At 42.5% G+C, this 141,690-nt stretch overlaps 8 protein-coding genes, 3 long non-coding RNA genes and 4 other non-coding genes across 25 annotated transcripts in view; 4 read left to right on the forward strand and 11 right to left on the reverse strand.

Moving 5' to 3' along the window:
- The first annotated feature begins 7,144 nt into the window (after positions 1-7,144).
- On the forward strand, positions 7,145-11,082 carry LOC124009339 (tissue factor-like). The gene is made up of 6 exons (XM_046321018.1): positions 7,145-7,365; positions 7,597-7,711; positions 9,055-9,248; positions 9,488-9,669; positions 10,036-10,204; positions 10,444-11,082. Exons 1-6 carry the CDS (start codon positions 7,176-7,178, stop codon positions 10,593-10,595), a joined length of 1,002 nt encoding a protein of 333 aa, XP_046176974.1. The 5' UTR covers positions 7,145-7,175; the 3' UTR covers positions 10,596-11,082.
- Positions 11,083-11,595: 513 nt separating this feature from the next.
- Positions 11,596-28,578, reverse strand: LOC124009337 (ATP-binding cassette sub-family D member 3-like). 2 transcript variants are annotated; one of them, XM_046321014.1, is made up of 22 exons: positions 28,218-28,578; positions 27,801-27,837; positions 24,675-24,770; positions 24,424-24,512; positions 23,510-23,579; positions 21,362-21,459; positions 20,877-21,000; positions 20,613-20,669; positions 19,938-20,080; positions 19,744-19,813; positions 19,550-19,619; positions 19,327-19,424; positions 19,153-19,244; positions 18,471-18,565; positions 18,265-18,337; positions 18,095-18,158; positions 17,873-17,950; positions 17,631-17,786; positions 17,212-17,331; positions 16,935-17,039; positions 12,708-12,764; positions 11,596-12,532 (listed from the first exon to the last, which is right to left on the reverse strand). In XM_046321014.1, exons 1-22 carry the CDS (start codon positions 28,325-28,327, stop codon positions 12,455-12,457), a joined length of 1,980 nt encoding a protein of 659 aa, XP_046176970.1. In that variant the 5' UTR covers positions 28,328-28,578; the 3' UTR covers positions 11,596-12,454. The 2 variants fall into 2 exon arrangements, with proteins under 2 accessions (XP_046176970.1, XP_046176971.1); XM_046321015.1 differs by lacking the exon at positions 23,510-23,579 and adding an exon at positions 24,208-24,277.
- On the forward strand, positions 28,111-52,885 carry LOC124009334 (histone deacetylase complex subunit SAP130-like). 3 transcript variants are annotated; one of them, XM_046321006.1, is made up of 19 exons: positions 28,111-28,375; positions 33,354-33,481; positions 34,857-35,131; positions 35,228-35,395; positions 35,517-35,661; positions 35,856-36,093; positions 36,246-36,484; positions 37,394-37,498; positions 37,799-37,940; positions 38,203-38,321; positions 38,612-38,890; positions 39,146-39,320; positions 43,823-43,915; positions 44,085-44,434; positions 44,658-44,882; positions 45,022-45,147; positions 49,343-49,446; positions 49,802-49,915; positions 50,335-52,885. In XM_046321006.1, the coding sequence occupies exons 1-19, from the start codon at positions 28,326-28,328 to the stop codon at positions 50,491-50,493; spliced, it is 3,234 nt and encodes a 1,077-aa protein (XP_046176962.1). In that variant the 5' UTR covers positions 28,111-28,325; the 3' UTR covers positions 50,494-52,885. The 3 variants fall into 3 exon arrangements, with proteins under 3 accessions (XP_046176962.1, XP_046176963.1, XP_046176965.1); XM_046321007.1 differs by having other exon boundaries at positions 28,112-28,375; positions 35,532-35,661; XM_046321009.1 differs by lacking the exon at positions 28,111-28,375 and adding an exon at positions 28,805-28,897.
- LOC124009336 lies at positions 52,876-66,014 on the reverse strand. Of its 3 annotated transcripts, XM_046321012.1 has the most exons (11): positions 65,645-66,014; positions 64,051-64,108; positions 61,752-61,913; positions 59,472-59,669; positions 56,563-56,754; positions 56,350-56,439; positions 56,095-56,230; positions 55,961-56,008; positions 55,360-55,853; positions 54,133-55,275; positions 52,876-53,917 (listed from the first exon to the last, which is right to left on the reverse strand). In XM_046321012.1, the coding sequence occupies exons 1-11, from the start codon at positions 65,704-65,706 to the stop codon at positions 53,852-53,854; spliced, it is 2,649 nt and encodes an 882-aa protein (XP_046176968.1). In that variant the 5' UTR covers positions 65,707-66,014; the 3' UTR covers positions 52,876-53,851. The 3 variants fall into 3 exon arrangements, with proteins under 3 accessions (XP_046176968.1, XP_046176967.1, XP_046176966.1); XM_046321011.1 differs by lacking the exon at positions 65,645-66,014 and having other exon boundaries at positions 56,095-56,227; positions 64,051-64,280; XM_046321010.1 differs by lacking the exon at positions 65,645-66,014 and having other exon boundaries at positions 64,051-64,280.
- Positions 66,015-66,412: 398 nt separating this feature from the next.
- On the reverse strand, positions 66,413-70,835 carry LOC124009338 (calreticulin-like). 2 transcript variants are annotated; one of them, XM_046321017.1, is made up of 9 exons: positions 70,702-70,835; positions 69,657-69,758; positions 69,211-69,414; positions 68,987-69,081; positions 68,688-68,897; positions 68,333-68,446; positions 67,999-68,142; positions 67,687-67,779; positions 66,413-67,442 (listed from the first exon to the last, which is right to left on the reverse strand). In XM_046321017.1, the coding sequence occupies exons 1-9, from the start codon at positions 70,736-70,738 to the stop codon at positions 67,227-67,229; spliced, it is 1,215 nt and encodes a 404-aa protein (XP_046176973.1). In that variant the 5' UTR covers positions 70,739-70,835; the 3' UTR covers positions 66,413-67,226. The 2 variants fall into 2 exon arrangements, with proteins under 2 accessions (XP_046176973.1, XP_046176972.1); XM_046321016.1 differs by lacking the exon at positions 70,702-70,835 and adding an exon at positions 70,130-70,330.
- Positions 70,836-74,685: 3,850 nt separating this feature from the next.
- On the forward strand, positions 74,686-78,181 carry LOC124009228. Its single transcript, XR_006834254.1, has 3 exons — positions 74,686-75,119; positions 77,365-77,447; positions 77,887-78,181. It is a non-coding gene; the product is annotated as an uncharacterized LOC124009228 (long non-coding RNA).
- Positions 78,182-88,665: 10,484 nt separating this feature from the next.
- Positions 88,666-91,777, reverse strand: LOC124009745. Its single transcript, XR_006834317.1, has 8 exons — positions 91,704-91,777; positions 90,830-90,896; positions 90,487-90,536; positions 90,260-90,307; positions 89,999-90,061; positions 89,266-89,328; positions 89,029-89,090; positions 88,666-88,802 (listed from the first exon to the last, which is right to left on the reverse strand). It is a non-coding gene; the product is annotated as an uncharacterized LOC124009745 (long non-coding RNA).
- LOC124010263 lies at positions 89,157-89,229 on the reverse strand. Its single transcript, XR_006834399.1, has one exon. It is a non-coding gene; the product is annotated as a small nucleolar RNA SNORD47 (small nucleolar RNA).
- On the reverse strand, positions 89,878-89,961 carry LOC124010265. The gene has a single exon (XR_006834401.1). It is a non-coding gene; the product is annotated as a small nucleolar RNA snR60/Z15/Z230/Z193/J17 (small nucleolar RNA).
- Positions 90,134-90,210, reverse strand: LOC124010258. Its single transcript, XR_006834396.1, has one exon. It is a non-coding gene; the product is annotated as a small nucleolar RNA SNORD79 (small nucleolar RNA).
- LOC124010264 lies at positions 90,611-90,690 on the reverse strand. The gene has a single exon (XR_006834400.1). It is a non-coding gene; the product is annotated as a small nucleolar RNA SNORD74 (small nucleolar RNA).
- Positions 91,778-95,007: 3,230 nt separating the features above from the next.
- Positions 95,008-98,003, reverse strand: LOC124010217 (trichohyalin-like). The gene is made up of 2 exons (XM_046322650.1): positions 96,067-98,003; positions 95,008-95,920 (listed from the first exon to the last, which is right to left on the reverse strand). Exons 1-2 carry the CDS (start codon positions 97,728-97,730, stop codon positions 95,899-95,901), a joined length of 1,686 nt encoding a protein of 561 aa, XP_046178606.1. The 5' UTR covers positions 97,731-98,003; the 3' UTR covers positions 95,008-95,898.
- A 395-nt stretch (positions 98,004-98,398) lies between these two features.
- On the forward strand, positions 98,399-116,431 carry LOC124010218 (acyl-coenzyme A thioesterase 11-like). 4 transcript variants are annotated; one of them, XM_046322653.1, is made up of 18 exons: positions 98,399-98,584; positions 102,983-103,168; positions 104,346-104,419; positions 106,757-106,929; positions 109,205-109,274; positions 109,392-109,452; positions 109,579-109,680; positions 109,818-109,953; positions 110,107-110,260; positions 110,560-110,679; positions 113,546-113,684; positions 113,831-113,886; positions 113,991-114,057; positions 114,528-114,611; positions 114,787-114,920; positions 115,062-115,226; positions 115,327-115,453; positions 115,661-116,431. In XM_046322653.1, the coding sequence occupies exons 1-18, from the start codon at positions 98,552-98,554 to the stop codon at positions 115,871-115,873; spliced, it is 2,094 nt and encodes a 697-aa protein (XP_046178609.1). In that variant the 5' UTR covers positions 98,399-98,551; the 3' UTR covers positions 115,874-116,431. The 4 variants fall into 4 exon arrangements, with proteins under 4 accessions (XP_046178609.1, XP_046178611.1, XP_046178610.1 ...); XM_046322655.1 differs by lacking the exon at positions 98,399-98,584 and adding an exon at positions 98,928-99,081 and having other exon boundaries at positions 104,346-106,188; XM_046322654.1 differs by lacking the exon at positions 98,399-98,584 and adding an exon at positions 98,929-99,081 and having other exon boundaries at positions 104,346-106,526.
- LOC124010219 lies at positions 115,878-120,377 on the reverse strand. Of its 2 annotated transcripts, none has more exons than XR_006834389.1 (4): positions 120,160-120,377; positions 119,708-119,800; positions 118,687-118,845; positions 115,878-117,996 (listed from the first exon to the last, which is right to left on the reverse strand). It is a non-coding gene; the product is annotated as an uncharacterized LOC124010219 (long non-coding RNA). The 2 variants fall into 2 exon arrangements; XR_006834390.1 differs by having other exon boundaries at positions 116,661-117,996; positions 118,195-118,845.
- An 8,086-nt stretch (positions 120,378-128,463) lies between these two features.
- The window catches only part of LOC124010112 (leucine-rich repeat-containing protein 53-like), a 16,216-nt gene continuing 2,989 nt past the window's right edge, over positions 128,464-141,690 (reverse strand). The window contains exons 4-9 of the mRNA XM_046322466.1: positions 134,504-134,640; positions 134,150-134,269; positions 133,304-133,932; positions 133,007-133,199; positions 132,333-132,809; positions 128,464-130,911 (exon numbers count right to left, since the gene is read on the reverse strand). Of these exons, the coding sequence (XP_046178422.1) occupies positions 128,921-130,911; positions 132,333-132,809; positions 133,007-133,199; positions 133,304-133,932; positions 134,150-134,269; positions 134,504-134,510 (3,417 nt within the window). The 5' untranslated portion in view covers positions 134,511-134,640 and the 3' untranslated portion in view covers positions 128,464-128,920. The remainder of the gene's footprint in view (positions 130,912-132,332; positions 132,810-133,006; positions 133,200-133,303; positions 133,933-134,149; positions 134,270-134,503; positions 134,641-141,690) is intronic.

Here is a 141,690-nt window from a genome sequence, read left to right on the forward strand (position 1 = left end):
ACTCGTTTTTCAACCACTCCACAAATTTCTTGTTAACAAACTATAGTTTTGGCAAGTCAGTTAGGACATCTACTTTGAGCATGACTGTCACGCCTTGGTCTTAGTATTTTGTGTTTTCTTTATTTATTTGGTCAGGCCAGGGTGTGACATGGGTTATTGTGGTGTGTTTTTTGTCTTGGGGTTTTGTGGGGTGTCTAATTAGTCTATGGCTGCCTGAGGCGGTTCTCAATCAGAGTCAGGTGATCTGATTGGGAGCCATATTTAGGCAGCCATATTCTGTGAGTGTTTTCGTGGGTGATTGTTTCTGTCTTTGTGTTTGCACCAGATAGGGCTGTTTCGGTTTTTCGTTATTTCATTTCATTACTTTTGTAGTTTCTGTTTGTATAATTTTTCCTTCATTAAAATATATCATGAATCAACACGCTGCATTTTGGTCCGATCCTTGTTCTACCTCTTCATCAGAGGAGGAGATAGAAGAACGCTGTTACAATGACACAAGTAATTTTTCCAAACAATTGTTTACAGACAGATTATTTCACTTAATTCGCTGTATCACAATTCCACTGGGTCAGAAGTTTACATACACTAAGTTGACTGTGCCTTTAAACAGCTTGGAAAATTCCAGAAAATGATGTCATGGCTTTAGAAGCTTCTGATAGGCTAATTTACATTATTTGAGTCAATTGGAGGTGTAGCTGTGGATGTATTTCAAGGCTTACCTTCAAACTCAGTGCCTCTTTGCTTGACATCATGGGAAAATCAAAAGAAATCAGCCAAGACCTCAGAAAAAAATGGTAGACCACAAGTCTGGTTCATGCTTGGGAGCAATTGCCAAACGCCTGAAGGTAACACGTTCATCTGAACAAACAATAGTACGCAAGTATAAACACCATGGGACCACGCAGCTGACATACCACTCAGGAAGGAGATGCGTTCTGTCTCCTAGAGATGAAAAGTGCAAATCAATCCCAGAACAACAGAAAAGGACCTTGTGAAGATGCTGGAGGAAACAGGTACAAAAGTACCTGTACCTGTACCTGTTAGCCACATCGACATAACCTGAAAGGCTGCTCGGGAAGGAAGAAGCCACTGCTCCAAAACCGCCATAAAAAGCCAGACTACAGTTTGCAACTGCACATGGGGACAAAGATCGTACTTTTTGGAGAAATGTCCTCTGGTCTGATGAAACAAAAATAGAACTGTTTGGCCATAATGGCCATCGTTATGTTTGGAGGAAAAAGGGGGAGGCTTGCAAGCCGAAGAACACCATCCCAACCGTGAAGCACAGGGGTGGCAGCATCATGTTGTGGGGGTGCTTCACAAAATAGATGGCATCATGAGGAAGGAAAATGATGTGGATATATTGAAGCTTTTTCGCAAATGAGTCTTACAAATGGACAACGACCCCAAGCATACTTATAAAGTTGTGGCAAAATGACTTAAGGACAACAAAGTCAAGGTATTGGAGTGATCATCACAAAGCCCATAGAAAATGTGTGGGCAGAACTGAAAAAGAGTGTGCGAACATGGAGGCCTACAAACCTGACTCAGTTACACCAGCTCTGTCAGGAGGAATGGACCAAAATTCACCCAATTTATTGTGGGAAGCTTGTGGAAGGCTACCTGAAACATTTGACCCAAGTTAAACCATTTAAAAGCAATGCTGCCAAATACTAATTGAGTAAAAATTTACATTTTTGGTTGAGTTGGAGGCATGAATCCAACATATCATTTTTTAACTTGTCGACTTTTTATTTTTTATTGTATTTCAAAAGTGACATTGAATTGTATTTGGTTGTCAAATCAACAAAATATCAACATTTGAAGTAGATGTATTTTATTTTGGATAGTTCCATCTATTACACTGACTTAGTCTGGCTTTAATTCCAGTTTGTCTACAAATTAATAATTGATATGTTGGATTCATGTCGCCATCTCAACTAAAAATCTAAGTTAAAGAATAGGACTAAATCAATTCAAACTTTATTTAAAGTTTGATTGGATTTGATTTAGTCTTATTCTTTAACTTAGATTTTTAGTTGAGATGGAGCCATTAATCTAACGTATCAATATATAGAATAATCACCCCCTAAAACCTGTAAACTCAGGAGTTGTTTTCTTCACATTCAGTATCTTTTACTAGTTTACAGATTTTATTACATTTCTGCAACAAAATGTACCATATACGTCAGAGGGAGAAAGGGGGTCTCCGTTACTAGTCTCTTTCTTTTTCTAAGCACTCGCTTCCTCTTTTTGTGCTTATGTCATCATGATTTTAAAAAATGTAAGTTGCTTTGAGGACTGTAAGTGTGCTTCCTATATGATAATGGGCTATTGTGAAAGGACACCATATGTTTCTTTATGCTTGTTCCAATAGGAGTATGCCCAATAAATAAGAATGTAAAAACTGATGTAGAAATAAAGATGTAGCCCCACCATCCACCAAACTCACCCAGCTCCGACTCAGTGATCACAACGAACAAGGACAGCTCCATTGTTCATCTGTCATCTCACTTCGATATTCATATTGTTCATCTGTCATCCAGCTTGACTCTTTAACAGCATCTGGGCACTGAGCCCATGGGTGGAGGTGCCATGGCCCTTCACATCTGTCTGTGAGTCGTCTGAGGAATGGCTGTGTGCCAAGTCTAGGCGCCATTAAACTACTGTAACGTACAGAGCAGATTAAGGTTAGGTTTGTCATGGTAGTAGGAGACAGACGACCTGAAGCGTTAGACATGTTACTCAGCCCTCAGGAATAGTTTCACAGGCAGTCTATTAATAACCATTTATGCTCCGAAGAGAATGAGTCAGTTAATGTTCAAGAGGTCAACCCGTGTGGTTAGTCTGTAGACTCAACAGTCCGTAACAACTTAAGTACATTGAAAATACAGTGATGAGAAGGAGTGGGACGGAGTGAGAATGATTGGGCCTATCGAAACAGAGACTGAAGTTATGAAAGGTTTTCGAAATGATAGAGAAACAGAGAGATTAACAAAGCAAGCGACAGGCAAATGGGCTCATGCCACATGTGGAATTTGAAACCCCCAAAGGCTCATGGGACAGCTGTGAAAATAAATCTTCACATGAAGTGGAATTTGGGGGAGAATATATATCAGATATTTTTCTATTCGACCACAGAGACAAGTTAGGTAACTGGGGTGGAAATTAGGGAAGATTGTGGCTTGTGGAAGGATTTAACCAATTCTGTGACATTCACAATATGCTGTAATCGAATTATCACTGGTCCATATAAAATGATCATCTGTTACATTAGAAAAAACGTACACATTTATTAGTAAAGAAACATTAATCCCATTGAATGAACATGAGTGTAATATATGTACTGTGCAGTGTTTATATTTCATGTGGTATTAGCATAGTTTCTATATGGCAAGTTTAGAGGTTGTTGTGGTTTTGGCAGGCTTTTCCCCCTTCTCTGATCACCTCCTTCCTTATTTTACACTTGAAATGTTTAGTCATTTTGCAGAAGCTCTTGTCCGGAGCAACTTACAGTAGTAGCGAGTGCATGCATTTTCTTACTGGTCCCCCCCCACAACCCTGGTGTTGCAAGTGCCATGCTCAACCAACTGAACCAACCCTTCCTTCCTGTCTGTCTGTAGAGATAGACATTTCAAATGAAGACAGATAGGAACCTTGGGCAATGTTGGCAAGACTTGTTGAAGGGATTAGAGATTGAACAACCGTGAAAAGAACCAGATTCATAAGGGGATGCCCATTCTATGGCTGGCATATGGCATGATTGCATCACAGTCTAGTTGGGTTGCTGGGAATTTTTTTTAAGCATAAAGCTCAGTTGCTCACATCGGGTGGTGGGTATATTACTTTTCATGTAATAGTGCAATGGAAATCTACCTGATTACTTTACGAAAGGACTCAGACATGCCATGAGTTTTGCGCCAGTGACAAACCTAGGGTAAATGACTTCCTGAGTGGATTCTAGTCAGCACAACGGATATTGGGGAAATTAAAGTTTCATTTAATGACAACATCTTAGCCCTAGATATACACAAACCATTACATTACCCAAAGTTTTAGCCGGACGAATAATCAATATTGACTAAAAATGAGCAGTCACGTCCCCCAAGTCCTCTCTTCACTATAACACATCTGTACTGATGTCATCTCTTCCCCTGCTTATGGAAGTCACGTTGCCTACACCCCGGGAGCTAAAATGTTTCATCCACACACATTGCCTTTTAAGAAGTCGTAGGCCACCAGACCCAAACCTTATCAAGCTGAGAGAGATTGGCAGAGCCACACATAGATCCAAAATAGAAACTGTTTATTTAATCATTGTCTATTTGACCACGATCGCAAACTTCCCAAACTGTATGCATATATTTTTTTTTTAGGAACTTCAACCTACTCTTAAAAGTTGTAGTGGAAGAATGCAATTTTGAAATTGGGTAGTGCATCATCAATTTTCCTCTTGTCATTGCAGACCTCAGAGAGCTATTTATAACTTGTCAGAAATGTCCAGATCAACTAGTCCATGTCAGTTTTTTGTCATTGACAGTACTTGTGCCCACAGAAATAGACGCGGCACTCGGGCACCCCTTCCCATCCCCAATGAAAAAGTTTGGGAACTACTGAGACTACACCTCTGATTGCATTGCATTTCATTGCAGTTATTTGTTATGAGGGTTCATTCAGTGACAACTGTTCTGCAGATTCTGATCATAACCATTAACTGTCGTAGCTTATGGTCAATGCAAATATTTGATTATTTTCACATACTCCATACTCTGAATCTTCAACATTTGGGAGTGATCCTTGTTTTAGCTCACCATGACCACTAATTCATTTCCACAAGAAGATGTATTACTCAACAGGCCAGCCAGAAGGAGAGGAGGGTGTGGTGGAGCACTAATCATTTGGCATAAAGTCCATTGCTGAGTGATCAAACTGTTCTCTCAAACAAACGAGATACTGGGTCCCATGCTTGTCAACTGTCTTAAAACTGCTATGCCTAAATCAAATCCTTTATTGAACCAAATGCAGGAATCCCTGAGGGAAATATGAAATGGACCCACACTGGAGACATCCAGTAAAATTAAAAACAGTGCTCTATTGCGAAAAAGTTGTACAGAGGAAAGCTAATACTAAAAGTCTCCAGCCGGAGACACATGTTCGTTCCCTGCCCACCACACTACCGGTCGGACTATCCTCCATGAGTTGCGCATGTATTTGGAGATGAGAATGGGAAATCCCAGTTTTAGATATGAGTTGATGTCAGTGTAGTGATGTGTAGCTAATTATCATTGTTAAAGTGTTATTAATGCATTATAACACCTTGACTAACACAAGTGTTTTCATTTAAAAGGATTGTAAATAAACTGTCTGTCAATGTTTTGTTGAGATTCATTTTGGATTACCTCTGCGCAGAAAGCAAGGTGGGGTTGCAAAGCTACAAAATATTTATTTATTTGACTCATTGCACAGTTAGATTAGTAATGCTGATGGAAGTCAAGCACTGAATGTAACCATTACAATTCTTATTTCAAAGGTCATTAGTCAAATGTTGAAGGTCAATAGTAGCTCAGACCATATAAACCATTCAATGAAATGGCTGATTGAAGTGGAGTAAGTATAATCTTTTAGCGCTATCTGGTATGCTTGGGACGACCCTACCCTAAACCCTAACTTTAACCCCTGCACTTACCCCAATCATAAACCTTACCTAACCTTAACCATTTAAAATTTGAACTTCAATGGGGTGTTGTCAGAGTTGGGACGTCCCAATGATCCCATTTAGACTTTTCCAAATAGAATTGTTCGAAACGGGTCCTCATCAAGACTGGTCTAATTGGAGCAAAGCGAAATGTCTTCCTCAGTCTTCCAGAAAATCATTTTTCAACTCCTACTGTTTTTACACAAGAGATTATGATGTCATATTTCAGTCGGGGGAGAGGGGCTGCCTGGGAAAGTAATTATGGATGGAAAAAAGACATGGAAACTTTGAGGAGTAACTTTTCATCCTTAAAGGGTCACGTAAACCCATCCAGGGAAAGTTTGAGAATGATATTGTATTTTCAAATGTACCACAAATGATAATATATGATGTAATGTCATATTCAGCATATTAGTGAAATAACAATTATGGCATGGCAGAATTGGGAGTAATCAACAATAAATGATCCATTATAAATATTATGGTATGTGTAAATATACCCACCGTTCATTCTCTCAATATGATTTGAGAGATTGATCCGATTGGATATTCTCCAAGTCCAAAAATCAAACATATATTAAAAAGATATCTAAATGTATAATTGCTGTGGTTTGTCATAGATTGGTAAATAATAGCCCTATCAATCAAATCAATGCTAGAAGCTATACATAGTCTGTAGGGTGTGTGTCAATGCAGGTACACCAGTGTCTCAGTCCATCTTTTCACTTAAAGCTAATTCACCATGCTGAATTTCGAGCTTATCCACTCACTCTCTCAGGCACTAAATCACCCCTTATGGCAACATACAAAGAAATATGTCACGGGTTGGGTACTTGTACACTTAATTGAAGCTTGTAGCCTTAATTTATGTTAAACATTTAGAAATAATGAATTAATTTAGTGTGAACAGGACTTTTTTTATGCTGCCAAATTGCTTCTGATTGAGTGTATGCTCAGAAATAATAACATTCCACTCAACACATTTTTTCACAACACATTTTGCAAGTGCTTTCCATGAAAACAAATATTTCTTTATATAATCATTTAGAATATATATATATAATGCATAATGGTCATTTATAGTTCACATTTTATATAACATTGAAACTAATCATTCTAGTTATTTAAAAAAACGCAAAATACAGCTTCAAAAGATGACTCCCAACAAATGCAGACATTGACTCAAATTTCCATGAGCTTCAATGTCTCCATTCCCGCCGCCGCTACGACGTTGCCATGGCAAGCCACAGGTATAGTTGCTTGTCCATCATCCGGTTAACCATATATGGACAATAAACGCTTCGACAGATTATTCGGGCAGCATGCTCAACCAGTGACAAATCGCAATGCTCTTGCAGAAATTGTAAGGGAGGTGGAGCTATTGTTGAATGAGTCATTCAACATTACAGACCACTCGCCAATTCAGTGCGATATAAAAGTGGGGCACCAGCAGCACTGTGCAGTTATCTGACAAACTTTGATGACTTCTTATACGAACAGCAGCTACACGCGTTTCATCTGGGGGTGGGAAAAAAATATATGTTCACCATTCGCATTCGATAGTAAAGAGGCTACCGTAACAATTTGGATTATCATAATGGAAGATGTAAGGACTTTCCTTCACTTCGGAGTTTTACTCTCCTCGGTACTATTCACAATTGGAGCAGCTGGTAAGTTTGACCGTTTTGATAATCAGAAGTTGATAATTACTCAGAGGAAAAACATGTAAAATATGTGCATTTAAATCCATAGCTGTAGGCTATAGATCCTATTTCATCTTTAGGCTAAAGCCTACTTCGTGGATGATATTGTGATTTGTTTTATCAATGTACTGTAGTACATCTACATTGTGCAGAACAGATAACTAACTCATCCTGGCTTTTTTCTCTCCTGGGTTACAGGTGAAGATTATTTCCCTGAGGCAATGGATGTTCAGTGGGTGTCCAATAACTTCAAGACTATTCTAACATGGGGCCCTGAGCCTACCAACTACACATACACTGTTGAATTTTCTAGGTAAGTAGCCAACATCATATCGCTGCATTCTCACTCTGCACTGTTCATCATCACATCACTATTGCTACAACAACAAAAACATCCCAGTCAGCACAATCAAATGGGCCACGTTCTGGGTGAATACTGTACTATATGTCAACAGAATGCCAACTAAAAACGGAGTGTACAACCTACAATGTCCTCCGTAGTTATTGGGGCATGAAGCATTTTTTCTTCTTCTTTTGGATCTATACTCCAAGTTTGGATTTGAAATCAAACAATTACTATGTCATTAAAGTATAGATTCTCAGCTTTTATTTGAGGGTGTGTGTGTACAATATTGGTTCCACCAATTAGAAATGACACCACTCTTTATACATAGTCACCACCATTTTAGGGGACCAAATGTATTGGGACAAATTAACTTATGTGTAATAGAACATTTAGTATTTGGTCTCATATTCATAGCACGCAATGACTACATCAAGCTTGGGACTAAACATTTGTTGAATCCATTTGCTGTTTGTAGAAATGAATGGTAAATAATGTGTCGTGTCGTTTTGGAGTCACTTATTGTAAATAAGAATAGAATGTTTCTAAACAGTGCTACAGATAATCCTGAATGAATCGTGAATAATGAGTGAGAAAGTTAGACACACATATCATACACCCAAGACCTGCAAACCTCTCATTGCAATAACAGGGGAGGTTAGCGTTCTCAATCATCATTATTCACGGTTCATTCAGGATTATCCATAATAATGGTAGCATCCACATAATGTAGAAGTGTTTAGAAAACGTATTCTATTCTTATTCACAATAAAAGTGACCCCAAAATGACAATACATTCATTTCTATTGGGCACAAAATAATTACATTTACATTTACATTTAAGTCATTTAGCAGATCTGAAACTACTAAAACAAACAGCAAATGCAGCCAACAAATATGTACAAGTCACAAGCTTCATGTAGTTATTGCATGCTATGAATATGGGACCAAATACTTAACTTTTTACCACATTAAGTGAATTTGTCCCAATACTTTGGTCCCCTAAAATGGGGCAGGGAGGGTTCTATGTATAAAAAGTGTTGTAATTTCTAAATGGTGAAACCAATATCTACAAAAATACCCTAAAATAAAATCTGATAATCTATAGTTTAACCTCATAGTAATTGTTTGATTTAAAATCTAAACATTTTGAGTATGGAGCCAAAAGAAGGAAAAAAATGCTTCAACGTCCCAATAATTAGAGGGAACTGTATACCTAACACCCAACTACAAACTACCACTTCGTTCATTTGAAGTGAATGACAGAAAAGCGCAGTTCAAGGACTCTGACTGATGGACTGTGTTTTGTTCAGGGTTGGTAAGGACAGACAAAGGAACCCTCACTGCATCCGGAGCTCGAGGACAGAGTGTGACCTCACCAACGAGCTGCGGAACCTGCAGGAGACCTACTCTGCCGACATCCTATCAGAACCCCTACCCGGTGTTACCTCTGACCTTGTGGAGTTCCCCTACACCCGAGCCGAGAGGTTCAGCCCTTACACACACAGTGAGTGTCATCACATTATTAATCTGCCCTAAATTGCATTGTCATATAGTAACATTTCTTCTATGTTCTTCATTATTTACATTGTTATTGTGTTATACAATAATGGCATTATAGCATTATTATAGTAGAAAGGTTAATTTCGCTGGTTATATATATTTTTGGGATTAAATACTTCATTGCTGTGTTAGTAACGGTATTCAAATTAAGGCTATGGTGCCTAACTTGCATCCTCTTCTCAGCTAAAATAGGAGGACCCACTTTCAAGATTGTGCAGAGCGAAGACAAGACCAAGATGACGCTCCACATCCAGGACCCTCTCACTCCCCTCTACAAAGATGACCAGCTGTTAACGATCAGAGACATCTTCAAGAGCGACCTGAAATACAGAGTCATATACAACAAAGCTGGGAGCACAGGAAAGGTGAATTGAACAGTCATGGACATACATTTATTGTAAATGCTTTTGAGACTATACCGGTCAAGGGAGGACTGGCCATAGAGCAGTTCCATCAAATACCAGATCGGCTGGTCCATTTCTACCCCAGTGGGCAGGTTTAAATTGAGGGGTTTGCCCAAAATTACAATTATATGGCTAAAAATGGGGGGCCTGTAGGAAAAATAATTGCCGTTGTGGGGGCCTGGACGGAAGGAATTGGCCAGTATGTTAGAAATGCCAAAGCCAATTTTTGGTCCCCAGTCCGTCCCGGATACCTGTCGATTCCCTCCAATGACAACCCAAACAGTGTGTGACTTGAAATAATACTCAACTGTAAACTCCTGTCCACAGAAAGAGAAGATGTCAGACCTGAGAGATGTCGAGCTGACCAATCTGGATAAAGGACAGAGCTACTGCGTCATAGTGGCAGCCTATATCCCCTCTCGTTCTGCACAGAAGAGACTGGGAGATTGGAGCAAGGCGCAGTGCTCACCCAGAGAGAACAAGACCATCTTTGAGGGTAAGTGACCCCACAATGCAAAACACATGTGTTAGGGGTGAGGTGGAGGGAATTGAAGAAGGGTGAAATTCAGTGGATTCAATTAAATGTGTAGTGGATTGAGTAACTACAACATATATGGTTGATAAAAAAATTGCAATGTGGGCAAGTTAGAATAGTCATTTTTACTGTCGGCAACAATGCTTAGTAACTTCAAGAACTTCAATTAAATGATCATGTTAAATTCTTTCTTTCCTCAGAATTCAGCTTTGGTGTGATCTCGGGTGCCATTGGCATCATGCTGGCTATATTCATTATCCTCATCACTCTCACCGTGGTGTGTTGTAAACGCTGCTGCTGCAAAAAGACCAAAACTGTGGACAAGGATAACCTGCAGATGAGTCCAGTGTAAAAGGTGTGTGTGTGATGGTGCTACTTGACCAACCCTTTGAGGGAGGAAGCTGTGCTCCCAATAATCTAGCACAAATACGTCAAAACACTGGAAAATGTGAAATGTTAAGTGTTGTCTTTTTAAATGTCATTATGAGCTGGTTCTTTTAAATGGCTAGATAGTTTTTTTTACATTACTTATTTATATGTTGAACAAGTACATTTGATGAATTGTTGAGAAATACATGTTATATTTGCCACTATGTATATAAGAAATGTAATCGTATTTATTTCAATCAATGTTTTATGTTATGTGTATTGGTGCATGTCTCTAAGAATTATTGTCTTATATGTTGATGATGTGTAGTTCATGTTGACTAGGATTCGTCCATGTGCTGTTGAAACATGGCTTTGGTACTTTTGGATGAGAGGAAGGTTAGTAGGAAAACTATTACTTGTGATGACTTTGCATTCTAGTACTTTTTACAATTAAATTCAGATGTATTCAATTCTCATTTGTCTTTCATGTAACAATATCCATGTGAGGGAACTTTGACAACAGTGCCATCTGGTTTGCCTTTAAAATGATCTATCATAGTTATATCAGTTTCAAACATGATTTGAGACAAGAGGAAAGGCTTTTCATAGTGATTGATAGTAGCTCAATGTCTGCTTGTCAGCTTATGACCCAGTAAGCCATGTGGAAAACCTCGGCAAAAGGAGTGACACCACAATCACATTGGCAACAGTGCCAGAGACCTCCGAGACATGCCCTGTGTAGCTTAATCTAAAAAGTGACCTCTCCTTCATCCAAATGGACTTAAATGCCCCCCTAACTTAGTCCTTGCCAGAAGCCTTCAGGGGGATTAGCTTTCAATTTCCCAACTGTTTCAAGATCAGTGTGGATAAATGAAAGGATATAAGAGGAAGCCATTTTAGACTATTGGGATGCACAAACTATGCTCTGATATAACAGAACGACAACGAACAGTCTGTAGAACAGAAGACAGAGGACCTTGAAATTGTTTCGAGAAATATATATTCATGTGTAGTTCAGCTCAAATCTATTGCATTTGAACTATCCTATGAAAACAAAATTCCCACGTCCTCAATCCCCTTTTAACAAAATAATCAAAGCTCAACTTTCAGTTCAGTTACTGTACCTTAACCTAAGCTTAGGGATTTTACTATAGGAGACAAAAACAATACATTTTCAGGTGTCGTAGTCAGACTATCTATGCTTAAAAATACAGTTACAGTAACTGGCTTCATGAAAGAAGAATGCACTTCAGTGTTAACTGCACTAGACAAACATTTAAAACATCACTTCATGAAACTCTGACATTTCAATTCATTAACATCAAAACTGAACATTATAAATAATTAAAAACAATGCAACATTAACATAAATAAAACGGGAGAAACAAAATCAGTAAGGCTAGCTTTTTAGTACATTATTTGCTTCATATACAATTAAAACTCACCCATTCAGACACACACGTCTGTAAATGGTTGACTGCAATATGACATCGTCATACACAGTGGGGCAACTTCCTGTTTCCAGGCATAAACAACAGAATTCAAAATCTGCCCTAAGGAAGAACCAATACTGTCGGTCTCAGCAGACATAAATTTAGTTGTTAATTATTTCTGTAAGCAGGAAGTGTACCGTGCTGTGTATGATGATGCCATATTGTAGACCCTACCTTTAAATGTACAGGTTTAGGTATTTCTCTCTTGACATTGAGAGAGCGCTCAGTCTTCATACTCCAGCGTAACATTTTTAAGATATTAGGACTTGACCTCTGTGCTCTATGCTTCATGTAGTGCAGAATTACTTAGGACCATCTCTGTGTGCAATACTTGGCTATGGTAAGATCGTTATGACCCAAACTCCACCGTTTCCTGGGTGATGGGTTTGAACTCATAGCTCCCCCTTCCATCCATGTGCAGGTAGTACTGGAAAAGAGACAGAAATCACTGGTTAGAATTTGAACAGTATCTTCTAAGCAAATAGGTGATACATTTGCATTTTTGTTAAAGAAAAATAACAGGGTTCTGGTACTCACCTCCATTTTATATGGTATTATGTGCAGTAATTTCATGTTTCTTCATTCAGTGTGAAAGGACTTACCTCATGATGCTTCCACAAAGACTTCCTGTGAGAAACCGTGAACAGCGTGATGCCCACCTAAGGAAAGGTAAATATGACATCCCATAAGCTCAGAAACCACTTTCTCAGCATCCTGTAAACATACATCAGTTTCCTGGTTCTTTTTCATTCTTCTTTCACAATATGTGGAAGGATCCCATGGATAGTAGCTCAGCCCGGAATGTGAGTCAAGGTGATCAGAGGTAATTAAGCACAGTTAACGGTACTAATTACTTATTTTCTTGCCCCTACAAGACAGAGGAGGGAACCGGCAGTGGGGGAGAATGTAGAGGGGGATAAATAAATACATTTGTAAAAATAAAAAATAAAAGTGTGATTGCTTCTCCTGACGGAAGAGAGAAGAAGAGGACAAACTAACTATTGGGAATGGCAACGGATCTGCACCACCACCTGAAGGGAGCTCTCCACGAACGGAAAGTAAAGGCAGTGACACACCCGTAATTTATGTTATAGTTAAAAGTTACTCACCTTTACTCACGTCTCTCTATCACACACCTAGGTCCGGGCCACCGCAGGGGGGAAGGAAAGCAAAGACAAAAACCAAGTCCAAGCCCGAGGTAGTAGCCCTACAAGGATACATAGCCTCGTCCTCTGGAGCAGAGGAAGAAATACAGACCCCACGCCTCCGAAAACAGGGAAATATCTGATGAAGACACCTGCGAAGGGTTATACACGACGGAGGAAGGAAGGAGCGACCAGAGGCTACCGGATATATTTGAAGCCCCGTCAGAGGGAACAAGGAAGGGATTCTCCTCGGGCACCCCCAACCAGGGATGGGGAACAACCTCCACACCCCTCTATCGAGGTCGACCTGCCCAAAGAATGAAAGGGACAGTTCGGCACCGCTCAGCATAGAGACCCAGACCTACGGGATGCCATGAGGAAGGGGAAGGATGGGTCCTTCTGTAGCTCAGTTGGTAGAGCATGGCGCTTGTAACACCAGGGTAGTGGGTTCGATCCCCGGGACCACCCATACGTAGAATGTATGCACACATGACTGTAAGTCGCTTTGGATAAAAGAGTCTGCTAAATGGCATATATTATATTATTAAATGTTGACATATCAGGTGAGCCCTCTCTTCCCTACTATTCAATCAGGCGGGACCTCTAGTATTGGGTTGTACAGCGAAGGGGGGAAAAACAGGAATTACTAATGGTGCCTAGACCATACAGGGATACTGTCTTACAGCTAGCCCATTCCCACTTCCTAGTAGGACACCTGGCATGAGACTAAACGATCGACAGAATCAGAGGTTCTATTGTCACCCGAGATGTGGCCAGGTATTGTAGGACATGTGATCAATGTCAGCGTACGGCCCCACCTGCGTAATCCTTTGATTCCTCTTCCCATTATAGAAACCCCTTTCGAACGCACAGTTATAGACCTCGTGGGACCCCTCCCAAAATCCATCAGAGGACACGAGTACATCCTGTTTGTCGTAGATTACTTTACCAAGTTCCCCTGAGGCCATACCCCTTCACAACATGTCGTCAAAGGGAAACGCCAAGAAATTGTTTGTGCTGTTCTCCCAGGTGGGCCTTCCCAAGATGATCCTAACCGACCAAGGAACCCCGTTCATGTCCCGGTTGATGAAGGACCTGTGTCGGTTATACCAGGTTCAACAGATACGCACAAGCATTTTCCACCCACAGACAGACGGTTTGTGCGAACGCCTGAACAAAACGAATTAAAAGCACGTTGAGAAGAGTGGTGTCCAGAGACGGGAAAAACTGGGAGATGCTTCTGCCCCACTTAATGTTTGCCCTGCGAGAAGTACCCCAGGTGTCCACAGGGTTTTCCCTGTTCGAATTGCTGTACGGCAGACCATGTCGAGTGATCCTCGACTTAGCCAAGGAGACCTGGTATGCCCAACCCTGCCCATTCCGGTCGACGATAGAACATGTTACCCTGATGCGGGACAGCCTGTTGGCAGTCTGGCCCATAGTAAAGGAGCATATGGAGAAGGAGCAACAGACTCAAGACCGGGCCTAAGATAAGTCAGCGACACCCAGGGAGTTCACCATGGGAGAGAAAGTGATGTGCCCACTGCCGTCGTTGTACTCGTGCCCACTGCCGAACACAGCTTGCTGGCAAAGTGGGGGGAGCCCTACGAGGTAACGGAAAGGGTCTCACCGGTCAATTACCGCATCAAGCAACCTGACAGGAGGAAGAAGGTCCAACTTTCATATCAACCTGCTGAAGAAGTACCATATAAGAGAGTGTGTGGCTTTGATGGCAGTGGAGGACAAGGAAAAAGGAGGCCCCGATACAGGTGTGCCTTGGCCAAACTCTCCTGCCTGCTATTCTCTCCTTTCCCAGGGCAAGCAGATGTCCTGTTTCACCATATCCACACCGAACCTGGCAAGAAGGTGCATATCAGATTCCTGAGACATGCAGAGTAAACGCTAGTAAACGAGGTAAGGGTGATGCGGAGGATGATCGAGCCATCTACGAGTGAGTGGTCCAGTCCCATAGTCCTGGTCCCCAACCTGACGGTAGTATGAGGCTCTGCAATGACTTAGGGGCTTGAACGCCATCTCTACATTCGACGCGTATCGGGTGCGTCGCTCCAAGGCGCCGGAGGACCGCCCAAAGACTGCTTTCGCCACACCAGAGGGGATTTTTCAGAATGTGAGGATGCCCTTTGAACTGCATGGTGCTGCGGCAACTTTCCAACGCCTCATGGATGCCATTCTACGGTCCCATAAAGAGTACACAGCGGCGTACATAAACGATGTGGTCGTACACAACGAGGACTGGGATAGCCACCTCCTGCGATTTGGGGGCGGTGCTCGTGAGCCTGGAGGCTACAGGGCTGACAGCCAATCCCAAAAAATGCTGCCTGGGTCTGTCCGAAGTGGAATACCTGGTATACACCATGGGGAACGGAAAAATACGCCCATAAGCAGAAAAGACCAGGGCAATTCGGGACTGGCTTCGGCCCCATACGAAGCGGAATGTCCAAGCCTTCTTGGGGATAACAGGATATTATCGCTGTTTCATCCCTGGATATGCAACCATTGCCACCCCCCTCACAAACCTGGCAAACTGCGTAGCATGGAAGGAAGAGACGGCAGACGCCTTCCAGTTGCTAAAAGATAGCTTGTGCTCTGATCCCGTCCTGCAGGCTCCTGACTTCTCCCAAGAGTTTACTGTGCAGGTAGACACCTCAGATACGGGGCTCAGGGCTGTCCTAGCTCAGGGTAAAGGCGAAGCAGGGAGGCCTATTCTCTTCATAAGTAGAAGGCTCAGTGATCAGCAACGGAAATATGCTACCGTAGAGAAAGAGGCCCTAGCATTAAGTGGGCCCTCATATCTCCGGTACTACCTACTCGGGAGTAGGTTCGCCCTCGTTACTGACCATGTTCCCCTCATGTGGATGACCGGTAAGAGAAACAACAGAATAGCCAGATTGTTTGTAATGTTTGTAATGCAAGAAACCATCTCTTTCCATGCCATCCACAGTGCCGGATCGAGGAATGGGAATGCAGACGCCCTGTCCCGAAGCGACGAAGACTGCGCTTCTGGCACCCGACCCTCCGGTCCGTTCCTGAGAGGGGAGGTATGTGGAAGGACCACCAGGGGGCAGGCTGGTCCCACAGATAGTAGCCCAGCCTGGCATATGAGTTAAGGTGATCAGAGGCAATTAAGCACAGCTGACAGTACTAATGACCTATTCTCTTCCCCCTACAAGACAGGGAGGGAACCAGCAGTGGGGGAGACTGGAGGAAAAAAAGAGTGATTGCTTCTCCAAAGGAGAAGACTTACTGGACGGATGGGAGAAGAGGACAAACTACCTCTTGGGAATGGCAACCACGGATCCGCACCACCACCTGAAGGGAGTTCTCCACGAACGGATAGTTAAGGCGGTGACACACCCGTAATTTATGTTATAGTTAAAAGTTACTCACCTTGTGTTCCTTGTTCCTGTAAAGAAGATTTGTGTTTTCCTTGTGAGATCATCCTTGATTGTTTGAGAAGAAATACCTCAATAGAGAACATTGTTCAATGTAAGAAAACCTGCTCCCCGACTCGTTTATTCCACCTTTCCGCTTTAGAGCAACCTCAAAGTACTCGGTCCGCTCACAATATCTACTTAAATAATACATATTTTTAATAATCATCAATATATTGACAAATGACCTAATCATTTATCATCTGAATAATAGTCTGTTTTGCATCTTTACCATCCTACAGTGGCTGTAGATGAAGTCCTCCACATCGACACTCACAGCACTGGTGCACTCATCCAGGATGGCAAACTGGGGCTTATGGTAGAACAGACGGGCCATCTAGATACCACACAGAGAGAGAGAGAGATAGACAGCGAGACAGATCAATGAAAAGCTCCCTTCACACGTTCTATAATCCAATGTGCTTGTAAAAAGTCATCACAAGACAAACGCTTTGAAGAGACAAAATATAAATGACCGACATCTTCACTATTATTTTCTTTGGACTTACAGCCATCCTCTGTTTCTCTCCTCCACTGAGGACGTCCATCCAGTCCTGGACTGTGTTCCAGCCTCCCTCCCGCTCCAGGATGTGACCTAGCTGGACGTTGTCCAGGTAATCCTTCAGCACCTGTTCCCCAGCACAACACACAAACACCATGTCACAGAGACATGCAGAAACACATACACACTCACACACAAGCTATGCGTGCGGTTTGCTCAACGAGTGTCTCTGTGTGTGTGTGTGTGTGTGCGCGTGCTCTGACATACCACACCCTACTGACAGAGGGTATGTATGACTGTTCTATTTGAGGGGCCTTACAATATCTTGATACAGTGAAGAGCAGATGTGATTGGATATATGGTCCAGTAAAGGGCTGCTGTGATTGGATATGGCCTAGTAAAGATGTGATTGGCTAGTTAGACTACCTTATCAGAGGTCCCCTTCCTCCTCTGGTCCTCCACTGTATCTGGGTAGATCACCTGATCTCTCAGAGAGCCTAGGGTCATGTATGGCCTCTGGGGAACGTAGAAGAGCTTCCCTCTCTCAGGTTTGGTGAGACGGCCACCAAACAGAGGCCAGAGCTAAGAGACAGACATCCATTAATACCCATGAGTGGAAAACTTTAACACATAACAGGCCTTTTCGTCAAATTGTTGATCTCTCATACCTCTCCCAGGACTCTGAAGAGTGAGCTCTTCCCACAGCCGTTGGGGCCACATACCAAGACGTTTGTCCCTGACGTCACCTTAGGTTAGCAGATGAAGGGAAGGCACAGTTCATCTGTCTGCACTTACAGATGAAACAGTCCCACAACCATCATCATAGGTCTTTAGATTTCATGAATTGTATCAAATGGTTCAGTACGGAGTTGATCCTTTGAGATACTCACCTCAAAGCTGAGGTCTTTGATAAGAATGTCCCCATTAGGCGTTGCAAGAGGTGTATGCTCAAACCTGAGACACAAGGAAAATAAATGTCAAACCTGGTGATGCCTACTTTATGAACCTTTTCATCTTGTTTATTGTACTGCTATAATACATGTATCTGTTAGACACCTACTTGATGATCTTGTCTTTGTTGATGATTTCACCACTTCCTGGGACCAGGGTGATTCTATCTAGCGATTCACTATCTGAAAATGTATGACAAAAGAAAATCCCAAAAGCAACTTCAACTAGTAATATGTTTTAATTTTCCTGCATGACACTACTATCCAACAACAATATCAATCCTCAATACATTATCAGGGAACATGTAGTGGTCACCTCTGCCTCCCTGCTGAGAGACCATGGTCCTCTCGTATTTCCCAGAGTTCAGCTCTTTCAGGACCTTCATGATCTCGGTGATACGAGCGGTGAACCTGTAGGAGGACAGCATGAGTCAGTGAGGAGGGGACAGCAGGAGTCAGTGAGGAGGGGACAGCAGGAGTCAGTGAGGAGGGAACAGCAGGAATCAGTGAGGAGGGGACAGCAGGAGTCATTCAGGAGGCCACAGAAGACAGAGGGAGAGAAGAACAAGTGGAGAGAGACTGGTGAACCATAAACTCTGAACAAGTAAACCATGGACTTACTGAACCCTAGAACCAATGAACCAGCTAACTATTGATCCAACGAACCAATTAACCATTGAATACACACCAATTGGTTCAATGGTTTCTTGCTCTTGCTTACTCAAACGCTGTCATTGTCAAGCCAAACAGTCTGGCCTCACACCAATCTTCAAATATGAACAAGCCTTCTATCATTAATGAGGTCGAGGAGAACAGAGGATAGGATCCTGATTCGATAACCCCCACAACGACCCTCCAATTGCAAGGATTATGTAAATATTGGAACTCTATCGCAATAACTGACAGGGAGTCAGCATGGTAGTGCAAACAGATTGGCATTCAGGCTACCAGTGAACCGCCAAACCAGTTGTTTGATAAGAGCATTGTGTATGACTGACCCTGAGAGTCTGCTCATCTCCCTGCCAGCCAGGACGATCCTGCCCAGGGCCTGAGACATGCTCAACAACATACGCCCACTCTGGTAATAGTCCTGAATGAGAAACAGAGAGAGATGTTAGGCTCTGAACCATACAGAACACACACACACACACACTCCCTTTGTCTCTCCTCACCTCGAGCAGCTCAGCGTGGGTGCTGTGTAGGTGGCGTGGGTGGGTGTGGTTCAGGAACGGCCTGCTCACCACCAGGTACCCGACAACAGTGGCAATATCTACAGAGGTGGGGAAAACAAGTATTTATCTCTGCTACTACTAAACCACATCAGTGGAGATGATAGAAATACCGCAAATGATAATACTACAAACTTCCAATCAATGACAAGACAAGTATTCTCACACTTAGCAATGATGCTGTCCACAAAACCCGTTGAAAAGCGGAAGACAATGAAGTTGTGTAAATGGTCCACCTAGGGGTAAAAGGGGCAGAATGTAACGTAAGACATTGTATATCCACCGCAGTATAGGTCTTGTCTGACACCATAGTAAGTCAACTACCGCCACTGATACATTGAATGTCCCAAACCCTCTCACCAGTTTCTGGAAGGTAGAGTGAATGGTCTGCTTCTCCCTCAGGTTTCCATTGTAGAAGGCAATCTCTTCACTGTGGGAAACACAACATTCAACCTTTTATTTTCACAGTGGAAAAAGAACATGAACGATGATTTGTCCAAAAAAAGCAGAAGAGAGGAGGAACAGTGGAAAGGAGAGGCGTGCGTCTGACTGACCTGTTGGTGATAAGGCGAGAGTTGACGAATCGGTACTCTCCCTCGTACCTCTGCTCCATGACCGTCATCTTCCCGATGGGCCTCCGCAGACGTGTCAGGATGAGCCCAGAGAACATCAGGTATCCTATCATACAGGCAGGACCCTGTGGGGGATAGATGTATGTAGAGTAGAAGCGTTAGAAACTCTATTCTACTGTGCGGATGCATTGGGGATGATCATTTTCAAGGTTTCAATTGAAACTAGATGTAGGCATAGAAGGCTAATGATGGGTTATGACTTCTAAACTTGAATATATGAAAAATCCTAATCACTGTGGGAGCGAGGGGAATGTAGAACGTTTACATTCTGTCAGAATATGTTATTGTTAGACATCAGGGATCCTATGGGGAGGAGAGAGGAATTTGGGTCCGAGGTCAGGTCAGATGAAGAGAGGAAGAACAGATCACTAAAGTTCTGTTTAGCAACAGAGGTGTATTGGCTGTTCAGAGGTGTAAGGAGGAGACTCAGCATCGGAGGAAGGTTTAAATACTGTACTAGTGCTTGTGTGAAGATGTCTTTGTCTGTTCAGCTGTCTGACTCTTTGGGCGAATAAACTTGGTTTCAGCTTTAATAATCATCTGAGTTTGTACTCTTTATTTAGAACCTAACACTACATTAGACAGATCAAGACTCACCTGTGCACCAATGGCTGAGGTCAACTTGAAGATGTACAGACCAATGTCCAATAAAGGCTGAAGGTGGGGGAAAAAAAACAAGTCTACTCATCACAGGCGCAGTGTATGGTCAATAGCAGTAGATTGTGTCAGGCTTTGAGCAGCATTTGTTGCCTCAGAGGATTTTTTTTTTTGTAGCCTGGTTGAGCCGACCGAATGGTGCACTAGTTTCATAAGTCTGAAGCATTCAGTCTGGTATAACCAGGCTATTAAAGTGCAGGTTACCTTGCTGACGTTGGAGTAGAGGTCCACCACACTGTTACAGAACCTCTCCACGTCCTGGGTCAGCAGCTGGTCAGGGTTACCGATGCGGTTGTCCAGGTTACCAATCTTATAGTATGTGTAACCTCTGGAGAGGAGATTGGGGATGGGAGGATGGTGTGGTGAAAACATGAAACCCGAATTTGGCAAGTGTGTTATGTATTTTCTATTACTTTGAGCTTCTGAAGTCATTGTTCCTCACATCAGTAAGTAACTATTGGATTTGGGGCTAGGAAACATGTAGAGAATCAAGGCTAAATCCTTCCAATATAACTCTATTGCTAAAGGCTAATCATCATCCAGAACCAAATCTCCTGCTATACGATTTGGGTGACGTTTAAAATCTTAGCGTCTGTCACAAGACACCAGCTAATGGCAGACAGACATATGTTCAGTCTGTTTAAAGACACAAATTGTCTCTCCAAGAAGCAGGTATCAGAAGGACTTACTGCAGGTACTCGTCATAGAGGTGCTTGGTGAGTCGAACACGGCAGCAGAGCTTCAGTTCATTCAGGCCCAGCTTCAGGAAGTTGTTGACTAGCGAGATCTGAAAACAGGGAAACGGGCCATGATGGTGGTCTCATTTAAAAAGAAGTGCATGACATTTTATAGTGGGAGTATACCAAACCAATGGCATTTATGCACGGAGTAAATAAATCAGAAGAATCCTGATAAAAACTCAAAGGCTTATAGGCCGGGGATCACCAGTCTGTTAGTAATCAGGCAGGATCTTTGTTTTAGTACAGACTAAAACTCAACAAACTCTCTCCCTAATAGGCACAATATTAACCCCTACCTAAACCACTATTCCCAAATCATGAGGTTACCTGTTTTACAGTAGGATCATAAGTACAGTTGAAGTCGGAAGTTTACATACACCTTAGCCAAATACATTTAAACTCAGTTTTTCCCAAATCCTGACATTTAATCCCAGTAAAAATTCCCTGTTTACATCAGTTAGGATCACCACTTTATTTTAAGAATGTGAAATGTCAGAATACTAGGAGAGTGATTTATTTCAGCTTTTATTTCTTTCATCATGTTCCCTCCCAGTGGGTCAAAAGTTTACATACACTCATTAGTATTTGGTAAGCACTGCCTTTAAATTGTTTAACTTGGGTCAACCGTGTCAGGTAGCCTTCCACAAGCTTCCCACAATAAGTTGGGTGAATTTTGACCCATTCCTCCTGACAGAGCTGGTGTAATGAGTCAGGTTTGTAGGCCTCCTTCCTCGCACACTCTTTCAGTTCTGCCCACAGATTTTCTATAGGATTGAGGTCACGGCCTTGTGATGGCCACTGATGGCCAATACCTTGACTTTGTTGTCCTTAAGCAATTTTTCCACAACTTTGGAAGTATGCTTGGGGTCATTGTCCATTTGGATGACCCATTTAAGCTTTAAGTTCCTGCCTGACTGATGTCTTGAGATGTTGCTTTAATATATCCACAGAATACCATCTATTTTGTGAAGTGCACCAGTCCCTCCTGCAGCAAAGCACCCCCACGACATGATGCTGCCACCCCCATGCTTCACGGTTGGGATGGTGTTCTTCAGCTTGCAAGCCTCCCCCTTTTTCCTCTAAACATAACGATGGTCATTATGACCAAACAGTTCCATTTTTGTTTCATCAGACCAGAGGACATTTCTCCAAAAAGTACGATATTTGTCCCTTTTTCCCTATTTGTCCATGTGCAGTGGCAAACAGTAGTCTGGCTTTATGGCAGTTTTGGAGCAATGACTTCTTCCTTGCTGAGTGGCCTTTCAGGTTATGTCGATACAGTTTTACTGTGGATATAGATATTTTTGTACCCATTTCCTCCAGCATCTTCACAAGGTCTTTTGCTGTTGCACCAAAGTACGTTCATCTCTAGGAGACAGAATGAGTCTCCTTCCTGAGCAGTATGATGGCTGCATGGTCCCATGGTGTTTACTTGCATTTACTTGGGTACTATTGTTTGTACAGATGAACGTGGTACCTTCAGGCATTTAGAAATTGCAGACTTGTGGGGGTCTACAACCAGACTTGTGGGGGTCTACAATTCTTGACTGATTTGTTTTGATTTTTCCATGATGTCAAGAAAAGAGGCACTGAATTTGAAGGTAGGCCTTGAAATATATCCACAGGTACACCTCCAGTTGACTCAAATTATGTCAATTGGCCTATCAGAAGCTTTAAAGCCATGACATAATTTTCTGTAATTTTCCATGTTGTTTAAAGGCAGTCAACTTGTATGTAAACTTCTGACCCACTGGAATACAGTGAATTATAAGTGAAATAATCTGTCTGTAAACAATTGTTGGAAAAATTACTTGTGTTATGTACAAAGTAGAAGTCCTAACCGACTTGGCAAAACTATAGTTTGTTAACAAGAAATTTGTAGTGGTTGAAAAATGAGTTTTAATGACTTCAACCTAAGTGTATGTAAACTTCCAACTTCAACTGTACATGATCAAATATACTGTAGAGAGTGTCATGTGTAGAATTACAAATTATAATGTTATATAAAGTTATATATTTAATTTAAATATCCACGGTTGGTAAAAGACAATTAAGAAAACAAATAAGCTCGAAAAATTGTATGAAAGTTGCACTTACAAATGGCATGACTTTTATAAAGTTGAACAAGAACCTCTTGAAATCTTTTGTTGATCGACCAATGATTGCACTGCAAACCAACATGCAGAGTGAACACACACACACAGGGCAAAAGTAGAGTAATACTTTCTACATTTAAAACCAGATGTGTTTGTTCTGTGGAAGGTCAGCCCCTTAAACTGACCCAACTAGTTGGGGCGAGAGTGAGATACTGGATCTTGTGAAAGGCTATCACCAGTATCCTGATAAATTACTGAACAGTGGAAAAAGCCACTGGTGAGAGGTCAACACAGCAGGATGGGGTTTGCAAAATGAAATGGACACAAAAGAAACTAAGAATAATTTAATTCATAACTTGGGCCAGTTTGGTCCTGTAGGGCTGCGAGGCTATAATTTCTTTATTCATCTTGACCACCCCCAACCACAAAATTAAACCTGCTCTAGAAAATAACCTACTGTACCAGGATTACGGTAAAAGACTAGAACGTATAAAAATATTTCTAATATGTGCAAGCACGCAACACTTTAAGACCAGTGATGTCCACAAATGCAATTAAAGTGCAACAACAATACACAAGTGAATTCATAAGCACTTAATCATATTCTGCTACCAGGCACCACAAGCAGCACAGTGTTATGTAGGGGTTTAGTGATCGGCCAAAGTTGTTCATGCAAATGTAGCATGGACACTAGTTTACCCCTGGTATGGCAGCAATATAGTAATAAAAGTGCTTCTTAAAGAGATTGACATCTCTGCTAATGATTCCACTGTGGAGGAATAGAGAGGATGATTACGAGATGTCGAATAAGACAAATAATGCTAAACAAGTACTTAACGTTGAAGTTGCTTCAGAAAGTGCCGCTGGTGTGAACTTAAGTGTTGGTGTGCAATAGGGTTTTCTATGCAGTCCTACCTCTCGATCATGGTCCCATTCTGGATCATCCACACATCACAGTAGGTTCTGGCCACCAGCATAGCAGCGATGAGGAGACAGTATCCTGACTACAGGCAGATAGATGACCAGAAATAGGCAAACACAAGAGAGTGGGAGATGTGTTGAGATGTTACACAATACATGTCCATACAGTAATTGAGAAATGATTTGAATCAAGATGAAAGTGTTAAAGCGCATTCAAAGTAACACGTTTGTCAAAAAGCTCCTACCTCTTTGCAGAACACTCCAGGAATCATGATCTTCACTATCTTCAGGACACGTGCAAAGAACACCTTGTCCACCACTGTCTTTTCCTGCTTGGCCTCCTGCCACACATCACACCAAAACATTTACCGAGGAAATCAGATAAATAAATCAAAATGTAAAATCTCACCAACTCAGTCCTGCTTGTTAAATCAGGGGCTAAAGTCTGTGGATATTGACATGATTGCTAAGATTTTGGCCATTGGTGTGGTGAGAGTAGGGTTGCACATTTTGGGGAATATTCAGAGGTGGAAACTTTCCATGGGAATTAACAGGAATATATGCAAATTGGTATCATTTAAAATGTAGATGTTTTTTTGCATTGGATATATTTACCATATCATATGGAGACAGAAACCTTTTACCTTATCATAAGTAGACATAATTGCAAATTAATAAATCCTTCCAATATAATTTTTGTAAACTATTTAGTTACAAATATAACTTTAATTAAATGAGTAGACTATTCACATGGGATGATTTCAATGAACAACAAAAGAAAGAGAATATTGAATGATCCCAAAGATCCATTGCATCTCCCAAAAACATTTTTAACATACATCTGTAAAATGATAGACTAGCAAGCTTTTGTTGTCTTCTGCTCAGGCTTCCATGTTTTCTCCCTGGACCTCCTCAATGTCCACTTCTTGAACATCAGACTCTGTGCCCTCATCTTCACAGTCACTTTCCAACCATGTTGAGGATGGCTCGTTGTCAGGCTCAAAAAGCCTCAAATTTGCCCGGAAGTCCACCAATTTTTCAACCCTTGTATCGGTCAGCCTGTTGCGTGCTTTGGTGTGTGTGTTCCCAAACAAGGACCAGTTGCGCTCTGAGCCGGCTGATGTTGGTGGGATTTGGAGGATGATGGAGGCAACAGGGGAAAGAGCCTCAGATCCACAAAGTCCCTTCCACCAGGTGGCTGATGAGATGTTGGCACAACTGCCATATTTCATCTCCATCCCAAAGCCCTTACTTGGAAGTGTACTTCACCAGACTGCCAAGAACCTTGCCCTCATCCAGGTCAAGGTGGCGAGACACGGTAGTGATGACACCATAGGCCTTGTTGATCTCTGCACCAGACAGGATGCTCTTGCCAGCATACTTGGGGTCCAAGTATGTGTGTGTTCGACATGTTCAGGCAGAAGTCTTCACGCTTTTTTACGTATTTCAGAACAGCAGTTTCCTCTGCTTGGAGCAACAGTGAAGTGGGCAGGGCAGTATGGATTTCTTCTCTTACATCTGCAAGCAGAGTCTGAACATCAGACAGGATGGCATTGTCTCCCTCAATCCGTGCAATGGCTACTGTTATAGGTTTCAGGAGTTCAGGCTGCTTACCTCTCCCTTCCAAAATACATCATCCAGGAGGATCCTCTTGATGGGGCTGTCCATATCAGCAGACTGATATGGCCATTTCTTGGAGAGACTCCTTCCCTTCCAAGAGACTGTCAAACATGATGACAACACCACCCCGACGGGTGTTACTGGATAGCTTCAATGTGGTGCTCTTATTCCTCTCACTTTGCTTGGTGAGGTAGATTGCTGCTATAACTTGATGACCCTTCCCATACCTAACAATTTCCTTGGCTCTCTTGTAGAGTGTATCCATTGTTTTCAGTGCCATGATGTCCTTGATGAGCAGATTCACTGTATGAGCAGCACAGCCAATGGGTGTGGTGTGAGGGTAGGACTCCTCCACTTTAGACTAAGCAGCCTTCATGTTTGCAGCATTGTCTGTCACCAGTGCAAATAGCTTCTGTGGTCCAAGGTCATTGATGACTGCCTTCAGGTCATCTACAATGTAGAGAACAGTGTGTCTGTTGTCCCTTGTGTCTGCGCTCTTGTAGAATACAGGTTGAGGGGTGGAAATGATGTAGTTAACTATACCTTGCCCACAAACATTCGACCACCCATCAGAGATGATTGCAATACAGTCTGCTTTCTCTATGATTTGCTTGACCTTCACTTGAAATCTGTTGAACTCTGCATCCAGCAAATGAGTAGATAAAGCATGTCTGGTTGGAGTGGTGTATACTGGGCGAATAACATTCAGAAATCTCTTCCAATACACATTGCCTGTGAGCATCAGAGGTGAACCAGTTGCATACACAGCTTGAGCATGACATTCATCAGCATCTCTGACTACGTTCCTCCAATGAGTAAAAAAAAAAACTCTTGCTTCCAGGAGGACCATGAGCTGTTGCTATCGATAAGGTGTCCGATTCATCCTTGTCACCTCGAATAGAAGTAGAGGGACTTCACTCAGAGATTGTTTGTTGAGAGCACTGAGGAAAATCTAGGCACTTGGCCAGATGATTCTGCATCTTTGTTGCATTCTTCACATATGATTTGACACAGTATTTGCAAATGTACACAGCTTTTCCTTCTACATTAGATGCAGTGAAATGTCTCCACACATCAGATAGTGCCCATGGCATTTTCCTGTAAAGATTATAAAAAGGTTTTGTAAAAAATAATAATAATAATACAATTCCATGTACATATAAATAGTTGAGCAGTTAGAGTAAACAACTCCTTTGTCAGATAAATGTTTTTAAATTAAACATGTATGGAAATAGGTGAATTAACACTCCTCAGTTAACAGGCTCAAGCAAGCTAAAACCCACATGGTAGCAAAATCTAACTAGCAGAAATTAAAAGTTAGAAATGATTCATCCATGTCATAAAATATATTCACCCCAACCAGTATTGTAATCAAAACTTAACAGAGAGCATGTAGTCCTTGGCTCAGACAGTGTTGTAGTGTGGGCTCAATAGCATCTCATTAGTGTACGAGATCTTGAGAATCAGCTGTACGTGTGATGGAAGAATTGAATTAGGGATAGCTTAACCAAAATTTGCCACAAGACCTATAATTGCCTTATATGTATCCCACAAAAAAAGTTCACTGTTTATATGCTAACTTTTTTGATGAATGTAAGAAAAATTCCCCAAATTCCCAGGCTTAACTTCCGACTGAAAACTTCCTGAAATTTCCTGGAAAGTTTCCGACCCTTTGCAACCCTATGTAAGAGCAATTTAAACATTGAGTGCGGTAAGAGTATTGGTTACACTGATTGTTTACATGCACTTACATATTTGCTCAACTGTAGCTCTGATGATCTTTTCCCCCTAAACAGAAAACAGGGATGAAGCCTGTCATAACAGTACGGGTCTATAGATGAAGCCATGGAAGGAAACTCTGATTATTGTTAGTCCTTGGAAATCTGACCAACCAGCGAGCAGGCTGGAATTCAATTCAATTCAATGACAGCACCCACCACCGGGTGTCAGTAGAGAATCATCAACTCCATAAACTACTACGTATCTAAAACAGTATGTTAAAATAACAGAAAACTCTGATTCTATGTCATCGTCAGACTGCAACTTGTCTCGGTGGCAAATCTTATTCTTGTCTGACTTTCTAGTTGCTAGTCAATGTTGGCTACATTAGTTAAGCATTATGATGGTCGTCACTTTAGCTACAAAATAGTTGTCAAGGCTTAACTTACCAACTTAATTGGGCTGCATGTCTTCTCCTCTTGAGAAGATACAAGGCAACGATTGTGGCACCTGCTATAGAGGAGTTCTTAGCTGTCAAGTATTTACTTATCGACGCCATGTTTCCATCTGCCGACCAAGGGAGTAACGAGATGCATGCTGGGGTAGGGTAGGTAGCTGGCTAGCGTGCTAGCAACATGATATATGGTGCACAATTTCATTTCATCAGACATATGCATTGCAAGTATTCTATGCATAAACTGTTTAAGGACTAAACATTGAACAAAAAGCATGTCCTTTATCTGCACTAAATCATGCTATATGTGTCAAGATTGCATTTTCACTTGTTTTCATTTCTAACTCAGTACGTTAGCGACATTTAACAGCAGGAGAAAATCGGAAGCCAAGGCAACCCTTCGAATTAAAAGCCCTGATTTAATTGTTTTAAATTTAGTAAGCACTCTTTCGAAAATACTACATAATAATTAAGATGATATTGTAAAGTATTATTAATTGTGAACAATAACAACAACAAAAATGCTACAGCAACCTCATTATTATTTTTCATATGGCTTTTATTTTTACAATGTGGCAAAACAAACTCTGAAAACCGGAAGTTTTGAAATAGTGCCGCTTGTGTGACACGCGCGTAGTAGAAAGACGGATGGGGATTCCTGATCACACAAGCAAGGTATGTTCTTGTTGCAATTTCAATATAATCGTACTGTTTGTTAGTAACTACCGATAATCATTCCAGATTAATCTAACTAATATAAATGTTTGATTATCGTCGGTTCATTGACATAAATAATGCAGCAGTTAGCTAACTAACCTTAGTTAGTGGGGGCGCGATTTCAATTAATAGCTAGCTAGCTATATTACTAACGAGCAGCTATGTACTAACCTAACGTAGCAGGAGTAAAATAAACTGGCAGGGTAACTATAGCTAACTACGACTTCGGTCAAGTACCCGCACACCGGTTTTGTTTCCTTGATATAAAGCAGCTAAACCGGAGATTTTAGTTCATCTGTCTTCAACTTGGTTAGGTAGAAACAGGTTACATCGAAGTAACGTTAACCAACCAGTTAACTAGTAACAAGCAAGTCTCTGACCAGCCGACTAACTTAGTTAGCTAGCTAGATATAATGTCAGCTACAGTCGCTTGCTAGTTATTGCTACTGCATTGAAGTTGTAGCAAGCTAATGTCAAGGACTCGGGAGTAGACAGTGTTATCCTTGGCTCGGATCCAGTCCACTGCAGAGTGTATATGGCCAAGCCTTGGCCCGACTCAAGTTAGCAGCTGTTTGTGGCTAACAATGGTTACAACTTGCAGAAAAATTATTGACAATGTCATGTACGACATTGTTCAAAATTCGGCGAGCGAATACATTTCATTTGACCCCACCAAGTTTTCTGAATAAAACAAATGTCGTTTTTATTTATATATTGTTGGACATAAGACTGTATACACACCAGCAAATCGGCTCCAAGTGATTAACATTTTGGAAATCTGTATTCCCACGCATAATGGAGAGAGGTTCGTGAGAGTATGCAAAAATACGTTTTGATGTTATGTTTTAGTCAAATATGTTTTATATATTTAAAAAATAATAATTGTACCCCCCATACCCTTTCGGAGGACATAAATCTACTTTATTTTTTACAGCTTACCTATATTTTTACACAAGTTTTACATACATGGCATTTTTTTTACTCTAGTAGTTACATAGCAAGAATAAAGTAATTTGATATACATTACATCTGGATAGTACAAAAGTCGAATCAAATGTTATTTGTCAAATGCGCTGAATACAACAGATGCAGACCTTACAGTGAAATGCTGACTTACAAGCCCTTAACCAACAATGCAGTTTTGAGAAAAATAAGTGTTAAGAAAGTATTCACAAAACTAAACTCAAGTAAAAAATAACAATAATGAAAGGGCAACAATAAAATAACAGTAAAGAGGCTATTACATTACATTTAAGTCATTTAGCAGACGCTATGTACAGAGTTAATCTACGGGGGCACAGGTTTGTTGAGGTTATATGTACAGTACCAGTCAAAAGTTTGGACACACCTACTCATTCAAGGGTTTTTCTTTATTTGAACTATTTTCTACATTGTAGAGTAATAGTGAAGACATCAAAACTATGATATAACACATATGGAATCATGTGGTAAACAAAGTGTAAAACAAATTAAAATATATTTTACACTCTTCAAAGTAGCCATCCGTTGCCTTGATGACAGCTTTGCACACTCTTCCCATTCTCTCAACCAACTTCATCAGGTAGTCACCTGGAATGCATTGCAATTAACAGGTGTGCTTTGTTAAAAGTTAATTTGTTGAATTTCTTTCCTTCTTAATGTGTTTGAGGCAATCACAACACACACAAAAAGTGTTGTGACAAGGTAGAGGTGGTATACAGAAGGTATTTGGTAAAAGACCAAGTGCATATTATCGCAAGAACAGCTCAAATAAGCAAAGAGAAACGACAGTCAATCATTACATTAAGACATGAAGGTCAGTAAATCTGGAAAATTTCAAGAACTTTGAAAGTTTCTTCAAGTGTAGTCACAAAAACCATCAGCGCTATGATGAAACTGGCTCTCATGAGGACCTCCACAGGAAGGGAGGACCCAGAGTTACCTTTGCTGTAGAGGATAAGTTCATTAGAGTTAACTGCGCTGCGCCTCAGATTGCAGCCCCCAAAAAATGCTTCACAGAATTCAAGTAACAGACACATCTCAACATCAACTGTTCAGAGGAGGGTGTGTGAATCAGGCCTTCGTGGTCAAATTGCTACAAAGAAACCACTACTGCTTTGCGCTTAGTGGGACAGGACAGTGACCCAAAACACATCTCCAGGCTGTGTAAGGGCTATTTGACAAAGGATAGTGATGGAGTGGTGCATCAGGCCTCCACAATCACCCAACCTCAACCCAATTGAGATGAGTTGGACCGCAGAGTGAAGGAAAAGCAGCCAACAAGTGCTCAGCATATGTGGGAACTCCTTCAAGACTGTTGGAAAAACATTTCAGGTGAAGCTGGTTGAGAGAATGCCACGAGTGTACAAAGCTGTCAAGGCAAAGGGTGGCAACTTTGAAGAATATAAAATAGATTTGGATTTGTGTAACACTTTTTTTGGCTACTACATGATTCCATATGTGTTATTTCCTAGTTTTGATGTAGAAAATAGTACCAGTCAAAAGTTTGGACACGCCTACTTATGTAAGTCGCTCTGGATAAGAGCGTCTGCTAAATGACTTAAATGTAAATGTAAAAGGATTCATTCTTTTTTTTCAACTATTTTCTACATCAAAACTATGAAATAACATGTATATATATTTTTTTGTGGGGGGGGGGGACTTATATTTCCCTCACTAACTTTAAACATCAGCTATGTGAGCAGCTAATCGATCGCTGCAGCTGTACATAGCACATCCAATCTACCTACCTCATCCCCATATTGTTTTTATTTAATTTTCTGCTCTTTTGCACACCAGTATTTCTACTTGCACGTCATCATCTGCTCATTTATCACTCCAGTGTTAATTTGCTAAATTTAATTACTTCGCTGCTATGGCCTATTTATTGCCTTACCACCTCACACCATTTGCACACACTGTATATAGACTTTCTTTTTTTCTATTGTGTTATTGACTATACGCTTGTTTATTCCATGTGTAACTCTGTGTTGTTGTTTGTGTCGCACTGCTTTGCTTTCTTGGCCATGTCGTAGTTCGAAATGAGAACTTGTTCTCAACTAGCCTACCTGGTTAAATAAAGGTGATATATATATATATATATATATATATATTATTTTAAACAGGTTAGTCAAGGTAATTTCTACATGTTGGTAGGGGTGAAGATAATAAACAGCGAGTAGCAGCAGTGTACAAAGCGGGGGTGTCAATGCAAATAGTCCGTGTAGCCATTTAATTAAGGGTTCAGCAGTCTTGTGGCTTGTGGGTAGAAGCTATTAAGGAGCCTTTTGGACCTAGACTCGGCGCTCTGGTACCGCTTGTTCTCTCTGCTACCACACGGCAGTCTATGACTTGGGTGACTGGAATCTTTGAGATTTTTTTGGGCCTTCCTCTGACACTGCCTAGTACATAGGTCCTGGATGGCAGGAAGCTTGGCCCTGGTGATGTACTTGGCCGTACGCATTACCCTCTAGTGCAACCGGTCAGGATGCTCTCAATGGTGCAACTGTAGAACTTTTTGAGCATCTGGGGACCCATGCCAAATCTTTTCAGTCTCTTGAGGGGGAATAGATGTTGTCGTGCCTTCTGTACAACTTTCTTGGTGTGTTTGGACCATGATAGTTTGTTGGTGATGTGGACACCAAGGAACTTGAAACTCTAGACACGCTCCATTATAGTCCTATCGATGTGAATGGGGGAGTGTTCGGCCTTCCTTTTCCTGTGGTCCACGGTCATCTCCTTTTGTTTTGCTTACGTTGTTGTCCCGGCACACACCGCCAGGTCTCTGACCACCTCCATATGGGCTGTCTCATCGTTATCGGTGATCAAGTCTACCACTGTTGTCGTCAGCAAGGCATCTTCTCCATTGTTTTTGATGATAGGCCACTCTGGTAGGCCTAAGTTATGATCAAATAGCCTACTTGACCACTGTTAAAACTGTAACTTAAAGCAGGTACAGCCTCTGTGTTCACAGTAAACGTGCGCCAGAGGTTTTACCAAATTTTAGCAATGTCCAAGTTTGTGCTCTGTGGTGCCCCCCAAAAAATGAGGGAACATTGGTCATAACTATTATAGAACATGATCTTTTAAATCCACTCCTCAGCTACTCTTAGTTCATCCCACCCTTCTCTGTAAACCGCCCTCTTGTGATTTCAATGTGGCATTTTTCTTTCAACTGTGCTGAGATGTTTCACATAAATTCAAATATTTGTTTGGGTGTCTTGCAGCCAATTTACAGTTTACATATTATTTGTAATTATGTTCCGGCTCCATGACCATCCACTCAAGAAAAAATTGTCACGTGTCTAAATCAAGTTGATGATCGCCCGGTTATACGGTTTGGAGAAGATACCTGCTTAGATGTTGGCAACATTCATCTGTGTAAACTTGTATCTACATACCTGTCAGGTTTAATGTTGCTCTCTTCCTTGCATAGCTATCAAGTGTGTCAGAAGATGAGTTCTCAACAATATCCACGGCCGGGAATACCTCCTGGTATGGGACAAAACCAGACTCCTGGAGGAAACACTGCATTGCTGTCTGGTAGTCAACCAAACACGGCAGGTAACATTATGGAGCCTGCTAACCCACAGCAGAACTAATTTTGCATCACAGCTTTCACGTCTATTTGCACTAGCCAGTCAGTGTATGAAATCATTGGTAAGTGGTGTTAACTACTTAAGTAAAAATACTTAAAAGTATTTTATCCAGGCTTTATCTCATCTGGCCGTGATTGGGAGCCCCATTGGGCGGCGCACAATTGGCCCAGTGGGGCAGGGGCAGGCAGTCATTGTAAATAAGAATTGGTTCTTAACTGACTTGCCTAATTAAATACAGGTAAAAAGAAAAGAAAGAAAGAAAAGTATATATATACATACACACACATACTACCATTCAAAAGTTTTGATGTCCTTGTTTAAAAAAAAAAAAAACATATTTTGTCCATTAAAATAACAGAAAATTTATCAGATTACAGTGTAGACATTGTTAATTTTTAAATGACTATTGTAGCTGGAAAAGGCACATTTTTTAAAATGGAATATCTACATAGGCGTACAGAGGCCCATGTATCAGCAACCATCACTCGTGTGTTCCAATGACATGTTGTGTTAGCTAATCTAAGTTTATTGTTTTAAAATTATAAACTTGGATTAGCTAACACAACATGCCATTTGAACACACTAGTGATGGCTGCTGATAATGGGCCTATGTAGATATTCCATTAAATCAGCCGTTTCCAGCTACAATAGTCATTTACATCGTCAACAATGTCTACACACTAATTTGATGTTATTTTAATGGACAAAAAATGTGCTTTTCTTTCAAAAACAAGAACATTTCTAAATGATCCCAAACTTTTGAACAGTAGTGTATATATTACTAAAGTTGTTTTGGGGGGTATATGTACTTTTCTTTAGTATTTATCTTTTTAGATAACTTTTACTTCACTACATTCCTAAATAAAATAATGTACTTTTTTCTCCATGCATTTTCCCTGACACCCAAAAGTACTAGTTACTTATTGAATGGTTAGCCGGACTGGAAAATGGTCTAATTTACAGACTAATCAAGAGAACATCCCTACTGCCTCTGATCTGGTGGACTCACTAAACACATACTCTGTTTGTAAATTTTGTCTGAGTGTTGGGAGTGTGGCCCTGGCTATCCGTAAATAAACAAAAACAAGAAAATGGTGCCTTCTAGTTTGTTTAATGTAAGGAATTTGAAATTATTTTTAACTTTTGATACTTAAGTATATTTAAAACAAAATACTTTTAGACTTTTACTCAAATAGTATTTCACAAGGTGTCTCACTTTTACTTGAGTCATTTTCTATTAAGTTATCTTTACTCTTTACTCAAAAATGACAATTGGGTACTTTTCCCACCACTGCAAGTCTTCTTCATAAAAATAAGTACTCCAACTCTTTGTACCACAGGAGGAGCAGACGATAGGAACCGTGACCCTCACCCAGACCACGGTCCTCGTGACCACCCCAACAGTGGTGGTGGAGCATTGACCTTCAGGGACGACAAGCAGGAGACAGTGGTGGTCCGGCCTTACCCACAAGCTCAGGTCCATGGACCCCCCCAGTGTCACCCCACTCCAGCAGGTCACCTGTCACTCCAGCAGGGCATGCCTGTCACAGTGTCAGCCCCTCCTCCACACATCCCCCAGGCCCTGCCTCTGGCATTCACTGAAGGACCCATGAAGGTATGGATGAGGGAGCTTTGTCTGCTGCATTAGCCCTCTCTCCCGCTTTCTTGAGCTGACTCGTCTACTTTATCTCGTCCTTTCTCATCTCTCCAGCCAGCTCTGAAGTCGCCCATGGCCGGTCGAGTGATCGCCCCAGCACCAGCCAACACCCAGGGCCACATCACCCTGCCACCTAAGGTGCCAAGCCACGTCACTGCGACCATGGAGAGCACCGTGCCTCAGACCGCTGGCATCCCTGTAGCAACTATCAGTGGCCAACAGGTAAGGATTGGTGTTTGTAGTTGTAATATACCCCAGCAATAATATACCCTATTGAGGTCTACCCAATGTGATGACATGATGAAAAATGTGGTTCCAAATCTATAATGCTTTGTGTCCATGGGCGTGGCGTTTCCAGGGCAACCCCAGTAACCTGCACCATCACCTGATGACGACCAATGTGCAGATCATTCGCAGCCATGCACCGCCCCTGCAGCTCGGCTCCCCTGGAGCCCCCCAGCACACCTTCACCTCCCATCTACCCAGAGGTCAGTCAGTCCCCGAGACAGGATAGTAGCATAGCTAACATAAACTCTTATCATTCTGAAAATAGTCAAGGTGCTTACCTTGACCCCAAAATAATTCACCATAGTGGTTTGTTCATATTTTAACCCACTGTAGGTCCTCAGCAGAATCATCCTAAGAACAGACATGGATATCTGTTGTTCATGTGTGTTTCCAGGAGCTGCTGCAGCTGCTGTGATGTCCAGTTCCAAAGGACCCACAGTACTGAGACCTGCCACAGGTGGTGGCACTGGCCCCCCTACTGTCCAGCACATCATCCACCAGCCCATCCAGTCCCGCCCTGTAGTCACAACGTCCACAGCTGTGATGCCCACGGTGGTTGCCCCATTAACGGCCACCAGGCCTCAGTCCCCAGTGGTTAGCTCAGCCACGCACTCCGCAGAGATGGTTCATGGGTAAGGAAAATAAACACAGTATGACATTCTGAATGCATTAACCATTCTTTACAGTATTTTGTAAATGTATCTAGATAGTTAATTTTACTATTCCAGTTATTGCAAGTGTATGTAAAACCAATGTTGACTGTCCCTTTGTTCTCTTCCCTCAGGCGTCCAGGACTAAATATCCACCCGCCTTCAGCCACTCTGAGCATTCAGCGTCAACCCCCATCTCGGGACAACCCCACACGCATCACCCTGCCCTCCCACCCTGCCATTGGGGGGCAGAAACCCCAGCTGCCCCACACCATGGCACAGAAGCCCATATTCAGCAATGTGACTCCTGTCGCTGCTGCAACTGTTGCCCCCATATTAGCCACCAATACTGCTCCATCGCCTAGCACTACAGGTGATGCTGCTGTTGTGATATAACATCTACTCATTCAAGGGTTTTTATTTTTACTATTTTCTACATTGTAGAATAATCGTGAAGATATCAAAACTATGAAATATCACATATGGAATCATCTAGTAACCAAAAAAGTGTTAAACAAATCAAAATGTATTTTATATTTGAGATTCTTCAAAGTAGCCACACAAATAACCTTGATGACAGCTTTGCACACTCTTGGCATTCTCTCAACCAGCTTCATCAAGTCACCTGGAATGCATTTCAATTAACAGGTGTGCCTTATCGAAAGTAAATTTGTGGAATTTCTTTCCTTAATGCATTTGAGGCAATCAGTTGTATTGTGACAAGGTAGGGGGTATACAGAAGATAGCCCCATTTAGTAAAAGACCAAGTGCATATTATCGCAAGAACAGCTCAAATAAGCAAAGAGAAACGACAGTCCATCATTACTTTAAAACACGAAGTTCAGTCAATAGGGAACATGAAAAGGACTTTTAAGGTTTCTTCAAGTGCAGTTGCAAAAACCATCAGGCACTATGATGAAACTGGCTCTCAGAGGACTGCCACAGGAATGGAAGACCCAGAGTTGCCTCTGCTACAGAGTGTGCAAAGCTTTCATCAAGGCAAATGGTGACTATTTGTAGAATCTCAAATATATTTGGATTTGTTTAACACATTTTTGGTTACTACATGATTCCATATGTTATTTCATAGTTTTGATGTCTTCACTATTATTCTACAAAGTAGAAAATAGTAAAAAATAAAGAAAAACCCTTGAATGGGTAGGTGTTCAAAAACCTTTGACCTGTAGTGTAGGTCTAACTAATCTATTTCACTATCAAGACTGACTGTTTCCTTTTATTCTGCTTTAATGTTGTAATAACCACATTATCATACCTCGCCCAGGCTCCGGACCCCACCCCCAAATGACCAACAGTAACATTGTCACCATGACGATGACTTCTCATTCCTCTCACGCCACAGCAGTCACCACGTCCAACATCCCCGTGGGTAAGTTTCTAAATCATTAATATTGGAGTGCAAAGGCACCAAGCTACTCTCTGGAGTAACCTACTCCACAGTTCTTGGAATGTTCATTCATAGGAGTAGAGTAAGTCATTCATAGGAGTAGAGTGGCTATTAAAAACAGTGACACTTCCAGTTGTCAACGGTTGAATGCATTGCGCCAGATTCTGTAATGTTTTAGCTTGCTTTTAAGTTATAGAAGAAGTCTCTACGGGGTGATTGTATGTTGTAAAATGAACATTTCACCCAGCTGATTGTACACCATTCCACCTCCACCCTCTTCAGCTAAAGTGGTTCCCCAGCCGATAGCCCACACCTCGCCCAGGATCCAGCCGGAGTACCCTGGAGAGAGGGGAAACCTGATCCCCATCTCTGGTCACCGCTCCTCCCCCAACCCCATCACCATGGAGGCCCGCAATGACAACAGGTTAGTGACGAGGGCTGATTGATTCATTTTTATTTTGGGTTGATGATAATACATTCATCAATAAGATGATTACTTGATCCAGAGGATAGAGCATTAAAACACTTATTTCCAATGTGGTCCTCATTGGTCCTGGGCTACAATAGTGTAAAATGTCAGCGCCTCCTTATTTCTGATGTACTTGGAGTAAATTCCTGGTGGTTAGTTGAAAGTTTTTGATATGGTTGTTTTATTTCATTCATTTGATATGCACGTTCCCCCACAGGCAATCGGTGCCAGTGCAGTTCCAGTACTTCCTGCCTACCTACCCTTCTTCACCGTTCCCCCTGACACACACCTACACCCCCATCACCAGCTCTGTGTCCACCATCCGACAGTACCCAGGTACAATCCACCTCTCCTTCTTAACAACATGCTACATCTGGCTCTTTTGTGACTCTCAACCAGTCAAATAATACTCTTGTCATTTTCACAGAGCCAGATTGTTAACTTCTGAACACTCACTTTAATAAGGATTATTGATCATTTTGTTAATCAATTAAATTTTTAATTAGTTCTGACTTTCTAAGCCATGTTCAACATAATAATACACTAGTCTAATCTATATCTATAATACCAGATATATATCTCTCATCCTGTGTGTCAAATCCAAACCCAACCCGTCGACTCCACAGTAACCCCTCAGGCCCCCAGCGGCACGGCCATGCAGACCCAGACGAGTGTGGGGGTGGCGTCGGCTGTGCACCTCAACCCCATGCAGCTGATGACGGTGGACCGCATCGCTCAGATCAACACGCAGAACATCCAGCCCGCCGGCATGGCCACGCAGGGCATCCAGCCAACCACCATCAGCGCCCAGGGCTTGCATTCGGCCACCGGTCAGATCACCGCACAAAACATCCAACCGGCACCCATCAACCCACAACAACCAGCCAATGAGAACAAGACCTCTAGTGAGTTGGTGAACGAAGCAGTTTAAGTTTCGTTGAAAGTTTTTAAATGAGTTCGTGTCAGGTCTGAAATATATTATGAATATAATCATTCTACGCATTTTCTCCAGTCAAGTATTTTCACTTCTTTATTTATCTGTTTTGTTACTTTTCATTTTAATGTTATTTATTGGAGATTTGAATCACAGTAATAAAAAAAAATCCTAGCAGCTATTCTTTTCAGACAACTATTCTAACAACGTTGCTCTGTCTTCTCAGTTGTGTTAGCAGACGGCACCACTCTGGTAACCAACCCCATCGGCCAGACGTTCGGCGGCAGCCAGCCTCCCACCTCTGTGGGTCAGACACATCCTCAAAACACTGGGCCTGGTGCCCCCACCCTGGTGTCCTCTCCCCGACCTAGCATCCTACGTAAGAAGCCTGCCAACGAGGGGTGAGTTTAGAAAACCCCTCACGGTTTTCCTTTCCTTACTACAGCAGTCGTGGTCACCAACTCTTTTCATAAGTAGGGCTGTTACGGTGACCGTATTACCACCACACCGGCGGTCATGAGTCATGAAGGCAGTCAAATTCCACGTGACCCGTTTAGTCACGGCAATTAGGCTTCTCCAAGCTCTGATGCTGCTGATGGTCATTTGCATACTACCAAACTTGCTAACTGCCTGGTACTCAGCACTCTATTGTCCCTCTAATCACTCTGACGTCAATGCAAATGTATTAAAAAACCTAATCCAACACTTCATGAGAGCCCATGGGCTTATGTTGCACAACATTTCTATAGGCTATGCAATTGCGTGAGAAAACCGAGTGATGGCCTGAAAATTACTCCAGAAATAAGTCTCTCGCTGTTGCCGCCTGCTTACCGACCCCCCTCAGCTCCCAGTTGTGCCCTGGACACCATTTGTGAATTGTGAATTTGTGAATTGATTGCCCCCCATCTAGCTTCAGAGTTTGTTCTGCTAGGTGACCTAAACTGGGATATGCTTAACACCCCGGCAGTCCTACAATCTAAACTAGATGCCCTCAATCTCACACAAATCATCAAAGAACCCACCAGGTACAACCCTAACTCTGTAAGCAAGGGCACCCTCATAGACGTCATCCTGACCAACTGGCCCTCCAAATACACCTCCGCTGTCTTCAACCAGGATCTCAGCGACCACTGCCTCATTGCCTGTATCCGCTACGGTGCCGCAGTCAAACGACCACCCCTCATCACTGTCAAACGCTCCCTAAAACACTTCTGTGAGCAGGCCTTTCTAATCGACCTGGCCTGGGTATCCTGGAAGGACATTGACCTCATCCCGTCTGTTGAGGATGCCTGGTCATTCTTTAAGACTAACTTCCTCACCATTTTAGATAAGCATGCTCCGTTCAAAAAATGCAGAACTAAGAACAGATACAGCCCTTGGTTCACTCCAGATCTGACTGCCCTCGACCAGCACAAAAACATCCTGTGGCGGACTGCAATAGCATCGAACAGTCCCCGCGATATGCAACTGTTCAGGGAAGTCAGGAACCAATACACGCAGTCAGTCAGGAAAGCTAAGGCCAGCTTCTTCAGGCAGAAGTTTGCATCCTGTAGCTCCAACTCCAAAAAGTTCTGGAACACTGTGAAGTCCATGGAGAACAAGAGCACCTCCTCACAGCTGCCCACTGCACTGAGGCTAAGGAACACGGTCACCACCGACAAATCCATGATTATCGAAAACTTCAACAAGCATTTCTCAACGGCTGGCCATGCCTTCCGCCTGGCTACCCCTACCTCGGCCAACAGCTCCGGCCCCCCCGCAGCTCCTCGCCCAAGCCTCTCCAGGTTCTCCTTTACCCAAATCCAGATAGCAGATGTTCTGAAAGAGCTGCAAAACCTGGACCCGTATAAATCAGCTGGGCTTGACAATCTGGACCCTCTATTTCTGAAACTATCTGCCGTCATTGTCGCAACCCCTATTACCAGCCTGTTCAACCTCTCTTTCATATCGTCTGAGATCCCCAAGGATTGGAAAGCTGCTGCAGTCATCCCCCCCTCTTCAAAGGGGGAGACACCCTGGACCCAAACTGTTACAGACTTGCCCTGCCTATCTAAGGTCTTCGAAAGCCAAGTCAACAAACAGGTCACTGACCATCTCGAATCCCACCGTACCTTCTCCGCTATGCAATCTGGTTTCCGAGCCGGTCACGGGTGCACCTCAGCCACACTCAAGGTACTAAACGACATCATAACCGCCATCGATAAAAGACAGTACTGTGCAGCCGTCTTCATTGACCTTGCCAAGGCTTTCGACTCTGTCAATCACCATATTCTTATCGGCAGACTCAGTAGCCTCGGTTTTTCGGATGACTGCCTTGCCTGGTTCACCAATTACTTTGCAGACAGAGTTCAGTGTGTCAAATCGGAGGGCATGTTGTCCGGTCCTCTGGCAGTCTCTATGGGGGTGCCACAGGGTTCAATTCTCGAGCCGACTCTTTTCTCTGTGTATATCAATGATGTTGCTCTTGCTGCGGGCGATTCCCTGATCCACCTCTACGCAGACGACACCATTGTATACACTTTCGGCCCGTCATTGGACACTGTGCTATCTAACCTCCAATCGAGCTTCAATGCCATACAACACTCCTTCCGTGGCCTCCAACTGCTCTTAAACGCTAGTAAAACCAAATGCATGCTTTTCAACCGATCGCTGCCTGCACCCGCATGCCCGACTATCATCACCACACTGGATGGTTCCGACCTTGAATATGTACATGATCATCTGATCATTTATCACTCCAGTGTTAATCTGCAATATTGTAATTATTCGCCTACCTCCTCATGCCTTTTGCACACATTGTATATAGACTCCCCTTTTTTTCTCTGTGTTATTGACTTGTTAATTGTTTACTCCATGTGTAACTCTGTGTTGTCTGTTCACACTGCTATGCTTTATCTTGGCCAGGTCGCAGTTGCAAATGAGAACCTGTTCTCAACTAGCCTACCTGGTTAAATAAAGGTGAAATAAAAATAAATAAATATTAAAAAGAGGAGGATCCCACCAGCTTTCTATAGGCTAGGCCTACTATATTTATTTCTCAACTTTCCTAATATTAAGCACATTGCTTGTCTTTACAACAGGAGTATAGCCTACCTGGCTGGCATGAAAAAGAAACACAGGAAAAGCTTAATTCGCTATTTAAGTGCATAGATTACATTTTTTCCCGCTGCCCCTTTTTCGTTACAGGTGCATGATAATGCTCCATTCTAAGTCCAAACAAATTTCACACATGTATTTTATATGAAAAGATTAGATTAAATCAAGAATAGTCTGATGGGTGACAATATTAGCTTATCACTTGTGAATGATGACCAGCTTAATAAGTGTTTTTTTGTCTTTTACTTTTTTGAATCATAGTCACACACCTCATGTAGCCTAGCCCATAGGCCTATGTGTTTTAATAAGGTTTGTATCACAACTAAAGTGGCCAAATAACTAAGCACATTTCAAATTAAGCACATTAATCCGTTTAACAAGCTTAACTGGCATACATAAGCTGCACGTGAGTTTGGGGAAGAAAGTTTTCACCATAAAAATGCACCTTTTTATAATTAAAGCATTACATGCATAATTGCATTTGTGGTCAGTTTTGATAATGGTGTTTTCCCTAATGGAACATTAGCACTTAGCCTATTGCAGTGTGCACATTGTTGCGCTTATAATGTGAAGAAATAGTCTAATAGTTTATAAAAATGTTAAGTTAAATGTCTGCCTTATTGCGTAAAGTTTGTTTGATGCTAGTGGTTGTATTAATTTGGGATCTATCACATCCCACAACTCTCCCAAACTGTTTGGAATGTTTTTCTCTCACAGAATATAATAGGTCAACTTGTATGCTATGGGGGATAGTAGATTGACATAGGCTAGTGCTTATGCTGTTCGTTAGGCCTACTCATCTTGTTGGCTGACAAAAAGTAAATGTGGACAGTTCTTCCAAAATGCAGTTGCGTCCCCGATGTGTCTGTCTTCACTTGTAGCCTGTGAGAAAGACCAGATCAGGTGATGACAAGCCGTGTGAGTGAGTAGTGCTTCGGAGCAGACAGCGAGAGAAGGGCTGCAAAGGGCATGGATTTTTTTTTAGGATGCATTATGGCCACACAAAGGGGATGCCACCGGGAAATTCAAGGCATTGTCAAGGGCTTGTATAATTGTGAATGCGAGATTGACAAAGTGTGTACACCCTGGACAAATAACAAAGCAGAGCTCATGCCTTTTTCAAGCAGCTTTTTTCAAATCATCGTTAGTCGCATCTTGCTGCCTTACAATGTATTAAATCAAAACATGTAGCCCAGAGTTTGTAGAACAACTAAAGTTACACGAATAGCTCATTAAGCATTTGGAATACCTATTTCTTTGTTAACCAATCAACACAGAATAGTGCGCACTCCCTCGTCGTTTGGAGATTTGTTCAATATATTCTTCATACTATAAAATAATGCCACGGAATTCTAAGCAAATCTTGTCTGCTAAATTAACTAGTGTAGCCCACTGCCATATGGCATAACCAGATCAGGACCTAACATAAGGACAACTGAGTATGCGATTCTGTTCTTCTGAAAAAGGCTACATTTTCTTCAGATCATGTTTCTTTAGACCTGCCTAAAATAAATAACAGATTTATTGTGAAGGTGTAGGCTATATTAAATGGATTTATTACACCTTTTAAAATGTAGATGTTCCAAAGGTCTGCATCAGTGGCTTGTAGGCTATATGTGGAAGCCACAAGATGCTAAATGTGTTTATGTTAAATACCAGTCAATTACCTGTGAGACTGACAGTTATTTGCTTGACAATCACCGGCTGAAGATTTCGTGGCCACCACAGCCCTAGTCCTCAGCAGCTACCGTTTGAGTAGGCTTTTCTTCTATCCCAACACTAACCGGTGTCTGTTTTCCCTATAAAGGTCTGCAGTCAGGAAGAACCTGATCCCAGAGGCCAACAGCCCCAGGATAGACGGAGGAATCAGGCATGCATCAGGGTTTCCACGCCCAGCAGGGTAAGATGTAGCACTGCATATTGTTAGTAGGCCCTGATCAAAGACTATGCTGTGTAAACACGCTGGAATCCTCTGGTCAACTGCATACTCCTGTATTAATAATATCTTGTAGTTGAAAATGTACTTTCAAATGATTAGGTGGTTGATGATCTTTTCTCTGACCTCCCAGTGTGAAACACAAGCCTGATCTCCACGTGTCCCTGGCTCCCCCGGTGATGTCATCATCCATGGAGGCTCTGCCCAGCCATCAGACCAATGAACACCAGCAGCATCCCGGAGCCCCGCCCCACCAGCAACCCTCTCAGCCAATCCAGACGCTCCTCTCAGTGTCAGCACCCCCACACTCACAGCCTGGCCCCGCCCTGTCCGCCATCACTCCACCAATCTTGTCTATGGCCAACGTGGTTATTCCGCCTACCCAGTCAGCGGCCAGTAGCACGGCGGCATGTGGAATAAGCTCCACCCTCCCTGAGATCAAGATAAAGCAGGAGGTGGAGGTCATGGATACCTCCAAACCAGGTACATTTGAATTGAAAAATGTATTTGCCACCACCAAAACCAATAATGTTGTAAACTTTTTATTTTATTGGTGTCCTATTGCTGATCTATGATCAGTTTTCCTTTTAAATCAAGATAAATAAAGGGAGGGGGGCTGATCAGCATTCCTACTCTGATACACTTAGTGAATACGGGCCCTGAGCTATTGATCTTCTAGTTCTTCCTCTCTCTCCTCGCCCTCCAGGTCCCCCCATGCCCCATTGTGGTACCCCCTTGTTGTCCATGATGCCCAGTGGGGATGTGACCCCCGGTGCCTCACCCAGGAAGAAGCCCCGGAAGCAGCAGCATGTCATCTCCACGGAAGAGAGCGAGATGATGGAGACCAATAGCACGGACGAGGAGAAGGTCCTAGCCAGACCCCTCAGCATGAGGGCCGAGAAACGCAAGTCGCCCCTCAAGGAGTACATAGGTAGGAGAAAGTAGATACTCAAACTCTTTATTCATGATTCACTTGTCCAGGTTAAGGGTAAGTTTGCTGAAGTTACGGTAGGCTAATTTCCCTATATTTGACCTTGTATGTGACCACTGTACGTTTCCCTTCCCTGCAGATGAGGAAGGGGTGCGTTATGTCCCCACCCGTGCTCGTCCCCCGGTCACACTCCTCCGCCACTACAGGAACCCCTGGAAGGCTGCCTATCACCACTTCCAGAGATACAGTGACATCCGGGTCAAAGGTCAGACCAATGTCTTTATTATTGATTGCATTCAATCATAACTGTACTTATAATGAATTGTCATACATTCTGGGTTCTAAGAGCTTGTTGTGGGACTGAAATGCACTTAATGGGACTAAAATGCGACAGGTAGCCTAGCGGTTAGAGTATTGGGCCCATAACCGAAAGGTCGCTAGTTCAAATCCCCAAGCCAACGAGGTGAAAAGTCTATGTCGATGTGCCCTAGAGCATGGCACTTAACCAAAGGAGGCTGCTGAGGGCAGAACGGCTCATAATGATGTCCGGAATGGAAACCATGTGCTTGATAACATTCCACTCCAGCCATTTCCACGAGCCCGTTCTCCCCAATTAAGATGACACCAACTTCCTGTGCACTTAACCCTAATTGCTCTAGGGTAGCTGTTGATAATGGCAGATCCTGGCTGTGACCCCACTCTCTGAGGGTGTGTGAACATTTCCAATTCAAGCATGTGTATTAATACACACTTGTACATGTGTGAAATAAAACAAATATAAGCACCAACCAAATTACCCACAACAGATTATATGTTAAACTGGCTAAAGAAGTGGCTGATTTCATTATCACACCTCTTTCCCACATTTTTTTATGTATATTTTCAAAGGGCATTGTGCCCGATGAACTGAAAATGGCCAAAATTGTTTCTGATTCATAAAGCTGATCTAGTAAACTTGACAAATTACAAACAATCTGAATTTGTCAGCTATCAATTTTTTTGTTGTTGAAGCATTCATATAATGAATAAATAAAATATCTTATCAAGGAAAGTCTGTTATACAAACATCAGTATGGCTTCAGAAAATCTCACTCTAATTGACAAAATACATAAAGCAAATGATCGCAAAGATCATACATTAGGTATCTCGCTGAAAACTTGGAATGGGCATTTTTTATCCAAAAATGTGCTTTAAAGAAAAATAAAATTTGGAGACTTGCTTGTGTGACTCGGGAGAGAGCTGAGGAGCGTTCAGTTCGCTTGAACATTTGCTAAATTACGGAAAGGTTTGTGCTGAATGGCAAGTTTCCCCCACACATTCTTGTATGTTCTTGAATAGACTTTATGGTACGTTTGCTCCTTTTTGGTTGATGTGGTGAGGTATGTCTTGAAGCACTGAGTGACTTACAGGGCAGTGGCCATGTTAACAGGGTTCCCCAACCCCTCCTCATTTTTCAACTTGTTGTTCAGTACAGCACCATTTCAATTTAATGTTCCAGAATCTTCAAATGTACTGAACGCAGCCCTGGTGCGTTCAGAGGGGGAGGGAGAGACTACACCAACTCGTGCTAGTTAGACAACATTTGTTGCTGCCATAGGTTATCTATCATACCACCTGGTTGTGCATGACTTGACTGAATCAAATCGTTAGAAAGAAGCTAGCTAGCTAAAGTAGCCAACTGACTAACTAAAGTAGAAAGGCTAATTGAGGCTATTTTGCTGCGCTCCCACTACTTGTCAACAACTCCATTCATATTAAACAACTCCCCACATGTTGGTTGATCAGTATAGCCTACTCATTTAGCCAACTAAATTCTGTCATTTTAATTCCATTTTGCATTGATTGAGAAATTGGCCACTACACTTGCTACTCTGTAGCGCCGCTGTGATTGACTGACAATAACAACAAACTACCTATGTGAAACGGGTGTGTAGGCTACCGGTGTCTATTTTGTATGGGGCACACTCATAACTGTCACTGTTTTTATTCATATTTTGAATGTAGTGGTCTATCCTTGTAGGCTATGCAGCAATGGCACACAGATCATTGTATTTAAAATATAAACATGAAATAAGATTAATACTTTCCCAAGTAATGGAATACTAACGTTCATTTGAATAACTGCACCCATCCCTAATCATATATATTTTTTAAATTAAACTAGGGAGTGAATGAACAATCTCTGCTTTGGTTCTCCGGGTATATCTAAAGGATAGAAAGCAATATATTTTATTTATTTTACTAGGAAAGTCAGTTTAGAACAAATTCAGTGGGTTCAGTTGGTTAACTGCCTGTTCAGGGACAGAACGACAGATTTGTACCTTGTCAGCTCGGGGATTTGAGCTTGCAACCTTTCGGTTACTAGTCCAACACTCTAACCACTAGGCTACCCTGCTGCCCCATATGATTTTCAAAGAAATAGAGATTAATTGTGGTGTGCTGCAGAGATCGACACTTGGACCCCTATTATTTTATCTATATAAATGATCAGCCCAAAGCATCCAGAGTGCATTCCCAGATATTGTTTGCTAATCATATGTGTGTTATACCCTCACAGAAATCTAAATTACCTTATTAATGTTGTTAATGATGAACTGTGTAATATCTCAGTGGCTTAAAATCAATCAATTGTCACTGACTCTAACAAAAAACGAAAACAAATATGATTTTGTCCAAAGAACAGAAAATACATACTATATAGAGGACCACGGTATGAGTCATAATGCCAATGAAACAGAATTTGTTCCAATCATTTTTCCACCTGAACTTTTTCCCATAGGAGATTTTAGAAACACTTAAAATAAGGGCTGTGTTTTATGTAGGCTTATAGGGGGTGGGGGGCTCTATAGGGGTCCATATTAATAATATGCCTGTTGATCAAGCCTGTACAACCCTCTTTCTTGGTGTTTTGATTGATGATGAATTGTCATGGAAACCACAAGTAGCCTAGTGGTTAGAGCATTGGGCCAGTAACCTAAAGGTTGCTGGATCGAATCCCCGAGTTGACAATGTAAAAATATGTCGTTCTGCCCCTGAACAAAGCAGTTTACCACTGTTCACCAGTAGGCCGTCATTGTAAATAAGAATGTGTTCTTAACCGACTTGCCTAGTTAAATAAAGGATCGATTTAAATAAAATATCAATCACACATAAAGGCAATAACCTCCTAGGATCAGAAAAAATACAAGGATACTTGGCAAAATGCGATATGTCATAAACCGAAGCACTGCTCTGTCTACACAATGATCTTCCCATTCAGCAGTGACTGTAACATTACATGGACCAGCACACACCATACCAAACTACTATCAATCTATCGCCTGCGGAAACGCTGGTTATAAATCATATCTGCTGGTTTTCGAGACCTTTCATCACCACTTTTCAAACTACGAGGACAGAATGTTTATGGAAGGAATTCTCTTCAAGTTGCTCAATTTGTTTACGGCTCTTTTAAATCACTTATTATCCGCTTTCTTCAAAAACAATTTCACTGCCACGTTAATTCCATAACTACTAACAAGAAACAGACAACCGCTACGTCACCCACATTCACGAACAACAAATTCTGAATGACCTACAGAGGCCCTATGATCTGGAACTCACTCCCGCCTGAATATGCCAAGCGATCCCTGTCATTGTACTGAAAACATGTTTTGAGGCACCTATTGTCTATCACAGCTCTACACCTTAGTAGTTGGACTTTCTGCTTAGATTTTATTTTATTTGACCTCTTTTGCGTTTCTTTAGTTTATTTGTCTACACTGCTTAGTCTGTGTGATTTATGACCACTGGAGGGCCGGGGGGCCCCTCGACAAACCCTTTTGAGCTTTTTCCCCCTCCTGCACATCATTTTTACACAGTAAGAAATACTCTTTATAGTTTGCAAATTAAATTTATATTATAAAATGGGCTTTTCGAGAGACTGAAATTCACTTATTGAGGACTGAAATGGCAGTGATGCTCTGGAGGCTTTTGAGGTCGAATAGTTTATTAATTGTTTTGTTTGGACAACTAAATTACACAACAATTATTACAACAACATCACACAAGGTTATTATTCTCACCAGATGCTAAGATGCATAGATAGGAAAACATTTATAAATCACACACACACACACACATCAAGAGGACAACGTTTTCTTGTGCTAGGTGCACTGTGAAGCCTAACTGGAAGGTGTAGTATGCTATGAAAGCGAGTGTCATTTGTTGGCTTTACATTTTTGGAGACGTCACAAAATACTAATCAGGGAAATGCTATTTACCTTGCCTGCAAATGACCAGTCACTTTCATAGCACACATATTACATGACTAGGGCCTAGAGTTTATCCCTGCAATCCTTGTAATTTGACCAGGAAAAAATCCTGACCCTAGTTATAGTTAAATAGCTTAATGGTGTGTGTTGTTGAAGGTATTACTGTATTATAATATGGCTTTAATGGTGCATTGTCATGGTTTCAGAGGAGAAGAAGGGCACCCTGCAGGACGTAGCCAATCAGAAAGGGGTGGTGTGCAGAGCACAGGGCTGGAAGATGCACCTGTGTGCTGCACAGCTCATGCAGCTGGTGAGAGAAACACTACTTCCCTTTTACAATGATCTTTGTATAGAGAGTACAGTTACTCAGTGCGGTCAACTTTTAAGCACTATGGAAAGAACTTAAGAGTTATGAAGTTGGTGGTGGAGCGAAAAGAGATGACACTTAAATTGTACCCAAGTGAATCTCATTGTCTCGCGTCAGAGAGAGCGACGACCGTCTGCACTGATAGTGCTTCATGGTAACGCATCACGTTATGACGTAGCTGTCGGAAGACAATGAAGTGGGTCTAAAACTAGATCTTCTTTGAACAAGATACTTGTCCTCCTGAATAAGTCTGTTGTAGTGTTGGTCTTTATTACGTCTCTCCTCTCTCTATCACTAGACTAATCTGGAGCATGACGTGTACAGCCGCCTCACGACCCTCCAAGAGGGTCTGATCCCAAAGAAGAAGGCCGGGTCGGATGATGACCTGCACCGTATCAATGAGCTCATACAGGTCAAACACGCGACAACACAGCTTTTTCAACAACAAAAAATCCATGCACGTCTGCTGCTCATGGGTAGAAACAGAGTTTTCTCAGACCACGTGACCTAACCAGGAAAGACTCTTGGCCCTAGTTATAGCCTACAAACCCCATATGTTTTCTCATTCACTATCTGACTGTTTACAATATCTCATCACTATATGACTGTTAACAATATCTAAGAACTCTCTATTTCCATAAACACTACTACTACTACACACTATTATAACCAGGAATGCTGACATGTATCAGTATTTGGTCTGGTTTTGATCAATTCCACAGGCAGCTTTATACCATTTCTGAGGACTCTAGGGAAATTCTACCTGGGCCTAGTCATTGTTATGCATGTCAGTCAGCCATTTTGAATTGTCTCTCCCTCCGCTTTCCCCAGGGTAACATGCAGCGCTGTAAGCTGGTGATGGACCAGATCACTGAGGCTAGAGACACCATGATGAAGGTGCTGGATCACAAGGAGAAAGTCATGAAGCTAATCAACAAGAACGGTGGAGCCAAGAAAGTCAACAAGCTGAAGCGCAAGGACAAAGCCTAGAACAGAGGTGGGAAAACCAAGCCTAAGCTGATCCCCTGTACCCTTCTCTTTTTGAAGGCCGCACTAGTCTACACCCCTCACTGATCTGACCATGGTTTGACCATGGACAACTGGCAGATTGTGGCAGTATGGTTTCTGGGGTTACTTGTTAGCTGTGCGTGACCGTCCAACCACTCTTGACCTAGAACTGTGACCTAGAACTGAGACACAAGTGGTCGGCAGAAGGAACAGCTACAGTTCCACTATGTCCCAAGTGGGGAGCTTGTCAACGGACCTGAATGTACAAGTATTAAGACTGCTTCAGGAAGTTGGTATGTCCTCAGTTGTTGATTGGATGGCGGGTAGAATTATTATGATTTGATTGGTTGAATGATGGTCTAGAGGGGATGCACTATGTTGAATTCATACCCTTGAACATTGTGTGGTGCAAAGCATTGACATGGGTTGTTGAACTATCATCAAGTACTTATTACGTAATAAATGTGTAAATCTGTACAATGTATTTATCCTTACTTCACTCTGGTAATGGGATCAAATCAGAAGTGTGCTACCAAGTGCAGTCATTGGAAATGTCACTCTACGGTCCAAATGAAGAGTTTTGTATATCACAGTATTCCACAAATATATATATGTCAAATACTTTGTCATGTGCTTGTTTTAGCTTTGAGTTAGCTGTCTGGCAAACTGAATCAAGTACAGCTTACATATTTGACCCCAGGTTCAACGTAGTAATCTCTTAAGTAAAGATTGTAAAAGAAAGTGCAACTGTCATCTCTTCTATACCTTTCACTGAGTACGTGTTACTCTATTTGGGACAAAATATTTAAGGGATGCCTTTTCTACTGCTATCTGTAGCTGAGTGTACAATGTCTGTAAAAATATAGGGACAATGTACTTTAGGGGGCTTTAGTTTGGAATGTTGTACAAGTATTCTTCTTGGTTTGTGGGCAAAGGGAAAGACACTAAAACTGCAACCGTGTTATTCATGTCAGTCTGACATTTCAAATGAAGACATCACTTCCATTTTGATACATCCCCTAATCAATCATACAGTATCAGACAGGAAGAGACGAAGCGAGAGGTTTTACTCCGCCCAATATCTTTCCACGGAAATAAGCCCACAAAGTGAGGAATTTTTGTATGGGGAGGTCAATGAGTGTCGAATTTGATCAAAAAAAATGTAACTAATTAGCTACGTGAGGCTTATTTGATTGAATATAAGTTTCACAATGATAAGGTTCTTACGAATGCACTGACGTAAGTGGATTCTCGTGACATAACGGCAACTTCGGAAAATATAAAAAAATAGCTTATATCGGAGTTGTGCCTGCTGTTATAGAGAGAGATGTAGTACTTATCATGGGTATCACCTGTTTTAGCATGGACATTGCAATTGAGGGCTTCCACCATTTTAAAGTAGTCAACTGGGTAGGGATTTCTGAGTTGGGAGCAATCAACTAATGAAGAAAATGTACTACTTTAAACTGGAGATGTAACCCTGATGCTATAATGGCACAGATACAAAGATGAGTCCTCCATCTCTATGGCCTACTGTTCAAATACTCATCTGCCCTCATTGGCTAGAATGGTCCCACCTGATCGCGCCTCGTTCTGCCTGCCTTCCATCTTTTGAGAACATATATTTCCATGAGAGCGGTTACTCCATGAGTCTACAGTACCTAAAAGTTGAATAAGGATAGATCTGTTGTCCTCAGTCACTACATGTCTATTGTCTATTAATGTTCTAATTCTAAGTAAGCATGCAAAATATTGCTAGACAGTCAATGAGGAGTGTCTCGTTATAGAGTTATTTGCTGAAGAACACAAGTTCTTTTAAATGTAAATGGACATGTATTTTTTTTTTTTTTAAACCAATATGAACTGTGAATATACAAGTATACCCACTCATCAAAAGTGACGCTATTATTTGACGCCTTTTGGTGTATGGTAGTTGATTACATCAATACAAGGTCATCTGTAGCTTCTGAACAACCTTCAGTGGCAGGAAGGTTCTTTTGTGCTTTTTGTATGCCATATCTTGTTGATTCTGTATAGTATCAACTATGTTTTGATAAAATATGGATTAAGAACTGTATGAAACCAGTTGAAATTGTGCGTCCATAGGCTTATATTGTGCATATGCACACAATGTACAGTATCTATACATTCTTTAATGTTGTATGTGTAAAAATAAGTAGATTTTGTTGGTTATATGGACTCTTGTTGTTTTGTTTTTTGACCAAGCAGGTTTGCTAGTGTATCATTCATTTGTTTTACTATGCGTTGTAGCTCATGGTGAATGTGTATTACATGCAGTTGGGTCTAGATTACTACATTCTGTTTGTTTGTTTTGCCATTCCCCATCACTGCAATAAAGACACTTTGTACTAAGCATTTGGCGTGTTATATTGGCAGTACCAGCACGCAAAAATGGGAGTTAATTTTGTAACGCTATGGATATTTGCACACTGGATGAATGGTTAATTTACAGTAGTATGTGTGAAAGATTAGCCACTCACTTTGTAATCCCCTAAATTGATCTATGTATTACTGGCCCTTTACTGGTCTGAGAAAGTACATACCGATGTATATACGTGTTGTTGTTCAACGTTTGGCTCGCGCCATGCCACATTGGTAGTTAAAATATTATATAGTCAACCAGGAGTGGGCAAATCCGGTCGTGGAAGGTCCAAGGGGTGTTAAACTGTTATGTAACAATTTGTATTGGCCACAGTTGGCTTTTCTTATTATCAGTTGACTAATAAAATTTAACACAAAACTGCTCAGACCCTGCATTCTACCAACCTGGTTTTCTCACCTCCCTCAAAAGTAATCCGTTGTATTTGCAGATGGCTCAACACCAAACTATTCACTCCATCCTTTTCCCTATCCCTTGGCACCTCGTATACTGTAAATCGGATAAAGGATGGATGGTTGTGAAGAGTTTCCAGATAAACAAGGATAATAAATCCTTTGGTTTTCATGCAATTCAAACTCGAGGGATGTGGAATTGTTTGTTCTCACCTCCGAGAACCTACTGCATCTGGACCCAGATTCAATACTGTATTGCAACTTTAACAGGGTGTAGAACAAACCAAGGCCGTATAACTGCAAAGCAACCATCAGCAATTAATAACTCAAATTAGATTAATCAAATTATGATTTTCAATTAACATATCAATCACGTTCAAATCAATGCAATGTTGCAACCCTTGACTAGGGGTCAAGGTGAATCATGCCAGCTTGGAGAAAAGAGACTCATTCCCGCCTTTGCTTCATATCCTTCCATCTACTTCCCCATTGTTGTACTATACTGCAGAGTCATGACCACACTGGTGTCTTCTTTCCAGGGAATGGTTCATTTGTCCAGGCTGTGTGTGCTGTGTTTGACTGGGCCAAAGGACAAGGATTCCCTGGAGTTGGTCTGCGAGGCAAGAATACAAATGATAGTTAAAGTTACTGTCATTGGATCGTAAACGGTAAAATCTTCACACATGCACACACTAACACACACATCCATGCTTGCACACAAATCCACAGCTACACACGCCCTCTTAACAGTACACCACATACACAACTATACATTAAACACACACACACGTGCCCACAGAGTGTCAAAACAACAGAAGAGCCACTGACCTTAACAGTCATCCAGTCAGAAACGGTGTCTACAGACTCAGAGTGGGCGGTGTCTCTCAATCTGAATTCTAAGTTGTCTGGACCAGCAGGGTTTCCCTGTCTAGGCTCACAGTGGTAGAGGTCAGTGGCGACTTCAGGGTTATCACTATAACTACTTCTTCCAAACACAAGGTCCAGGTCCAGTAGATTGCTTCCTGCTGGCATAGTTTGTACTGTTCCTAATGGGTCAGACGCTGTAGGATTGTTACAGTCTGACTCAGCAACACTGTTGGCTCTGCTGAGATCCAGACCAAGGAGATCCATTGTTGCAGTATTACTGGGTTCTGAACTATAGGGGTCCATTGAAGCTCTGTTACTGAAATCGAAGCTAAGGGAGTCCCTTTTGTTTGTGTTATTGTTGTCTTCAAGGTTCATATCATCGCCGCTGTGTAAGTCGACGATAGCTTGGTTGTCAGTCTCAAAACTTAAGAGTTTGAAACCATAGGGGTCAAATGTGTCTCGGTCAGTGACATGAGATGTATGTCCAAACCCATAAGGGTCGAACACGTCTTGGTTCTCAGATTGAGCAATAGGCTCAAATTCGTAAGGATCAAATGAGGCTTGGTTGTCAGCTTCTTCATCGCTGAGTTCAGCGGCAAAAGGATCTAAGATCTCTTCGCTGTGGTGTTCGGGGCTGAGTTTAAATCCATAGTTGTACGAAGTTTGACTACTGGGCTCATAGTTGGGCTCGTAGTTCAGCTCAAAACTATTGTTGCCGAAGCTGAATTTACTGTTGTGTTCAGCTGAGCTGGTAAGAGGGTCCATCCCGATAGCACTGTCCAACTCTGAATCAGCAGAGCGGTTGGAAGAACCTGGATCACAGCCTTCAGCTTTGGGAGTGTCTGGCTCTTCCACAAGGTCCGCTGATGCTCCCCCTTTGAGGCGTCTAGGTGGACGGACCGGGCGGGTGGGTACAGGAGGGCTGGGTTCAGGAAGGTCGCATCCACCTGTTCCGGCAGGTTCTGAGTCACAAGCCTGAATCCCAACAGGGTAGCTGGGTTCCACGGAGTCATACCCAGGTGGCACCAGGTCAAAGTCAACTGGAATAGATCCAAGAGTGATGTCAATCTCTTCTATGTCGGAAGGAGGGGATACTGCGTTGATGTCAATCTCTTCTATGTCGGAAGGAGGGGATACTGCGTTGATGTCAATCTCTTCTATGTCGGAAGGAGGGGATACTGCGTTGATGTCAAACTCGTATCCATTGGGGTCGGATTCGGTGGAGAAGTTAGGTCCAGCAGCCCAGGTGTTGGCCCTGGATGCTTGACTGAAGGGTTCGCGCCCAGAAGCTACGCCGGGTTCTTCTGCGTCATCTAATTCAGTTTCCAAGGAACAAGTTTGAGCTGCGTAGATGGGCTTGAAACCCAAGCGTTCGGTCATGATCAAGGTTTGGGGCTCAACGAAGGAGAGTTCAACAGCGTCCATGTGAACAGTGTCCAGATCCTCCCTGCTGTAACTGATTTCTATGTCGCTGGATTCGTCCTCGTCGGGGAACTCGGACTCGAAGCACTGGGTGCCGGTGGAGGCTTTGTTCTCAGCGCAGGAGAGGCTGTTGTCTGTCTCGTCGTTAGATCCAAGTTCCAGGCGGGTATCCGGATCAGTGGAGGGATAGGGCTCCTCTGTCCCCTCTGGAAAGAGGATGTCTGCAGCGAAGGGGTCTGTGCCTTTGAACGGGTCATCATCTACGATAAAGGATCAGTCGAAAACAGAATTAGAGGCCTGGATAATGCTATAGCGTATAATTATAATCAATCAGATTGTCAAAGTTTTAGATATGAACTTCACTCACCAGATTGATCTGTTTTGGCAAAGAGGTCGTCATCTTTGAAAAGGTAATCTGCAAAAAGAAAAAAATCATCATCATCACCACCATTATCATCATAATCATCATCATCAAATCATATGGAACAGATAGATACTCACCTTCAGATTCACAGTGAATGAAGGGGTCGGGGTGGTAGAAGTCGAGCTCTTCAACTGCTATGCTACTGGTGGATCGTGTTTGGGAAATATTTTCTTCGTCCTCCACTTTCTCTTCCTTTTCTCCCTTATCCATCTGCTAGAGAGGTATAGGTTAAACATTTCTCACAGTTTAAGGGAGTTTTCCTCATACATCCAGTCTCTTCAAATGATTTTTGGGTTACAGTACATAACACGGAGGTAATACGGTAGCCATACCTTTGGTGTGCTTGGTGTAGTTGTCTCCTCCTCCTCTTCTTGTGTATCAGCCAATCCGTTCTTAGCGCGAGCCGCACACCCAAGGTTTGCCTGTGAAAAGAGAGAATAGGCAACTCATTTCAAAGCACGTAGGACCCATAATTCAAGCTATCCCAAGTTTGATGGGTTTGATGGACATCATGTAAGATTTAAACACTTTTGTATGAAACATACCAGGATTTCAGCATAGACAGGCAGTGATTGGCTCCTGCCCCATGATCTGGCTGGTACAGCGGGGACGTCAAGATTTCCGTCCTCTGTCCTGAGGCTGATGGGGGATGTGTCGATTGGCTCCACCTGCTGGTGGTCTGGCAGTATTGCATCTCCCGTCCGCTCCCCACTAAGTATACTGAGCGTCTGCTCCTCCTAGTCCACAGCAGTCATCAACAAAAGCAATTATTTATCATATATATAGATTACCAGTCAAAAGTTTGGACACACCTATTCATTCAAGGGTTTTTCTTTATTTTCACTATTTCCTACATTGTAGAATAATAGTGAAGACATCAAAACTATGAAATAATACATATGGAATCATGTAGTAACCAAAAGAGTATATTAGAGATTCTTCAAAGTAACCACCCTTTTCCTTGATGACAGCTTTGCACACTCTTGGCATTCTCTCAACCAGTTTCATGAGGTAGTCACCTGGAATGCATTTCAATACCTTGTTAAAAGTTAATTTGAGGAATTTATTTCCTTCTTAATGCATTTGAGCCAATCAGTTGTGTTGTTTCTTCAAGTGCAGTCGCAAAAACCGTCAAGCGCTATGATGAAAATGGCTTTCATGAGCACCGCCATCGGAAAGGAAGACCCAGAGTTACCTCTAACTCGAAGAGGAGCCCAAATAAATGTTTCACAGAGTTCAAGTAACATCAACATAAAGTGTTCAGAAGAGACTGCGTGAATCAGGCCTTCATGGTCAAATTAATGCAAAGAAATCACTACTAAAGGACACCAATAAGAAGACTTGCTTGGGCCAAGAAACATAAGCAATGGATTAGACCGGTGGAAATCTGTCCTTTGGTTCGAATAGGAATAGGTTAACAGATGATATCCGCATGTGTGGTTCCCACCGTGAAGCATGTAGGAGGTGGTGTGATGGTGCTTCACTGGTGACACTGTCAGTGATTTGTTTAGAATTCAAGGCATACTTAATAACCAGCATGGCTACCACAGCATTCTGCAGCCATCCCATCTGGTTTGCGCTTCGTGGGACTATCATTTATTTTTCAACAGGACAATGACCCAACACACCTCCAGGCTGTGTAAGGGCTATTTGACCAAGAAGGAGAGTGATGGAGTGCTGCATCAGATGACCTGGCCTCCACAATCACCCAAGCTCAACCCAATGTTTTAGGATGACTGCAGAATGAAGGAAATGCAGCCAACAAGTGCTCAGCATATGTGGGAACTCCTTCAAGACTGTTGGAAAAGCATTCCAGGTGAAGCTGGTTGAGATAATGCCAAGCGTGTGCAAATCTGTCATCAAGGCAAAGTGTGGCTCCTTTGAAGAATCATAAATATAAAATATATTTGATTTGTTTTAACACTTTTTGGGTTTCTACATGATTCCATATGTGTTATTGCATAGTTTTGATGTCTTCACTATTATTCTACAATGTAGAAAATACAAAAATAAAATAAAAACCTTGAATGAGTAGGTGTGTATTGTACATGGTATTGTACATCTTAGAGAAGTCTATGTGTCACGTCCTGACCTTAGTTACTTTTTTATGTCTCTATTTTAGTTTGGTTGGGGTGGGCATTCTATGTTTGTTCTGTGTGTTATAGTTCTATGTGTTTGGCCTTCCCAATCAGAGGCAGCTGTCAATCGTTGCCTCTGATTGAGAGCCATGTGTGTTTGTGGGTAGTTGTTTTCTGTGTCTGTGTTTTCACCATACAGAACCGTTTCGATTTTCATTTCTTCCCTCACTTTGTTATTTTTTTTTTTTTGTTCGTGTTCTGATATAATAAATTATCATGGACACTTACAACGCTGCATTTTGGTCCGATCCTTCCTACTCGTCATCAGACGAAGAAGAAGTTTGTTACACTATGCATGTGTTAGCTTTGCCCAGAACAGTAAGAGATGGGGGCAGGCCTTATGCTCCACTTGGCACGGTAAAGACCAAGTAAGTAAGTGGTTGGGCTTGAGTGCTAGGCACATGGCTATTCAAAGACCTTGTGCTTGTCTTTATCCAATAAAATAGACCTTTTGAACTCTCCCTGAATCAATGACTGTTATCTCCTTAAAGATTATGTCTGGTACATCATCAGCAAACAAAAGAAACCCAGCTGATATTAAATATCGGTCTACTACAGCTTGAAGGCTTTTTCTCATGAGACAGAATGATTAAAAGGAACAAAAATCAACATGGAGGATCAATAACACGCACAACGGATCAATGCGACCAGCCTCTTCACTCTCCAGTCCTGTGACAACACAGATCAATACACTGGGGGGCATGATGAAGGCTACATACACATTAATCACCTGTCAGCAGGGGACTGAAATAACAATGAATCCCCACCCCCTGCCGGTCTGACTGAACTGCTTTATATTAGTATTCTCATGTAACAGAGGTGGTTTGGAGTACCTTCGCCTGAAGCTTTAGCTCAGCGGGCTAACACAGAGGAGACTTGGGTTTCAACCTCAGTCGGTCACACCCACATATACTGTAGCCTGATACCATATTCTTATATTCGCTCTGCATCCTGGCATTCTAGGAAACCCTAGAGGCTATCTTACTTCAAGGGTTCCAGTTGCCACGTGAGGAGAATAGCAGGAGACACAGTGGCAGGGAAAAACAGAGGCCATGGTCCAATTCTCTTAATGGGCTTTACAAGCTCGACTACTCTCCCTTGTGACCATAGCCCAGGGCTTGTTCGCTGTCTTTTGTGACCACTGACCCTTCTGATGACTGCAGGACTGGATCAACGAACTCATGAAAGACTACCCTATTGTAATGCTGTCATCAACCCAATCCTTCCATAGCAGGTATTTTTGGAAGGACAATGAGTTCATAACCAGAGTGGAATATATTTGGAAGGGATGGGTCTTCAACTAAAGACACATCCACCTGTAAAATCTCCTCATATGATTGTCTGATGGACTCCTCCAGAGGGATGGTGCGTTCGCCCGCCTCCTCCACCTTCCCCTGGGCCCGTCTGACCTCCATTTTCAGCTGTTTGAGTTTCCTCCTTGCCCGGGCCAGCTCCCGCTCATACTCCTCCACCTTCGTTTCCCTGTCCACCTCCTCTGCCTGCAGGGAAAGAATCTGTAAGGAGGGAAGAAGTGGGACAGAGGAGGAGACAGCAGAGTCAGAGGGAGATGACGTGGGAGCAGCGAAAGGGTAGCAATAATAACATGGATGAATATCATCTTTATTCATTTGAAGATTGGAGAATAGGTTTGAACTGACCACAAACCAACTAAGGACTGGATTCAATCTGTAGTGCTGAAGACAAGCTTTGTGATGTTATTGTAATTTAAAGGCAATGTTTACGCCTTTACCGAGATTGCATTCCCCAACAATTGAAACCTTCCATTTCAACTGCCCTACAAAGCTAATCTTCACTGATACAAATTACCATTCACTCATAAAAACACTACTTGTTATGTTTTATTCAGTAAGAGGCTGATTCAGACAGGTGTGGCTCCGTTGCACACACTGAATTTTTAAAAATGTAACCACTGAAAACCCGCCCACTTGTTGGCCAACGGATTTTCTCGTTGAGTTTCATTCAATAGGGTTTTCAGTAAATTAATCTTAAACCATCCCTTTAAATACTGTGTTCCTTTAATAGGAATTTTCGACAGGCTCACTAGAATCGAGTGAACGAGTTCAGAATATTAGGGATCAATGAAAGAAAGCCATCTAAATATATGCATATTCATCTCCTTTTCAGCACCAATTGGTAGATGGAAAAATACTCTGATCTTCTAGATTATGCAGGTTAGGAAAGTCTTTATGAATCATGCAAAAACCGGGATGGAGAGCCTTTACACAAAAAATACACTACATGACTCATCGAACATCTTATTCCAAAATCATGGACATTAATATGGAGTTGGTCCCCAATTTGCTGCTACAACAGCCTCCACTCTTCTGGGAAGACTATTTAATTCAGCCACAAGAGCATTAGTGAGGTCGGGCTCGCGGTCTACGTTCCAATTCATCTCAAAGGTGTTTGATGGGGTTGAGGTCAGGGCTTTGTGCAGACCAGTCAAGTTCTTCCACACCGATCTCAACAAACCATTTCTGCATGGACCTGCTTTCACCAATCTTTTGCCACAAAGTTGGAAGCACAGAATTGTCTAGAATGTCATTGTATGCGTTAAGATTTCCCTGCACTGCAACTAAGGGGCCTAGCCCAAACCATGAAAAACAGCCCCAGACCATTATTCCTCCTCCACCAAACTTTACACTTGGGGAAGGTAGAGTTCTCCTGACATCTGTCAAACCCAGATTCGTCCGTCAGACTGCCAGATGGTGAAGCATGATTCATCACTCCAGAGAACGCAATTCAGCCGATGCAGTGCAGATGCTCAGCCATGGAAACCCATTTAATGAAGCTCCTGACTAACAGTTATTGTGCTGACATTGCTTCCAGAGGCACTTTTGAACTCTGTAGTGAGTGTTGCAACCGAGGACAGATGATTTTTACGTGCTACACACTTCAGCACTCTGAAGTCCCGTTCTGTGAGCTTGCTCCTAGATGTTTCTACTTCACAATAACAGCGCTTACAGTTGACCAGGGCAGCTCTAGCAGAGCAGACATTTAGCAATACTCAGTTTTTCAATCCATGAAAAATTGGAAGGTGAGAAAAGGGTACAATATGGGTTGAACATACATAAATCTATACCTATCTACAAATCTACCTTCGCTAATCATGGAAATGTGATGAGAACAGTCCAGTCGTCGTGAACCGTGTAAACTGCTACATATGGTCTGCGTTCCATAAGGATACAAATAGGCTACGTGTCCCAAATTATTGCACAACTTAGAACGTTCGCGTCATATGATCCACTATTGCTAGCGACCCTCGGGAACAACCACACGGACGTGACAGATGAAAGAAAGGTAAACTAATGATGTAATGGGATGATGTAAAATGTAGGCTACAAATTGAAGGCAACTAACACTAAAGTGACAGTTATTATGTATGTCGGTATTACTGACACACCTCTGCCACACAAACGTATAACTCGGTGGCATGTTTAAGTTCAAGGTCAGAATACGTGTAGAGAAAAAATTGCATGAAAAGGGAATTAAATGAAATGTACATGTGTGCACCTTAAGTCTGAATTTCCCCCTAACAGCAGCCATAGCAGCTGTTATCTCTGTGTGTGTCTCACCTGCTGGCTCTCCTGGACGCACTCCAGCCTGGTCAGTTTGAGCTGGTCCTCCAGCTCCATCCTGTGCTGCTCCAGCTTCTCCAGGGTCTCCTCCAGCTCCTGGCGGTCTCCCCGCTGCTCCTCCAGCTCAATGCCCTCCTGCTGCACGGCATCCTGCAGGTCCTGGTGGGTTGGAACACACAGGCAGGTGGAGGGAGGGAGGGAGGGATGGATGGAGGAGTGGAGAGATGAAGAGAGGGAAAGATGGAGGGACAGCAGGGACGGATGGAGCAGAGCGAGAATGGAGGGGTGGAAAGAATGGAAGGACACGTGAACAGATTCAAAGAAAGCAGGACCAGATAGAGAAGGAATGGGGAGAGAGTGTGAGAGAGAGAAAGAAACAAGGGGCAGATGGAGAAGGGTGGGAAAGATGGAGTGACAGTAGGAGCAGATGGAGTAGAGGCAGCAGTGACAGAGAGAGCAGGGAAGGGGGAGAGAGAGAGAACAGTGGTTACTGAAAATCAGAGGAGATAGAGGCTAGAGACAGACAGCTACTCAAAGTCCCTTTCACTGCAGAAATAAGGCTTATGTGGAGTGATGCTTTTCCATTCATTTTACACAGCCGTATGCAACCTGATCTCCATTCTAAAAAGAGGAATGATTAGAAATCTAACTGACTGTAGGGAAAACTGCCAAGAAAGAGGGGGATGGGCAGAAAAGAGAGAGAGAGAGAGAGAGAGAGAGAGAGAGAGAGAGAGAGAGAGAGAGAGAGAGAGAGAGAGAGAGAGAGAGAGAGAGAGAGAGAGAGAGAGAGAGAGAGAGAGAGAGAGAGAGAGAGAGAGAGAGAGAGAGAGAGAGAGAGGGCGGGAGGGAGAAACAGAGAGAGAGAGAGGGAGAAACAGAGAGAGAGAGATGGAGTGAGAGAGGTACACTAGTGCGAGAGGTGTTATGAATGACAGACAATGTGCTGTACTAACGCAGATAAATGGCACTTTCAACCCTTTCAACTGCTGGATTCTGTTTTTAGCTGAAAAGTGTAAAGAGCATTATAGTGAGCGAAGTAAAGCAAAGTAAAGAGAGAAATAAAATCTCGCTGTAGTGACTCAGACCTGCATAAACCATGAGAGAGCTGTTTCACTCAGGCTCAATATGCACAGCTCATCCTGACAGTTGGCTATTGTCTGGAAAGGATTCCAGCCCTTCTGCTCAAGGTCCTAAAAGATGTCACTAGGGGATCAAGTTGTGATATTTTGGGGAATCATCCCATATAGCAAGCTGACACGGATCATTTTAGGCCAACTTGCAATCTTGCTAAACAAATCGGACATTTCCCCAACGTCAAGTTGCTACCTTGGATGGAGGGGCACTTAATAATTCACTTGAGTAACCTTCATAACGCTACAATGCATATATCATGCATCTACTACCATTTATGCACGAAGTAGTTCATTCTGCACTGTGACATTGTAGCTATTTGACAGCATGAAAACACGGCGGATCAGGGCCTGTATTCCCAAAGACCTGATCCTAGATCAGCACTCCCTTTAGAATACAAGCCCAGTAGCATAGACATTTGCAACAATAATCTTTTAATAATACCACTAGCTGAGAGACAGGAAATCAGTTTTGGGTGAGATCATGTCGAGGCCACCTCTCGGTAGTCAAAGAGATGCTGTTGCCGGGGGATACAGAGCTCCATCCCAGGTTCTTGCCGGGTTACAAAAATAGAATCTCACACAGTGACATCTCGACAGGTAACGAACTGTGCACGGGAAATGTTCACAGTGTACTGTAGTTGAAATAATGACAGTATATCCTATGATGCTGGGATGGGCATTCCTATGACGCTGAAGGACACCAGTAGACACGATCTGTGTTCTCATGACCAGATGGTCCTCTGTAAATGCAGAGCTCTCCTGCTCTAAAAGAAAGGTGCGATAGAGAAAAGCATTTGTAGATATGTCAAAGGGAATCTGGTTATTTAAGCCTAGCGATTCCCTAAAGGTTTACTAATACCTGTACTTTAATCCATGCACGCCTTCCTCAATCTTCACACACAGAACAACATGACAACACAGAATCCTCTCAGCTAAGAGACCTGCTCCATACAGTACTGCATACTCATGTAAGGTGCCATTAGAAACCCTGCACATTCTGATCAGGCTCGCACATAACACATGCACCTTACTGTAGACAGTGGAACATGAGAACGCACACAGATGCGCACACGGACGTGCACACTCAGACGCGCGCTCACACAAACGCACGCACACACACGCGCGCACACTGTAGGAATGTAATAGGAAACGTGTGGCCTTACTCTGATTTCTCCAGTCTTCTGAGCAACACACTCGTCCTGTTCCACAAAGTCCTTGTCCCTGGGGGACCAGCAGAGAAGACAGGAATGTTTAAGGAGGGATGAAACTGATGCTGCACCTAACCATCCCCCCTTACCTTCATCTCCACCTCCTCCTCCCCCTTCTCCCTTCCCTTCTTCCCCAGCCTCCATCCCCACTCCATCCATTCTCATTAGTCTGTCAATCAAACGGACAGTGCATATGGAAACTGAGGCAGGCTGCTTGTGGGTTGTGTGTATGTATGGGCACCAGGCAATAAAAGAGGGAGGGGAGACAGGGAGTGAGAATGTACCAACTAAGCTTGTGCAGAGGGGTTGCATGTAGATGGAGAATGAGTCAGAGATAGAGGGGGGGGGGAGAGGGAGAGGACAGGAAAAGAGATGGGCAGTCATATTTCCAGGGTAGCCCATAAAAAGGTTATCCATCCATGACTACATCCCCCTCCGGCTATCTTCCTCCTCTCATACTATCATTCTCCTCCCCCTATCGTCCCCCTCTCATACTATGATTCTCCTCCCTTCACCTCCCCTCTCAAAACACTACCATTACCCCCCCCCATACCTGATTCAGCACCGTGAAGGGTTAACAAAAGTGCCATTCCTCAAGAACATGCTGTCAAACCACAGTATGAGAGGCATTACTTGTCCATTAACCATTTCCATGATTCCGAATGTATCTAACAAAGCTAAGTTAATATCACAGTACTGTGTTACATTGTATTATCCCTGTTGTCTCTCTATGCAAACTACTGTTTGCTCCAACCTGCAGAGGAATGGGCTAAACGCAGAGAAAATCTCAGGGCTCAGAGGGCACCTAAATTAAAACAGCCTCGTTTGAGAATGTCTGTAATATCAATATGACTGCTGTTTCAATGCAACACTATATGTCAAGGGAGGCCTCACCTGAAGACTCTTACCTACCTACTTTTGTAGAATACAGTACTTTAATAAACATTTGCACCAGTAAATGTTGTACTGCACCGTTTGTTCTTCAATAAATACCATATAGTAGACAAATTATCATTTTAAATAGCAATGGAAAATGAATGAGTGTACATGTGAATGTAAAAGGCTATTTATTATACTGAATAGGAAATAGCCCAATCTGCTATATAGGCCTATTCCACATTTGTACATAGGTGTACATTTGTGAAATTATTTCCTTAAATATTTTTGGGGAGATGATCAGGAATTCCATTTTAGAATTGTATTATTTACAATCTGTTGAAAATGAACCAATTTACCAATTGCTGTCTGTCTGTCTAAAATAGGCTATATTTTATTGTTGGTGCATGTCCATGAATATAATGTATTGCATTCATGGACCAGCTGTTAGTACGATCAATGAGAAGATATTAAACATTCCCCGCTTTAGTGCCTTATACTGGTCATTCATAAAAAAAAACATCTCTTCAAAACAGGATTGTTGAAATTGCGTAGGGGGGTAAACCGTTAACCTTAAACATGACCTCGCTCTATTGTGGATGATAGGTCAATGTAGAAAAGGAGATTGTCAACTAAGCATTTCCTTATCCATTATCGTTATCCCAGTACCAACCTCTCACTGCACGGTGCCCGTTGCCTTGGCGTCCGCAAGCAATCCAGTAGAAAACGCATCATCTCTGCGGTACTCGCTCTCCCATCGCATCGCCAGGTACCCGACTAGAGCTTGGCTGCGGTCCCGTGCACAGCGTTTGATCCCAAAGCGATTATCCGAGAAGGTTTTGATAGTTCGGTTATTTACCTAGAAATAACCATGCTCCACTCTGTTTGAAGTAAACTGGCGCTTCTGGTCAATTTTACAATTTCTCATAGCCTCTTCCGACTCCATTGAGCCTTTCATCACGTGGGAGGTTCAACCCTTGATACCAACCGAGTTCAGAGGCTTCCAAACATCATTAGCGTTGTTTACATTGTCATTGTGCTACGTTACATAAGTTATAAAGCCCCTATCTATTTGTAACATGCTATTCTGCTGACGCAAATGTGCAGGAGGGCAGATAAGGCTCCAAAAAGCTACATTGGACCTAGAGACCGCGGATGCTGACTGCTGGTGATAAAAAATATTCACTTTGGAGAGACCGTAGCTGCAATAGGAAATTAAACTGCTTACTTGTCACTTTCTACTCTAAATAGCAAGACAATAACTATAACTATTTTCTAGAGATGTTATGAAAGGCTGTCAGTGTTTGTGATTAATTCTGCTCTGTAGAAAAATGCCTAGTAGCATCCATATGGTGCTATTGAATTTGTTTGACTTCTAATTGCCCGTAAATATGAATAATATAGTGTGATGGTGATTTAACAAAGGCACACAATACACATGTCAAATCCAAACAGCTCTTTTTTATTATTGTACAGTATTTTTGCACAACAATCTCTGTAATCATAATTTCCCAAATAAGGTAACAAATATCTACAAAAACAATTAAGGGGAGAACAAATGCACTATGCTACATTAGGAAGTATGAGGTTAGTGTTTGAGAGACAACAATTTGATGATGTGGCTACAGTAGTCCTTGGCTGAATGCCAGTGGAATATAAAAGGTTGATGACTGAATATATCTAGGTGAGGTTACAGATGCTACTTCTAAATTCTACCTAATATTATGTATTCCAGTGTGTGACTGAATTTAGAAAGCAAATGGAAATGGTACGAATGGGAAACTATCGCTATGCATGTGAATACCAAGTAGAATTCACATTGTGTACTCAACCACCCAATTAGAATTAAGTATACAAAACAAACAAGCACCATTGAATTAGACTTCATCTGTAATATTTGGTGGAACAGACTATAAAAGCATACTTACAAGAAATAGGTTATATTAAGTCGAGCATGTAAGAAAAAACACAGTAAAAACATTTGCCAGTAGATTACCAAATCTGAATTATTATTTGATAGAATAACAAAAAGTGTCCGTTTTTTGATTAATTATGGGATAAACTAGCAAGTTAAAATCCAATAAATTAATATTAAAAAATGAAATTTAAAAAATGGCACAGATTTTGCAGTAAATGGCTCCTTCACCTCCCCTTCTCTCAACATTATTATTTTGAGGACTGACTGGTAAAGTGAAATGAATAATCTCTCCCCAGGCTCAAAGAACGAAGTCACCCTATGAGAAAGTCAAAGTCCTCTAAAGTTCATCCTTTATAGAATCTGTTGCCTCCTCTTCGTCCTGAGCTCCAGTCTCCTCTTCTTCCTCCTCTTCATGCTCCAACACTTCCTCTTCTTCCTCCTCCTCCTCCTCTCCAGGCTCATCTTTTGTCTCCTCTTTCCTCGCCATCTCTTCTGCCTCCAATTTCTTCCTATCCTTCTCCTCCTGGGACTCCTTCATCTTTTTCTCTGGATCCTACAGAACATGAAACCGAGGCAGCCTTTTTAACAAACCGCAGGAATTAGCATTTTTACAGTTTGTAGTGTGCTGGTAGGCAAGGTTACAAATATGTATTCGTAAGGATCTGAAAGCAAACTAGTGGATTTATTCAGACAAAGCATCCTGGAGCAAATTGCAAGGGAACGGGCTGTGGGGGCGACTCGAGAGAGACACCAGTGTGAATATGTAAGTGTGAACCTGAGAGGTGAGTGCCACTGACCTTAGTCTGACCCCAGGTCTCATTGCCGACTTCTTCTGCCAGCGTAGCATCATCTGTGATCAGGAAGTTATCGAAGATGGTCCCAGATTTCACCTGTGATGGCAATGAATAAGTCTGAATTACTTCAAACATTTCAGGGCAAAAAGACTCAGGGATGAGTTTCCTTTTCTCTTTTCAATTAAATTCAAATATAGAGGGCTTCTAAAAAAGAATGATTCCCAAACTGAATCCTTTTCAATTCGATTCCACTCTTTATTATTCATTATCAATAACTAAAGTATTAAAAAGACTGAATAAGGGCCTCCACAGTACCTGCCACAGATCCAGGCCAATGACTCCTATGCTGTCAAATCTGTAGATCTCAGAGTCTGCACTGTAGTCTGGATTGTCAATCTCAGGATGCAACCATTTGCCCTTGTAGTCAGGGTTATCGATCCTGCGGGGTTTCCATTCACCCTGAGAAAGCAAACAAATCAATCAAACAGCTGCTCATATAATTGAAACAGTAATCCAAAGCACAGGGAAAGCTACTGTCACATTGTCTGTGTCTAATATTATGAGTAATAAAATGTGCTCCTGCCATATGTGTAGAGCCAGGAAAACACCCCAGTTATCATTTACATTTATGAAGTGTTTGACTGCTTGCCTTATAGTCTGGGTTGGAGACCATGGGTGGCTCCCATTCACCGTCCATCTCATCATCCCAATCCTCCGGCTGCTTAGCGTCAGGGTCAGCAATGTTCTCGGGCCTATCCCAGTCCTGACAAATAACAGAATCATGAACTAATCATTAATTAAAACTACATTTATGAAAGACATATTACTCATAAAATATTGACTAGATGGATTGCTTTTGAATCAGAATAGCTGGCTAGATGCCTGGTCTGCCAGTCTGTTTCTGCAGTTGTCCTGCCCGCACAATAATGTGGCTAGCTAGCGTAGCATTGTTGAATGCAGAAACAGCCATGGGTCCAGGCGGGCTAGGTGTCCATCTTACCCACCTCTGGTTTCTTATCATCTGGGTCCTCCATCCTCTCCCTCTCATCCCAGTCATCTGGCTTCACAGCCTCAGGGTCCTTGACCTTTTTAGGGGGCAGAATGTCCCAGTCCTCCTCCAGACTTCCAGACTCCACCTTCTTGTTGTCAATCTTCACCTCATACATGTTGTCAGGGTTCAGGATCAGAGTGTACAAATGGGTGTACTCATCATCCTGCAAAACAAAGACGATTGATTTGGATTCCTCCCAATGAGGATATAAAATATTGAAAAAGCCCGATTTGGGATATAGGCTTACTGTACCTTGCATCTGATATCCTTTCTGATGAGGTGATTCTTGCCCTTGTAGTTGATAATGACATGAACTTTCTTTGTGGCTGGGCCACAGATGTCTGGACCTGGAGAAAAACACTATGATTAGCAATACAAAATAAATATAAGGCCTGAACAATTTCTCTGAATGTTGGATGTGTGACAAGGGAGTAACTGGTTCTCAATCAAATCTCATTGTTCCTGATGAACTTTACCGAACATAATGTTGTAGCTAGAGTCTCCATGCATGTCTGACTGGTCGAGGTCAGCGGGGAATAGCTTGATGTAGCCTCCCCCGCAGTCGATGTTCTGCTCGTGCTTGACAGTGAACTGGATCACCAGGGTCTTGCCCTGGTTGCTGAAGGGCTCAAAGCGAGCAGAAGAAGAGTAGAAGTGGGCATCCTGGCTGGTCTGGAGACCTGGGGGAGATAAAGTCCAAAACATATCTTTTCCATCTTCGGAGTTGTCCCCTGCTCCACACAGAGATCAGACATGTGTAGGACTGACATTCTCAAAACAATGCTGGGGTCATAAAACCAGATATTTCATCACACAGAGAGTCATAACCTCAGAGGGATAAAATAAGCCTCTAGCGTGTAAGAGAAAATACATTCAAGGTTCTTTACTCTACTGCATGAAGTCTACGGTCCGTAGCATCTACCTTTGTCTTTCTCTGCGTCTCCATAGAATTTCCCAGCAGTCAGGACAAATTTCCCATAGTCCGACCTATGGCTGGATTCAACCCAACGGGTATTCCAAGCATCTGACAGAAGAAAAAAATACATTGTTAGAAGCAAATATTAGCAGCTAAGTCAACCATTTATATTGGCATGGTTGAATAAAACCAATTTAGCGAACGGTTCATACAAGATTTAGGGTTCGCTTGATCCGTTAGCTATCAATTTGTTTAGCTAAATAACTGGCTACCGTGATAGTTAGCCGGCTATCATTTTTTTGCAGTCAGTGTGGCTAAATATACGCGCATTATCGCGTTTCACAAAGCATAGCTAGCTATTATTGTTTCATGGTTAGATAGCTCACTGATATTAAGATGCTAGCTGTAAAATGTTAGGTCAGCTAGCTGTTAGGTTAGTTGGCAATAGCTGCAGCCCGCATGAAATGAATGGAACTTGCCATCTTCAAACTGCTCTCGAAAATACACCGATGGTTCAGCACTGGCTAGTGCAATCATCAATAGCACCGACACTAGCATGTTGTAGTTGGCTAATTATTTGGATTTAGCAAAACAATATCAAATGAAAGATCTGACCACCCTGCTCCCCGAAACATGCACAGGTTCCCCTAGTCTGTCCGACCAATCCCCGTCTACTCGGAACAAATGTCCGTATTTCATTGGCTGACAGGGAAATAAACGACCTTGGATGCTGTGGTACATCTGGTACTGTGGCCGCTTTTACCGTAAACCTCAGAAAGGATGAACCACATTGGAGATGTTACATTCCAAGAAAACTACTGCCAACGATTAAAGAATTGCGGAACAAATATTACACATAGGGTAAGTGTTACTGCTAATCGAGAACAAAATCCTGCACCCACCGCTCCTGAGTCAAAATCATGATCATCAGCTAACTATACACTGAACAAAAATATAAACGCAACAATTTCAAAGATTTGACTGAGTCACAGTTAAGGAGGTGCACCCGATTAGTCACCAACCACCCCATTAAAATGTGGAAAAATCTTACCAGTCACACCATTCATATGGTATCCCACAAGCCACATGTGTGGTACGCGTTACCTTTGAATAGTGATCCAGAACCACACATTGAACTGTGTGACACGCTACTCTTTCAAAGGTGATTTTGGACATTTTCAACTAAGACTGTTAATTGTTCGGTAAATTGTCCTTGCTCACCAGTAGCAGCGTAGAGCAAGCGTGTTGGCTGCCCCAGCAACTGGCATTACTAAGCTTCCATTTGCTGTCTTGGCGACATGGGGTAAGGGGTTGGTGTTTATTATAGTTTTTTTTATGCAACGAAAACGAGAGTTTCTATTGCACAGATTCACGTACTGGTGGGGTGTTACGGCGGACTCTAACCCAAAATGTGTGTTGCTGCCCTAATCAGGCTTCTTCAATTTGACCGGCAGGTAGTTTTATTTGGCCCCCCAAGTTCTGAGAAAAAAAAAGATTAAAAAAATGTTGGACATAAGACTAAAAACACCAGGAAGTCAGCTCCCAATTGATTTTAATTGTGGAAAACTTCCAAAATATTCCCAAGCATAATAGAAATGTGATCGTGTACAAATAATAAATCATAATTGACTGGATTTATATAGCACTTTTCTATCAACTGAGACACTCAAAGAGCATTACATAGTAGGGGGAAACTCACCTCATCCACCATCAATGTGTAGTACCTGACCATTTTTTTGTGCCAGAACGCTCACCATACATCAGGTGGAGAGGTGAGGAGTGATTATATGCCAATTAGGAATGAGGTGGATGATTAGGTGGCCATGATGGAATGTGGCCAGGTTGGTAATTTATCCATCACACCAGGTGAACCCCTACTCATACAATAAGTGCCATGGATTTTGAAAGACCACAGAGAGTCAGGACACCTGTCTTAACGTCCATCTGAGAGACGTAACCGTATTCAGGGCAATGTCCCCAAATGTAATCAAGGTTTGAATTTTTTTTTTTTGTCAAATATTATATATGTTTAGGCTTCTTGAAGTCAATTTGCAATCTACAAATATTTATATTATGTTCAGGCCCACTGTCTGCTCAAGAAAAAAATTGTCCCACGGCTGAATCTAGTTGATGATCCTTGTCCTAAATGTTGCACAATCCTTGTCAAATTATTTGTGATACATCAGAGATATGGTGAATACCTTTTGAAAGTGGACAGGAATTTACTGGTTTCTTGCCTTCCCTGAGTTTGTGATCATTTTATCTGATTCTTCATAACTGTCTTTGTTTCAGAATTGTGCAACGATGCCCAAATTTGGGAATTTTATTTTTTTAAATCCCGGGCAAGGAAATTCCATTGAGAGGCAAGGCTCTGAGACCAAAGAGGCACATTGTCCCTCAGTGCTGCACTTCCAGCTCGGAACCTCCTCAGGCCCAAAGAGAGGAACAGCGGGAATTTGCTACAAGTAATACCCAGACTACCAGTGCTCAGAGGAGGAAAGGGGAAACAGCGGCTGCATGGAGAGAAATGCTTGTGGAGATCACCCCCCCCCCCCAGTAGAATCCATCTGCTCTTTTACCTAGGCAAGTCAGTTAAGAACAAGTCTTATTTGCAATGACAGCCTAGGAACAACATATTTTTTACCTTGTCAGCTCTTGGATTTGATCTTGCAACTAGTCCAACGCTCTAACCACTAGGCTACCTGCCGTCCCTACACTCTAACCACTAGGCTACCTGCCGTCCATGTGTGGGGTCCAGCCAGAGACAATATTTTGCTCTGACTGTGTGGTGGCCACCCATAAAGACAAAAACATTGTGCACCACCGGGAGATCTGCCAGGTAATTCTCAACAATAATGTTTCTTCATGTGCCCAATTGACAAAGAAACTAATGTCTCAAGCATAAGTTAAGTGAAATGGTCAGTGTCTGAGGCCTTCACAGAGGTTTATCCCACGAAGGATCACAGTCATCACATTAAAAACAAGCATTTGTACTATTTGCAGTGGCACTTAAACTGATCAACTAAATGTACTTGCACTCTGTCTCTATCTGATACATATTTCCATCCACAACTTACTTATTTTCACCAGGTCATGTTTTTCTGCCATGGCCAAATCATTGAAACCAAGCCCAAACTCTTAACCAATACTCTTCCTCTTAAGGATGGTCCATTTAAAAGGACCCACCATTTGCTTTTGAATGGCACTGGAAGCAGAGAGATGGCCATAAGTGCTCACTCTACCACAGTAAACTTCTGAAGGTATTTCATGACTTTGGTAAGTAATAAAGCTTTTTGTTGTTGTAATATCTTATACAGTAAACAAAACATTTTCAACTTCATCTCTACATAACCTTTTTTTAAAAGTTTTTTTGAAAATGTTATTAGGCGAGTAGGTCAAAATAATTTTGTTTGCATTTTCAAATTATATATACTGAGTATATGAAACATTAATACCTGCTCTTTCCATGACATAGACTGACCAGGTGAATCCAGGTGAAATATATGATCCCTTTTGTTAATGTCACTTGTTCCTAATGTTTGGTTTACTCAGTGAATACCCCTTGATTATGGCTTGTGCTTTAGTTGTAGTAGCGTAAATGTGTTGTGATATCATAAATAGAACAATAAGAAACTATTACTGGACATAGCCAATGGGATAGTTGTTGTCATGGGAGATGTATAACTAATTAAACCCCTTTACAACTTGGAGGACATGGGTTGTGCAGATAAAAGTGAACAAGACAGTTTCGGTAAGTTATTGCCCTCAAATCATTGAAGGAGAACCTAAAACCTCAGTTTTAAGTTACAGCAGCTGACAATCTGCAGCGGATGTTTATTTTAATGCAGAGTGCACCCATCAACTCAGTGGCCTTGGAGTTAGTGTCGGCCCTGCGATTGGAAGGTTGGGTTCGAACCCCAGTTCAGTCATAAGACTCTAAAAAGCGTGACCCGACTGCATCTCTGTTTGGCATTCCGCATTAAGTAGATGGATTCGGGGTAAGGCATTGTGATAGACAAGCATCCTGTCCAAGGGGTATACTTGTATATCAAGTAGCCTTGCACTACTGAAACAGGAGATAAGCTTCTGTCCTATCGGCTGTCATTTCTGGGACAAGGCTAAATATAGTGCATCCAGAGGTAATGTTATTTTGCATACATTTTTCACCAAACCTGAACTTCTTAAGTTTGTTGGTTGTGTTTACTGTGTGAAATGCAACGTGTTCTACGTTGTTGACCCCCGAATGATGGTGAAACTGAATTCCTGACTGCGGATCGTGCCGTTACGCATCACAGATATGTCAAGGAAAACAATTTTATATTTGCATTGGAAATGTGTCATTTCTGCTCCATTCTTTTTAATGGAGCTTTTCATGACTAACTCTTGTTCTTCTTTCAGGCAGAGTGCATGATGTGCGAGTAGAGATCTGCCAGTGTGAGCCGGAAGCAGTGTCATTGGTCAGGTACATGAGCCAGAAGCAGTGTCATTGGTCAGGTACATGAGCCAGAAGCAGGTTCATTGGTCAGGTACATGAGCCAGAAGCAGGTTCATTGGTCAGGTACATGAGCCAGAAGCAGGTTCATTGGTCAGGTACATGAGCCAGAAGCAGGTTCATTGGTCAGGTACATGAGCCAGAAGCAGGTTCATTGGTCAGGTACATGAGCCAGAAGCAGGTTCATTGGTCAGGTGCATACTCTGGCCTTGCACACCCCGCCAGCCTCAGACTGCAGTGGTCTGCTCACTACTCAAGCAGATAACCAGCCTGCAGCTTGAGAGTGGTGTTACACTCAGGGCCAAATGCCTGTCATTACGTTCTCCTCATAGGACAGTAAGCCTCCCTACCACTGAGGAAGTACAGCTCCCGCTCAGCCCAGTCAAAACTGTTCGCTGCTCTGGCCCCCCAATGGTGGAACAAACTCCCTCACGACGCCAGGACAGCGGAGTCAATCACCACCTTCCGGAGACACCTGAAACCCCACCTCTTTAAGGAATACCTAGGATAGGATAAGTATTCCCCCCCCCTTTAAGATTTAGATGCACTATTGTAATGTGACTGTTCCACTGGATGTCATAAGGTGAATGTACCAATTTGTAAGTCGCTCTGGATAAGAGCGTCTGCTAAATGACTTAAATGTAATGTAAATGTATGTAATCTCTTTTATAATCTGACTCTATTACCATGTCTACTTTGTCTGCAAAAGTTCATAACCAAATTCCTGTTTTGATAAACGTATGTGTCACAGAAACCATGTGCTACTTGTATGTGAAGATGCCTTTGCTGTCTGTGTTGATGGCCTACTCTGATGGAATGCAGTAATGAATCAGAGTGCCTCTAAGTGACTCTGTTCATTCATTTCAGGGAAGAGACTTGTATACTGCCCTGACAAATGAGGCCTATGAGGAGTTCCGACATGGTTCCGTCTGGCCCCAGAAGCTGCCGATGGAACCCAGTGCCCGCTATGTCCCAAGGTGTGTTGTATTATTTTGGGCCTATTCAATGTTTTATCACCTCCGAAAAACACATCAGAGCATAGCATACCAATTGTGATCTCGTCCTCTTTTATAAACATAAATCATCTATTAGAAACATCTGTTAATTTTTTTTGTCAAACAATTGTACAGACAGCAGCATACCACCCTGCATCCCACTGCTGATTTGCTTCTGAAGTTAAGCAGGGTTGGTTCTGGTCGGTCCCAAGATGGGAGACCTGATGCTGCTGGAAGTGGTGTTGGAGGACCAGTAGAGGGCACTCTTTCATCTGGTCTAAAAAAAAATATCCCAAATCCCCCAGGGCAGTGATTGCCCTGCGAAGGGTGCTGTCTTTCGGAAGGGATGTTAAATGGGTGTCCTGACTCTGTGTTTACTAAAGATCCCATGGCACTTATCGTAAGAGTAGGGGTGTTAACCCTGGTGTCCTGGCTAAATTCCCAATCTGGCCCTCATACCATCACGGTCACCTAATCATCCCCAGTTTACAATTGGCTCATTCATCTCCCCTGTAACTATTCCCCAGGTCATTGCTGTAAATGACAATGTGTTCTCAGACAACTTACCTGGTAAAATAAAAACGAATAGACTTCTAGTATTTAATTTTAAGCAGCAGCTACTCTTCCTGGGGTCCAAAAACGATAAAGTTGTATCCAATTATATTTGACATCTCTTTTACAGGACAATGGTAGCAGCGGATGCCCTTTTTGGTTTGCCTAGAAAAAAGTAGTCTGGATCAAGTTATGAGCCACCAAAACATGTGGAAAAGTACTTTGCAAACCAAGCTGATGTGGATCGATTCATTTGTGAACCCATATCACCAACTGGGGTAATGCCTGAATGTAATATGCGCTGCATTTTAAGGATACCTTCCATTGTTACCTTATTCACCACTGGAAGGGAATCTGAACAAAATCTGAATTATTTGAACTCATGATATCAAACCTCGCCACTAATTCATATTTAAATGATGCAGTTGTCCCTCCACTTAATTTGTTTGACTCCGTGGTCTTATGGTAGGAGACGGTATGTTTGTATTGTGTATGTTGAATGAAATATTAACCTGGCACCACTGTGTGTGATCTGCTTCAGGCAACAGCTCATTCCATTATACCTGTACTGTACTTTATATTAGTATTGTTTTTTTAAATGTTGGGTTGCCATGGATTTCAAGCAGGCAATGCCGTCAGGTCCAAACCCAAAACAACGAAATTGGACGAGACAGGCGTGTTGGGCGTTTCCTGTGGGATGCAGTAATGAGGGTGAAAGGTGGGATGCAGTAATGAGGGTGAAAGGTGGGATGCAGTAATGAGGGTGAAAGGTGGGATGCAGTAATGAGGGTGAAAGGTGGGATGCAGTAATGAGGGTGAAAGGTGGGATGCAGTAATGAGGGTGAAAGGTGGGATGCAGTAATGAGGGTGAAAGGTGGGATGCAGTAATGAGGGTGAAAGGTGGGATGCAGTAATGAGGGTGAAAGGTGGGATGCAGTAAGGAGGGTGAAAGGTGGGATGCAGTAATGAGTTTTTTTCCCCCATTTTCTTTTTCAGTCTTTTTTTGGGTAGTATTTGATTAATTTAGCTTGCAAACAATGATGTATCTCCTGTAGTTTGTCAAATGCAGTGTACCTGCTGCGAGAGATGGAGGGGATGAGAGGCAAGAACATTAATCTCATCTTCATGTGTGACATTGCATGCAAGATGCAGCCACATGTGCAAGTAATTAACATGTTTTATTCAATATTTAATTGACATTAACATTTGAATAGCAGTTTTCTCCAAAAAGTGTTTTCACATGAACATTTTGTCCATAACTTTTCTGAATTGAAGCATGAGACCAAATTGGTTGTGCCAGTTATACATGACTTGCCATGTCAGGTACTTGAGCAGGATCATTAATATTGTCAGTAGGTATTTATTCATATTTTATAAGGTTTAACCAAATAACCCTTTTACCATGGTATGACATGATTTTATATTTCTATATTAAATTCAACACCCGATATGTCAAAGGTGCTGGACTGGCAGATAGGGAGCAGATGGAGAGGCTGTGGTCCTATTTGAGGTGCTTTGGGAAGGTCACCAAAGAGATGACGCCGTCCCATCGTATTGACCTCCTGACTGATGCACTTCTCCACCATGGGAAAAAGATACGCCAGAGGCAATGTTGATTGGTACACTTGGAATTGTTCTTATTAATTGACTTTATTTCCTGTTTTTTTTGTAATAGTGGACTCTCTGCCACAGAGGTTTTCCCGAGCAACAAAAGTTGCAACAGGGGCAGAAAGCGAAATGGCAGAAGTCTCTTTCCAGGTAAATCATTGTATCAATAATCTAAGCATAGAATTTCAGTATTGATTAGAAATGTCACATCTGTCACTGCTGTTATGTTTTAGGAACAACACTGGACACCATTAGGGATTGGGGCAGGAATGTCAGTGTCACCCTTGAGAGGCAAAAACCTGCTCTGTGCTGGGAGGAGCAATATGTTGCAATGCTCCAGCAACATACAATTTCAATCTATGTAATTAATTTCAAATGACTAAACAAAGTTATATTTCAGCATGCGATGCCCTCTCTAATCCATTTTTTAAAATGTTCAGGGCACAGCAGCAAAGTGAAGATGGAATAGCTGTTTTTTCAACTGGTGCAGATCGAGAGCTACTTCCTCCATTTTTAACAGTGCAATTTTTAGATCAATGAATATAATTGATCTCCCTGGTCAAAGTATTTAGAACCTTTCTGATTACAGAAAACTCAAGATGATGGAGAGGAAGAACAGTATCCTCCATTGATGGTCCCCCACCAGCAGTCGCTTCCAGACTGCACTCCAGACTGCAGAGTAACAGATTGATGGTCCCCACCAGCAGTCGCTTCCAGACTGCACTCCAGACTGCAGAGAAACAGATTGAGGACCAATCTGAAGGAAACCTTCAGTCTGCAGCTAGAACAGAGGTTCCTCTGTGGCCTGATGACAAAATATGCAGTATATATACACTGCTCAAAAAAATAAAGGGAACACTCTAGTGGTAGCATGAGACCGAATCTACAACCCACACAAGTGGCTCGGGGAAGTGCAGCTCATCCAGGATGGTACATCAATGCGAGCTGTGGCAAGAAGGTTTGCTGTGTCTGTCAGCGTAGTGTCCAGAGCATGGAGACGCTACCAGGAGACAGGCCAGTATATCAGGAGACGTGGAGGAGGCCGTAGGAGGGCAACAACCCAGCAGCAGGACCGCTACCTCTTCCTTTGTGCAAGGAGGAGCAGGAGGAGCACTGCCAGAGCCTTGCAAAATGACCTCCAGCAGGCCACAAATGTGCATGTGTCTGCTCAAACGGTCAGAAACAGACACCATGAGGGTGGTATGAGGGCCTGACGTCCACAGGTGGGGGTTGTGCTTACAGCCCAACACCGTGCAGGACGTTTGGCATTTACCAGAGAACACCAAGATTGGCAAATTCGCCACTGGCGCCCTGTGCTCTTCACCGATGAAAGCAGGTTCACACTCAGCACGTGACAGATGTGACAGTCTGGAGACGCTGTGGAGAACGTTCTGCTGCCTGCAATATCCTCCAGCATGACCGGTTTGGCGGTGGGTCAGTCATGGTGTGGGGTGGCATTTCTTTGGGGGGCCGCACAGCCCTCCATGTGCTCGCCAGAGGTAGCCTGACTGCCAGTAGGTACCGAGATGAGATCCTCAGACCCCTTGTGAGACCATATGCTGGTGCGGTTGGCCCTGGGTTCCTCCTAATGCAAGACAATGCCAGACCTCATGTGGCTGGAGTGTGTCAGCAGTTCCTGCAAGAGGAAGGCATTGATGCTATGGACTGGCCTGCCCGTTCCCCAGACCTGAATCCAATTGAGCACATCTGGGACATCATATCTCGCTCCATCCACCAACAGACTGCACCACAGACTGTCCAGGAGTTGGTGGATGCTTTAGTCCAGGTCTGGGAGGAGATCCCTCAGGAGACCATCTGCCACCTCATCAGGAGCATGCCCAGGCGTTGTAGGGAGGTCATACAGGCACGTGGAGGCCACACACACTACTGAGCCTCATTTTGGCTTGTTTTAAGGACATTACATCAAAGTTGGATCAGCCTGTAGTGTGGTTTTCCACTTTAATTTTGAGTGTGACTCCAAATCCAGACCTCCATGGGTTGATAAATTTGATTTCCATTGATAATTTTTGTGTGATTTTGTTGTCAGCACATTCAACTATGTAAAGAATGAAGTATTTAATAAGAATATTTCATTCCTTCAGATCTAGGATGTGTTATTTTAGTGTTCCCTTTATTTTTTTGAGCAGTGTATATTCAACAATAGGAACAAGTCAATTCATATTTGTTGATGACATTTCTGGGTGGCTAAACACAATTCTTTTTAATTTTTTAGCTCTTTCTGAACTTGGTTTCTGTTGCTAATGATCTATTGTTGGATGGTATGAGTAATTGTATTGCAGATTATCGTTTTTTTATGTTTATTTGTTTAGATTGGATTATATTTAACAATAAAAAAAAAAAAATCTGTTACCAATAAATGGTCAAGGTATTTCCAACCGCCTGTCCAAAAGGCTTGCCACGGTCGGTAGTAGCATTAAATAAAATGTGAAGGACTACAACATGAGGATACAAGGTTTGTCCTTACAGCTCCCACAGGCCCTGAAGCTGCATGTTTTGGATGTTAGGCCAATAATTTGTCTTCATCACCCTTTTTTGACGTTGCTTGCTTACTGTATATTTCTCAGACTTCCTGTCTGTCCGTCATACCCATGCAAATTCATCAGGAGAGAGTAGGCCCACGGGAGGCTCCCGGCTTTAGCCTAGGCCTAGATGGTGCCACATTTAGCCCCTCCAAAACGCCCTAATTCACCTAACGCACCCCTCACGCAGGTCCGCTGATGTCGGAATCATTATTTCAATTTGCCTACAGATTCGATCGTATTTGCTCTTCATAATGCAATATTCTCATCCATTTTTATGATTGTTTCTCATTAAGAGACATTCACTAAGAGGCTATAAGTTGTTCAGACCAATGTGCTGCTCTACAATTTTAACACCGTGCCATGTGACATCTGTAGTCTACTGTAAAATCATATGCTGCTTTAGGCTAAATACTGTAGTTTGTGTGTTTCAACAGGACAAATGGAAAGAATACCTACTGTATTCAAAATTGCGGTGTAGCGTACCTACAATGTTACCCTACCTTAATAATGCAAAAATTACGTTTTACTTCATTCATGAGAGAGAATGCAGGAGACTATTAAAGCAGGCAGAGGACCATTTTTTCGTGCTGTAAGGTAAAGCTGCAACCGCAGCGCAATCAATAGGTGACCAGTGCATGGTGCTGAACATATAGCTAACTTGCTATGCAAGTGTTGCACAGCAACAGATGGAGAAAACCTACACCAGTTGAGTAATTATTTTCAACAATAATCTTCATTTTAATGTGACTTTACAAATAACACGAGGGCTTAATTGGAGTCTATTTCTCCCGCGCCTAGGCCTATATAAAATAACTTAACTGGCTCAAGTAGACTATGAGGCTTAACAGCATATTTTAAATAATATATATATATATATATATATATAATTTTGATGCTCAGAAAACTTGAGGTGCAAAATAAAACCACAGTCAGTTGAGGAACCCAGTCCTAAATCATCAAATGAGAAACATGCAGTTTAAAGTCATTTGCCAATGGATTGGGAAAGGAAGATGCTACGTCCATGGCAATAGATCAACACATGATTCGAATCTGGGTTTTGCATCCCTAAATATATTGTGACATTTTCATTGTTTTTACAAATATGAACAATATTCTGAATAGGATGTATACATACATGCAACCAAGTGAATGCAGAATTACTGCATAAAAAAGGAGGCAAGTGAAAAGGGGAGAAAGTAGAGAACCTGTCTGTCTGCCCTATATTAACCACCAAAATAACAAAATACAAATAGGAAGATTTGTTCTATTTGAAATGTTCCTAGAGTTGGGAGATGTCCAACGTCACCAGGGTGTTTGGGGTTATCTGTAACACAAATGTACTGCCATGTAGTTAAATACTATCACATGTATAACACAAACAAAACTATTCATTTGACTTTCATTCATCTTTCTGTCTCACAAAAACAGCAGGTAGATAAGATGGATGCATTTAATTTCAATATACTGGACACTTAATTTCAACATATTTTTGTGACTAAATTCCCACCATTGAAAACAAAGCAAACAACCACATTTTTACGACTCACATCTGACACCAGCATGGCGTGGGCAAGAGTGTCTGTTATGGGTCGCACCGACACAGCAACTGCAGGACCTGGGGACCCGGGGGGTCCAGGCAAGACAGGCAGACCCTACCCCACAAAAAAACACGAGAATACATCTTGATTTTTGTACACTTCATTTTGGCCCATTCCACCCCTCACCTTCCCATGCATGCAAATTATCCCCAGTTTGTTTTTGTAATGCAGTTTGTGTTCCCAGTCAACTTGCTTGGTAAAATAAATATAAACTGCTGAAAGATGTCGTAAAGGACAACATAGCTAAACCAGAAAGGATGATGAGGAAATATATATCCTTGCAGTGAAGAGAAGTGGACCCACCAGAAATGTCTCCAAGGCAGGATACCCAGAAGAAAGCACAAAGGTCTGAAACAAATAAGGTCAAATTGCTAATTATACATCATCACAGTTATATGGCCCATAGCCTTTCCCCTGAATTCACAAACAGGTAGGCGATACTACTTTGTAGCTCAGCCCCTTTAATGTAGCTGAAATATGATTGGTCTCAACTGAACATTTTTGTTTTAACAACCCTGTTTTTGTTGTTGCATTAGGGTCTTCGCTAGTTGCAATGTGGTTGCAGAAGCATATTTTGGCAGACTTTTGAAAATGCCCATATAATGATTGGGGAGAATGTAGACCCACCGGCTGATCAGGTGAGGATGCAACATGGGGTCTGGGGGGCCCCAGAGGTCCGCTGAGGCCAAACCATTCCTCACCATGTCCGAGGGGCACTGGAAGTCCACTGGTTCCCGGCTAGCCCTCGCCACTTCTTGGAGGGGCTGGAGGTTGACTGGGGCCCGGCTGGCCCTCGCCATGGCCAGCGAAGAGCCCGGATCTCAATCCCATTGAGCACGTCTGGGGCCTGTTGGATCGGAGGGTGAGGGCTAGGGACATTCCCCCCCAGAAACGTCTGGGAACTTGCAGGTGCCTTGGTGGAAGAGTGGGGTAACATCTCACAGCAAGAACTGGCAAATCTGGTGCAGTTCATGGGAAGGAGATGCACTGCAGTACTTAATGCAGCTGGTGGGCACACCAGATACTGACTGTTGCTTTTGACACCCCCCCTTTGTTCAGGGACACATTGTTCAATTTCTGTTAGTCACATGTCTGTGGAACTTCTTCAATTTATGTCTCAGTTGTTGAATCTTGTTATGTTCATACAAATATTTACACATGTTAAGTTTGCTGAAAATAAACGCAGTTGACAGTGAGAGGACGTTTCTTTTTTTGCTGAGTTTATATATTGGTGATAGGATCATTGTATGAGTGTTATCGCTGAATATTGTGCGATATTATTGTGGAGTGCTCCAATGGTGATTATGGTGACTAATAACGGTGCTAAAAGATATTGGTGCTTCAGAAAATAAATTTGCTGTCTATTTTAAATCTATCACAGGCGGATACAACTAATTGCATTAGGCTGCATCAAGGGATTCGTGCTTCATTGGCCAGTCAATTCAGGTGTGATAATGCCAGGCTGGATAAAAATGCTTTCTTACTGTTCACTCAAAACAAATGAGGAAAAATGGCATCACTTTGTACTTCCATAATAACTACTATGTTATTACAGTCTAGCGGTATTGGTTATTAGATAACAGCATAACTCCAGCCAACATGTTTCAGAACAATGTTGATACTGCATTTATTACTGTGTATTACTGTGTACTAGCGATATAGGTTTGAGGGCAGCTTGATGTCGTGTTACTAGATACACTGTCATTACTACTTAAACTAGGCATCCATCTCACAACTGCTGAATGATTATGGATGGAAAAGTGATTTGTAGTGAACCGCATAGCTGTAAGTAATGGATTTCTGAATACATTTCACTTATGATTCAAACCATGGACTGCATTTCTGTAAATCAATCATTAATGTGCAAAATCCTTCTTCAACCATGAATGGTTATTGTCAGTAGAATCCATATTCCTCCTACCCCTGGGCGAGATCAGGCAACATCACAAAGTTCACTTCCACTGCTATGCTGATGACACCCAGCTCTACCCCTCCCTCACCAGCTGCCTTCAGGACATCCAGAGCTGGATGAGCATGAACATCCTCAAACGCAACAAGACAGAGGTCATGCTCATCAGCTCTAAATCCACTCTCTACAAGCATCACCACAGATGGTTTCCCTGTCCCTCTGTAAACACAAGTCAAAAGTATTGGTGTCTCCCTGGATAGTTCCCTCTCTTTCGAACCCACATAAAAACCAGCAACCGGACAGCATTCTTCCACCTCCGCAAAATCTCCAGGCTCCACCCCTCACTGTCACACTCCAGCACCGAAAACCCTATCCATGCCTTGGTTACTTCCTGACTAGACTACTGTAACACTCTACGTCACCAGATGCCCACCAATCTCATCAATAGATTCCAGCTGGTTCTGAACTCTGCTGCCAGAATCCACACTAGCACCAGATCAACTGAACATATCAAACCAATACTGGCTCCCTGTGCAATCTTGTATTAATTTTAAAATACTCCTCCTCACCAACAAAGTCCTCCACAACCTGGCACCTACCTACCTCTCTGATCTTCTCCCAGTGTATGCCCTCTCCCGCTCCTCCTCTGCTGGTCTCATCTCGCACCCATTCCACCTTTGCACCATGGGTGCCCAGGCCTTTAGCTACTATTCACAACCCTACCCCCTTAAACCAAACCCTTACCCTAAACCAACCCTACCCCCTTAAACCAATCCCGTACCCTAAACCAACCCTACCCCCTTAAACCAAACCCGTACCCTAAACCAACCCTACCCCCTTAAACCAAACCATCACCCTAAACCAACCCTACCACCTTAAACCAACCCTACCCGACTAAACCAAATCCGTACCCTAAACCAACACTACCCCCTTAAACCAAATCATTACCCTAAACCAACCCATTACCCTAAACCAACCCTACCACCTTAAACCAAACCTGTACCCTAAACCAACCCTACCCCACTAAACCCTTACCCTAAACCAACCCTACCCCCTTAAACCAAACCATTACCCTAAACCAACCCTACCATCTTAAACCAAACCCTTACCCTAAACCAACCCTACCCCCTTAAACCAAACCCTTACCCTAAACCAACCATACCCCCTTTAACCAAACCCTTACTCTAAACCAACCCTACCCCCTTAAACCAAACCATTACCCTAAACCAACCCTACCACCTTAAACCAAACCCTTACCCTAAACCAACCCTACCCCCTTAAACCAAACCATCACCCTAAACCAACCCTACCACCTTAAACCAAACCCGTACCCTAAACCAACCCTACCCGACTAAACTAAATCCGTACCCTAAACCAACACTACCCCCTTAAACCAAATCATTACCCTAAACCAACCCATTACCCTAAACCAACCCTACCACCTTAAACCAAACCCGTACCCTAAACCAACCCTACCCCACTAAACTAAACCCGTACCCTAAACCAACCCTACCCCACTAAACCCTTACCCTAAACCAACCCTACCCCCTTAAACCAAACCATTACCCTAAACCAACCCTACCACCTTAAACCAAACCCTTACCCTAAACCAACCCTACCCCCTTAAACCAAACCATCACCCTAAACCAACCCTACCACCTTAAACCAAACCCGTACCCTAAACCAACCCTACCACACTAAACTAAACCCGTACCCTAAACCAACCCTACCCCACTAAACCCTTACCCTAAACCAACCCTACCCCCTTAAACCAAACCCGTACCCTAAACCAACCCTACCACCTTAAACCAAACCCGTACCCTAAACCAACCCTACCCCACTAAACTAAACCCGTACCCTAAACCAACCCTACCACCTTAAACTAAACCCGTACCCTAAACCAACCCTACCCCACTAAACTAAACCAAACCGGTACCCTAAACCAACCCTATCCTCTTAAACCAAACCCGTACCCTAAACCAACCCTACCCCCTTAAACCAAACCCTTACCCTAAACCAACCCTACCCCACTAAACTAAACCCTTACCCTAAACCAACCCTACCCCCTTAAACCAAGCCCACACCCTAAACCGGGTTTGTATCTTCTTCCCAACCCCTCCCTCTTTTTATCTGTACTATTTTGTCTGGTCCTTTGATTTCATATTGCTTAGATTTTATATTGCTGTTGATTGATGCAATTGATTTTATGACTTTATGTACTGCACTTCATTTTATGTAGGCCTACATTTAATGTAAGATGTCCTTGAGTGTCCTGAAAGCATCCACCAAATTAAAATGAATTACTATTATTAGTAGTAGTATTAGTAGTAGTAGTAGTAGTAGTAGTAGTAGTAGTAGTAGTATTAGTAGTAGTAGTAGTAGTAGTATTATTAGTAGTAGTAAATCGGGGGAAAAAACACCCCCCAAAATATGTAATTGGCCAGTTAATATCATTATTTAAATAATAATCTTACTTTAAAGCCCGCTTTAAAAAATAATCCAACAGGATCAGTCATTTGAATTGAGAAATGTATCATATTTTCTGACTAAAAAAGGATTCCTGTGGAAAGACGCATCATTGAATGGAGAGGTGAAAGTGACTCTCAACATTTGACATCAGAATGCAGGACAATATTTTTTATGCTGGAATAAACATTAATCTGAGAATACATACATTTCCCCTTCAGCACCTCTGAACAAAACAAGTTATAGGCAGACACACTGCTCTTATAACCAGTAGCTTTGTGGCCCCGGGCTTGCAGGAGGTATTAAGTGAACGCCCATAGTTACCAATCCGGTTCTGTAATTTGAAAGGAAAGCATTGTCGTTAAATGTAACTCAACTAAAAACATTCAAGCATAACACTGTAAAACTTCTGTCTTGATAAAATACTGTTTACAGTACCGTAATTAAACATGATTTTACACTGTTGGCTGATCCTGCCGAATCCGCAGTGTTTTAGTGGTGGGTTGTTTATTCTTTAATTCACAATATTATAATAATACAGGGGGTTAGGGAAAGACAACACTTGGCCTGGGGTCATTCAGTGGTCTTGCGCTGTAGTGGAATGTCTCCCCATTATGGTTGCACCAATCCAAAGCTTTTAAATGCATGAGGTGAAATGAAAGTGTGAACACTTCTGGATGCTGGGTATCAGAACACAGCCTATTTCTTTCCCCGAAATCAATTTGCCCCCCCCAATCCCTCTTTCCACTAACCCCTCAAAATACACCAACCCTGTAGTCACAGGTCCCTAATTCCACCTCCCTCTCACCCCTTCCCTCAATTTCAAACCTTAACTACAGACAAGGGTAGTCCTGTAGCTGCAGCAGCCTCCGTCACCAGGGACAAGGCCCTCCTTTCATACCCCGTTCATGATAAAACACAAGGGTGCCCCTGTTAGCCGTTATGTTTCTTACTACAAAATGAATATATTACATTTTAAATTATAACATGGGGGTATGTAAGTGTTTCCTTGTCTATGAACAAGAGACTTCAGGCCTTTTGGTCAAACTGAAAGGTAATTAGCCGTTGCCAGCAAGACCAAAAGCCCTTGGTTATTGTAGGAGCCAGTGTTTTCATTATACCGCACTCACATAGAGCCTACTGCAGGTTACAATATGAAGCAAATGAAAAGCACTTAAAGCAGCAATCAGCAGTAGAAACAATAAAGCATCTTCCGTCTTCATGGGACTGGGCTGGAGAAATGTTACCACTCAAATTCATAGCCAGAGCTATAGATGCAAGGACTGACCTTCCTTGATATAGTTTGAGGCTAGTGGTTACATTTACTTTGTTAAAAAACATTGGAGTAAAACTAGCTTTTATTTGGGGTTCTGGTGGGGTATAACAAACTAAGCTCATAGGGCATTTATAAGTAATATTTTCAAGAATCAATGGGTAAATATAATTTTAAATCCAAAGATGTATCAACTGCTGATTTCCCCTTTAAGAGCCAAGACAAGTAGCTAGCTAATCTGACGAATTATTTCACTTGTTAATTCTTGAGACAAACATTGAAGGGAATTGTTGAACATACCTTATGTTTACCTTTAACTAGGCAAGTCAGTTAAGAACAAATGGTTATTTACAATGACGGCCTATGAACAGTGGGTTAACTGCCTTGTTCAGGCCACGGAACCTTGGTTGATGGGAGACGCCATCATTGAGTGGGAACAAAGACATTACAGGTAGCTAGGTGATGATAGCTAGCTAACATTCTTTTGGTGGTACTAGTGTTAAGGGTTTGCGTCAATCGAATCTGGTATCAGGATAAATATGAAAATGCGTCACCGATTGTATACCATGTACTTTTTATTAGCTAAGCAATAAGTGGTAAATGCAATTTTCGTATATACAGGCTCGCTGTCACACCTCGCAGGGCAAATAAAACTGACTTGTTCCTGACAGTTATAGAGACTGGGCGTGGTTTAAACTCACTCAGCCTATCGTTGATCGTTGGCTCCCGAGCTGGTCCCAGCCCCTTCAGCCGTCAGTAGTTGTGTAGAATATTTATGCGCCCATGCTCAATAGTTATCACACACCTGGCTCCTGTTATAACATAAGACCGTTTGTTCTCGCAACACTACGTTCTGAATGTGCCCCCACAACTCACTGCACAGTTCATGTCATTGTATTTTTCCATCATGAGAAAGGCCCATGGCCCTGAAACTGTTGACAATGTCTCAAGTCAGCTGTGTTGCATAACACACAGCCACAGGCCAACAGCAGAGAACATGCAATCACATAGCAACGGGCTATAGTGCATAACACAGAATCCTCACACTAGCCATCTCGGAGACTATGAAAATCAGGGTCTAAACAGCTCCAAGTTAAGGCATGCTTTTATAACTTAACACTGTACACTCCCGAACAAAAACCTCAATGACAATTACCCGCGAAACCCAACTGACAACTCCCGGGAAATATATATATTTTTTTTGGGGGGGGTTGAGCATCACAGCACAATGTGGTTCTGTATCACTATTCAAAAGGTAACACGTACCCCACGTGGAGTAACATGTCTGGTGAGTATGCAGGCCATGGAACGTCAATTTATGGGAATTATGAGTAGATCCTTGCGACGGTGCATTGTTGGAACGAGGCTATGGCTGCAGATGAGTGCCAGGACAATGGGCCTCACCACATTTAAATTGCCTGCCAGTCAACCACCACGTGACTGTTCATAATTAACATAAGCAAATCCATTCCCTGTGGTCTGCCAAATTATTTAATGGTAGAGAAATTAACATTACATTCTCTGGGACCAACACTTCACATACAGCATTATTGTTATGGACAACAGCAAGTGAAACCAATGCTTTGAGTATTCTTTATTGACCAAGCTATAGTGCACACTACATTTGAAGTTTAATTAAGTAAATTTTGACAGCACAATAAAATAGTGAACATTGCAGGTCAGTGGTAATTGTCCTTGCACTTTCATGACCAAACCCTGTGGGAAGAGAAAGACAAGTTAACCAAATGAAGTTTACAGTCAGCCATTAGGATGTCAATGGGGCAAGATCAGTATTCTTGTAGTCATCAAGATCTCAGGGAGAGAGTTCAAGAATTGAATCATCATCTGCTCACCCCCACATATAAAACCATGGACCAGGTCACTAAAACAATGGCAGTGACAGACTTAAACAAACCACTTCCACTGTATACATGAAACATACCCGCTCAGTTGAGGCATCAAGGACAGTAATTAAACGCAAATGGTCTGACAGCCTCCAGGAACCTAAGTGGGAAGGAAAAAGTTAGTGCAGCACATAGCATGAACTGATGAGTCAATGAGCTTCACTTTTGCCTCAGAAATAAATGGAACGGTAGGAGTATAATCAGTGTACTCATATGGCAGAATCTTTTCATCACAGGCTGCTGAAATATAAAGTCAATGTAGCCCAAGCGCCTACCTTGGCCTGTGGCTCATTTTGCAATGTAACCCTAAAACAGCAAGATCAGCCAATTTTCCATGTCTGAAAGATAAAAATGGTGTCAAGAAGAGCAGAGGGAAGCCATCTTCAAAGTCCCATATACACTGAACAAAAATATAAATGCAACATGTAAACTGTTGGTCCCATGAGCTGAACTTTCCCATGCACACAAAATGCTACTGAAAATGTGCACAATGCATTCTCTTTGCCAAGATACTCTTTACCTTTACAGGTGGCATATCAAACAGCATGACCATTATACACATTGTGCTGGGGACAATAACAGCAAACTAAACTGTGCGGTTTCCACAAAGCCAGACAACCAATGAGTACAATTGGCATGCTGACTATATGACCGCCCACAAGAGCGGTTGCCAGGTAAAAATTGTGAATTTTGAGACACGCCACCCAGACAGCTGATTAAACTGGGGGATTTCTATCAATTAAAGCCCTCTCGGGAGAGGGCACCACTGCAGAGTCGTGTGCAATCCATAGATATGGGCATAATGGGTTTATTTCAATTGACTTGAAATATGAACTCAGTAAAACCATTGAAATTGTTACATGTTGAATTTACATTTCCGTGTAAAGCCGATACATCAGATAGGAGCGAAAGACAATGCTGAGTGTTCTTCATGGTTAATCTGCTGAACTATGCTGTCATCATTGTATCGGCAATGGTAAAGTGTTCCAGCTGCAGTAAACAACTTACAGGCAACTGTATTGATGAGTCCGACTAGAGGTTCCAACCATCCGACAAACACTTGAGGCACAACTGAGGAACAAATAAAGCTGGTTAATGTCAGCTGTACGTAGAGGGGTAGGGTCCTTCTAAAATTATACTGCAGACCGTTTCAGTTATCTAAATTCTTTCACATAGTCTCAGAGAGATTCCCAATGATACTTTAAACATCATCAACGGTATAGTCAATGCATATGGTCCAAAACTAAGGATTCCATGCAAAGCACTTACCCACGCTCCTGGATTCCTTACCAAGGTCAGCTTAAAGGTGGATTTAACCTACGGAAATAGTCGCCCTGTCAATTTCCCAGTCAGAACACTTATATAACACTGCCAAATGGATATCCATCAGTTTGAAAATGTGTCAGAAATGAATTCTGTCCACTACTCTTATTCAAATATTCATCACGTAGGTTTGCTATTAAGTAAAACGAGTTAGATGTGAAGCCATGCCATACCTGATTGTACACCATTGTCATCCAGGATCGAGCAGATTGATCCTCATAATCTGAAAGGTTAGAAGAGCATGGTAAAATAATGGTGTAACAGTTTAAGTGAAACGAAAAGTTAAATGCACAAATCCATGTCTGGTCAGTAAAGTTGGCGTTTCTTCATTTATTTCAGATGTCCCTACCAACATGTTTCTCATCATATCAGACATAGGTGAAATTCTACCAGAAAACTACCTGACATAACTAGGTAGCTAGTCATGACAAGAATCACTTGCACACCAGCAACTCTTATTCAAACGAATGTGGGCTTGATATAAAAATCCATGTTTGATGGGAATGCGTGACATACCTGATTGTAAACCATTTTCGCTGAGTCATTCATCAGGATCAAGTAACGTTGGGTTGTACTTCATAACCTGAAAGGTTAGAAGAGTATGATAAGATACCTGGCAAAGTTAAGTGGAATGAATAGTTACAAGCGCAAATACATGTCTGGTCAGTAAAGTCGGCGTTTCATCAAAAGTTCCAAACATTAATTTTGTCATAAACTAAAAGACAGACGTGTTCGAATTAACACTGGTTATGTAAATGTCTAATGAATCCAAAAACATGTAACTTTAGTCTCGTTAGTATATTTGAGCTGGTGCTAACAATTAGCACGTGGCGGTTCAGGCCAAACTGAACCAGTGTGTTAGACCTCCAATGCCCAGGAAACTGCTATTTACGCGTTGTGTCCCTCTATTGTTGTAGTATTATACTGTTGCAATAAAAATAATGTCAAATTATGTTCGTAGATCAAATTGCAGTTGAGTTGAGCAACTAGCTTCATTTACTCCAGTATGAACCCCCCCCCAAAAAAAAAATATTCTAAAATGAATTTACAAGCGACCGAAAATACGTATTCGGCAATCAACAGCTCAATAAATTCGCAGCGAGAAGTACATACCGGATGTAAATGAAAATAATTACTCAACGGAACTCTGTTTAACGAAATTATTTTTATATTAATATTAGCAGAGCTTGCGGTGAATGGAAGTTCGAAACCGCAACGCACTGAAAACGTTACTGGTTCAAGGCCACACATGAAAATACACCACCGTGCAATACAAAAAGCCAAATAGCTACGTAAGACACATAAAATACACATTTTGAGTAGTACGCATAAGAGTCCAGTTCTTTTAACGTTACATTATCTTCCAAAGCAAATAAAATTTAATAGTTACCATTTTGTGGCCCGCACAGTATGACCTGCACACCATGCATCGTTGAGTTAAGCGCGGAAGAGGATTTTATGAAGGGGTGACGTTGGTATTTATACTATCACCCTGCTGCCTTGTGGGAAAAATCGGTATCACATTACATGATGTCATACATGGCCATAAAGTCAAAGACAGTACAGTACGTGATAACACGTTTTGCCGAAGCCGCACATTCACTTGTGCCCCAGTTTCCTTCAACATTGGTTTTGTTCTAAAAGAAAACATTATGGTTTAACTTTGAATAGTTCTACCTTGTATATGCACGATAAGAAAGCAGTGAATGTGTTTAGCTAGCTAGCCAACTATAGTAGCTAACCAAATAGAAAACTGGATTATTGAATGGCTCCCACTGGCTGAGACATGGAAGGCATAGTTTAGCCTTTTCTTTCCATACTGGTAAAACAGCTAGCCTGATCAAGCAAGATAGCCATAGTCTGACTAAGCAAGACAGTAGACACTATACTAAAGTTTACCAGGCCAGCTCTGATAAACAATATGGGCTTGCATTTCTGGTTCCCAAACTCTAATATAATGAGTGTGTAGTCTATTTTAATTTCCATTTCAAGTCTATCTGTATTTATGAACTCGGACATAGAAAAACTATTAACTGTGTAATAAAATTATTCTACTTGGTTTTTCCCTCGTGTGTGTGTGTCTGAGGGGGGGCTTGCAAGCTAAAGAACACCATCCCAACCATGAAGCATGGGGGTGGCAGCATCATGTTGTGGGGGTGCTTTGCTGCAGGTGCACTTCACAAAATAGATGGCATCATGAGGAGGAAAATGATGTGGATATATTGAAGCAACATCTCAAGACATCAGTCAGGAACTTAAAGCTTGGTTGCAAATGGGTCTTCCAAATGGACACTGACCCCAAGCATACTTCCAAAGTTGTGGCAAAATGGCTTAAGGACAACAAAGTCAAGGTATTGGATTGGCCATCACAAAGCCCTGACCTCAATCCTATAGAAAATTTGTGCGCAGAACTGAAAAATCATGTGCGAGCAAGGAGGCCTACAAACCTGACTTAGTTACACCAGCTCTGTCAGGAGGAATGGGCCCAAATTCACCCACTTATTGTGGGAAGCTTGTGGAAGGCTACCCAAAATGTTTGACCCAAGTTAAACAATTTAAAGGCAATGCTGCCAAATACTAATTGAGTGTATGTAAACTTCTGACACACTGGGAATGTGATGAAATAAATAAAAGCTGAAATAAATAATTCTCTACTAATATTCGGACATTTCACATTCTTCATATAAAGTGGTGATAGTAACTGACCTAAGACATGGACTTTTGACTAGGATTAAATGTCAGGAATTGTGAAAAACTGATTTTAAATGTATTTGGCTAAAGTGTATGTAAACTTCCGACAATGAACTGATATTGCTCACCTTAACCCAATTTCATTTTTTGATACATTTTAGAGAGGAAGATGAAGACAGAACCGTCAGAGTCTGAAGACGGGAATGACTCCCTGTTCAATGGAACAGATGCATCACAGCTCAGCGTAAGAGGTGCCTCCCCTCCCGCCACTGATGTTTTAAAGTCAAAGTGAGGAGGATGAAGATGCACTTTCCTCTGCGACAAAAGCCATAGAGACCAGAGCTTCAAAAAAGAGAAACAAAAAACATCTCTGGCCCTAAAGCAGCACAGAAACAGGGCAAAAGAAGGCCACGCCTCTCTCCATCCTCTCCCCCCTGGACACCCAGCCCTGCCTAAATCCAGAAAAAAACACTAATCTAGCCACATCTCTTAACAGTGGGTCAGCGAGGAGGAGTGAGGATGAACCAGACCAAGAGCCTAAACTGTTCCCCCTCAAACCTGCCAGGACTCCAGGACACCAGCTAAACACTTCAAAGTACTACACCCCACTTGAGCTCTTCCAGCTGTTCTTCAGTAATGACGTTGTTGATACTCTGTGCTCAAATACAAACAAGAATGCCAAGAGAAGACAGGAACAGGGATTTAAAGAACCATGGAGATCTGTATCCATGGAGGAAATGTACAAATACCTCAGCATTGTAATCTATATGGGTCTGCTGAATGTGCACACGGTATCAGACTACTGGGTCCCGAACAGGTTGTATGGTAATCCTTTTTGCTGTACAGTCATGACCATGACACGATTTTGGGCCAATCACCTATTCACTGCATTTGAGTGACCCAGCAGAGGGTGAGGAAAACGACAAGAAGAAGGGTACTGCGGGGTACAATCGGCTCATGAGAATCAAACCTCTCAAAGACCAGATATTAGATGCATGCAGGGACGTCTCCCAATTCCAGAACCTTTCCTTTGACGAGCGCATGGTGCGCTCCAAGGCCCACCAATGCCTCAAACAATACATGAAATCCAAGCGCTACAGGCATGGATTCAAGGTCTAGTGTTTTAGCTGATTCACGAAATGGTTACACGTGCGACTTCAATGTATTTCTGGCATCCAAGAGAACAGCATGCCTCCCAGAGCAAAGAGAGGGACCATCCGCTGGCTTTGTGACGGGGAGCTGTTCTCCAAGTAGATGGACGCATGACCAGTCACCATGTTCTGACATTGCACTGAAAGGGGATATTCAAGAGGAGAGGGGGGAGGAGCAGGATGAACAACAGAGTAAACAGTGAGTGGGAAAGCAGGGTGAAGAAGAAGAGGAGGCAGAAAATGGTTCTGTCCTGTGCTCACTAATGATCCCATCACTGTTGAGACAAGGGATAAAGTTAGTGAGGGCAGGAGGGTCTATCTTTTGTTCATGAAAAATACGATTTGTCAGTGTCCAGCCATGTGGCACTCTGCATTATACCAGTGGTGGAAAAAGTTCTAAATTGTCATACTAGAGTAAAAGTAAAGATACCTTAAATAGAAAATGACTCAAGTAAAAGTAAAAGTCACCCAGTAAAATACTACTTGAGTAAAAGTCTAAAAGTATTTGGTTTTAAACATACTTAAGTATCAAAAGTAAACGGAATTGCTAAATTGTATTTAAGTATCAAAAGTAAAAGTATAAATCATTTCAACTTCCTTATATTCAGCAAACCAGACGGCACAATTTTCTTGTTATTTTTTATTTATTTACGAATAGCCAGGGGCACACTCCAACACTCAGACATAATTTACAAACAAAGCATTTGTGTTTAGTTAGTCCACCAGATCAGAGGCAGTAGGGATGACCAGTTGAGCAAATGCAAGGCATTATGCTTTTCATCCCAGGACCTGGCCTATGTTAATGCAAGGCATTATACTAAGTGTTTGGGATATGAGGTTTAAAACAGGACCTGGCCTATGTTAAAAGTGTTTTTTTTTAAAGTACTAAGTGTTCGTTAGGTAATAAGCCTATGTTTAAAATATGTTTTTTTAAGTACTAAGTGTTTGTTAGGTAATAAGCCTATGTTTAAAATATGTTTTTTTAAGTACTAAGTGTTTGTTAGGTAATAAGCCTATGTTTAAAATATGTTTTTTTAAGTACTAAGTGTTTGTTAGGCAATAAGCCTATGTTTAAAATATGCCTAAAATAACACAAATACAAAGTGATTGTTGAATTGTGTTTGGGAAATAAAGATATACATGTTTTTAAAAAGGTAGTGGTAATATTTCATTCAGTACAGAAATACCCATGGTAACTGGTGCCAAGATACTACTTTTTGGGGAGAAAGAAGCTATGTTTTCAAAAAACTGTCATGTTTACATGAAGACCATTTCCAAGAATACACAACATCCTGAAACATATGTAGACATCTTTGTTAGGAAGAATACTCTATTGCCCTTGACGGAATCATTTTGCAATTCTTTTAAAATGAGCAACTTTGTATTTAGTATTTTGGACCTTTTTTCTCATAATTCTGAAAATATTGTTCACCGATATGCCTTGGGATGGCCATTTTGGACACTTCTCAGATTGCCTGCTTTGGTTACCAGTATTCATTCACAAAAAAATATATTAACATTCTTTTAATTTTGTTTCATTAAATTACATTTTGAAATATATGCAACAAAATGAACTATGTCTTTGTTTTTAAGTGTCTGGTTTTGAAATAACAATGTACCATATTATGAGGGAATAGTATCTGATAGGATCCGTATATAATTGATTCGGGTTGGATTTTCATTTTACTTCCAAAATATTTATTAGGAAATAACTTTCATATGATCATTCTGGGGCTGGACTTTTCACAGTTGGATCATGTAAAACCTGCAAAAATGATGAGATAAATTAGCATCTTGGTAATGTGAACATTATTCCACCATTACATTTTTGCTATTGAGGAATTCACATAAATTACTGTTGTCACCAGTAGTACAGCTCATATTCAGCTCCCCTCTAGCTCTATTCTTTACCATTTTTGCAACTTCTGCCATTTGGTTATTTTCTTGGTCCGCAGAGGTGTAGTGGACTTTTGTACAGTAACAGGCCAAACTCTGCCCTCCTGGCCCTGAGTCTCCTCCCTCTGGTAGCCCATGTCCCAACGTTCCATCATCTCCATCCTGGTATGACCTCCAGGGTACTGGGACTGGATTCCTGGATTGGCAGCAATGAACTCCTTGATCTTCTGGTCTGCCTCTAGATTCAGGTCTATCAGCCTATTGAGCCTGACCTGTTCCTTTGCCTTCTTCTCCTGAAGAATTGTTTTTATCTTCTGAGCCCTCGCTTTCTCCCACTCCGTCCAGCGCTTCTCCAGCCTTTGTCTTCTTTCCTCCTTTTTTACGAGTTCCCGCCGTATGATCTTCTGTAGGTCCCATTGGCGAAGGATGGCGTTTCCGTAAATGGCATAATCATTGCATACTAAACTCTGGATGTTAAAGGTTGTGTTGATTCTCTTGCGATAATCTTCTTTGACTCTTGTATTGATCCAATTGATTATCCTCCTCCTCTTGCTCCTAGCCTCCTTGGGGTCTGTCTCCTCCTTGTCGTAACTGTACCAGAGACATGTGTATCCGTCCCTGCAGAGTTCACAGTCGCAGGGCCCATACATTAAAAGGTATTCCACCTCTTCATCACCGTCAGCCTCATCTGCTCCATCAGGCAGTGAGTTGTCCTCATGACTACCCTGGCTGCTGTCCTTGTCCTCCAACTCCCTGTACCAGAGCCCATATCTCTGTACCCTCTTCAGCGTGTTCTTTCTTCTGTACCTCTTCTCCCACTCTTGCCAGCGTCTTTCCAGTCTCTGTCTGTTTTGCTCACCTTTGAGGAGTTTCGCCCTCTTTTCTCTCTCCCGCTGGGCACGGCTGCAAACCACTACACCGTTTATGTACAACTGATCACTTTGATTCTCCTCCCTCCAGTATGTTCTTGCAATCTTTCTCTCATTTCTCTCTTTGACTTTTCTGTTTACCCAGCCAATCACTTTCCCAGTCACGCTGTCCACTTTGGTAGTTATCTCGTCTGCCTCATTACTGTTTGAGGAACAGGTTCCTCCCTCCATATCTCCATTAGTCTTACTATTGGCAACATTCATAGGTGGTGCGCTGTCTTCTTTACTAATATTACTAGAGCCGTTATGTCTGTAACATTTCTTGATGGCTTCGGCCTGGCCTCTACGCCTGGCCTCCTTAGCCTCCTTTTGAAGCTCATGCTGGGCTTCTTCAAGATCTGAGGAACACATAATATTTTTGTTGCCCATGAGAGCCAACTCTTCATCCTCACACTCCTCATCCTCAATGTCCAGCAGCTCCATGTCTGCCTTCTCAGCCCTGGGCCTGGGTGCTGGGTCAGCCTTGGGCTCGAGTCCATACTCAGGTATCAGGTCTGGTTTCGGCCTGGGCTTGCACTCAATGACCCTTGCTTTTAGCACAGGGACAGCAGGCTCCAACTTTCTCTGGACCCTCTCTTTGTCCTGTTGCACACTCTCCATATCTGTGTTCCCCCATGTCTTCTGTCCTGTTTTTCTTTCATATTTTTCTGCCTTTGTCTTATCCTCTTGTACCCTGAAATTCTCTATCTCTTTCTGTCTCAACGTTGTTTCCTTCTCCTGTTGCCTCCTTGCCATCTCTGCCTCCTGCATGTCTTGTTGGCACAAAACAGGGATATATGGAGGTGATCTGAAGAAGACAACACAGCTGTGTCTCTTCTTGGGTACTCCTTATTTATGATGTCATTCCATTCTATCATTCATACCATTGTCATAATCCAAACCCTTTTTGTGATGACAGTGTTAAATCGTTTGTCTTGAAAAGATGATTCTGAAGCAGCAATTCTTTCCCTGATTAACTAATATTGTATCTCTGTAAAGGGTATAAAACTAGGCTCATCAATATGAAATAGCGTACTACTTATCTTGTTTACCCAGAAGTAAAATTCTCAAAGTTGTCACTTCCTGTTTCACTTCTGGGGGGAATGTGTTGTGAAATTGTGATTTCCGTTTGTTTTAAGGAAATGAGAATTTCCTCACGTGAAGCCCATTGATTTACAGAACTGGCCTCTTTTGATTACTAGCAGATATGGTTTTTAAATAGTAGTATTATTAGTGGTGCTGCTGCTGAAGTGCGAAACAAATGATTTAATTTTGGTCCATTAATTGTGCAGAGGGACGCGTTGTTGTGTCTGGACTGGACGTGCTGGAGATAAGGAAAATGGCATCCCTTGAGAGGGCAAGAATAAGATGTATGTCAGGAGAAGTGCAGTATTATCATAAGGAGACATACTTGGAACATGAAGGAGGAATGAGGGAAAAAGAGAGACAGAGGAGGTTGAAGAGAGAGAGGGGTAGGAAGAGGGTGAGCTCGAATCGTTTAAAAATGGCAGGAAAATAGAGATGGTTTGTTATAGAAGATTGGTAGAAAGTGTAAGCAGAGTGAGCTGTACGTTGGATCGAAGACAAGAGAAATGGAAGTGAACGAGGGCGAATTATCGGAGGGGGTAGGTGTGGTGAAGTTCTCTGATACTAATACATTACGTTGTTACAGGTGTCAAGCTTATGGGCATGTGGCAGCAGTGTGTATGAAGGAGGTTCTTAGGTGTGAGAAGTGTGCAGAAGGGCATGAGACAAAGGAATGAGTAGCATTGGGGAAAGTAATGGTATTAATTGTGTTAATTGGAAGGGTGCCCATAGGGCTGGGGATCAGAAATGTCAGTTGTGAGAGAGGCAGGTTGAGGTTTCCGGGGTTAGAGTAGTGCAGAAGTTGTCATATGCTGAGGCAGTGAAGAAAGTAGAGGAAGATGGGTTGGGGTGGGAGGGATCCTGAAAGGAGTGGTGTGAGTAGTATATCTGTACGAGTACAGAGAGATATGTCAACAAGTGATATATGCTTGAGTAAGATTAGATTTTTAGTGTTTATAGAAATGGTTATCAACTGTACTGGAGGGATGGAACACAAGTCGCTGAAAAATGAGGTTGTGGTGGCAGCTGCAGAGAGGTATTTGGGTGTACAAGACTTGTCAGAAGAGTTACAGGGTGTGTTGAGTGGTGGTGTCCTGTCCTTTCAAGCTGTTGGCCTGAGGTAGGACTAGTGGAGTAGGGTGGTGCGTTTGAGTGTAAGGTATTTTTGTTGATTTATTTTAATTTTCAAGCTAAGTATAAGGGAGTTATACTCCAGTCTAGTATGTGGCGGTAATGCAAAAGTGTTTGGATTGCCAACCGCCGTTAAACCTCATCGAAGAAGAAGTAAAGGAAGCGAAGTCGCTCTCGGCCAAACCCCTCCCTTTCGCTAATTTCACTGTTTATTTCACGGTGTTTATGATTGGGGTGGGCCAAACCCCTCCCTTTCGCTAATTTCACCGTGTTTATGATCCGGGTGGAGACCCCGCGAGCAGTAAACGTGGTAGATGTGAGTGAGGATGTTTTCAACACCGCTATTACGAATCTTAGCAGTGTCCATTGAAACAATTGTGCTTAAAATGTTTGACTGGCAAAGGGGATGTTTTCGTATGCTTAAAAACATACACCAAGCAATGTACTTCATGGAATGTATTCAAACAACCGTGTTCAGTAAGCTGTTGATAAGACTGGCAGTGGCCAAAGTGCATAGTGTTCACCGGAGAGTAGTCTATACATTTCATACGAACTCCTGGCTAGCCACCGGACTTGTAGCCACCTTTAACTAGCTGTATAATTCATCCTACATTACGATCAACTGGCCAGCTGTATCAGGCAGCTAGATTCGAGGGAAAACAAATCTATTTGGTAGCTATCCATCTGATTGATGTTAAGAATTCTATTTGTTACAGAATCTCCCTGTCAAGGGCGCTACTGTACGCTGACGCATGTTGATTTTCGTTCATCCACACCAGACGCGATCAGGTCACGTTGGTTGAAATATCAAAACAAACTATATTAATTTGGGGACAGGTCGGAAATCATTAAACATTTATGGCAATTTAGCTAGCTTGTTGTTGCTAACTAATTTGTCCAGGGATATAAACATTGGGTTATTTTACGTTAAATGTACATGGTCCTCTACTCTGACAATTAATCCACAAATAAAATAGTAATAGTTTGTCCATGAACAAAATGTGCACACGTGGCTACATGCAGCTCTCGCTCTGATCTCAAAACGAGCGCATCAAATCAGTTTATTTGTCACGTTCGCCGAATACAACACTTTCCTACTCATTCATTACTGCTGCTGTGCTAGTTGAGGCGCTGAGTGGAAGTAGGAAGAACTCACATTTTATGGCTTATAAAAGTGTTGAATACAAAGTGTTAACAGTGCTGAGTAAGGACTGAAACATGAATTCACTCATAAAAACAGCATCTCTTTGCTATTTTGAACCATTTCATGTGTCTGAAGGTGTAAACTCTGCCTTCCCGGCAGGCCCAGAGTGCTGCAGACAGTCATCTGAGCAGTAGGCCTATAGTGCATTTGATTCGCTCTCTGGGCCAATCGGAGAAGGTAGCGTTTGCTTCTCACTGCCTGCTTCCAGAGGCAGTTTGGAACTCGGTAGTGAGTGTTGTAACCCAGGACAGACCATTTTTTTACGCGCTTCAGCACTCGGCAGTCCCATTCTGTGAGCTTGTACCACTTCGCGGCTGAGCTGTTGTTGCTTTTAGATGTATGTTTCCACTTCACAATAACAGCACTTACAGTTGACCAGGGCAGAAATTTAACGAACTGACTTTTTGGAACGGTGGCATCCTATGACGGTGCCACATGGGAAGTCACTGAGCTCTTAGATGCACTATTGTAAAGTGGTTGTTCCACTGGATGTCATAAGGTGAATGCACCAATTTGTAAGTCGCTCTGGATAAGAGCGTCTGCTAAATGACTTAAATGTAAATGTAAATGTTCAGTGAGGCCATTCTACTGCCAATGTTTGTCTTTGGAGATTGCATGGCTGTGTGCTCGATTTTATACACCTGTCAGCAACAGGTGTGCCTGAACTAGACAAATCATTAAGGTTTTCGGACCATTATTTCAAGCAAAAAAACACGAATAAATGTGTGGTCTCAAATATTCAACATTAAGGAAATTATAAGTTACAGTATAATAAATATCTTAGTTTTTTTTCATTGGATGACCCCTCATTTCGAATGACTTAAAAATGTTGGGGGAAAAGGGAGATGGTTTGTTAAAGAAGATAGGTAGAAAGTGTAAGCTGAGTGAGCTGTATGTCCCCATTCACTTCCATTTCTGTTGTTCGATCCAAACAAAGTATCCGAGGGGGAAGGTGTGGTGAACCCATGCCATCTGATGCCCCCTTCCCGTGGGCCTTTTTCAGAAAGGTGATTTGTTTGAATCCGTAACTATGTGGCAGAGTGCGAAGTAGATACATGTCCTTCTTGTTTCTGTATTGGGTGATGGGACCGTAGCTCATCATGTGGAGTGTCATGATTTGTGGATTCCTGTTCTTGACATCTCTTAGGACCTACTCCAGGTGAGCCCATACTGCTCTCTCATCATGTCTAAGCAAGTCAGATATGGTGGCGTAGGACTGGCTTCCCTCCGATAGTAGACTGCTGTCTATATAACCGATGTGAAATGGCTAGCTAGTTAGTGGTGGTGCGCACTCGCTCTGAGACCTTGAAGTAGTGGTTCCCCTTGCTCTGCGAGGGCCGTGGCTTTTGTGGAGCGATGGGTAACGATCCTTCGTGGGTGTCAGTTGTTGATGTGTGCAGAAGGTCCCTGGGGCGAGGGGACGGACTAAAGTTATACTGTTACATCTACTCCCCCCAAAGTAGAACGACTGGGTTTCTGTGGCTTATTTGCAATTGAGTTAGCAGTAATCTGTATCTTGACGATAAATGCATCTGCAAATTGACCCTCAATTAATATAGATAGATAGATTAGTAGTTGTTTACATAAACATATTTTCAGTATTAGCTGCTTGATAAAAAAAAGTTTTTGCATAAAACACCCTTATCCTACAAAAACCTGTGAATGAATAACTTAATACAAACATATTGACATCATTCAGTACAACCATATTGTGATTCATTGTTTAATTGAACCTTTTATTTATCTAGGCAAATCAGAACAAATTGTTATTTACAATGACATAGGAACAGTGGGTTAACTGCCTTGTTCAGGGGCAGAACAACATATTTTTACCTTGTCAGCTCGGGAATTCGATCTAGCAACCTGCCGGTTACTGACCCAATGCTCTAACCGTGAGGCTACCTGCCGCCCCCGGCATATGGTGTAACCGGAATTTCTGGTGACTCCGAATGTTTATTTTAGTTACACCTTATGACTTGTCTCACATAAACATGTGCTTATACACACATGTGAACACTTGACATTGACATCAAGTATTTTCTAAACGTTAAAAAATACATGTATGAAAATACCCGCAAATAAGTATAGAGACGGTATTTAAAGTTAGAGCGACATTTAGTATAAAGACAAATTTAAAGTTTAGCTTCACTGTCCAGATAAATATGTAGGGGAGTATAGGCCCGGATTCAATACAAGGTGTTATAGCACAATATAACAAACTTCTAATAGTAAATTACGCTTCAGCCGACATGTGTAGCGCTAATCATTAATGCAGTGTCCGCTAACGCCAGGGGGAAAATGCCATTTTAAAGGCGCGTTGTTTGCTGTTTAGTGCGCTGCACTATAACGTAACTTGCATTGAATCCCAGCCATCAGCGATGTAGTGGTAAAAAAATAGTTGGGTAAACGCTGATCGCCGTTCGCGGTAAGTAAAGAAACATTCCCTTTACTTTGAATGCATTTTCCTGCTAAAGGTGGGTAAATGCTCACACAAAATAAAAATAAAAAGGTTTGTAAACTTCCAGTCATAAATTACTACAGACATTGATCAATAGCTTAGCCGTTATATTGCACCTGTTATTGATCCCCTGTTCCCTCCCAGGTGAAGACTTGTTCCACGTGTGAGAACAGAACGGGCTACTTCTCAAGAGCATGGCCTCTCTCCCAATGCTTGCTGGTAAGGAGGAGGTCAAAAGCACAGCCGACCACGTCCTTGAGACGTTCTATCCCATCTCTCCCACCATCGACCTGCAGAGTGTCCAGGTCTACCAGGAGCAGAACCATAAAGGTAATACTACTGTTTATCTGTCAGCAAAACCAGTCAATACACCTACAGATGCATAGGATTTGACTGACGTTTTTTATTTTTTTATTTCACCTTTATTTAACCAGGTAGGCTAGTTGAGAACAAGTTCTCATTTACATCTGAGACCTGTTCAAGATAAAGCAAAGCAGTGCGACACAAACAACCAAAGTTACACATGGAATAAACAAACATGCAGTCAATAATACAATAGAAAAGGTCTATATATAGTGTGTGATGAGATAGGATAAGGGAGGTAAGGCAATAAATAGGCCATAGTGGTGAAATAATTACAATTAAACACTGGAGTGATAGATGTGCAGAAGATGAGTGCAAGTAGAGATGCTGGGGTGCAAAGGAGCAAAATAAATAAAATAAATAACAGTATGGGGGATGAGGTAGTTGGATGGGATATTTACAGATGGGCTATGTACAGGTGCAGTGATCTGTGAGCTGTTCTGACAGCTGGTGCTTAAAGTTAGTGAGGGAGATATGAGTCTCCAGCTTCAGTGATTTTTGCAGTTCGTTCCATCCATTGGCAGCAGAGAACTGGAAGAAAAGGCCAAATGAGAAATTGGCTTTGGGGGTGACCAGTGAGATATACCTGCTGGAGCGCATGCTACAGGTGGGTGTTGCTTGGGTGACCAGTGAGCTGAGGTAGGGCTTTACCTAGCAAAGACTTATAGATGACCTGGAGCCAGTGGATTTGGCAACGAATATGAAGCGAGGGCCAGCCAATGAGAGCATACAGGTTGCAGTGGTGGGTAGTATAAGGGGCTTTTTTTTGACAAAACTGTTATAGACTGCATCCAATTTGCAGAGTAGAGTGTTGGATGCTATTTTGTAAATGTGACATCGCCAAAGTCAAGGATCGGTAGGATAGTCAGTTTTACGACGGTATGTTTGGCAGCACGTGAAGGATGCTTTGTTTGCGAAATAGGAAGCCGATTCTAGATTTAATTTTGGACATAATCTAACAGTTACAAAATACACTGTACAGCTGTGCAGTTTTACAGGTCCTACAATTGTCACACATTTGTTATAAACAGAAATGGATAGTAACAGTGAATCCATTTTTACTTGGTAACTTAGATTTTTATACAAAAGCTATTTGAAAACATATGACCAGGTTTTTCTTCCTCTTTCTGCTTTGCCTCTTCAGATTCCTCCAGGTCTGTCGGGGTACAAGTCTAAAACGTTCCAGAGGTTCCTGTCCCTTTATCTGAACGGAGCTGTGTGAGCTGCAAAAATCAGCGCCTGAACAACAACAATAACCTTCCCATTTCTACTGTCAATACTGTCATATCTGAAAATACAGACACCCTAGATAATCTATCTCATCATAGTCAAACGTTTGATTGTGTTTCTCAACCCTCGGACTGTTGTGGTTTTGAATTACACTCAACAAAAATAAATGCAACATCCAACAATTTCAAAGATTTTTACTGAGTTACAGTTCATATAAGGAAATCAGTCCATTGAAATACATGAATTATGCCTTAAATCTAGGGATTTCACATGACTGGGAACACAGATACGCATTTGTTAGTCACAGATACTGTACCTTAAAAAAAGAAGGTAGGGGTGTGGATCAGAGAACAGTATCTGGTGTGACCATCTGCCTCGTGTAGTGTGACCCGTCTCCTTCACATAGAGTTGATCAGGCTGTTGATTGTGGTCTGTGGAATGTTGCCCCACACCTCTTCAATGGCAGTGCGAAGTTGCTGGATATTGGTGGGAACTGGAACACGCTGTCGATCCAGAACATCCCAAATATGCTAAATGGGTGACATGTCTGGTGATCTTGTCACAGTATCTTTCCATTTAAATTGCCATTGATAAAATGCAATTGTGTTTGTTGTCTGTAGCTTATGCCTGCCCATACCATAACCAGACCACCACCATGGGGCACTCTGTTCACAGTTTTGGAATCAGCAAACTGCTTGCCCACACAACGCTGTACAGTTGAAACGGGGATTCATCCATGAAGAGCACACTTCTCCAGCATGCAGGTGGCCATCGAAGTCGGTTACAACGACAAACTGCAATCAGGTCAAGACCCCGGTGAAGACAACGAGCATGCAGATTAGATGGGTTCTGATAGTTTGTGCAGGAATTATTCAGTTGTGCAAACCCACATTTTCATCAGCTGTCCGGGTGGCTGGTCTCAGACAATTCCGTAGGTGAAGAAGTCGGATGTGGAGGTTCTGGGCTGGCGTGGTTAAATGTGGCCTGAGGTTGTGAGGCCGGTTGGACGTAATGCCAAAGTCTATAAAAGGACGTTGGGGTTGGCTTATGGTAGAGAAATTAACATTAAATGATCTGGCAACAGCTCTGGTGGTCATTCCTGCAGACCAGCATGCCAATTTTAGTCTCCCACAAAACATTAAACGTCTGTGGCACTGTGTTGTGTGACAAAACTGCACATTTTAGTAGCCTTTTATTGTCCCCAGCACAAGGTGCACCTGTGTAATGAGCATGCTGTTTAATCAAATTATTGATATGCCAGACCTGTCATTTTAAATGGATAATCTTGGCAAAGGAGAAATACTCACTAACAGGGATGTAAACAAATTTGTGCACAAAATTTGAGAAAAACTTTTTGTGCAAATATAACATTTCTTGGATCTTTTATTTCAGCTCATGAAACATGGGACCAACACTTCACATGTTGCGTCTATATTTCTATGTAATTATGATAAACACATTATATATATATATTTTAATTGTTTCCATAACTTATTGAGTGGTTACAGATGTCACACAATTGAAATGGACTATATGTCGTACTCAAGATACATTGAAATATGCCGGTGAAATGATCCATTCCACCTTAAAATGTGGAGGGTGTTAGCGTCACGTCCTACCCACAGTCACTAAAACGGTCCGACCACAATATCATAACCACCTGAAGCGCGTCGGAGGTTGTCGACACTACATGGGCAGAGTACGCGATCTGGAAAAACCCAATCTCGAAATATTCCGTGCTTGTTATACCTTTTGAGGTAAATGAATAAACAAAATCAAATGATCGTCGTCGTATCCTGATTCCACTGCTGCGTGGGCATTTTGATTCCATGTTTGTACTTTGGAGTGAACTTTTCTCTGCAGTTAGCTACCTTTGCGATCACTAGTGCAGTGTCCATTCATGCTGGTAGCTCAGATTTAATTTAGCTAATGTGCTGCTACGTTGTTTACGACGGTACTTGCAGCTGTCGAATAGAATGAACTAGCATTGCTGCTACTTAGCTGTCTAAGGGAAGCTCCTATAGCAGAACAAGATTTTGCAATCACTGGCACTGCGCAAGAATCTGTCACATCTACTGTGTATATTTGAGTTCAGGTGAGTCATGGAGCAGGCGAGCTCTACTGCCAGTTAACTTTGCTACTGCTCTTTCTATTTAACCATTTGAAGACCCAGGGATTATAAAACCCAGGAATTATAAAGCATATTCTATATTTCATTTTAGATGGTAGGTATTTCTGTATTTGCTGGCTAAAGCCTATTTTTATGGGTAACATGTTGGAGGTCACCCAAATGAAACGCATTAACTAACATATGTCTTTTCCTAGAGAAAGCATCTCCGGGACCCCTAAAATGAGCAGACACCAAAATGGGGAGGAGTACAGGAACCCAACAGAGGTGAAGAAGAGCCAGATAGTGATGCCCTGCCATGCCAACCACCGCCAGGAGCTCAGCGTGGGAGAGCTGCTCAAATGGATGGACTCTACAGCCTGTCTGTCAGGTGTGTGTTCTCTTGCTCACAGTGGGTTTGTGGGAATAGGTTTATTGGTCCATTTTGGATGATAATTTTAAGGATTTTTACTCGGATCCCCATTAGCTGTTGAAGAAGCAGATGCTATTCTTCCTGGGGTCCAGACAAAACTCAGAACTTGACAAAAGACAGAACACAAATGGAGAAGAACAGCAACGCAGGTTTAAACTAAGAACACTAAAGGGCAATGGGACTGAAGTTCCTTAGTGAGACATGATTAGGTTGCATAGCTATGAAACCTAAGAGAAACTTTTACTAAGACATGATTGAGTCATAATATCGCGTACACGTCCACATCATGCTCAGGAAGCCCTTTGCGTATATAATGATGGCATAGTTTCTCACTATGAAATGTCAACACATTGTAACACTGTAATATTTGGTGACACTGACCAGCGTTATCTTCACAGGTAAAACCAGCAGTGATGTTTCTAGGACGTCTGAGTACTCCACTGTTACTTGACGTCTGAGTACTCCACTGTTACTTGACATCTGAGTACACCACTGTTACTTGACATCTGAATACACCACTGTTACCTGACGTCTGAGTACTCCACTGTTACTTGACATCTGAGTACACCACTGTTACCTGACGTCTGAGTACTCCACTGTTACTTGACATCTGAGTACACTACTGTTACTTGACGTCTGAGTACACCACTGTTACTTGACGTCTGAGTACACCACTGTTACTTGACGTCTGAGTACACCACTGTTACTTGACGTCTGAGTCCACTGTTACTTGACGTCTGAGTACTCCACGTTACTGACGAGTACTCCACTGTTACTTGACGTCTGAGTACACCACTGTTACTTGACGTCTGAGTACACCACTGTTACTGACGTCTGAGTACTCCACTGTTACTTGACGTCTGAGTACACCACTGTTACTTGACGTCTGAGTACTCCACTGTTACTTGACGTCTGAGTACTCCACTGTTACTTGACGTCTGAGTACTCCACTGTTACTTGACGTCTGAGTACTCCACTGTTACTTGACGTCTGAGTACACCACTGTTACTTGACGTCTGAGTACACCACTGTTACCTGACGTCTGAGTATTCCACTGTTACTTGACATCTGAGTACACCACTGTTACTTGACCTCTGAGTACACCACTGTTACTTGACGTCTGAGTACTCCACTGTTACTTGACGTCTGAGTACTCCACTGTTACTTCCTGAGTACTCCACTGTTACTTGACGTCTGAGTACTCCAGTACACCACTGTTACTTGACGTCTGAGTACACCACTGTTACTTGACGTCTGAGTACACCACTGTTACTTGACGCCTGAGTACTCCACTGTTACTTGACGCCTGAGTACTCCACTGTTACTTGACATCTGAGTACTCCACTGTTACTTGACATCTGAGTACACCACTGTTACTTGACGTCCACCACTGTTACTTGACGTTCTGAGTACTCCACTGTTACTTGACGTCTGAGTACTCCACTGTTACTTGACGTCTGAGTACTCCACTGTTACTTGACGTCTGAGTACACCACTGTTACTTGACGTCTGAGTACTCCACTGTTACTTGACGTCTGAGTACTCCACTGTTACTTGACGTCTGAGTACTCCACTGTTACTTGACGTCTGAGTACTCCACTGTTACTCCTTGACGTCTGAGTACTCCACTGTTACTTGACGTCTGAGTACTCCACTGTACTCCACTGTTACTGTTTGACGTCTGAGTACTCCACTGTTACTTGACGTCTGAGTACACCACTGTTACTTGACGTCTGAGTACTCCACTGTTACTTGACGTCTGAGTACTCCACTGTTACTTGACGTCTGAGTACTCCACTGTTACTTGACGTCTGAGTACTCCACTGTTACTTGACGTCTGTGTACTCCACTGTTACTTGTCGTCTGAGTACTCCACTGCTACTTGACGTCTGAGTACTCCACGGTTACTGACCATCTGGAGTAATAGGCTATGCTTATAACAACAGATGAAATATACTTTGTGGACTCTTTGACTCTGGCATAACAATTTGTCACTTTTGTTTAGGGGGAGAAAACATGGTCAGGTTAGGCTAATGGACAGTATCCCGGGACTGAAGGGTCACACTTTTCCTACTGATGTGCTGCTGTGACAAAAAGAAAGTGACTCTTGCACTCACGAGAGCCCTAAGCTTGGCACACTATGTATAGTATGTTGAACAGTAGTCCGTTCTTAACTGTAATCTGCACTCTCTAGACAGGAAGTACAACCTCATTATTTATTTACTCACCACAGCTGAAAGGCATGCTGGGTGTCCCTGTGTCACTGTCTCGGTCGACGACATTCACTTTGAACACACTATTGGGTAGGTGTCTGGGTTGTTAGGTTTCCTTATTTTGTTGTGTGCATTCTCTCTTAATGACAACTACTGCTGATAAAGTATGGCTTACTTAAGGATGTGTGTGTGTGTGTGTTTCTTCAGGGTTGGACAGGTGGTCAACATCAAGGCCAAAGTCAATCGAGCTTTCAACACCAGCATGGAGGTCAGGCCACATTCAAACCCTATGACATATACCCAGTCCAAATCCAAACGGATTGATTTCCAACTGCGCAATAGTTAAATTCCGGTGATTTTGATATCTACTGTGATGCTTTGTGTGTGTCTAAAGGTTGGCATCGTGGTGAGCTGTGAAGACCTGTTCAGCGATACTCACTGGAGTGTGTGTCGGGCGGTTGCCACGTTTGTCAGCCAGCGCACCACGGGAGGGAAGGTGGTACTGGATGAGAGAGGGCCTTTATAAAGATGTTGGGTTGACGTTTAAGTGTTGATGCTGAGTAATGTTGAGTGTGTGTCTGCTCTCTGCTGTAATCGGCAATTAACTTGACTTTGCGGGTGTCCACTCTACAGGTGCAGCTGCGTCCGTTGGTCCCCTGTACACAGGCGGAGCAGGTGGAGCACAGTTTAGCAGCTGAGAGGAGGAGGATGAGGCTCGTCCACACTGATATCATGAAGGACCTGCTCGCTAACAGGGCCTTCCAACAAGGTCAGTCGCTGTGGCATTGACCTTTGCGGGAGGACTAACACCACTACAGGAACTGTAATGGGGTATGACTCGTCATGCTGAGTAATATTGAATTTGGGTATGCTTACACGTTCTGTAATAACCTGTGTGTGTGTGTGTGTGTGTGTGTTTTAGTGGAGGTCCAGGAGGCTGAGAAGGCGGTGCCAGCAGAGAGGACACGGGTGGAGAGTGTTGAGTTGGTTCTTCCCACTCATGCCAACCACCAGGTCAACACGTTCGGAGGACAGATCATGGCCTGGATGGAGAACGTGGCTACCATCGCTGCAAGGTATAACACCAACACCAGATGCACACCATCTGTAATTCTCTTAAATACGCAAAGATGTGATAGGTGCCCAGTTCCAAAAAAGGGTTTATGAGCGCAATCCTATAACATTTTTGCATAGCTAGATTAATTGGGGGGTTTTACGCTCCAACCAAACTTTTGGGAGAGTGCGATGGTCGTATTTTGACACTAGCCGGAGTGTAGTAATGTTATTACACATTGATTCCAGATAAAACAAAACGTATGACATTTAAATGTTTTTTTTTTTTACTCCTCTGTGTCATCCTCCTCTTCCTCTCCAGTCGTCTGTGTAACGCTCACCCCACCCTGCAGAGCATAGACATGTTCCATTTCAGGGGTCCCTCACACGTGGGCGACCGGCTGGTCCTCAAAGCCATAGTCAACAATGCATTCAAGAACAGGTGAGCTTTAGATCATTAACTGTATAAAGCAAAATCATAAATTGGTTTGACAGTGATTTTGTTGTTGTTGTATTTGAGTATTTCAAATCAATGGGGGAGTACTTTTATTTATTTATTTATTTTTTATTTCACCTTTATTTAACCAGGTAGGCAAGTTGAGAACAAGTTCTCATTTACAATTGCGACCTGGCCAAGATAAAGCAAAGCAGTTCGACAGATACAACGACACAGAGTTACACATGGAGTAAAACAAACATACAGTCAATAATACAGTATAAACAAGTCTATATACAATGTGAGCAAATTAGGTGAGAAGGGAGGTAAAGGCAAAAGGCCATGGTGGCAAAGTAAATACAATATAGCAAGTAAAACACTGGAATGGTAGTTTTGCAGTGGAAGAATGTGCAAAGTAGAAATACAAATATTGGGGTGCAAAGGAGCAAAATAAATAAATACATTAAATACAGTTGGGAAAGAGGTATAAAGTTATTAACAATTTATTTGATATTTTGTGAATGCATTATAAACCATTAACAAATTGTTGTATCACATTGGTCAAAATAGTGCAATAACAGGTCAGTGTTTGCCAAATACTGAGCCAGTATTTACCTCCACTTATTAACCATTTATAAAGAGACCCTTATGTATCATCATGCAACCTTATTTTCAATAGTTGCACAGTTGAACAAGGGTTTATTTTCTTACTTTTGGGTTTGATGCATTGGTGCTTTGTCCCAGAAACAGAAGAGGTTGGTTTTCAAGACCCACCTTTGAAACCTTGATGCCAAATGTACTTCCAGGACATTATTCAATCATCATCCCTAACATGTGACCCCTTTCCAGATGATGTCAACACACTTACCACTTCTCTTTGACAGTATGGTGAACGCTCTGGTGTGAAATGGTAACCGTATTACCTTCGGTTGGTGAAACAGTGGAGGTATCCTCTCACAACGTGGAAAGTTTTGGTCTTCATACCCAGCATTCATTGACTGGACATGTTTAACAAAGTGTTGAATCTTCTCATGTATGTAGTGATGAGTACCCAATACTGCCTATAAGTACACAATATATACAAAAGTATGTGGACACCCCTTCAAATGAGTGGATTTGGCTATTTCAGCCACACCGGTTGCTGAAAGGTGTATAAAATAGAGCACACAGCTATGCCATCTCCATAGACAGCCATGCACCCTCCATGGCAGGAGAATGGCCTTACTGCAGAGCTCAGTGGTACCGTCATAGGATGCCACCTTTCCAACAAATCAGTTAGTCAAATTTCTGCCCTGCTATATCTGTCCCGGTCAACTCTAAGTAATTTTATTGTGAAGTGGAAACGTCTAGGAGAAACAACGGCTCAGCCGCGAAGTCGTAGGCCACACAAGCTCACAGAATGGGACTGCCGATTGCTGAAGCATACAGCGCATAGAAATCGTCTGTCCTCGGTTGTAACACTCACTACTGAGTTCCAAACTGCCACTGGAAGCAGTGTCAGCACAAGAACTGTTCGTCGGGAGCTTTATGGCCGAGCAGACGCACACAAGCCTAAGATGACCATGCGGAATGCCAAGCGTCGGCTGGAGTTGTGACTCATGTTCACTGCCAATGGACTCTGGAGTAGTGGAAATGCGTTCTCTGGAGTGATGAATCACGCTTCACCATCTGGCAGTCCGACAGACGAGTCTGGGTTTGGTGGATGCCAGGAGAACGCTACCTACCCGAATGCTTAGTGCCAACTGTAAAGTTTGGTGGAGGAGAAATAATGGTCTGGGGCTGTTTTTCATGGTTTCTGGCTAGGCCCCTTAGTTCCAGTGAAGGGAACTCTTAACGCTACAGCATACAATGACATTCTAGATGATTCTGTGCTTCCAACTTTGTGGCAACCTGTTTGGGGAAGGCCCTTTCCTGTTTCAGTATGACAATGCCCCCGTGCACAAACGAGGTATGTACAGAAATGGTTCGTCGAGATTGGTGTGGAAGAACTTGACTGGCCTGCAGAGCCCTGACCTCATCCCCATCAAACACCTTTGGGATTAATTGGAACACCAACTGTGAGCCAGACCTATCGCTCAACATCAGTGCCCGACCTCACTAATGCTCTTGTGGCTAAATGGAATCAAGTCCCCGCCGCAATATTCCAACATCTAGTGGAACTGTTATAGCAGCAAAGGGGAGACCAACTCCATGTAAATGCCCATGATTTTGGAATGAGATGTTCGGCGAGCAGGTGTTCACATACTTTTGGTCGTGTATGTCTAAGCTCTGAGTGAACTCTCAAATAATCTATAGATTTTTTACCCACATGTAGAACTGCAAAATGTATACCTTATTTTAAAGTGACAATCCACTGCCCATTAACAAATTAATTACCAACATTTATAACTGCTGAAAAGATACCTTTCTAAGGAAAGTGAAAACCTACGGATCATGCATTGATACCAATATTTATAGCTTAAAAGAAAGTGGAAACCTTCTGGCCATTCTCCTGAGGGATCCCCTTTAACATTACAAGTCAGAATAGAAATTGACGCACTGTCACATGATGTCAGTGTCAACACAGAATTCTGTGCACGTTCCAGGTAGTCTTTATTTCAATCGCGTTTCACAGATGGGCAGATCTCACAAAGTCAGGGATTCTCCGAACCACACCAAAAATATGACTTGAGATCTTCAGATGAGGCCTTAATTCCTGGAATAAAAAAAAAAGTGTCATTACAAACCCTTTACAAATGTAACCTTATTCTAAAGTGTTACCGGTAATGGATTGATCAATCAATCTAATAAGTTCAAGTTTCACTCATTAACTTTCATTGGATCTGACCTGCTGACCTGAGATGGTAACGTGAGTGTCCCCGTGATGTCGCAGCATGGAGGTGGGCGTGTGTGCGGAGGCTTATCAGGGGGAGGAGCCTCTGAGACACATCAACAGCGCCTTCATGACCTTTGAAATCCGCGACCAGGAAGGCAAGCCATGCACGTTGCCAAGGATACGACCCGAACCGCTGGTCAGTCACCTGATGCTCATTCACAACTGATCAAGATTAGATAAATGTTCACATTTTAACTAAAAATGTTAAACAGTAACTAAGGGCCCTATTTTAAACAATTTTCACAATATTGTCCTGTTGTCTGATCTGAATCTCACTGACAGGAGGGAATGAGACGTTACCAGGAGGCCATCGCTAGAAACAAGATCAGACTCGACAGGTGAACAGATGAGCCCATTTGTTAACATTACTGCAAAATCTAGATCATGATTGGAATTAGGGCACAAAACGGAGATGCCAATATATTTTTGGGTGTTTATTCAGGAAGTACATAATATCCTGCAAGCAGACAGAGGTGCCCTTATCTGTACCGTGGGACCTCAGCAACCAGGTAAAGGAGGAGAAGGGGGACCCCAAATGTCTCAATGTACTCACTGACTACAAGCTTTGGTTCTCACTCGGGTTCTCTCTTAACATAACAGTTGATACAACTTAGACGTGAGAGGTAAACCGTACCGACAGGAGTTGAAATGCTGGTCAAGAAAGATGAAGAAGAATAATAAGCATGTCTCAGTCACGAGTAAAAACCAAAGTTCATACGTGTGCCGGGTTTTATGGACTGTCCAATCACGTTAGCCGTGAAATCAGATATAAACCATATCGCCGGGGTGATAACGTGATTGCAAAAGTGCTATGTCATGTCTAACTGTCCCAATGAAAACATTGCACTTACCGTGTTTGAAGCTAAATGAGTTTAAAATGTGAATAGTGGAACAATTCCTATTCACATACAGTAGTAATATGATAGTAGTCTGTGATAGTAGTAACAACTGACTTTGACTGTATCGTGAACGGCTACAGGTGTACCTCAGCTACAACAACGTGTCTGCTCTGAAGATGCTGGCCGCAAGAAACAACTGGTTGTTAAACTCTGAGAAAAACAAGGTGAGCTTTCTTGAGACTCTCTTTTAGGTTAACCACAAGGCAGAGTGGACCACAGGTTATGGCCAAGGGGGCCCTGAATTTTTCTCGATCACATGACCGAACTAGGAAAAACTCGGGGCCCATGTTAAACTAAGGGCTCTAATCCTGGTTTATGTAATCCTCCTCTGTCCACCAGGTGAGCCTGTACACCCTGGAGCAGAAGCAGGTGTTGAGTTTTAAGGTCGAGACGGAGGTAGACATCCCAGCTGAGAGGGCCTTTATGTTGCTCTCTGACTTAAGCAAGAGAGTGGAGTGGGACCCAAACTACGAGTGGGTATCTGTATGCACGCACACTCTGGACTCTCTCAGGTGGCGTATAAGGCCTCAAGAGTGTACACAGCGGCCTCCCCCACATTTACAGTGTAATGTGTCAGACTGGCTTCTCCTGATTTCATGACGTTCCCTGTGCAGGAGGTGTGAGCTGATTCTTAGGGTGAACGATGATGACTTTCTCTACCGCGTGGTGACTCCTTCCATAGGCCAGGATGGGACCAGTAACAGCCCTTCAGCCAATCAGGGAGGGAAGGTCCAGGACTTCATCCTCCTGGCCTCCAGGAGACCACCGTGTGACAGCGGGTGAGTGGCAGACTGACAGACACAGACAGGCAGAAAAAAAGAGAGGAGACCATGCGAGTGAAAGCGATTGAGTGACAATGTTTTTCTGCGCCTTTCCAAGGGACCCTTATGTTATTGCTCTGCGTTCGGTCACTCTACCCACACACCCTCCTACAGAGGGCTACAACAGGGGAGAGGTGCTGTGTGCCGGCTTCAGCATCCTGGAGGTCTCCAAAGATATCTCCAAGGTAAGAAAGTGTGTAAACTGTCATTTTGTAGGTCTGCTCACAAGTTCTCCCACTGCACTTGTTTTTAAACCAAAGTGGTGGGTCTTGGCAAAAGTAATTGTTTGCCTTTTGCTTTGAAGTACCTTGAATTTCCACTTGGAAAATGAACATGACAGATTGCACCGTTATTGATGATGTTAACTCCTATCCTTGTGCTGGCTCTCCTAGATCTCCTACTTCAACCAGGCGTCTCCCGAGGTCCTGCCCTACATCTCCACAGACATCGCCGGGCTCTCCTCCAGCTTCTACGGCATCTTCTGCACCTGTAACACCTTCCTCCAGGAGAACAGGGTTGACCATGCCTCCACCCCCCCAGTCCCAACCACCTTCCTCTACACTAAAACGTACACAACTCTAACCCTTTATCCTTCACCACCCTGACCCCCTCACCCTTGATGACTATTGTACTGATCGATTGAACACACTGCCATTAGAGGATCCGATTATCTTCAACTGTTTATTTTATTAGAATGGTTTATGAAAGGAGCCTAATTCCCAGATTTGTTTGTGCAGTCTTGCCAACTCCTATGGTCATTGACAATGGCCATGAATGTAGGAGTTAGCAACACAGATCTGGGATCTGGGACGTTTTTTGTGGCTGTGATTAATTATGATTGTCCCTTAAAGCACTTAGTCTCCCTATACTCCCCACCTGTGTTCATTAGATTGACACCCAACCCCCTGTGACCTGGCTCAAGCCTGCCCAGAGCCTCTTCACACACTAAGCTGAGCCATGTTGACAGCAAGGATTATTAGTGTGGAAAACTATATGTTTTTCTTTTTGAACAATGTTCCCAATCATAACTTGTGAAAAATATGATGTTTGAAATAAATTTAAAAGTGTTTGGACTTTTCCAGAGAAAGAATACTAACCAGACGTCTTTTTTTCTTCTGAGAAGGGCACTTTATTTGACAATAAAGGGTCAGAATTGCGTTTGATATGTCGGGTATGTTTTATTCATTTGTTTATGACGAGGCTATTAAATGTTTCACCTTACACATACAATATTGTATCTTAGATAACAATATCTCATCTTAAACTAAGGCGATTAAAAAAGGGGGATATATTGAATAGAAATTACAAAAGAGTAGACAATTATTGCTAATAATTGTACAATCATGATTTTATTTTTTATAACTTCAAATCCAACAAAACAAATAAATGTAGCAAACTGCCATTTAAGGTGATCATGTCTTCACATCTTAGACCTGTCCCACTGGGCACAGAAGTCAATTCAACGTCTAGTTTTGATTTACATTTGGTTGAGTTGTCAACTAACATGAATTCAACGTGAAATCAACAAAAAAGGTCATGTCATTGGATTTAGGTGAAAAAAAGAATGCACTTGTGTTGATTAAAACATTTTCAAATCCTATCCTTTTTCAGGCATCACATTGATTTTTTTGGGGGGTTGAAATAATGAGGAAACAATGTTGATTCAACCAGTTTTTACCCAGTGGGGTAGTTCTCAGAGATATACAAAACAAGCTTCTGTCTTCACTCTCAGAGGTTGGCCATGATCGCCTGTCGCCTCCTGATTCCACTTTCTATGCCGTGCTCCACTGTCAGTGAGTATCGTGGCAGCCCCTCCTGAAGCCTTCTCACTGTTCCCACTTTCTATGCCGTGCTCCACTGTCAGTGAGTATCGTGGCTGCCCCTCCTGAAGCCTCCTCACTGATCCCACTTTCTATGCCGTGCTCCACTGTCAGTGATTATCGTGGCTGCCCCTCCTGAAGCCCCCTCTGCCCCTTCACAGACCTACCTAGTGGCTCGGGCCTCACCTGCAGTGACACTCCTTGCCAGGGCCCCCTCAGTACCTCCTCCATGTCTTCCACCATGGCCCTGGTATACCCCTCCCCCAGGGCTTCAAGGGGCCAGCTAGGGGCCAGTGTGATATAGAAGACCTGGTTGACTGTGGAGGAACTCCCCTCCCGGAGATGTAGCCCTGGGTCTGGGAGGCACCATGGAACAGGGCCATGTTGACTGAGATGGGGCCATACAGGAGGTCCCAGTGGGAGGCTGAGCTGAGGAAGTGGAGAGAGGGCTCCAGCTAGCTCAAGACTGGATCTTCAGGTAGGTACCCCAGGGCTTCGGGGAAGAAAAAACCAGGTCCAGGCAGTCCTGGAGAGGGAACTCTGGACGGGAGCTGTCCAGATCCCACTGGAATGATGAGCATCCCACTGGCACTGTGTAAGGTTATGAAGCAATCAGGAGATTTGACCTCTGTATTCAATCGTCAATTTGAGAAAGTATGAATGTCGCTGGACTCAAATTGTGATGAACCCCCCCCCTCCCCATCTGTATATAACCCATCGTTGCAATTGTCAATGGGTGGCATTTAGGTTGCACCCCATCATAATCCCTCCAGGTCTACCTGACAGCAGGGAAAGTAGTGAGGCTCAGTCTGTGACTGCCACTACATCCAGTGGAACAATCTCAATATTTTGGCTGAAAATAGTCAAATCAGGTCTCCAGGGTAGAACCTTTTCAGCCGATCTCTGCTCTGCAATCACACAAACACATACAATTTAGTCCTAACATCAGGATGGACTGGTTGGAAATACCATTTGGTTTTACTAGTTGTTGAAAATACCTTATTGTGAAGTAATTACATTTTCAAGACCGAAAAGGGGAATGGTAATAATAAGAAATAGGCTAATTATGATTTGTATGACGACATAAGTTAGTTACTGTAGATTACCTCATACAAAGGATTTGGGAGTTCCACAGGTTTTCTTACTGGCAGTTTCTTTGAACTGGGACAGGTGGTAGACCAGTTCAAGGTTGGTGTTGTCCCTGACGAACAGCAGGTCGTTCACACTATTGTTTTTTGCGAGAAACGTTTTAAGCTCCTAGTTCAGAACAGTCTAACCAAAAGTGGAGATCCTTTGTTGCTGTCCAATGTGATAACTAGTGAGTGTGAAAGAGTCAAACCTGAGATATTTTCGTAACCTCCTCCCAGTGTGATTGAACGATTTGAAAGTCCTAACTAGATCAATTACTGTATATAGGAGCAGTTCTCGTTACCTTGGCGATTGACTGAGCAGCCAGCTGTTGTGAGGCCGTCTATTTCTGGCCATTACAGCGTGGACGGGAAAGGTGACTTTTGTGGGGCATTTTCGATGATGGCGTACATGCCGATGATGGCGTACATCTGGCTAATAGGATTGCTCTTTCCTGGCTACTCACTCACATCCGTTAATGACAGGTCAGAAGGCTGCGACGTTGGACCCAGGGAGGATGTCAGTATTCAGCCACACTGGTCGATTCATCCCTTTAGTCTGGTTTGCCATGCTCAGGAAGTCTAGGGAGGGAGTCGCCGCCTGAATGCTTTTGAAGTCCAGCTTTATGCCTGAAGGAGTCCAAATACAATAGTATCATATACCTGCTGTATGCGTTAGGTAGGTTAGTTCTTAGGAGCATATTTAGACACCACACTACCACTTCCACACTCCATCCCCAGGTGGCAGCAGCACCCAGCTGTGCTTTGCCAGGGAGTCTTGTTAAAGCTAGATGTCATTTAAAGCAACAATATAATGACCAAATTCACATAGGATTTTAGGTTATAGATCTGTCATTTTCATTGAAAGCAAGTCTAAGAAGCGGTAGATCTATTCTATGTGCTATTTCTATGCTTCCCGTTCTTAAGTTTCATTTTTGTATATTTTACTTTCGATTGAGTACACCAGCTTTAAAAAGCTGAAAATATATTTCACAGCGGTTTAAATGGTACAATGATTCTCTACACAATGACTGCTTGTTTTGACACAAACTGAAATTAGGCGAACGATTAGAACTTTAGCAACCAGTAAATGGCAAAGTGATAGTTGGTAGTTATTGGTAGTTACAGTTACAGTTTTGTCCCATTGCTGCACCTCCCGTACGGACTCAGCATGCATGAGCCCAGCCAACGCCACAAGGAGTCGCTAGTGCGGAATGGAATAAGGACATCCCGGCCGGCCAAACCCTCCCCTAACCCGGACGACGCTGGGCCAATTGTAGCTAGGCTTAGAACCCCTAGCCTTAGCGAGTGTATCAATATCATTAGTCTAGCTAGCTGGTTTCGTAACATATAACAGTTGATTAAATGTGCTATATTATGTTGTGCAGCTGATCCTTTTAGGTAATTGATCAACATTATTGATTTGTACTAAAGGACCAGAAGAAGCTAAGGCCCTAACTGATATTTAAAGTTGTATTGATAGATTTGATACCTTTCTTTGACTGGAGCACTGCATCCAGCCACTGGCCCAGAGTGTTGATGGGGCTGGTGGTCACGTTGACTCTCTCCAGAACCATGATAGAACCTAGAGGGGTTGACAGAACTGGGTTGTATTCATTAGGCGCCAACAACGGACTGAAACATGGAGGGACTACCTGAATGTGTCCAATAAGAAACACATTCAGGTAGTCCCTCCCTTTGCTAAACGTCCTAGTCACCGCTGGTTATCTATCATTACCATGTAAACTCTAGTTATAAAGTGAAATAAGGAAGTCATATACAGTAGGCTACAGTAAATACAAAAGGTCATTTTAACATTATTGCATGACATTAAGATCAATACTGTAGATGATACATTCCACGTATATATGATTACTGTATGCTGGTGAATGTCTTTTTTGTTCTGTCTTGAAAAAGGGAAACAAAATAAGAAGTTTGAGTTACCTTCATTTTGAGTCACAACGGCAGAGGTGATGGTGGTGGTCAGAAGCAGTACAAGGAGACCTACACTGACACAGCATTCTTTAGTAAAGTATCAGATATATCTCCTCTGGTCCTCTTCTTTCCTTCTTCAAATGGTTTCTTCCTCCATGCATCGTTCACTTCTTCAGACATTCTTTCTCTGTTCTATGAGATCTCAAAGCAAGTGCAGTACGATTGGGTGCAGAGAGGGACTGTCGGACTGTTGTGGAGTGAGAGAAAGTTGACTGTTTTACTGTGTAAAAAGTGCAGGCCAAACAGTGTTATCTGTGGACCAGAGATCACATTGATTTCACAGAGCAGATAGTGCTTTGTATTCTACCTATCACCACTCATCTCACTCTAATGACTCAACCCTTCAGGGAGAACTATTGGTTTTTCACGGGTCAAGGATAAACTTAGAAGGTGAAAGTGATGATTTAGAACAAATGTATGTATCCAATAGGTGATGGGTTAATTATTTATACCCTTTTATCTAAAGATATAGCAATAACAACTGCAGGGGAGTTGTTATTTTACAGCACCTTGTATTTTAATGTCACATTTTCAGCTAATCTGAACATTGTTTTTCTCCAGACAACAGAAAATCAAAGAAATATTTTGCAACGGAAAACAAAAATGTGTGTTTCTTAGTGGACTGTTTCAGTATGTTTTCTTCCATTTAGTGCCTGATGAACATGACCCAGTGATTCACTACTGAAACCTGTGAAGGACAGACAGTCCCAATGCCTCAGAATAATTTGATGATTGCAATTTACTCTCATGACTATGGATATTGACCATGGTAAACATACAAACTTTGAGCCCTTGTTAAAGCCTAACATGGTATTTGGAAACCTCAGAGCCCTATGAGGGGATCACATGAGATGAGTAAATGTGAATAAAAAAGTTAGTGGGCTAAGTAAACAATGGAATAAGTGACCCTTGTCATTAGTTTTAGGCTCAGGTGCAATGGTAGACTGCCTTATTCATTATACAGTGGATTATATAGTGGCGCAGTGGTCTAAGGCCCTGCATCTCAGGGCTAGAGGCTGTATCACAACCAGCCGTGATCGGGAGTCCCATAGGGCGGCGCACAATTGGCCCAGCGTTGTCCGGGTAAGGGCAGGGTTTGGCCGGGGTAAGCCATTATTGTAAAATAAGAATTTGTTCTTCACTGACAAAAATATATATGTATAATATTCACACACAACCAAGGCCAAGAGATTACAAGGTTACCATTCAGACAAGGTCTTCAGTGAACTTCATCGCACTGTTCCACTCATGCAGGGGTGGTTTCGCAGACACAGATTAAGACTAATCCTAGACTAAACTTTTTATTTTTTAAGTGGACTAACTGAAATGGCATTTCTCAGAGATGGTTTAAAACAGTCTCAGACATGCCCTAATCTAAATCTTAAAAGTCTGATTTCCAGAAGGACGATTAGAGTTCATCTTGATCTAAGGGAAGGTTTAACTTCAGATTAACGGATGTTGGCCCCCAGGATGTTGGCCCCCAGGATGTTGGCCCCCAGGATGTTGGCCCCCAAGATGTTGGCCCCCAGGATGTTGGCCCCCAGGATGTTGGCCCCCAGGATGTTGGCCCCCAGGTTGACCTTGGCAATGGATTACCTGGACTATATCAATGATGATCAAAGAGCACCACCAAGGCCAGACAGAAGGGGGGTTATAAGACAGACAGCAATCCACTGAATGATTTTGTTGAAATCTATTTCTGTGACCTTTTCCATTGGTACAAAGAACATGCAGCTGACATTTGTTTGCTTGAGCCAAGGCTTTCATCTGACTCTCTTAGAGGAAGGCCCATTCCTCCTTCCCTACAAGTACTGATCACCTTGAGGTTTTTGGCATCTGGAACCTTCCATCAAGAAACAGGAGATATCTGTGGTGTAAGTGAACAGTGCAGAACAGTCCACAAAGTCTGCAATGTTATATGTGAACTGAAAGAGAATTACATCAAGTTCCCTGATTCTGCTGCCCACGCCAACTACAAGGTAGAGTTTTATGGATATGGGAACTTCCCTGGAGTCATTGGCTATATAGAGGGATGTTATTTTCCCATTAAGTGTCCCTCTACAGCAGATGCTGAAGAGTGCTGAAATTGTAAAACCTGGTTCTCAATAAATGTACAAATTTTGCACTCCCAATTTGCAGTTCTTCGACATTGTTGCACGTTGGAAAGGTGCCACTCCTGACTCAAGGATTTTCTAAATATGTATGCTCCGCTCGAAAGAGGACACCATAGTGGAATCATACCTGGTGACAGTGGGTATATGCACAGATCAACTTCTTGTTCACTTCCATCTTCATGCAATAGGACCTGAGCAACAACGGTACAACCAAGCTCATATCCGCAGCAGAGGTGTGGTGGAGCACTTCCAGTGTCTCAAACACATAGTGCTTTCAACCAAGAAGATGCTGCACTGTCATCATTGTAACAGCAGTGCTTCAGAAATATTATTTTACATTTTTTTAGGGGTTAGAACATCTTTCATATAGCAGACAGACTGTAGCTTCCATCAATGCAATTGTCCGCATCATTTCCAATCCCTGATATATATTTTTTTGTATATATATGTATATATATTAATATATATACACATACATAGACATACTGTACATACCCACATTTATATAAATATACATACATAGACACATACATATATATATATACACAGTACCAGTCAAAAGTTTGGACACACCTACTCATTCAAAGGTTTTTCTTTATTTTTATTATTTTCTACATTGTAGAATAATAGTGAAGAAATCAAAACTATGAAATAACACACATGGAATCATGTAGTAACCAAAAAAAGTCTTCAACAAATCCAAACATATTTTATATTTCAGATACTTCGAAGTAATCCACCCTTTACCTTGATGACAGCTTTGCACACTCTTGGCATTCTCTCAACCAGCTTCACCTGTAATTCCTTCCCAACAGTCTTGAAGTAGTTCCCACATATGCTGAGCACTTGTTGGCTGCTTTTCCTTCAGTCTGCGGTCCAACTCATCACAAACCATATCAATTGGGTTGAGGTTGGGTGATTGTGGGGGTCATCTGATGCAGCATTCCATCACTCTCCTTCTTGGTCAAATAGCCCTTAAACAGCCTGGATGTGTGTTGGGTCATTGTCCGGTTGAAAAACAAATGATAGTCCCACTAAGCGCAAACCAGATGGGATGGCGTATCGCTGCATAATGCTGTGGTAGCCATGCTGGTTAAGTGGGCCTGGAATTCTAAATAAATCACAGACAATGTCAACTGCAAAGCACCATCCCACCTCCTCCTCCATGCTTCACGGTGGGAACCACACATATGGAGATCATCCGTTCACCTACTCTGCGTCTCACAAAGACACAGTGGCGCGAACCAAATATCTCAAATTTGGACTCATTCAGACCAAAGGACAGATTTCCACTGGTCTATTGTCCATTGCTCATGTTTCTTGGCCCAAGCAAGTGTCCTTTAGTAGTGATTTCTTTGCAGCAATTCAACCATGAAGGCCTGATTCACGCAGGCTCCTCTGAACAGTTGATGTTGAAATGTGTCTGTTACTTGAACTCTGTGAAGCATTTATTTTGGCTACAATTTCTGAGGCTGGTAACTCAAATGAACGTATCCTCTGCAGCAGAAGTAACTTCCTTTCCTGTGGCAGATCTCATGAGAGCCAGTTTCATTACAGCACTTGATGGTTTTTGTGACAGCACTTGAATAATCTTTCAAGGTTCTTGAAATTTTCCGCATTGACAGACCTTTAGGTCTTAATGTAATGATGGACTGTCGTTTCTCATTACTTATTTGACCTGTTCTTGCCATAATATCGACTTGGTCTTTTACCTGATAGTGATCTTCTGTATACCACCTCTACCTTGTCACAACACAACTGATTGGCTCAAACACATTAAGAAGGAAATACATTCCACAAATTAACATTTAACAAGGCACACCTGTTAATTGAAATATATTCCAGGTGTCTACCCAATGAAGCTGGTTGAGAGAATGCCAGGAGTGTGCAAAGCTGTCATCTAGGGTGGCTGCTTTGAAGAATCTGAAATATAAAACATATTTCGATTTGTTTAACACTTTTTAAGTTACTACATGATTCCATATGTGGTTATTTCATAGTTTTGATGTCTTCACTATTATTCTACAATGTAGAAAAGGGTGAAAATAAAGAAAAACCCTGGAATGAGTAGGTGTGTCCAAACAGTTGACGGGTACTGTATATACCTCTCCCAGTTAGGGGAAGTGAGCTTTACAGCAGAGTCTCACAACTCAATCGCTGGTTGAAAACTGTTTTCTGCCCCTCCCAAAATGTAGAATTTGTAGATAATTGTCCCTCTTTCTGGGACTCACCCACAAACAGGACCAAGCCTGGCTTGCTGATGAGTGACGGACTCTATCCTAGCTGGAGGGGTGCTCTCATCTTATCTACCAACATAGACAGGGTTCTAACTCCTCTAGCTCCAGAATGAAATAGGGTGCAGGCCAGGCAGCAGGCTGTTAGCCAGCCTGCCAGCTTAGTGGAGTCTGCCACTAGCACAGTCAGTGTAGTCAGCTCAGCTATCCCCATTGAGACCGTGTCTGTGCCTCGACCAAGGTTGGGCAAAACTCCTCCATTCCTGCCATTATTGAAAGAGATCGTGATACCTCACATCTCAAAATAGGGCTACTTAATGTTAGATCCCTCACTTCAAAGGCAGTTATAGTCAATGAACTAATCACTGATCATAATCTTGATGTGATTGGCCTGACTGAAACATGGCTTAAGCCTGATGAATTTACTGTGTTAAATGAGGCCTCACCTCCTGGTTACACATGACCATACCCCCCGTGCTTCCCGTAAAGGTGGAGGTGTTGCTAACATTTACGATAGCAAATGTCAATTTACATTTTACATAAATTGACGTTTTCGTCTTTTGAGCTTCTAGTCATGAAACCTATGCAGCCTACTCAATCACTTTTTTATAGCTACTGCTAACAGGCCTCCCGAGCCATATACAGCGTTCCTCACTGAGTTCCCTGAATTCCTATTGGACCTTGTAGTCATAGCAGATAATATTACAATTTTGGGTGATTTTAAAATTCACATGGAAAAGTCCACAGACCCTATTCCAACTAAACTACTGAAAGAGCTGCTTCCTGTGCTTGTCCCTCCTATGTTGAACATAATAAATGTCTCTCTATCCACCGGATGTGTACCAAACTCACTAAAAGTGGCAGTAATAAAGCCTCTCTTGAAAAAACAAACCTTGACCCAGAAAATATAAAAAACTATCGGCCTATATCGAATCTTCCATTCCTCTCAAAAAATTGTAGAAAAAGCTGTTGCGCAGCAACTCACTGCCTTCCTGAAGACAAACAATGTACACGAAATGCTTCAGTCTGGTTTTAGACCCCATCATAGCACTGAGACTGCACTTGTGAAGGTGGTAAATTACCTTTTAATGGCGTCAGACCGAGGCTCTGCATCTGTCCTCGTGCTCCTAGACCTTAGTGCTGCTTTTGATACCATCAATCACCACATTATTTTGGAGAGATTGGAAACCCAAATTGGTCTACATGGACAAGTTCTGGCCTGGTTTAGATCTTATCTGTCGGAAGGATATCAGTTTGTCTCTGTGAGTGGTTTGTCCTCTGACAAATCAACTGTAAATGTCAGTGTTCCTCAAGGTTCCGTTTTATTTTACCTCTTGGGTATGTCATTCGAAAACATAATGTTAACTTTCACTGCTATGCGGATGACACACAGCTGTACATTTCAATGAAACATGGTGAAGCCCCAAAATTGCCCTCGCTAGAAGCCTGTTTCTCAGACATAAAGAAGTGGATGGCAGAGATGCTTGTTTTAGGTCCCAAGAAACAAAGAGATCTTCTGTTGAATCTGACAATTAATCTTGATGGTTGTACAGTCGTCTCAAATAAAACTGTGAAGGACCTTGGCGTTAATCTGGACCCTGATCTCTCTTTTGACGAACATATCAAGAATGTTTCAAGGACATTTTTTTCCCCATCTACGTAACATTGCAAAAATCAGAAACTTTCTGTCCAAAAATGATGCAAAAAAATTAATCCATGCTTTTGTTACTTCTAGGTTAAACTACTGCAATGCTTTACTTTCCGGCTACCCGGATAAAGCACTAAATAAACTTCAGTTAGTGCTAAATACTGCTGCTAGAATCCTGACTAGAACCAAACAATTTGATCATCTTACCCCAGTGCTAGCCTCCCTACACTGGCTTCCTGTTAAGTCAAGGGCTGATTTCAAGGTTTTACTGCTAACCTACAAAGCATTACTTGGGCTTGCTCCTACCTTTCTTTCTGATTTGGTCCTGCCGTACATACCTACACGTACGCTACGGTCACAAGACGCAGGCATCCTAATTGTCCCTAGAATTTCTAAGAAAACAGCTGGAGGCAGGGCTTTCTCCTATAGAGCTCCATTTTCCTACCCATGTGAGAGACGCAGACTCGGTCTCAACCTTTAAGTCTTTACTGAAGACTCATCTCTTCAGTGGGTCATATGATTGAGTGTAGTCTGGCCCAGGAGTGTGAAGGTGAATGGAAAGGCTCTGGAGCAACGAACCGCCCTTGCTGTCTCTGCCTCACCTGGGAGACACACCAAACATGTGGAAGAAGGTGCTCTGGTCAGATGAAACCAAAATTGAACTTTTTGGCAACAATGCAAAACGTTATGTTTGGCGTAAAAGCAACACCCTGAACACACCATCCCCACTGTCAAACATGGTGGTGGCAGGGAAGATGGTTAAAATTGATGGGAAGATGGAGCCAAATACAGGACCTTTCTGGAAGAAAACCTGATGGAGTCTGCAAAAGACCTGAGACTGGGACGGAGATTTGTCTTCCAACAAGACAACGATCCAAAACATAAAGCAAAATCTACAATGGAATGGTTCAAAAATAAACATATCCAGGTGTTAGAATGGCCAAGTCAAAGTCCAGGCCTGAATCCAATCGAGAATCTGTGGAAAGAACTGAAAACTGCTGTTCACAAATGCTCTCCATCCAACCTCACTGAGCTTGAGCTGTTTTGCAAGGAGGAATGGGAATGAATTTCAGTCTCTCGATGTGCAAAACTGATAGAGACATACCCCAAGCGACTTACAGCTGTAATCGCAGCAAAAGGTGGCACTACAAAGTATTAACTTAAGGGGGCTGAATCATTTTGCACACCCAATTTTTCAGTTTTTGATTTGTTAAAAAAGTTTGAAATATCCAATAAATGTCGTTCCACTTCATGATTGTGTCCCACTTGTTGTTGATTCTTCACAAAAAATACAGTTTTATATCTTTATGTTTGAAGCCTAAAATGTGGCAAAAGATCGCAAAGTTCAAGGGGTCCGAATACTTTCACAAGGCACTGTATATTACAGTTGAACATAGGAACAAACAGAGCGTATGGGGAATGGTTTGATGGAGGTTAGGAGTTGGGGCTTGTAAGGCCTGTAGGTTAGGTAGGAAGGATGTGTTAGGAGTTGGGGCTTGTAAGGCCCGTAGGTTAGGTAGGAAGGATGTGTTAGGAGTTGTGGCTTGTAAGGCCTGTAGGTTAGGTAGGAAGGATGTGTTAGGAGTTGGGGCTTGTAAGGCCCGTAGGTTAGGTAGGAAGGATGTGTTAGGAGTTGGGGCTTGTAAGGCCCGTAGGTTAGGTAGGAAGGATGTGTTAGGAGTTGGGGCTTGTAAGGCCTGTAGGTTAGGTAGGAAGGATGTGTTAGGAGTTGGGGCTTGTAAGGCCTGTAGGTTAGGTAGGAAGGATGTGTTAGGAGTTGGGGCTTGTAAGGCCTGTAGGTTAGGTAGGAAGGATGTGTTAGGAGTTGTGGTGTGTAAGGCCTTGGAGATAGGCTTGGATGTGGATAACAAGGATGTCCTTTATGTAATTGTATCTCCAACAACATAAGAACTAGGCCCTTTCTCATATCACGCACAAAAGGAAGGGAGGAAAAGCTGCCTATATGGTGAAAGGTAGAGGAGAGGTGATTAAGGGTAATTGGAAGCAAATGGAGTCCTGTGGAGTGCCATGACCCTTCACAACAGTCACCTTGTGTAAGCCTAAACCCAATGGAGAGGATTTAGAGTTCAGTAGGGCTGTCAAACCAAACTGTATACACTGCCATGTGTCTACCCTGTGCCAAATGTAACCCAAACCAACAACATGTGTCATTTAAAATAAGGATTCAGGAGACTTGAGGACATTTTATTTCCACGTTTATTCAACATTTTTATTTGTGTAAAACAGAATTGATAAAAATACAAGTTATCTACCAATGCACACACTTGACCAAACTTCAGCATTAAATAATTCATAACACCTTGAGTCAGGTGTTAAACATAGGATGACGGGTTGAGTAAGTGCATTGGCTGACAAATAAATACGGTAAATATTTCATGTACAGTATGTTTAAAAAAAAATATATAGTTGTATTTTATGATCAAGCAACTAGGCAGAATAATAAGCAGTGGACAAATAACATTTTCACATGACATTCAATATAACATGACATACAGTATGTTGAGAAGTTCTATCACTGTAATAGAGGGCATCGTTCTAGGTTCACTTGAGCATTAAGGTGAAGCGGTCATTTTGAGCTATCCCTTTTTTTGAACCCACAAGGAAACACAATAGGACAATTCAAATCCACTTATCTGATTTCCCTCTCCAGAGCAGTTGGCGGTCTTTTAGTGGTTTTCTCAGGCAGCACCAGTCTAATCGTTCTGGGTGAGCCTTTTGCTGAGGACAGGTACTCCTGTGGAACGGGCTTCCGCGGTCGCTGCGTTCATACTGTTGTTGTTGGAGAGACTCTCCCCATTTAGTGAGCCAGAACCCTGGGCAATTGGAGAGATATTCTTCCCAATTAGTGATCCAGGACCCTGGGCAAGCAGAGTGAGATCTTCCACGCTTTGGAGTGGAAACTGGGTTGGCTGAGAGCCGATCATGGCCTCCTGGTTAAAGTTACCTGAAACTGGCTGTGACAACAGCGGGATAAATGGATTTACAGGCAAGCTCCCTGCATTGCCTGTGTATAGTGGGAATGTGTGTGGGATGTTAGTCAGTAAAGGTGGAGGACTTAAACGACCTTGTTTGCTCAGGCTTTGAGCCTGTAAATTGTCTAAACTGCCTGGTCTGCTCAAGCTTTGAGCCTGTAATTTGCCACCGTAAGCAGGGTCTGGAGCAACAGTGTTTTGTAATAGTGTAGAGTTTCCTCCCTGTACAGGAAGATTACTGTAACTGGAAGTCATTTCCACTCCTGTGAGGGGGTGTGCTGCTGACAGTTGTGGGTTACTCAATGCCCTCTGAAGAGTCACTCCATCGCCTAGGCAACGTGGATGTTGGGGTACCTCAGGGATGAGTGCTTGGCCCTGTCCATTTTTGTATTGCTTCACCTGCTGCCCATTGGCTGAACTACCACCAACTCTGTTGGGGTCTGACTGGTAAGGACTCAAATTGCTTGGTATAGGTGCTTCACCAGATTCCTCAGTTACTCCTCCAGTTCTATTTTGTGAGACGTCGGCCTTCTTCTGATCTTGAGCAGTTCTACTCTTCTTGGGATGGTCATTTGAGCCTTCCTGGTGTTCCTGTTTTGATTTTGAGGTTGTCATTCTTTGCTTGGAGGATGCCTTGTTTTGCTGTGGCACTGGATCTTCTTTCTCGTCCTCCTCTTCGGACTCATTATCTTCATAATTATCATCAATTTCTTTAGACTTGCTAACGGTAGATTTATTTTTGGATGTCTGATTGGCTTTGTTTTTGGCAGTCGAGTTTCCTTTACTGGATTTGTCTGTTTTTCCTTTAGACTCAGACTCATCCTGGTGATGCCTTTTGCCTTTGACATCTTTCCCCCCCGTTTTCAGTTGTTTTCGGTTCTTGGAGTTGGTTGGTTCTCTGTCGCCCTGTTCTAGATTCTGGTGGCTGTTTTTCCTTGGATGGACCTTGCTTTTCTTAAGTGGGTTAAGGTTGAGCTTTACTTTTAGGAACCCACTTGACTGGACTTTATGTTTATGCCTTTTAGAGTTGTCTTCTCTTTCAAGAGCATTACTCCTCGCAGATCGTCCACTGCCTTCATAGCGTCCACTGCCTTCATAGCGCAGTGTCTGCGTGTCACCATATTCCGCCTTCCTAGAACTTTGAATCCTGTCATGTTTGCCTTCCCTATCACGGTTAGTCTTTTGTACATCGACGACATGCACTCGAGGTCTTTTCAAGTCAAAGGTTACACTCCTCTGCTCACTTGCATGTTTTGCATAGATGTCCACATTAGACTGGTTGTAGTTCATGTTCTTTCCCTTATTTTGCCTTGTCAGTTGGTTGTGGTTGGGGAATCCCTCATATCCAGCAGATTCTCTTGCATGGAGTCCATATGAAACATCCCTGGCTTTATCCCCTGGCTGTCTGTACTCATAGGTTCTGTGACAGTTCACACAGCTGGCAGTTTGATAGTCAGTCACAGGTCTGCCACCCTCTGGTTGGAAATTCAAATTTGACTGTTTGTTGTCAATGTAATTTCCAGGACTTGCCATCTTATCTCTTAGACCTTTATGTGTGGACACGTTTCTTTGAGCAGGTGGAAAGTAGCTGTTGCTGCCACCCAATGGCTGGTTGTTGCCATTAGGACCATGTTTTTTATAACCCTGTTGGTGATCGAGTAACTCCTGATGACCCTCTGGTGGCCTGTTGAATGACCTTTGACCTCTTAGATCTAAGTATGAACACCGGGAAAGACAGTGTTAGATAAATCTTTGATAACCTGAAGTTTGTGTGTCTGTCAATGACGTATTGTACTGTCTAGTTTTCTTTAATACTAATACCTTTCCCTTCATTCTCCCATTCTAACAGTTTATGCCGTTTTAATGGATGTCACGCTCCTTGCTTAGCGACTGGGTTTGGGAGTAAATGATTACAAAGAAACTGCAATCAGTTATGTTACCAGCTAAAATATTGTAATCAGATACTTTTAAAAAACTAGATGATTACTTCTTTAATTATTTTTAAATTCAGAAAGGATGTTTTGCGGAAAAAAACAAAACAATATGACATCTGTTTTCTCAATGACATTCAATTCAGCATTGAAAAAAGTTTACGTTTATCCACCTGAGCGAGTCTGACCACAAATCAGAGACCACTAAGATGACACACTAGCAAATGTGTTTGATGCCTTTTTGTTTTCTTCAATTGCTGAAAGTAATCAGATTATGTTACTGAGTTTGGGTAATCCAAAAGTTGCATTACTGATTACAATGCACCATCTGGTTGCATCACTGCCTGGTATGGGGGTAGTGCGAACAGCCCAGTACATCACTGGGGCCAAGCTTCCTGCCATCTGGGACCTCTATACCAGGCGGTGTCAGAGGAAGGCACTAAAAAGTGTCAAAGACTCCAGCCACCCTAGTCATACACAGTTCTCTCTGCTACCGCAAGGCAAGCGGTACCGGAGCGCCAAGTCTAGGTCCAAGAGGCTTCTAAACAGCTTCTACCCCCAAGCCATGAGACTCCTAAACATCTAGTCAAATGGCTACCCAGACTATTTTCAGTGACCCCCCCCAGCCCCCAGCCAATCTTTACACCACTGCTACTCTGCTACTCTGTTGACATCTATGCATAGTCACTTTAATAACTCTACCTACATGTACATACTACCTCAACTAACCGCCGCTCCCACACATTGACTCTGTATTGGCACCCCCCTGTACTGTATATTGCCTCGCTATTGTTATTTTACTGCTGCTCTTTAATTACTTGTTACTCTTATCTCTTATCTGTATTTCTTTGAAATTGCATTGTTGGTCATTGTAAGTAAGCATTTGACTAATAGATTTTGATTTGATTTGAATTTTGGAGAGGTAACTAGTAACTAACGGATTACATTTAGAAAGTAACCTACCCAACCCTGCTTGAGAGTACCACTTCCTCCTGATTCGGCTCACACCGACGCTTGAACCCAGGACCTCTGCTTTGCTAGCACACGTGACCGCCCTCCCTAAGCACTTTACCAGTCGGCGCCACCAAAAAGTTAACAATTTGGTGGCACAGGTGGTGACACTTCATGCTGAGGAGTATATTTCACACATCCCCATGTGATGGCTACGCAGTCAGGGAAAATATTCACCAAAACATGCTTACCTTCCATCTTCGAGATCAGTGCTTGCGTTGGCACATGTCTCCTCCTCTCATCTGTCATGACCAGACTCTCCATGTTATTGGGCTGGGCTCCTCCCTGCCTAAGCATGTCCAGGGTGTTCATGTGTTCATCTCCTCCCCCCTGTTCCACTGCAGACCCAGTGACTGCAGGGCCACAGTGGGGGCGTGTAAAATGGCGGCCGACTTTACCCATCCTCAGATCATACATGGCTCTCTCCCTTTCCCAGGGCTGAAGGTGGCTGCCTTGCTGGTTGCTATTGGGGAGCATCAGCTTGGCTTCCAGTCCCATTTGAGCCAGGTGAAGGGCTTGGTTCTCCCTGCTCGGATCCCACAGAGGGATTGTTTGGGTTGGTACTGTCCTCCTATTCTCCTCCTCCTTAGCTCCATTCCGGTCTCTCTTGTTCGTTTCCAGTTTGTGGTAAATTATGTACACCACAGCTAGGGTGAGTCCAACACCACCTTTAAATGATTAGCATAGTTATGAGTTACAGCCGACTGACTAAGGATTTATGCAAGGGGATAAAAGAGAAAACACACTGTACTTTACCGTGTTGAATTATACAGAAGCCAATCAATTTCACATACTGTATTTACCACTATTGAAGAAGAGAAAAGTTACATCTGGCCATTGATGAAATAGTTCCTGAGGTACTGACCAGCGAAGCAGAAGGCAGCTGCCAGAGCCAGGTCTCTGGTGTAGCGCTGAGGAGGGACGGAGTTCTTGGCCTCCACCTGCACTGTGATGTTCTGATTGGGTGGAACACAGTTGGCCTCCGTCAGCTCCAGCACCGTCTTCACTGCTGGGTTGTCAGCACTCACACAGACCATCCTACGCCCGTTGAACAGCACCTGAACAAGAATAACAAACATTATTTAGTGCCTTTTCATACAATATGCAGTCCAAATAATATTTGTATATGAAAAGACAACAACAAGAGGTTAAAACAAACAACCTTATCCGGAGCCTCCATATAGCTGGTGAGGAAAGACGCCAGCTCCCTCAGCTCACACGTACAGTTCCACCTGTTCAGTTCCAGGTTGAGACTAGTTAGCCAAGACAGATAGGAAAATGCTTCAGGCAGGGCGTTTCGGAGCTGATTCCTGGACAGATCCAGACTACGGAGCTCCGGTAGTCCCCGGAAGCTATCCCTCCCCAGATATGTTATCAGATTATCGGACAGATCCAGGGTCTCCAGCGCCCGGAGGTCGGCCGAGGCAAAGGTAGTGGCGTCCAGCCTGGTGAGGCGGTTGCCCCCCAGCTGCAGTGTCCGCAGGGCCCTGGCGGCGTGGAACCAGGAGCCTTTGACTTCCCTCAGGGCATTGTTCCCCAGCTGGAGGATCTCCAACCTGGGCAGCCAGGAGAAGGTGGCCCTGTCCAGGGTCTGGCTGGAGAGGTGGTTGTGGTCCAGGAGGAGGGTGTGGAGGATGGTGAGATTTTGGAACGCGTCGTGGGTGAGGGTGGTGATAGCGTTGTGGCTCAGGGACAGCACGGTCATGTTGGACATGTCAGAAAGGAAGTGGCGGTCCACAGAGACGATGGCGCCATCGGTCAGCATCAGGGCCTTGGTGGTCTCAGGGGCCTCTAGATGGGGAAGAAAACATACACCCGTCAGTCAATCATTACTGCTTTAATAGGGCCGGCTACACAGATAGCCGACACAAAGAGTCAGGATCTTTATGATAGCCATAGGCTAGCATGGAGCCAGACATTCCAACAAATCATTCTCAAATAAATGCCATCTTTCCATCAGTAGACAACAATATTTGTTCATCTCAACTCGTTCAATGCTCGTTCTTACCTATGAAGTTGGAGAGCTTGTGGCAGATGACAACGTCGTCAGAGCACACCACACAGGAAGCTGGACATGAAGAGAGGCACTGGGTGCGTGTGATTGACAGCATCAGCATCAGGAGAACACCTGGGTTTCACCAAGGACGCACGCACACACAAACAGCTGGTTAGCTTGGGAGGGGGAATGGTATACCTAAATGCAGTATTACTGTGTTTCTTGTCAATATGTTTAGTATCCTAGCTGTTCATACATTCCATAGGCTTACATCCAATAGCTGTACAGCACATGTGTAGAAAGAGAATATACCTTGTATTTATTCAATATTGACATATGGGTGTTTTAAGGGTATGGTAGACTTACTTCTCATGGTTTGGTTATTGGCCAGGCTGCATGGTTTTTTGTTTGCTCATCCATGAAAGTGGTCTCAGGGAATCATCGTCTTAAAGCTTAAAGCATCATCTGGTCTTAACTCCTTCACGGGCCTAGTGTTACTGCTCCTACGGACAAAAATACAATATCTAATTATTATATTGCTAAAAACACATTCAGCTCAGTAACAAATATTTTTGCTCATTTGGCAGGGGAGACCAATCAAACTGGAGGAAAAGCGATGGTAACAATCTGGGAGTAATGCAGCATGCATGGAGTCTATTCAGTTCACTCATGTTACATGTGTGTTTATCAGTCATAGCGGGACTAGCAACAGCTGCCATGTACACAGTGACCAGATAGGGGGAATCCAGTGGTGGAGAAAGCATTCAATTGTTGATAGAAAATGACTCAAGTAAAAGTCACCCAGTAAAATGCTACTTGAGCAAAAGTATTTGGTTTTAAATATACTCAAGTTTCAAAGTACATGTAATTGCTAAAATATACTTAAAGGAAATAGTTGACATAGTCCCAAAATGTTTTGCTTGTCAGCAATCAAGTTTAAGATACAGTATGTATCTTTCAAAAGTATGTTGCATTTTGAGTCATATGATACTGCGTTTTGCATCATGTAAAATACATCAGTGGAGGATTTCTGTATTTTGAAAATGACATATCTTGAAAACTTGATTGCTGACAACCAAAACACTTTGGGACTATGTCAACAAATAGACTAATGAAACAAATACTAAAATATAGATTTGGGTGTAATTTTCCTTAAAGTATCAAAAGTAAAAATAATTTCAAATTCAAGTTTAGCAAACCAGATGGCACAATTTTTTTTTTTTAAAATTTACGGATAGCCAGGGGCACACTCCAATACTCAAACATAATTTACAAATGTTTTTAGTGAGTGTGTTTAGTGAGACCGCCAGATCAGAGGCGGTAGAGGGGTGACCAAAGATGTCCTTTTGAGTGCGTGAATTGGGCAATTTTCCTGTCCTGCTAAGCTTTCAAAGTAAACAAATAAAACGTTTTATGTTTTCTTTAGGAATGTAGTAAATGTAACAGTTGTCAAAAATGTATATAGTAAAGTACAGATACCCCCCCAAAAACTACTTAAGTGATCCTTTAAACAATTTTTTTACTTAAGTACTTTCCACCACTCTGGGAATCTTAGATGGGGCTGACACCTAAGGTGTCAGGTTTCTGTGGAGGCTGTTCATGTAAACTGTCTCCTCAATTCACCACCAGGACAGAGAAACAGGTCTGTGGGACAAGCATGTAAACACCCCTCGCACTGGGCCATGTATAAATGTAAATGTAAATGTAAGTCATTTAGCAGACGCTCTTATCCAGAGCGACTTACAAATTGGTGCATTCACCTTATGACATCCAGTGGAACAGCCACTTTACAATAGTGCATCTAAATATTTTAAGGGGGGGAGGGGGGGTGAGAAGGATTACTTTATCCTATCCTAAGTATTCCTTAAAGAGGTGGGGTTTCAGATGTCTCCGGAAGGTGGTGATTGACTCCGCTGTCCTAGCGTCGTGAGGGAGTTTGTTCCACCATTGGGGAGCCAGAGCAGCGAACAGTTTTGACTGGGCTGAGCGGGAACTGTACTTCCTCAGTGGTAGGGAGACGAGCAGGCCAGAGGTGGATGAACGCAGTGCCCTTATTTGGGTGTAGGGCCTGATCAGAGCCTGGAGGTACTGAGGTGCCGTTCCCCTCACAGCTCCGTAGGCAAGCACCATGGTCTTGTAGCGGATGCGAGCTTCAACTGGAAGCCAGTGGAGAGAGCGGAGGAGCGGGGTGACGTGAGAGAACTTGGGAAGGTTGAACACTAGACGGGCTGCGGCGTTCTGGATGAGTTGTAGGGGTTTAATGGCACAGGCAGGGAGCCCAGCCAACAGCGAGTTGCAGTAATCCAGACGGGAGATGACAAGTGCCTGGATTAGGACCTGCGCCGCTTCCTGTGTGAGGCAGGGTCGTACTCTGCGGATGTTGTAGAGCATGAACCTACAGGAACGGGCCACCGCCTTGATGTTAGTTGAGAACGACAGGGTGTTGTCCAGGATCACGCCAAGGTTCTTAGCGCTCTGGGAGGAGGACACAATGGAGTTGTCAACCGTGATGGCGAGATCATGGAACGGGCAGTCCTTCCCCGGGAGGAAGAGCAGCTCCGTCTTGCCGAAGTTCAGCTTGAGATGGTGATCCGTCATCCACACTGATATGTCTGCCAGACATGCAGAGATGCGATTCGCCACCTGGTCATCAGAAGGGGGAAAGGAGAAGATTAATTGTGTGTCGTCTGCATAGCAATGATAGGAGAGACCATGTGAGGTTATGACAGAGCCAAGTGACTTGGTGTATAGCGAGAATAGGAGAGGGCCCTGTATTTTACTTCCCAGGATCAGATCGATCTGGCTGTTTTTGAGCCTTTTTTTCAGAAAAGAATCAGATCATTCTGATCAAGATCACAGAATCCGGACTTTCAGTGCTTTGAACAGTCATTATGCCGATTCTGTTGCAAAACGTTTCTTAAACGGGATCAAACAGGGAGGGACTTATCTGAATCTGTCCAATAGACACTAATTTTCGTAGCAAAACAGAATGTTTTGCAACTGTTTGGAGTCACTACTCCAAAGGCTTACACCTTTCCATCTGTTGAATAGGTTGTGGTACTACTTCTACACCGTCATAGGGAAAAAGATGAGTCAACTACATGAATTAAAGTATGATAAAAAATATCAGATCTTTCATATCACTTATAAGATGCATTTATTTGGCACTTCTCAATATAACAACTGACCACCTACCTACAGTGGATTCAGAAATGATTCAGACCCCTTTGACGTTTTCTACATGTTGTTACGTTACATACTTATTATAAAATGGATAGAATAACATTAAATAATCAATCTACACACACTACCCCATAACGACAAAGTGAAAAAAAAATGTGAGCAAATTTATGAAAAATAAAAAACAGAAATACCTTATTTACATAAGTATTCAGACCCTTTGCTATGAGACTCGAAATTGAGCTCAGGTGCATCCTGTTTCCATTGATCATCTTTGAGATGTTTCTACAACTTGGTGTCCACCTGTGATAAATTCAATTGATTGGACATGATTTGAAAAGGCACACACTTGTCTATATAAGGTTCCACAGTTGACAGTGCATGTCAGAGCAAAAAACAAGCCATGAGGTCGAAAGAACTGTCCGTAGACCTCAGAGACAGGATTGTGTCGAGGCACAGATCTGGGGAAGGATACCAAAAGATTTCTGCAGCATTGAAGGTCCCCAAGAACAGTGGTCTCCATCAGTCCTAAATGGAAGAAGTTTGGAACAACCAAGACTCTTCCTAAAACTGGTCGCCCGGCCAAACTGAGCAATCTGGGGAGAAGGGCCTTGGTCAGGGAGGTAACCCAAAACCCAATGGTCACTCTAACAGAGCTCCTCTGTAGAGATGGGAGAACCTTCCACAAGGACAACCATCTCTGCAGCACTCCACCAATCAGGCCTCTATGGTAGAGTGGCCAGACGGAAGCCTCTCCTCAGTAAAAGGTACATGACAGCCCACTTGGAATTTGACAAAAGTTACCTAAAGACTCTCAGACCATGAAACAAGATTCTCTGATCTGATAAAACCAAGATTGAACTCCTTGGCCTGAATGCCAAGCGTCACGTCTGGAGGAAACCTGGCACCATCCCTATGGTGAACCATGGTGGTGGCAGCATCATGCTGTGGGGATGTTTTTCAGTGGCAGGGAATGGGAGACTAGTCAGGATCGATGGGGAAGATATAGGGAGCAAAGTACAGAGATCCTTGGTGAAAACTGCTCCAGAGCTCTCAAGGACCTTTAGCACACAGCCAAGACAACGCAGGAGTGGTTTCAGGACAAGTCTCTGAATGTCCTTGAGTAGCCCAGCCAGAGCCCAGACTAGAACCCGATTGAACATCTCTGGAAAGACCTGAAAATAGCTGTGCAGCGATGCTCCCCATCCAACCTGATAGAGCTTGAGACGATCTGCAGAGAAGAATGGGAGAAACTCCCCAAACACAGGTGTGCCAAGCTTGTAGCGTCATACCCAAGAAGAAAGTACAGAGTAAAGAGTCTGAATACTTGTGTAAAAGTGTTATTATATTATTTGTAATACATTTGTAAACATTTCTAAAAAACTTTTTTTTCTTTGTCATTATGGGATATTGTGTGTAGATTGACGAGGGAAAAAACAATTTGATCCATTTTAGAATACACTTGTAAGGTAACAAAATGTTAATTCTGATTTAAAAGTCAGATTGAATTACAGAATTCCTATCCGGATCAAAATCAAATTTTTGTTTTTTTGGCAATCGGATAACATTTGATCCTATCCGATTGCCAAAATCTGATCAGATCAAACTGGGCTCAACTGTTGTTGAGTGTTCAGATTGAGGGGCACTACAAAACTACTTTAAAACAGGACCTGACGATTGTAACTACATAGTTTTTCTTCAAAATAGTACCAGATATTTTGACTTGTAACCAAAGTGGATCCCTTTTTGGTGCTATATAGAACCCTTTTTTGAAAGTTCAATAAAGAACCATGCTCATAAGGTTTTAAATGGAACCTGCATGGTGCTATATAGAACCCTTTTTTGAAAGTTCAATAAAGAACCATGCTCATAAGGTTTTAAATGGAACCTGCATGGTGCTATAAAGAACCCTTTCCTAAGGTTCCATAAAAAAAAACAGTAAAAAAGGTTGCATATAGCACCAAAACAGGGTTCCACTATGGTTACAACCCTTTTTGGGGATATATAGAACCCTTTTTTATGGTTATTTATAGAACGTTATGGAGAATGGTTCTATAAAGAAACATTCTCAGTCTGAAAGGTTCTTTGTAGATCCTTTTCAAGAAACATAAACGTTTATTTTTATTCTGATCAGCCATATTATATTGTTAAAATTCCATAGGTGTTGTTATTGTGTTAATTGATAAGTTAAATCAAGTGCGCAACCTCTGGAACAGGTGGGGGTCCCCTGAGGAGGGAATTGAGAACCACTGACTGATTTAGTCAACCTTTCTTAATTGGCACAAGGCCATAAGTGAGTCTTTCACAAGACATCGTCACTGCCCATAGTCAAAAAATTTGGGTAGCCTTCCACAGGCTTCCCACAATAAGTTGGGTGAATTTTGGCCCGTTCCTCCTGACAGAGCTGGTGTAACTGAGTCAGGTTTGTAGGCCTTCTTGCTCGCACACACTTTTTCAGTTCTGCCTACACATTTTCTATAGGATTGAGGTCAGGTCTTTGTGATGGCCACTCCAATACCTTGTCTTTCCTTAAGCCATTTTGCCACATCTTTGGAAGTATGCTTGGGGTCATTGTCCATTTGGAAGACCCATTTGCGTCCAAGCTTTAACTTCCTGACTGATGTCTTGAGATGTTGCTTCAATATAGCCACATCATTTTCCTTCGTCATGATGCCATCTATTTTGTGAAGTGCACCAGTCCCTCCTGCAGCAAAGCACCCCCACAACATGATGCTGCCACCCCCGTGCTTCATGGCTTTTCCTCCAAACATAACGATGGTCATTATGGCCAAACAGTTCTATGTTTGTTTCATCAGACCAGAGGGCATTTCTCCAAAAAGTACGATCTTTGTCCCCATGTGCAGTTGCAAACCGTAGTCTGGCTTTTTTATGGCGGTTTTGGAGTGTTGGCTTCTTCCTTGCTGAGCGGCCTTTCAGGTTATGTTGATATAGGACTCGTTTTACTGTGGATATAGATACTTTTGTACCTGTTTCCTCCAGCATCTTCACAAGGTCCTTTGCTGTTGTTCTGTGGTTGATTTGCACTTTTCGCACCAAAGTACGTTCATCTCTAGGAGACAGAACGCATCTCCTTCCTGAGCAGCATGATGGCTGCGTGGTCCCATGGTGTTTATACTTGCGTACTATTATTTGTACAGATGAACGTGGTACCTTCAGGCATTTGGAAATTGCTCTCAAGGATGAACCAGACTTGTGGAGGTCTACAAAAACAAATTTCCCACCATAATTTGCAAATGATACTCTCACTCACATTTGTGCAAAAAGAGCTGTGGGCAAACCAAGGCCCCAAGTTTTCTAATGAGCCACCTCCCATACATTTTAATTATCACTAAAAGAGCAGAGAACCCTTTTGTGAAGTGTAAAGAACCATTGAAGAGCTCAAGGGTTATCTGAGTCATTATAGTTCCACATAGAACCATCACCCATCCCAAAGAACACTTGAGGAACCTTCACTGTTCAGTGTGTATAAATGTACAAGCGTCAGCATCATATAAGTACCATATAAGTGACAGCAACAAAGAAACATTATCTCGATCATAAACAAGTCTTACCTGCAGGCCTACATGGACCAGAGAATCAAACAGTACAAAAATACCGCCGGACTGCACACAGATCAGCTGCTAGTCCATTACAGGTAATAAACATCATTTCTCATTGTGCTTCAACATGTCGATGTTGACCCGCCCAGGTTACGGTAGTCAGTTCTACTGTGTCACAGTCAACAGTCTGTGTTCCTATTGGAGAGGCTGGGTAAGGTTACCTGTGCTCCTCTGGGCATGCTCAGTACGCAGGGGCTGTCACCCGAGATGGCATGGATGGGACGGTGTCATACGCACCCATGACTTCTCTTGTACCTGATAGAGGTAAAATACTGTGCACTTCAACTCCAGTAATCTGAAACAGGGGGCCTTCCCTTTGTAACAATTTAGAAAAATGCCATTCAGATAAAATATTTATTTCATAACATTTTTCTTATGGCCAGTGAGCAATTGAAATGATTCGACCCAATGCATCTAAATGACAACAAATGCACATGATTAAAGACAGGCAGATAACCAAAAGTGAGCACCGTCGTCTTCGTCTGTGGCAAGATGTCAAGCAACGTCAATTCCATATGCATGAAACGCTTCCTCCACGACCTCATGTACAGTAATCAGAATTTCATCCTCTATGTCGATCAGTAACATGTAACAGTAAGTAGGTAGGCACTGATAGGTATGGAAAACTATCTCAAAATAGAATACTGGTAAATTGACTATAGCTAGATATAATTCCAATGCCTTGGTTGACAATAGGAAAACAAGAGCAGTTTTTACATGGCTAAAGGAGAAGGATTACTCATTCAATATATC

This window comes from Oncorhynchus gorbuscha, linkage group LG22 (genome assembly GCF_021184085.1).
Source record: "Oncorhynchus gorbuscha isolate QuinsamMale2020 ecotype Even-year linkage group LG22, OgorEven_v1.0, whole genome shotgun sequence".
NCBI classification, from domain to species: domain Eukaryota; kingdom Metazoa; phylum Chordata; class Actinopteri; order Salmoniformes; family Salmonidae; genus Oncorhynchus; species Oncorhynchus gorbuscha.

Excerpts from the sequence above, each read along its gene's own strand:
- LOC124009339 (XM_046321018.1), top strand. The coding sequence starts at position 7,176 with ATGACTTCTTATACGAACAGCAGCTACACGCGTTTCATCTGGGGGTGG. Across the intron at positions 9,249-9,487 it reads GTTCAGCCCTTACACACACA|CTAAAATAGGAGGACCCACT; the intron begins GTGAGTGTCATC and ends TCCTCTTCTCAG. Across the intron at positions 10,205-10,443 it reads GAACAAGACCATCTTTGAGG|AATTCAGCTTTGGTGTGATC; the intron begins GTAAGTGACCCC and ends TTCTTTCCTCAG.
- LOC124009334 (XM_046321006.1), top strand. The coding sequence starts at position 28,326 with ATGTTTCCATCTGCCGACCAAGGGAGTAACGAGATGCATGCTGGGGTA. Across the intron at positions 35,396-35,516 it reads CAACTATCAGTGGCCAACAG|GCGTGGCGTTTCCAGGGCAA; the intron begins GTAAGGATTGGT and ends TTGTGTCCATGG. Across the intron at positions 39,321-43,822 it reads AAGAAGCCTGCCAACGAGGG|GTCTGCAGTCAGGAAGAACC; the intron begins GTGAGTTTAGAA and ends TTCCCTATAAAG.
- LOC124009337 (XM_046321014.1), bottom strand. The coding sequence starts at position 28,327 with ATGGCGTCGATAAGTAAATACTTGACAGCTAAGAACTCCTCTATAGCA. Across the intron at positions 20,670-20,876 it reads TCTACTCCAACGTCAGCAAG|CCTTTATTGGACATTGGTCT; the intron begins GTAACCTGCACT and ends CCCCACCTTCAG. Across the intron at positions 17,787-17,872 it reads TCTTCAGAGTCCTGGGAGAG|CTCTGGCCTCTGTTTGGTGG; the intron begins GTATGAGAGATC and ends TCTGTCTCTTAG.
- LOC124009336 (XM_046321010.1), bottom strand. The coding sequence starts at position 64,260 with ATGAGAATGGATGGAGTGGGGATGGAGGCTGGGGAAGAAGGGAAGGGA. Across the intron at positions 59,670-61,751 it reads GCGTCCAGGAGAGCCAGCAG|ATTCTTTCCCTGCAGGCAGA; the intron begins GTGAGACACACA and ends CCCTCCTTACAG. Across the intron at positions 56,440-56,562 it reads CTGTCTATGCTGAAATCCTG|GCAAACCTTGGGTGTGCGGC; the intron begins GTATGTTTCATA and ends CTCTTTTCACAG.
- LOC124009338 (XM_046321016.1), bottom strand. The coding sequence starts at position 70,208 with ATGCTAGTGTCGGTGCTATTGATGATTGCACTAGCCAGTGCTGAACCA. Across the intron at positions 69,759-70,129 it reads TCGAGAGCAGTTTGAAGATG|ATGCTTGGAATACCCGTTGG; the intron begins GCAAGTTCCATT and ends TTCTTCTGTCAG. Across the intron at positions 68,898-68,986 it reads GAAAGGATATCAGATGCAAG|GATGATGAGTACACCCATTT; the intron begins GTACAGTAAGCC and ends TTTGTTTTGCAG.
- LOC124010217 (XM_046322650.1), bottom strand. The coding sequence starts at position 97,730 with ATGCAGGAGGCAGAGATGGCAAGGAGGCAACAGGAGAAGGAAACAACG. Across the intron at positions 95,921-96,066 it reads TGGCAGAAGTTGCAAAAATG|GTTTTACATGATCCAACTGT; the intron begins GTAAAGAATAGA and ends TCATTTTTGCAG.
- LOC124010218 (XM_046322652.1), top strand. The coding sequence starts at position 99,451 with ATGATCCGGGTGGAGACCCCGCGAGCAGTAAACGTGGTAGAT. Across the intron at positions 104,420-106,756 it reads CTTTATCTGAACGGAGCTGT|AGAAAGCATCTCCGGGACCC; the intron begins GTGAGCTGCAAA and ends GTCTTTTCCTAG. Across the intron at positions 109,275-109,391 it reads CACTTTGAACACACTATTGG|GGTTGGACAGGTGGTCAACA; the intron begins GTAGGTGTCTGG and ends GTGTTTCTTCAG.